Here is a 144,179-nt window from a genome sequence, read left to right as displayed (position 1 = left end):
TCACGCACAGGCCGTGGTGACACAAAAGCTCAAGCAGTCGCTGACCATTCTCATTGATCTTTCCTCTCCCAAAGTTTCCAAGGCAGGTGGGCCAGGCCATGTGGTCGGCTCCTACTCTTGCGTTGAAGTCTCCAAGGAGATAGAGAGCGTTACTTCTGGGAATCTTGGATAACGCTTCGTCCAGTGCATGGTAGAACTGTTCTTTCTCTTGTTCTTTCACTTACTTGTAAGTGAAGTTTTAGGTGCTTGAAGACTATTTATTGACACTTTTACAGATTTTAAATTTTAGAGAGCAATTTGGCAATAGAGCACAAAGTGAAGACATGTATACACCAAAACTCATTTGCATATATTTTAAAGAAATTCTCAAACATGTGCCCAAGGAGAAATACACAAGAATGTTCAAAACAGCATGGTTTATAAAATAAAAAATAAGAACATCAACAGAAGAACAGGTAGAGACTGTAAGTCATTTATTTCAATGTAATATGAAGGAATAGTTCTCAAATTAGAGTCCAGGGAACCCTGGAGATCCTCAAGACTAAGGGAGTTCTCAGGCCAAAACTAATTTATGGTCCTACCAAGTCCTTTCTTTTTTCACTCTCATTCTGTACACTGGAGTTTTCCAGAGACCACATATTAGGGTAGCAATAGACCAAGTGCAGAAAGAGATAATGAGAAGCCAGCTGTCTTCTGTGACACCAAACATTAAAAAGATTTGAAACAATATAAACCAGTGCCACTTTTCTCATTATTTCTTTCACTTTGAAAAATATTGTTTATCAGAAAAATAAAGTATTACATACAATGGGTTTTTATTATTTTTAATTAATAAATAACTTTTTTAATTTTCTCAGTGTTTTTCATGATACAGCAAATGTTGATAGATTTAACCCATATAGACCAAAGGCTCTTTGACATCCTCAACAGTTTTTAAGAAAAGAAAGGAATATTAAAACAAAAAAATTTTAAGAACCATTGCTATAGAGCAATGAATGAATAAATTGAGACTACATGTATGAACAACAATGAATCTCACAAACATGATAAACGCATTTGTGGAACAATATAAGCCATTTTTATATTGTTTATGGAGTTTTAAAGCCAGTAAATATACATATATATATTTCATGTATAAAAGTGGTGGGAATAATAAACTCCAAAGTCTGAATAGTAATTCTGTTGGTGGGTACTGGGTATCTGAATGGGAATGAAATCAGTGGGAGGACATTGGCAACCTCAAATATATGGGTTAGGTGTTCTTCATTAGGTTGGACTATTGGTATAAATGTATCCATTAAGTTATTTTTTATATTTTTTGTATATCTGAAATTTTTGTAATACAGTTTAAAGACTAGTATCTATATACAACTCAACAACCAAAAAAAAATTTTAATTCTCAAAGGACTTAAATAGACATTTCTCCAAAGATGATATAAAGATGGTCAAGAAATATATGAAAAGATGTTCAACATCTAGTAACTATTAGAAAAATGCAAATTAATATCACATGAAATATTACCTCATTAGGATGGCTACTATCAAAAAACAAAATAAGTTTTGTTGAAGATATGAAGAAATTAGAACCCTTGTATACCATTGCAAGGAATGTAAAATGGTATAGCCACTGTGGCAAACAATATGGAAATTCCTTAAAAGAAAATTAAAAATAGAATTATGGTGTGATCCAACAGTCCCACTAGTGGGTATACATCCAAAAGAATTGAAAACAGTATCTCACAACAGTATGGTGACTACCAGAGGGAAGGGAGGGGCAGGTGGAAGAAGGTAAATGGGGGATAAATGGTGATGGAAGGAGACTGGACTTTGGATGGTGAGTCCACAAGGCAATGTGCAGATGATGTATTGTAGAACTGTACACTTGAAAATTATAGAATTTTATTGGCCAATATAACCCTAATAAATTCAATAAAAAAGGAAATGGTGTCTCAAAGAGGTATCTTCCTACCTATGTTCATAGCAGCATTATTCCCAATGGCCAATAGGTGAAAACAACCCAAATATCCATTGATGGATGAGTGGATAAACAAAATGTGGAATAAACATACAATGGAATATTACTTAGCTTTAAAAAATAAATTCTGACATATGTCTTGAGGACACTATGCTAAGTGAAATAAGCCAGTCACACACAAAAAAAGACAAATAAATACTGGTTGATCTCAGTTATATGAGGTATCAAAATAATTAAATGCATAGAAAGAGAATAGAATAGTGGTTACCAGGGCTACAGGGAGGCAAAAAATGGGAAATTGTTTGATGGGTATAGAGTTTCAGTCTTGCATAATGAAAAGTTCTGAAAATCTGCATGATAATGTGAATATACTTTACAGAACTCTACACTTAAAAATGGTTAAGAGGGTAAATTTTATTTATTTATTTATTTATTACCATAAGTAAATAAAAACTAGTAGCTATGACAAGATTTTTTTCTGACCTAGACATTTTCAAATTCCTTGCTACCACTCCAGTTATAAAAATAATAGGTTAACTATATCTGAATTATCTATTTGAATTTCTTGCTCAGGCACCCTGCTTTAGTCCAGTCTTTGACATTGGCTATACTGGGCATTCTGCCCTTCCAGAATTCCCTCTATTTCCTCTCACCTACCAAAGTCCTACCTGAGAGAATTCTGATGACTACCACTGGAGGATGCTCAACCAAGCTGTGCTTTCTCCCTAATATGCCCCAAACCATCCTAAGCCACATGGATCCCTCCTGCCTTGAGGATCCTGTACACTTATTTTGTATATAACCTATTGTCCATTATTCATTAGTCCTAGTCCTGTGTATTGCTTCTTAATTTTTCAGAGGTATTTGATCACCCCAACTAGAATTTAGGCCTTTGGAAGATAGGATCAGTACCAGATGGTTGCTTATGTGTGCCTACCAGTAAGCTTTGCATATAGCTGGCACACAATAAATGTGAGTGAATGAATGAATAAAAGAATAGAAAAATACATGGATTAGTATGCTTTTTAAGATGTAGATGAACTGAATGTGGTAAGAATGTCTCCTCAGAGCTACTATACCTCCGGTTTCTCTATGCTTTACTTAGATTCCTTGCTCCAAGCCCCATATTTCCTCTCAACAGCCCCATTTTGCTTTATCGAAAGAGGTAAGTCCACCTCATGCCCAATCGAGGGAGGATGAGGCAGTTCTTACTCCCCTACCTTGCTCACACTGCTACCCCATTTTTACTGTCCTTTTGTTAATGGGTTTACTATTGATACATAAAAATAGCAGGTAACAAAAATAATAAACATCAGGACTTTATAACAGCATAAAAGTAATGCTTGGTATTTGGTGTTAAACATCTCTGAGCTCAATTCTTCACTCCACTCACTAGCTGTGAGTCCTTGGATAATTTACTTTAACCCTTTTTTACATTGTGGTAAAATATACATAGCATAAAGTTTACCATCTTAACTATTTTTAACTGTACAGTTCAGTGGCATCATATACATTCACATCATTTTGCTACCATCACCACCATCCAACTCCAGAACTTTTTCATCTTCCCAAAAAGAAACTCTGTGCCCACTAAACAATAACTATCCTTCCCCCCGACAATCCTCGGTAACAACTGTGTATTCTACATTCTCTCTCCATTAATTTGAATATCCTAGGACTCTCATATAAGTGGAATCATAGAGCATTTGTCCTTTTGTGACTGGCTTATTTCACTCAGCATAAGGTCCTTCAGGTGCATCCATGTTACAGCATGTGTCAGAATTTTGCTCCTCATGGGGGGCTGAATACCACTCTACTTGAACCTTTTAGACCTCAGTTGCCTCCTCTGTAGGCTGCTGTGAGAACTCAAGGCCATGAAAAATGATGCAATGATAGGTACAAATTCAATTCCCTTCTCTTCCCCATCTAAACCCTAAATTTCATGAAGACCACATGCAAGAAATATACCTTTCTCATTTTCCTAGTTCCTGATTTGCATATTAGTGAGTTTGCCATAATTATTATGGTTAGCTAAACTGAAAAATGTTCTTATTTAGTAAATTAGAGATTTGCTCCCAGAGTCCCAGCATTATAAAAGCAATGATCTGTTTCACAATTCCCCATACTCCCTCCCCCCATAGATTAATTTAAACTTAAGGGAAATAGTGGCAGAGCCCTGTCACTCAAGAAAACAAAGTTGATATAATCCATTAAGCAATTGAATCTCTAATAGCTTAGGTAAGAGAGGAGACTCAACAGTTACCTGATAAAATCACATACTGAGGACAGACTGAATCAAACCACAAGCAAAGTCCCAGTTTTCATTTATCTTAATTTGTAATCATCCTTTGGCCTAAATTAATTAGAAGTAATCACTGTGGAATTAATTATAGTCCTGTTCCTTGCTGTTAGCAATATATTCTATGGTCACTGCATTATTAAAATGGGCAAATCAGTACTTCAGTTGACAGTGTGGCTTGGTCCTTAAAGAGGCAAATCTGATGAAGAACCTTGAGTGATGGTGATTTCAGTAGAAACATAAAGCTACTTATGAACTTTTCAGAATAGATGCAAAGTAGCAGGAATTAAACTCAAAAATGACTCTGTGGCAAACTGGTAGAACCTCTATCAAATTGTTTTCCCCATTGCTAAAATTTCTGTAAAAAAATTTACTTCACACTCTTTTTGATTCTTAAAACATTGTTTTCCCCAAGAGTCTCTCTCTATAGCTCCCCCCAAAGTGGTAATTTAATATATAAATTGTTTACCTTGAGAATTTCTTTTTTCTTTAATATGAAAGAGTGTAGTAGGAGTATGCTCAGGAAGAAAAGTCAAGTTACCTTTGAAATCCTACTTTCTATGAAATGAATCTTGCCTATTTAAATTGAGAAAGGAATGAGCTTAAGTTTATTATGTAGAAAATAATGTCAAGTCTATTTATTTTATTATCTCCTAGGAAAAATTAGACTGGTGAAATGTTGTGAATATTTATTAGGCACCGAAAATAATATAGCTTTCCCAATCTGCTGAAAGTAAATGTGTCACTTTCCATAGAAAAATAGGCCTCTGAATGTTTTAGAAATATATACAACATATCTCAGGGAGGCCAACCCATAACTGATTAGAAAATAAAGGAATACTTTATTTATGATATACTAAACCCAGAAAGCAAAATAATTTGCAGGTCTTACAGAGGCTGGGATTTGTCTAAAAATAAAGAAAAGGCAAAACATAATATACAAACAAATGTCATATCCTTCCTTTTCTTACCAGGATCTCATCTCAGAATATTGTGACTTCTTTGTATTTCAGGCAAATTAAAAGAAACGTTAGTGAAATTCTAGAATAGTTACACTGTTTAATTGTGTTTGATTAATTTTTTTTGTATGTAAAGTAATTTAAATAGTTAAAAATAGGTTGTCTAGGAATACCCACTTTTAGAAATAGAAACTGGCTGTCATTATAGTGGAAAGGGTCTCAGATGCTGAATCCTTTCCTTTTTAGCTATAAATCCTTATATAAGATGTTTAACCTTTTTGCCTTGTTTCTTCATCTGTAAAGTGGGGGTGACAATTTCTACCTTGCAGAACTACTGTGGGCATTCTTTTAAAGATGGGTATAAAGCAATGTAGTGCTCAATCAATAGTGCTAATCATATTTCTGACTCGTATTTACATTATAAATATCTGCAACTTACGCATTTAAACACATCCCCTTAAGACTTGAAACAGTCTTTATATAGACCTTAGCAAAACCTTCACCAAAATATGTTTCCCAAAGGTAAATTTCAAACTATCACTTCCTTGTGAAATTTAACACATGCTCCAAATTAATCAGAGACAAGAGGTAGACTGAATTAATGAGGTTTCCAATTTACTGCAGTTAAGATCAATGATATATCAATTTTACTGACCTGAGGGGAAAATGTCAGACACCTTTTAAGCTACATACAAACTATCTGAAAAATGTGTAAGCCTCTGAGTACTAAGGAGGCTAGAGATGACTTCTTCCCTTCCCATAACGCTCTGTGGTTTCCAGTCCTGACAACTGCCTACACAAAGCGTAAGTCAAACAAGATCACTGTTAGGGGTGAGTTTATTTCATCATCGATGACAGTGTTTAAGTGTCTGGAGGTGTGTGTGTTTGCTTTTCTGATGTAACCACAAAATAGCGGTTAGTTTCTCTCTAATAGATAAGGGTGATAGAAGTTGCTGTTGGCTTTAAGATGATGTATGAACTCTTATTCTGAGAATGAACTTGGTAAGTTTAGTCATGACAAACCCAGTGCTTACTTCTTCCTCTCTCACCTTTTCCCATCAGCATCCTTCTTTTCATTTTTCTTGTCCACTTGGAGATAGAAGAAACCAGAGCAGGCTCGGCAGAAAGTGTCAGGAAGCATGTGCCACACTGACAGTACTTCAGATGCGTGGGCTCCACCCATGTGACTTTTTCTTCTTTTCTTTTTAAAAGTAAACACAGCAGGATGTGCGCACAAGTACTGAGTACACAAAAATAGGGGAACCGCTGGGCTGCAGAACAACTTCAAAGGACAGTGGCAGGAGCTGGCTGCCTCCCTGCCAGGCATTTAAAGGACTGAGCTCTCCCCTGAGGGAAGGAGTGCACTTCCTAGCATCTGACTTTTCTTTGAGCCCCCACAGAAAGAACTCTAGGTAGGGAAAGGGCATGTTGGCAGTGGGGTTTCACTCTAGCTTTGACACTTTCTGAACACAAGGAGGAAAAGAAAGCTTTATTTTAGTTTATTCAGCAGAAACAATGAAAAGAATATGAACTTGACTTTGAAATACCTTACAACTTATAAATTATATTCCCAGGGAATATGAATATATACATGATGTAGGTAGCCTTTATTTCCTCCATTCTTTTTAGATAAGGAATTTGAGGCACAAAACAGGCAAGTGGCCTTTACCATCAAATTCAATGTTAAGCTGATCTTCTGACTTCCTACTACATGCCCCATCTCCATGGCTTTGATCAGCGCTGTTGTAGTCATGTTTGACTGCTTCCAATAGAAAGCATTTGTTTGAGGGTAAAATACTGACATTACATGCTCAATGAGTATTCGTTGTGTGAATATTATTATTGGACAGACCATTGATGTGTTATTCCCATAATATCAGAATGAAAGGATATTTCTCCAAGATGGCAGCTTTCTGTCTGTAAATGCATTATTGTCAGCATAGTGTTGACCGTAACTAGCAAGCCTGGAAGCCATCATGCACCATAGGGTGTCAGAACTAAAACAGACCACATAGAATCACCATGTAATCCAGCAATTCCACTTCTAGGTATATACCCAAAAGAATTGAAAGCAGAGACTCAGATACTTGTACAGCAATGGTCATACAGCATTCTTCAGAATAGCGACAAGATGGAAGCAACCTGAGCACTCATCAACTGATGAATGGTAAACAAAATGTGGTCTGTACATACAATGGAATGTTATTCAGCCATAAAAAAGGAATGTAATTCTGATACATGCTACAGTATGGATGAACTTTGACAACATTGTGTAAAAGAAGCCACACACAAAAGAACAAATGTGTGACTCCTAGACTGGTAAAGCTCTTAGCGACAGAACATTGAATGGTGGCTACCAAGGGCTAGGAAGAGAGAGGGAGACATTGCTTAATGGATACAGAGTTTGGGAACATCAAAAATTCTGGAGATGGATGGTGGTGATATTTGCACAACATTATAAACATATTTAAGATGGTAAATTTTATATATATTTTATCTTAACAAAAATGTTATTAACTGTGGATTAATTATCCTGGCAATAAGAACAACAAAAGCATAGGTGGTAGGAATGTAACATGAGCAGTTGCTATAGAAAATAGTAGGATGGCTCCTCAAAAACTTAAACATAGAATTACTACGTAATCCAGCAATTCCACTCCTAGGTATATACCCAAAAGACTTGAAAGTAGAGACTTGGATACTTCTTTTAAAATCCTCACCCAAGGATATATTTATTGATTATAGAAAGAATGGAAGGGGGAGAGAGAAAGAAACATTGATGTGAGAGAGAAACACCTGTTGGTTGTCTCTCATACATGCCTCCTCTGGGGATCAAACCCACAACTTATTGATACTCCAACCAGCTAAGCCACCTGGCCAGGGCAGAGACTCAAATACTTTGACAGACTTTGATATATCCCTGAAAAGGTGATCAAGACCAGGTATCTAGAAACTCTGACAAAGAAAAGATAACTAAAGAAACAGAGGGTATTCACTACCAGAAAGAAAAGGCAGAGAAGCATGTCAGTTGTCCTTGAAAAGGATTTCCTGTGGCAGAGGCTGTATACTTATTCAACTTATTGAGAGTAACCTTGGGGAAAGAACCAGGATCAATGGGGGAACTGATATCCAGGGAGATATATTTCAGTACAGGAAAGAGTCTCTAAACAATTAGAACTATATTTAGCATTTCCCATTGGAACAACTTCTATAACATGTTTCTTCTCTTTCTGCTAAGAGGTCACTCCAGTTCGAATTCCTTCTACCTCGAATCAGAAACCAGCACTGCTTCCTTAGCTTACCACAGGTCCAGCAAAAGAAATAAGCTGGAATTGGTTCCAGTCAATCAGGCCAGACTTGCACACCCATTTCCTGCTGCCCTCAAAGACACCCACCCCCAAGCCCCAATCCTGGCAGTCCCAGCAGTTGGATACCTTCAATGTAGAGCAGCTATTCCTTCTTCAGAGCCTCAGATGAGGGGTGTCTGAACCAAATCCTGGGGGGAAGCTGGCAGAAGCCTCAGTCGCATGCTCCCCGCTGCTGGGGACCATGCTCACCACTGCTGGAGACAATGCCCACATTCCTCCTGGAGAGCTATGGAACAGGGAGGCAAAATGCTGACCTTCCTCTCTTCCTTCCTACTTGCCTGGAGGCCAGATGTTCTGTTTCTGTCACTAGCTAGACTTTTTATTCCCATTCCACCACCAGGGAGGAAGTGCTGAGTGCATCGGATCCAGAGGAGGAAGGTCGGCACCCACTGTGGAGGAGGAAGCAGAAAAAGGCAGTATTGATCCTGCCCTTCCCGACCCAGCTTTTCCCAGACAAGAAGTGTGGCTTCATTATTGGGAACAGCTGAGGTGAAAGTGTCCTTCGAGAGCCCTAGAGAAACATTAGATGAATAATACCTTTTAATCGTCATCTTGGCAGTCAAGACCAGCTGCAGAGAACTCAGTGGGAACCCAAAGGCTTCTTGACAAAGATGTCCACATAACTCATTCAGTCAGATATAATTAAAACCATCACTAACAGAACAGAACTTATCTAATAAGAGATCAAAGACCTGTGCTTTCTGAACATACTCTGAGAAAGGAAGAGAACATTTACAGCCAGGAACTCCCAGGTTAGCATCTGTGGCACTTGAGTTCCAGTTCCCACTCCACTGTAATTAGCTGTATGACCTTGGACAAACGTCATCTCTTTGAACCTGTTTATCTGTAAAATATGGTAAGAATATCAACTTGAAAATGCCACAAGACTGTGGCATTAAAATGAAGGAAATACATGTGAAAGCACTTTGAATAAATGCCAGGCTTTATTCCTCATTCCCATTTATCTCCCTAAGAGGTAAACTGAGGTATAATTAACAAACTAGATTATTGCTTTCAATTCGTTTTAGAACAAGACGAAATGTTTGTTTTAAAAAATACACAAAAGTAAGAAAGAAAAAGAATGTCCACCTTCCCCGAAGCCATTCACAAATGTCCACAGTGAAGAGCCAAGGACACTCTGTCCTGTCTCTTCCACATCCATCGATCTCTGCGCCCCAGTCCCACAGCCGGTGCCGCCAGCCCCGCCCCCATGCACTTCATTGCCTGCCTCTCTCTGTCCCTTGAGCATAAGTTTATTCCAGCGGCAACCTAACCACTGCTCACTTATCTCTGAGCCACTAGGTTGGGAGACATTGAGGAGCAGGGGCAGGTGTTTCTAAGGTACTGCGGGTTTTTGTTTTGTTTCAAGGAGGAAGAGGTTGTGCCCCCAGGGTTCAGCTTCTTTGTTCTTGCAGCCCAAGTGCAGGTCAGAGGTGCTAGGTACACTATGCATTTCCTTCTGCTTTCTCTCCCAGAGTTCTTACTCTGGGCAAACAAATTTGAATTTCAGATTCTAAACCTCAGGAAAATATCTGTGTCCAGAGGATGGTTCGAGTTTGTTCTGTGCTGTCAATTTTTGGAAGGGAACTGGACATTGAGGCTCGATTCCCATTCGGTTACCATTGTCATAGCCTCTTTTTCCCCCTGTGAGCAGGCCAAAGAGAATTGGCTAGTCAGTCTGTAGGAGGGGACAAGGGAGAGAGAAAGAAGAGGGAGGGAAAAAAAGAACTTTTTAAAATAAAATAGTAAAATTCTATTTTGTTATTAAGATAATTCCCTATCATTCAGAAAACTCACAAAATAATCTTAATAGCCCACTAAAAACTCACCCAGCAAAATCAAAGCTTGGCATTTGCAAGAGATAGATCCCATAACCAAGCACTTTATTTTTTTTTTTACCATGTTTTTCTTTGAAGAAGCAAAGTTTTAAATCTCTTCATATTTTATAAGTATATGAAGAATACAGGAAAGCCCCTTTGGTATATGAATAATGAGAAGTTGGTCATGTTCTCTCACTAACTAAATGTCTGGCTACTACATTTGTGGCTGATACACTCCTCAAAATTAACAAAAATAGTATACATCACAAATATTAAGTCTGAGTGGGACAAGGGTCTGACATCTGGTGGTTTAAAGAGTCTTCCAGTGTAAGCAGTGCTAATATTCTGTGCATTTGTTCAAATCATATTCCTCACTGAGTGAAAGCCACAATGGGAAAATTTAGGCACAGCGGAAAAATGAATGAATAAGGAGCTAGAAAACCTAGGTCCCAATAATATTCTGCCACTGATTGAATAGATAACTTTGACCACCTGCCTTACCTTTTCTGAGCCTCCATTTGCTTATGTGCTATATGAGAGTACAGACCACTTATTCACTGAGTCCTTTCTGCTTTCAAAAACAAACAAAAGAACAGATCAGCTAACTGATTGGTTCACTGATTTATTCATTCATAATTGATTTATCCATTTACTTGTTTAAAAAACACTTATTGTGAACTAAAATAGAGAGCAAGCAACCTGAATAACCAACTGAAGCCTAGCTGAAGAGAAATCATATAACCAAATATTTACAGAAGAAGGCACATCAGGACTGGTAGGACGGGTGAAGACACAAAAAGGGCTGGCCCTGCTTCCATGGACCGCAGCTCAGAATCCGAAGGGATATCTCAGCTGCAAAGAACTCCCTGAGGAGCATGAGCTCTCAAACCCAAGCCAGGCTCCTCCTCCCGGAGTACCAGAGTGGGAAAGAGGCACCCATATAACATCTAGCTATGAAAATCAGCGGGGGTTCTGTCTGCTAGAAAGAGACAGCTGTAAGCTAGAGACACAGGCACACTCTTAAAGGGCCAATGTACAAAATCTCATTTGCAGCCACTCACCCTAGGATCTGGTGGAGGGAGGGCAGAGCAGACTAGAGTCATGTGAAAAGAGACTGGGGTTTGTGGCTCTGGGGAGAGGGCTAAAGGGACATTTGCCAGGATCCCTGTGCTGAGTCACTCTCCTACAATGCATATGCCATCTTTTGGGAGTATAGCACTCCCCTCCATATAGCATCAGCATGGGAGAAAGCAATAGCCTCACCCTCTGGACTCTCTCTTGCCCCACCCTGCGAAGCTTGTGCCCTGCCGAGGAGTCAGCTGCCTGGGCCAGGGAGTAGAGGTCTGGACAGACTCATGAGGTATCAGTAACTGAGTCGTGTGGCCTTGGGGCAAGAGCCATTCCCATGAAATTGGCACCTCCACCTTACAGGAGATCCCCTAGCCCCACTCTCTGAGCTCCTGGCAACCCCACCCTCCCAAGTCTCAGTCGTTCTGCCATGCTGAGGTCTGGGCAGAATCTGGGACTGACTGAGTTGTGTGGCTCTGGGGTGGAGAGACTCTATCCACCTTCTCTCCAACCTGACCTGCACCTCCATATCACACAAGATCCACTAGCTCCATCCTCCCAACTTCAAGTGACCCTGCCCTGATAAGATTGGGTTCCTAGCAGAATCTGGAAGAGACTGAGTTGTGTGGCTACAGGACAGAGGTCATTTTCCCGTCGCACTGCAGACCAGTGCACAGCCCTCCCTTCACAAAGTCAATTTTTATCTGTTTGGGCCTAATAAACACTGCTCACCATACCCTGACGATTTCCTGAGACCTACCCTACCACAAAGTGTACAAGCACCCAGCAGGTGGCAGTTAGAGTTGGGACATTTGCTGAGTGGCCTCAGACCCAGCACTGGCACTGAATTTGAACCTGTATCAATCTGGTGAACACCATTAACGTCTGCCTGGTGACTCACTGAGAACCTGCCTCATGCAACTTGAGTACTGCCAGGGGCTCTTTCAGAAGCTGAGCCTAACAGTCAGCTGGCACATTAAGGCAGGCAGAGGTAGATCCCAGGGGCCTTGGGTGCTGATAAAAGCCAGCCTTGTTACACAGCTTGCTCATTTCCATATACACCCAAGCCCAGAATATGCAACCACAAACTGTGGATGGCTTTGTAGCTCCAAATAAGTTGTCCATGACAAGACACAGGCAGTCTCCAACATTGTGCTGCACCAGAATCCCTTCAAAGATACCTCAGGACCAACATACCCAGTGGTCAGCTTCATATATCACTACAGCAGGATCCTATAAGCTTCCATGCAGCATATCCAAAGGAATATCTCAGCAGGCACCAGACCCTGCTGAGCCAAATTTAACTTCCTGTGGTAAGCACCTGAACAGCAGTTCGTACACTGTGGTAAGGCATTGGTCCTCACAGTCAGCCAGCCTGAGGGTCAACCCCACACATGAATAAGCCAATAGCAATCAAGATTCAATTACAACAGGAAGGCCCACATAACCCACATGAGGGACATTCCTGGAGCACCTAGCTCAGTGGCTCAATGAGGCTGGAGGACTGGAACCCACAGGACACCTATTATGTAAGGCCACACTACCAAGACTAGGAAGTCAAGCAGATCAACCTAGTATATAGAAACAAACACAAAAGGAAGCCAGAATGGAGAGGAGACAAAAAATATATACCCAAATGAAAGAACAGAAGAAATCTCCAGAAAAAAAGCTAAATAAAATGGAGGCCAGCAATTTATCAGACACAGAGTTTAAAAAAATGGTTATAAGGATGCTTAAGGGATGTAGTAAGAATTACAACAACATGAAAAAGAACATAGAAACCATAAAAAGGAACCAGTCAGAAATGAAGAATACAGTGTCTGAAATGCAAAATACCCTAGAATGAATAAACAGTCAGTTGGATTAAGCAGAGGACTGAATCAAAAATTTGGAAGACAAAGTAGCAGAAAACACCCAAATAGAGCGTGAAAAAGAAAAAAATTTTTTTAAATGAGGATAGTTTAAAAGACCTTTGAGACAACATGAAGCATAACAACATCTACATCATTGGAGTACCAGAAGATGAACAGAGAGAGCAAGGAATCTAGAACCTATCTGAAGAAATAATGACTGAAAACTTCCCTAACCTGCTAAAGGAAAAAGACACACAAGTCCAGGAAGCACATAGAGTCTAAAACAAGATGAACCCAAAGAGGCCTACACCAAGACTCATCATAATTAAAATAGCAAAGGTTAAAGACAAAGAATGAATGTTAAAAGCAGCAAGAGAAAGCTGATTGGTTTCTTACTGGGGCTCCCATAAGACTGTCAGCTGATTTCTCAACAGAACCATTTCTTGCCAGAAGGAACTGGCATGAAAATGTCAATATTCAAACTGATGAAAAGCAAGGACCTACAATCAAGACTACTTTACCCAATTAGGCTATCATTTAAAATTGAAGGAGAAATGATGAGCTTCCCAGATCAGAAAAAGCTAAAGAAGTTTGTTACCACGAAACCAGTATTACAAGAAATGTTAATGGGTCATCTTTAAGAAGAAGAAGAAAAAGCAGAGGAACATAGTTAAAAGAATAAAATGGCAATAAATATGTACCAAACATAATCACTTTAAATGTGAAGAGCTTAAATGCTCCAATCAAAACACATAGTGTAGATGAAAAGATAAGAAAACGAGATCCATTTACATGCTAAGTACAAGACCTATCTCAGAACAAAAGATAAACACAAACTAAAGGTAAAGGGATAAAAAATATATATTTCATGCAAATGGAATTATTTTTAAGGTGGGGGAGCAATAGTTATATAAGACAAAATAGACTCAAAATTAAGGCTATAGTAACAGACAAGGAAGAACATTATGTAATGATAAAGGGAACAATCCAAAAAAGAGAATATAACCCTTGTAAAGATTTATTCACCTAACATAGGAGCACCTAAATATATAAAGCAAATCTGATGGACATAAAAGGAGAGATTGATGCTAAGACAGTCATAGTAGGGGATTTTAACCCCCTCCCCCACAATTTACATCAATGGATAGATCTTCTAGACAGAAAATGAACAAGGAAACAGCAACCTTAAATGACACACTAGCTAAGATATATTTAATTGATATCTTCAGAGCATTTCACCACACACAGTAGAATATACATTCTTTCAAATGCGCAGGAACATTTTCTAGGAAAAACCACAAATTAGGACACAAAACAAATTTCAATAAATCTATGAAGATTAAAATCATATCAGCATTTTCTCTGACCATAGTGGTATAAAACAGGACTCAATCACAAGAAAAAAACTGAAAATCACACAGGGTCATGGAGGCTAAATAACATGTTACTAAATAATGAATGGGTTAACAATGAGACCAAGGAAGAAATTTAAAACTGCCTTGAAATAGATGAAAATGAGGACACAACAACCCAAAATTATGGGACAGAGTAAAAGCAGACCTACAAGGCAAATTCATAGCATTATAGGCCTACTTTAAGAAACAAGAAAAGTCTCAAATAAACAATTAATTTTGCACACACAAAAAAAAAGAACTAGAAAAGGAAAACAAAGTCCAAGGGGAGTAGGAGAAAGGAAATAATAAAGTTCAGAGCAGAAATAAATGAAAGAGTCTTTAAAAAACTGCAAAAGATCAATGAAACCAAGAGCTGGTTCTTTGAAAAGATCAACAAGATTGACAAACTTTTAACCAGACACATCAAGAATAAAAAAGAGAGGACCCAAATAAATAAAATCAGAAATGAAAAAGGAGAGGTAACAACTGACATCAAAGAAATACATAGGGTTGTAAGAAAATAGTACAAACAACTATATGCCAACAAATTGGACAACAAGGATGAAATGAATAAATTCCTGTAAACATTCAATCTTCCAAAACTGAATCAGGAAGACTCAGAAAATCTGAATAGACACATTGCAACTAATGAAATTGAAGCATTAATCAAAACACTCTCAACAAACAAAAGTCCTAGACCGAATGGCTTCACAGTTGCATTTTACCAAACACTCAAAGAAGAAGAAAAATCTATCTTTCTCAAACTGTTTTTAAAAATCCAGGTAGAAGGAAGACTCCCAAGCTCATTTTACAAAGCCAGCATTATCCTAATTCCAAAACCAGATAAAGACACTAAAAAAAAAGAAAATTATAGGTCAATATCCCTGATGAACATAGATGCTAAAATCCTCAACAAAATGTTAGCAAACCAGATCCAGCAACACATTGAAAAGATCAGTCTTAGACAGTGTGACTCACTTGGTTGGGCATTGTCCTGCAAACCAAAAGGTCATGAATTTGATTCCAGGTCAGGGCATCTGCCTAGGTTGCAGGTTCAGTCCCTAGTCAGGGCACATACGAAAGACAACCAGTTGATGTTTCCCTCTCACATGAATGTTTCTCTCCCTTTCTTTTTGCTCTCTTCCCCTCTCTAAAATCAATAAGCTTTTCCTTGGGTGAGGATTTTAAAAAGATCATACACCATGATCAAGTGAGATTTACTTCAGGGATGCAAGGTTGGTACAATATCCATAAATCACATAAACAAAATGAAAGATAAAAAATCACATGATCGTATCAATGAGAACAAAGAAAGCATTTGCTAAAATATAGCACCCATTTATGATAAAAACTCTCAGCAAAATGGGAATAGAGAGAACATACCTTAATGTAATAAAGGTCATATGTGACAAACTCACAGCCAACATCTTACTCAATGGGCAAGAACTAAAAGTGTTTTCCGTAAGATCAAGGACAAGACAGGAATGTTCAATTTCACCACTCTTATTTAACATAGTACTGAAAGTCCTAGCCATAGCAATCAGACAAGAAGAAATAAAAGGCATCCAAAATGGAAAGGAAGAAGTAAAAATGTCATTATTTTCAGATGTCATGATACTGTATATAGAGAACCCAAGAGTCCACCAAAAAAACTACTAGAACTGATAAATGAATTGAGTGAAGTAGCAGGATAGAAAATAAATATCAAAAAATATCTGTTGCATTTATATACACCAATAATTAACTATCAGAAAGAGAAACTATAAAAATAAACCCATTTACAATTGCCTCAAAAAATTAAATAAAATATCTAGGAATAAATTTAAACACAGATATTAAAGACCTGTAATGGGAAAATTGGGAGACTCTGAAGAAAGAAATTGAAAAGACATAAATAAGTGGAAGCATATACCGTGTTCATGGATAGGAAGAATTAACATCATTAACATCATTAAAATGTCCATATTACCCAAAGCAATCTATTAATTTAACACAATTCCTATCAAGATACCAATGGTGTATTTCACAGAACTAATACAAATATTCCAAAACTGTATATGGAACCACAAAAGACCCTGAACAGCCATAGAAATCTTTTTTTGCCCCCTGGTTTTTATTTATTTTTTTAAGGTATATTTTATTGATTATGTTGTTACAATATTTCCAATTTTTTCCCCTTTGCTCCCCTCCACCCAGTACCCTCCTTCTCCCAGCAATCCCACCTGCCTTAGTTCATATCCATGGGTCGAGCCACAGCAATCTTGAGGAAAAAAACAAAGTTGGAGGAATCTCAGTACCTGATATCAAATATACTTCAAGGCCACAGTAATCAAAACACATGATACTGGCATAAAAACAGATATATAGATAATAGAACAGAATAGAGGGCCCAGAAATAAACCCATGCCTTTATGGTTAATTAATATTTGACAAAGGAGGCAAGAGCATACAGGGGTAAACATAGTCTATTCAAAGAATGGTGTTGGGAAAATTCAACAAATGCATGCCAAAAAAGAAAAATTACAATAGACCACCTTCTTCCATCATACACAAGAGTAAACTCAAAATAGATCAAAGACTTATATGTTAGACATGAAACCATAAAATTCTGGAAGAAAACATAGGCGGTAAAATCTTGAACATTTCTTGTGGCAATATTTTTTCTGATATATCTTCTTGGGCAAGGGAAACAAAAGAAAAACAAATGAGGCTACATCAAACTAAAAACTTTTGCACAGCAAAGGAAACCATCAACAAGATGAAAAGACAACCCCCTGAATGGGAGAACATATTTGCCAATGATATATCTGATGAGGGTTTAATATCCAAAATTTATAAAGAACTTATAAAACTCAACACCAAAAAAACAAAGAATCCAATTAAACTTATCAGAGGACCTGGACCTGAATGAACAGTTCTCCAAAGAAGACATACAGATGGCCGATAGATGAAAAGATGCTCAATATCACAAATTATCAGAGAAATGCAAATTAAAACCACAATGAGATAATACCTCACACCTGTCTGAATGGCTATTATCAATAAATCAAAAAACAGATGCTGTCAAGGATGTGGAGAAAAGGGAACCCTCACACACTGTTGGTGGGAATGCAGACTGGTGCAGCCACTGTGGAAAACAGTATGGAGTTACCTCAAAAAATTTAAGATTCAACGGCCTTATGACCCAGTGACTCTAGTTCTGTGAATATATCCAAAGTAGTCCTAAACACTAATTCAAAAGAATATATGCACCCTTATGTTCATTGCAGCATTATTTTTACTAGCCAAGATTTGGAAGCAGCCCAGTTGCCCATCAGTAGATGAGTAGATAAAAAAGCTGTGGTACATTTACACAGTGGGATACTACTTGGCCATAAAAAAGGATGAAATTTTACCTTTTGCAACAGCACGGATGGACCTGGAGAGTGTTACACTGAGTGAAATAAGCCAGTCTGAGAAAGACAAGTACTATATGATTTCATGTACATGTGGAATCTAATGAACAACATAGACTAACAAACAAAAAAGAAACAGACTCATAGATACAGAGAACAGACTGACAGCTGTCAGAGGGGAGGGGAGTTGTGGGACTGAGTGGAAAAAGTGAAGGGATTAAGCAAAAACACCTCTCTGAAGGATGTTACTACTATCTCTTGATTGTACAACTGAGAAAACTTAAGACACAAGCAAGGTACACAATTTGCTCAATATCACACAGCTAGTAAATAAAAGCTGGATTTGAACCCAGGTTATCCACTTTCACAGACTGTGCTCATAACCAGGAGTCTATTCCCAAAAATGAGTGTGTGTCATTCACAAAGAAGGATTCCAGCCTAAAAATGTCTCTCTGGTCTTTCCATTTAGAAACAAAATACAAAAATTATTCAGGAAAATTAGTTTTTGTAAGAACACATAAAAAATAATTCCAAACAGGTCATAAATGTTTTTGATAATATAAAATTAAATTAAATTTCAATTTACATGTTAATTTGTGTTTGTGGCTTAACTGTTTTCTTACATATTCAAGTTTCAATTGAAATATAAAAAAGTAAAACTAAGTAAGAGTTAAAAAGTATACATATGATTATTAAACTGGCTTAAATAAACAGTGTTACAGAAATTTTCATATTATACTTCTACCACCTAAAAAATTATATACATTGCAAAAATAAAACCTCACAGGCACAGGCAAGGGGTAGTAGTGGGAGGCAGAAGAAGGTAGAGGGGGTAAATGATGGCAGAAGGACTGAGGCATAGGAAGGTGATATAACTGAGCCAAGGTCACACTGATTGGTGGCCGAAGTGGTGCATCTGGGACTGGAACTGGGGTCTTTTTAAATCCAAAGTAAATTTAGAAATTAGAGAAAATAGTGGCTCAATCCCATGCCCTAAAACACTTAAAATTTCAATATTTCTACCTGTACAATTAGATATTATAGCATAAGATTTTGTTGTTATTATGACATAAGATTTTTTTATGTTATTGGTTTCATAATTATATTTAAGAGTGTATAATGTTCTAGTAAGTGATTGTTCCACAAATTACTTAACTATTCCCTGTTCTTGACATTTTGGGTTGCTTTTCCTTTTTTTCTTTGCTTGTGTTTTGCTATTCTAAATAATATCTCAGCAACTATCTTGTTCATATAATTTTTCATGTTTTTGGATTATATCTGTAGAATAGATTCTCAGACATAGGATTACTGGGTAAAAGAAGCATGAATATTTTTTAAGTATATTTTATTGATTATGTTGTTACAGTAGTTCCAATTTTTCCCCTTTGCTCCCCTCTGCCCAGTACCTCCCTTCCCTTCAGCAATCCCACCCCCCTTAGTTCATGTCCATGGGTTGTGCATATAAGTTCTTTGACTTCACCCTTTCCTATATTATTCTTAACGTCCCCCTGTCTATTTTATACCAACTGATTACGCTTCTTAATTCCTGCACCATATCCCCATTTCTCCCCCTTACCCCACCCAGCTGATTACCCTCCAAATGATCCCCATACCTATGATTCTGTTCCTATTTTGGTTTGCTTAGTTGGATTTTGTTACTTTTTAGATTCAGTTGTTGATAGTTGTGAGTTTGTTGTCATTTTAGTGTTCATAGTTTTGATCTTCTTTTTCTTAAATAAATCCCTTTAACATTTCACATAATAATGGTTTGGTGATGATGAACTCCTTCAGCTTCACCTTGTCTGGGAAGCACTTCATCTGCCCTTCCATTCCAAATGATAGCTTTGCTGGATAGAGTAATCCTGGTTGCAGGTTGCCTTTCATCACATTGAATACTGCTTGCCAGTCCCTTCCTGCCTGCAAACTGTCCTCTGAGAAATTAGCTGATAGTGCTATAGGCACCTGCCAGTAGGCAACCCTCTGACTCTCTCTTGTTGTCCCCAGGACTCTGTCTTTATCTTTCACCTTTGGCATCTCAATCATGATGCGTTCTGGTGTGGTCCCCTCTGGGTTCAGCTCGCCTGGGACCCTCTGTGCTTCCTGGACCTGTATGTCCAACTCCTTCGCAAAATTTTAGAAGTTTTCCTCATTTTTTTCAATTCTTGCTTCCTCATTCTGCACCGGTTGACTGTTTTTTTCTTCCTTATGTTCCAAATCATTAATTTGAACCCCAGTTTCCTTCCCTTCACCATTGGTTTTGTGTGGATTTTCCTTCATTTCATTTAGCATAGCCTTCATGCCTTCCTTTATGCATTTGCCATACTCAAGCATATCTGTCAAGCCTGTGAGCATCTTTATCACCAATGTTTTGAATTCTGTGTGTTAGGTTGTCTATCTCCTCATCCGTTAGGTTGGCTATCTCCTCGTCACTTAGTTCTTCCACTGGAACCTTGATCCGTTCCCCCTTTTGGGCCATACTTCTCTGTCTCCTCATTCTGACAGGCTCCTGTGTTTGTTTGCCTCATGTCCTAGGTAGGGCTGTTGCTCCTGTTACGTTGTAAGGGACGGAACCTTAGGGATTCATCAGTACAGAGCGACCTGTTTCACCACGTTGTGATGCTGTATGTGGGGGAGGGGTCTGAGAGGGAACAATGCTGCCTGCCCAGCACTCACCCCTTTTCCAGACACCTCTCCCACTCCCGCACTGGACTGGCACCTCTCTAGCTGCTGCCCTGGCCGTTGTTCCCAGAATGGGTGGGTCTGGGAATGTTCTAGGACCGTGGGGGCCATTTAAACAAGTGGACTCTGCTGAAATACCAGCAGTTTCTGCCTCTGCCCCAACCTCCACCATTCTTCATAGTCGGAAGCAATGAGGCTTGATTTTCCCCGGTGCTGGGACAGTGAGCTTCGAGGTCCAGTGAGGAGCTGGGAACGCTCCCCGGGTGTGCCTCCCAACTTTTTAAAACATATGACTGCACTTTCTGCCAGCCTGCTGCTGCTGCCACCACCGCACCGCATCCTCTCTGCCCCGGCTCCTCCCCTCCTACCTGTCTGGATGAGTATTTCTTCTTTATATCTTTGTTTGTTGGGCTTCCATGTAGTTCAATTTTCTGGAACTTCTGGTTGTTTCTAGTTTTGAGGTAGTTGTATTCCTTCTTACCTGTGGAGGGAGATGCAGCGTGTCTGTCTACACCTCCATCTTGGCCGGAAGTCCGAGGCATGTATATTTTAATGGTGGTTGGTATATGTTGATAAATTGCTTTCTATCAATATTGTGTGTGAGAATATCAGCTTAATTTTGTCCATTCCACCAAGACAGTTATCATTTTTTTAAAAAGAATAGGCCAGAGATGCTTTTTTGTAATTTTGAATTTTTTTTAATATAGTCAGACTGAACATTTATTTCACACATTTGTTTATAAGTTGTAGTTTCTATTTTTGCTCATTTATCTGTTAGGAACTTAATATCTTAATATCTTTTCTAAATTTTGCTAATTTATATTTGCTGTCATATTTTCATCATTTTCCTACACTATTACATACCTTTTTAAATGAGTTTTTTAGAAACATGCAGCCATTTAACATTTTTATATACCCAAATCTGTGCATTTCCTTCTAATTCTTCTAAATCCTCTTTTAAGGAATTTTTCCTTCCAGTTTTTACCCTGATGGATATTGTGAAACTGGATTTAAACTTTTAAAATAATGCTTAACAGGTTTTCTAATATTGTTTATGAACAATCTTTGTTCTATAATATTTTATAATTTTTCCCTTTTTATACCTTCAGCTTTTCTAGGTTAAATGATATTTCTGGATTGTCTGTTATATTTGTAGGAGCTAACTATTTCTATGCCATTATCACATTGTATCAATTTTTTTACATTGTATCAATTTTTATTGCTTTTTAACGTGTAAAGAAAATGAGTTATACAGTATAGACTAATAATAAGTCAAAATAAAGTTTTGGTTAAGAGCATGGGCTCTGGAGGCGAAAAAAAATGGTGATGGATGGAAACTTGACTTGGGGTGGTGAACATACCATGAGAGTACAATATACAGATGGAATATAGAATTGTACACCTGAAACCCATATAATTTTATTAACCAATGTCACCCCAATAAATTCAATAATTAATAAGTAGATAAAAGATACTTGTGAGCATATCATATGTCACTTACTCTGCCACTCATGGATCCAAATGAGAAGGGAGTATGGAAAAGAGAGAGACATGTTCCCACAAATCATCCTATTCCCGTCTCATTGTGGGGCTAGAGTTCTCTAACTGTGGGCAAGTGAAGACAGACAGAGAGGAATGGATAAGAAAATTCTTTTGGTGTCACTATATTTAATATATTTATTCAAAACAAGGTTTCTCAGCCTCCGCACTATTGACACATCTGTTGCAGGGAGCTGTCCTGTGCCTTGTAGGTTGTTTGGCAGTAACAACCTACTACATGCCAGGGGTACCTTCTCTTTCCATCTGCAACAACCACAAATGCTTCCAGACTTTGCCAAATGTCCCCTGGAGGCAAGATCATCATGATTGAGAAGCAAGTACCAGGCACTGTGCTAGATGCCAAGCAAATAAAGATGAAGAAAACATAGGCCTGGCCTTGTGCAGTTGATTCTAGTACTGTGTTCCTCAAACTTCAGGGTGTAGCACGTCTTGGGGAGGGTCTGTTAAAACTCAGGTTGCTGACTACAGTATCGGAAATATAGTCAATAATATAGTAATAACTATGAATGGTGTCAGATGCGTACTAGACTTGTCGGGGTGATCACTTCATAAGGTATATAAATGTCTAGTAACTATGTTGTACACCTAAAAATAATATTATATGTAATTGAAAAATAAAAATAAATAAATAACTCAGAGTACTGAGCCACACCTCTTGGTTTCTAACTCTGTGGGTCTGGGTGGGGCTGGAGGACTTGCCTTTCTAAAGAGTTCTTGGCTGTTGCTGGTACTACTGATCCTCTAGGAGCTGAGCTAGTAGGTTCCCATCTTGCATGGTGGGGGTGGTCTCCACTGCAGCTGTGGCTGAGAATACAGATATTCTCTTCTCATGTAGTAAAACTAGTGTTGCCTGTGAATCACAATCATTTGTGGTTTTTAAATTGAGAAATTAGACTTAAAATGGGCTACTAATCCCACAATAAATCTGAACTGTCTCAGGAAGAAAAATAGAGGCTCTCATAAGCTAGGACAGCAATTTTCAACCTTTTTCATCTCATGGTACACATAAACTCATTACTAAAATTCTGCGGCATACCAAAAAAAATTTTTTTTTGCCAATCTGACAAAAAAATAGGTATCCTTTTGATTCATTCACACCAAGCAGCTATTGTTGTGTTGGTTGTTGTCATTTTTCTATTTGACAATCTAAGGGAAAAGAAGTCAGTGCCCCTGACTAAATAGTCAGGTATTGAATGTTTAAAAATTCTTGCAACACACAGGTTGAAAATCGCTGAGCTAGAACAATAAAAGTTGGTCAGTTTTATAAATTCATTCTGAATTAACAGATTAATAGTGGGCTAATCTAAGAACCTAAATAGTATCTAATCTCACAGTTCCCATGGATTCTAAGCTCTAATTACAAACATACTTTTACAACCCACTCATTTTAAGTTGGGGATATTTCTGTGTGCAATAAGATGTGGGCCACTCACCTCCACCTACATTACACATCTACCCTAGATTGTTGGACCCTCATTCTGCCTCTTCTGTTTTCTTCTCCTGGTCCTCATCCCTGGTTACCCTGTCCCCTCATCTGCAGCACTCTTCATGTGATGGGAAGTACCCAGACCAGCACTGACTGTTGTGGCAAAAACAGGGAGGATTCTGTGTATATTGTTTTGTACAAAACTATTAGTTCGTTTATGGACTGAACATTGCTACTTCCGCTTGCTGTGGTGATACTACTAAATACTATATTTTCTTTGAAAAGTGTCACACACCCTCAGGAGGAAGTGGGGTGTGGTGTTAGAGTGGCGCTGGGAGGACAGGGGTGTTTTGTTACTGGTGTACCCAGGAGTAACAGCCCATTTTGCCATTTCTTGTTTTCTCTGATTCTAATACAAAGTCCACCTGTGTTAACTGGCCATGTCACTTTATTCACAGGATAAGAGGACAAGAAATTGGGGTCCAGCCTTCCAAACCCTCCTTCTCTGATCACTTCTACACAAGATTTATCTACCCCATTCTGAGGCCCCCACACTTATACGCAACAGGAACCATGTCACATTTTTGTATCTAGCACAGTGCTCTGTACATAGTAGGTAGGTTTAGAAATGCTTATGGAGCAATGGCAAAATACAGGTGTGTGTGTTGCTTCATATACCTAGCCAATACTTCACGTGTACTCTAGGCCACGTCATAGAATCCACTAAGTTACCACCATCAGTAACTAATTTTCATCAGGGAGAATTTCTAAGGGTACTTTCATAAAGTCTTATGTGCTAATAATAGCTAACTTTTCACCAAACACTGTTGTAAGCATTTCCCATGAATTAATTTGTTTAATCCTCATAATTCTATGAAACAGGTCTGTTATATTCCCCAGGTTGCAGATACAGACACATAGTCACAGGAAGATTAGGTCACTTGTCTAAGACTATGCAGTTGGTAGAAGCTGGCTTTCATACCATAGCAGTCTCATTTACTTACCTGTGAGCTTGTCCACGTGTCCTCTAACTCCTGTGTCTCCATGCTGCTTGCACACTGCCATGTAAAAACCAGGGGATAATGGACTATGTGCCCAGGGATGTCAGCTTCATCTGCTCAGTCAAGGTGACTGTGGCCAGGGAGTTCTGAGCCCTGGCTCTGATTTCATGTCCCTGGTTCAGTTGGTGTGCTTCTCTCTAAGCACCTAACTGACAGGAGAACTCTTCTTCTGGTGTATTAGGAAGATTACAATGCATACTCTGTCTGATTAGACCTACTGGGTTGGTAAAATGGTAGAGTCACAGAGAAAACTGTCTCCTTCTTCCCCAACTTTATTGAGATATAATTGCCAATTAAAAACTGAGTATATTTAAGCTATACAACTTGATGATTTAAAATCCATCTACATTGTGAAATAATGACAACCATGCTAATTAACATATCCTTCACCTCATATAGTTACTTTTCCTTTTTTTTTTTTTTTCTTGTATCTGTATAGTAAAGATTGTCTTTTAAGAGTAAATTTTGCCCTGACTGGTGTGGCTCAGTGGGTTGGGCATCATCCCACAAACTGAGGAGTCACAGGTTCTATTCTTGGTCAGGGCACATGTCTGGGTTGTGGGCCAGGTCCCCAGTTGGGGGCACGCAAGAGGCAACAGATCAATGCTTCTCTCACTCATTGATGTTTCTCTCCTTCTCTTTCTTTCTCACTTCCCCTCTCTCTAAAAATAAATAAATGAAATCTTTTATTAAAAAAGTTAATTTTGACACAATGAACAGAGCCAGAAATTATATTTGCTTCCCACAAAGGCAGCATCTTTGAATTCAGTAATTACTGTAACTATGGTTAGAAGAGGGTTCCAAAGAGACTGCTTTCCTCCAAACTTGAATGAAGCAGTTAGTTTTATTCTACACTGTGGCCACAGAAATCCTCACATATACCAATCAGTCACCAGTAACGGCATGAATGGGGATAGCATGGAGGTGACAGAGCACACACTAATGCATCCTAGGAAAATTACCAAGGCCAGCAGTATTGACCACACTTTCAAAAGGAAGCTTAAGTTATTCCAAGAAACTTCAACTCTATTTATAGTACCCACTTTTGAACTCTTCAGGTTACAGCCATGGAGTAGAAAGACAGATCATTAAACCACATATACTGACAAAGAGAAACATCAAGTTAGTACCTTAGGTAATTAAGCAAGTACACAGTCAGCACAGAGGGTGCTGAGAAGGCCTGCGCCAAGAGTTATGACAGGCCCTTTCTAGTTAGGAACTGGTAGAGCAGATGGAAAGAATTTATGGAAAATCTCCACACTTTCACATCCCCTCTGTCCTAAACTTAGAAGGCATATTCTAACTAGAAATAATTAACTAGCTTGAGTGGGACACTTAACAACTAAGACTGGAATCCAGGTTCTGCCAGTCCTGGCATTGTACGACCTTCAGCAAGCTGCTTACCTACTCAAGCCTCAGGCTTCTTATCTGTGGGATGGAGCCTATTGTACCTACATAGTGGGCTTGGTGAGAAGATTGATTACTATAAGCTTTCTAAAGCTCTTTGCAAAGTTTTGTGAATTGTAGGGGACCCAACAAATAACCCTTCTGGGCTATGCTTGTGCTTACAACCAATGGAGAGACAGATCAGGAGTCAGGGAGATGGAGAAGAAAATGTTAACTTCATGAATAATAAAGGTGAGATTGATGGGTATGACCAAGTGTTTAAGCAAATAGGTTGGTCATTGTTCACAGAGTCCTAGGCCATGCTGGACAATGGCCAGGACTGAAGCATATGGGTCCCACCATGCTTATGGCATGGCAGAGAGAAGTGGAAAAACATGCTCTCTGAAGTCAGCAGACTCCCCCCTACCCCTAACCCCCCGCACCAAGTGAGAGGAGGGGGCGGGGCGGGGCTGGGCAGGCACAGTTTATTATTCTAAAACTCATCCATCAGATACATCACTCCTCTTACCATGGGAGCAGGAAAGAATTTCTGAATGAAGAAGTACATAAGTAAGGTCCTTGAAGGATGAGAAAGACTGCAGGATGGGAGCTGTGCATAAGTGGAGATGGACAGAGCATTCCCAACAGGAGGAATGGTGTGAAAACAGAGCCGTCAAGCTGGAGAGTCGGGTATATTCAGCAAACAGAGAAGTTGAGATAGGTTAAGTCATGATTTAATTCATAGAGGACTGGGGTAGTTTTCTTCAGTATCTGTATACTTTGATCAGAGCTATGCTGTAGTGGGACTATTATCATGTCACATTATTAATAAGGTGCTTTATTTCTATATTTCAATATTTGTCTTATTTCCACACTTTTTTTGGTGGGGGAGGGGGTGTATTATATTAGTCACCTCTGGCTGCCATAACAGAATACCACAGACTAATATTAAACCACAGGCTTATACAACAGAAACTTATTTTCTCACTGTTCTGGAGGCTGGGAAGTCCAACATCAAGGTATAATCACAGCTGGTTTTTGATGAGAGCTCTCTTCCTGGCTGGTTTTTGAAGTTTTTGCACTGTGTCCTCACATGGCAATGGTGGGGGGAGGGGTTGTCTGGTCTGTTCCTATTCTTATAAGCACACCAGTCCTACTTGATTAGGACCCCACCCTAACAACCTCATTTAACTTAATCACCTCCCTGAAGACCCCTCTTCAAATATGTTCACACAGAGTCTTAGGGTCTCAATGTATGAATTTGCAGGGACATGATTCAGTCCATAATGGTGGGAAGGTGGGTCTTGTTAACATTTGCAGGGAGGAGGGCAATACTAGTTCTGTTGATGAATCTCCCTTTCTTACTAGTTCTAAAAGCAGGTCAAAGGTTAGGCTTGTTTTCTTTTGTCATTACAGCACATACTATAGAAATTATTTTAAACTATTACCTTCAGTTTATACTTATTCTAATTCACTTTTGAGACCATATTTGTGAGCAAGAGGCTACCATTTAATCTAACTGTTTTTATTGCACTGTTTGGTGGAAGTCGCTCCCCCTGGCTGGTTTGGCTCAGTGGATTGAGCGTCGGCCTGCGAGCTAAGTGTCGCTGGTTCGATCTTCCAGTCAGGGCACATCAGAGAAGGAAAACTCTGACTCCAAAAAACCTCCGCTGCCTTGCGGCATACCTCTTCAGGGGAAAGGCTAAGGGAGTAAACCCCGACAGAAAATCCGGAGCCGGAGTCCCTAAGGCGGTTTGACGTTGTAGTCAACACCGGCAACTCCTGCGGCGCACCTGAAGCCAAGCTGTATTGACTCCGTCTTTCCCTTGGACCCTTCAGCTGCAAAGAGAGGGGGGGTCTGCTGCATGGGCAACAGCTGGCCCTCCATATCACCCTGCCCAGGCTCTGTAGCTTCAGCTTCACTGGAGAGGACACTCCAGCGTCATCGCAAGATGTCGACTCAACACGGGAGGAGACAGTTACCGGTTATAAGCTCATCCGACTGGCGAAGGAAACGAGCGCCAGGGGTCTCCTCTGATGGTGGGAGAGGTCATCGCACCTCACTGGACAGCTACCGCCCGCCTCAAGCTGGGCAGCCCCCAGCCAATTAGGTGCCGGCTCGCCTGCCCCACTGGGTGCGTGGGGATCAGAGAGGCATCTCTTGAAAAGTGGGCCACAAAACACTCGCACCAGGCAATTCCAAGCAAACAACAAGAAAGAAGCCTCCAGCTCTTCGCCTCGCTAGCTGGAACATCAGGACCATGTGTCCCGGACTTGCTGCAGACCTTCCGTGGATCAATGGTGCCAGGAAAACCGCCGTCATCGACAGGGAACTGGCACGACTAAACATCGACATTGCGGCTCTACAGGAGACCCAGTTGGCCAACAACGGAACTATCAGAGAAACCAACTACACCTTCTACTGGCAAGGGAAGTCTCCGGACCAACCAAGACAGCATGGTGTTGGTTTCGCTGTGAAGAACATGCTTGTTAACTCCATAGAGCCACCCACAGGAGGCACAGAGAGATTACTTACCCTCCGATTGTCAACAACTTTTGGCCCAGTCAGCATTCTTAGCGCGTATGCCCCAACCCTCTGCGCCACCACTGAAGAGAAAAAACAGTTCTACCATGCACTGGACGAAGTGTTATCCAAGATCCCCAGAAGTAATGCTCTTTATCTCCTTGGAGACTTCAACGTAAGAGTAGGAGCCGACCACATGGCCTGGCCCACCTGCCTCGGAAACTTTGGGAGAGGAAAGATCAATGAGAATGGTCAGCGACTGCTTGAGCTTTTGTGTCACCACGACCTGTGCGTGACAAACACATTCTTCAAGTGCAAAGAGATGCACCAGGTGTCATGGAGGCACCCCCGCTCCCGTCATTGGCACCAGCTTGACCTGGTCATCACCAGAAGAACGGATATTGGCAGCACCCTCCTCACCCGCAGCTACCACAGTGCAGACTGCGACACGGACCATGCCCTCGTGGTAAGCAAGGTGCGCATAATGCCGAAGAGGTTGCACTACTCCAAGATGAAGGGTCGCCCACGCATCAACACCAGTTGTGCCAGCAACCCAGTTAAGACCCAGCAATTCATCAACAGGATGGAAGATGCACTCGGCGAGGGAATGGTGGCAGATGACATTATCGAATCCAATTGGCCACGTCTCCGCGACGCCATATACAACTCCGCCATTATTGCTTACGGGAAGAAAGAGCGGAAGAACGCTGACTGGTACGAGGTTCACTGGGAAGAAATGGAACCCGTGATCGAGGCTAAGAGGAAGGCCCTACTGGCTTACAAGGCCACGCCCACTCCCAGTACACTTCAAGCTCTACGGGCTGCCAGGAACAAAGTCCAGAAGACCGCCCGCCACTGTGCCAACACCTATTGGCTAAACCTGTGCAGAACCATCCAGGAAGCTGCCGATATAGGCAACGCACGAGGAATGTATGAGGGTATCAAGAAGGCAACAGGCCCAATCCCCTCCAAGATCGCCCCCCTTAAGTCCAAGACAGGTGAGGTCATCACTGACCAGGAACAGCAAATGCGGCGGTGGACCGAGCACTACCTCGAGCTGTACGCAACGAGGAACACCGTAACAGACACTGCTCTTAACGCCATCCCAGACCTACCAGTCATGGAGGAGCTAGACACCCCACCTACTGCGGCAGAGCTCGGCAAAGCCATCGACCGCCTCGCTTGCGGGAAAGCACCAGGAAGCGACGGAATCCCTCCAGAAATCCTAAAGAGCGGGAAACCAGTCCTGCTACAGCCGCTCCACCATCTACTCTGTCTCTGCTGGAAGGAGGGTTACATCCCCCAGGATATGAGAGACGCCAACATTATCACCATGTATAAGAACAAAGGAGACCGCAGCGACTGCAACAACTACCGGGGCATCTCTCTCCTCAGCGTCGTCGGCAAAGTATTCGCCCGGGTCGCTCTTGCCCGCCTGCAGACCCTTGCTTCCCGCGTCTACCCAGAGTCCCAGTGTGGCTTCAGAGCTGGCCGATCAACAGTGGACATGATCTTCTCCCTACGCCAGCTGCAGGAGAAGTGTCACGAGCAGCATAAACCACTCTACCTCGCCTTTATCGACCTCACGAAGGCGTTTGATCTGGTCAGTCGAAGCGGACTCTTCAGCTTGCTAAGGAAGATTGGCTGTCCACCACATCTGCTTGCTGTGGTCATGTCCTTTCACGACAACATGCACAGCACGGTGTCCTACAACGGCGCAACCTCTGAGGCCTTCCCAGTCAGCAGCGGAGTAAAGCAGGGCTGCGTCCTTGCGCCTACGCTGTTCGGAATCTTCTTCTCCATGCTCCTCCAATACGCCTTTAAGGACTGCAGCGAGGGTGTCTTCATTCACACCAGATCCGATGGCAAGCTCTACAACCTGGCCCGTCTACGAGCCAAGGCCAAAGTCAAAGAGGTGCTCATCCGTGAGATGCTCTTCGCCGACGACGCAGCCTTGACATCACACTCCGAAGAGGGACTCCAGCAGCTAGTCACTTGCCTTTCCCACGCATGCAAGGAGTTCGGACTAGCCATCAGCCTGACGAAGACGAACGTTATGGCTCAAGGCACAGGGACTCCCCCATGCATCACCATCGACGGATACACCCTGGAGGTTGTCAACGACTTCACCTACCTCGGGTCCACCATCTCGAGCTCTCTGTCAGTTGACTTGGAGGTCAACCGGAGAATCGCCAGGGCAGCCACAGTTATGGCCAAACTGAACCGGCGAGTGTGGAACAATTCCAGCCTCACTGAGAAAACCAGACTGCGCATCTACCAAGCCTGCGTACTCAGCACTCTCCTCTATGGCAGCGAGACGTGGACCACCTACGCAAGGCACGAAAGGAAACTCAACAGCTTCCACATGAGGTGCCTGCGACACGTCCTGCATGTCGCCTGGCAGGATAAGGTTCCCAACACCGAGGTGCTGAAGCGAGCCAACATGAGCAGTTTGCATGCAGTTCTTAGTGAGAGACGCCTCAGGTGGCTCGGCCATGTCAAAAGAATGGATGCAGGCCGTATTCCCAAAGACCTCCTCTACGGCGAGCTAGCAGAAGGCCAGAGGATGACAGGGCGCCCAAAACTGCGGTTCAAAGACATCTGCAAAAAGGACATGGCACAATGCTCCATCAATCTCAACACATGGGAAGTTCAAGCAGACGACCGCCTAGCCTGGAGGCTCGCGGTCAGACAAGGTACGTCACGCGCAGAGGCTGCGCGCAATGAGGAGGCGGTCCAGAAAAGATCGAGGCGGAAGCAGCGTCAACAGCAGCAACAACAGCCATCTGCCTTCACCTGTAACAAGTGCGGCAGGGATTGTCACTCCCGAGTCGGACTGCACAGCCATTCTCGGCGGTGCAGATAGACTCTCAGGAAGCTACGCCATCGTCTCTCGAGACGGACGGCTGCCGATGATGATGATGACGATGGTGGAAGTCGCAGCAACAGCATTCCCGATTACATGACTGTTCTCTAGTTACTGCCTTTCTCCTGTGTACATTGCAAGGCAAGCTAATTGGTTTATTATAGGTTATTTTCTACAACAGTAGGTCATTTTATTCAGCAGTCACCTTTACGTAAGAAACTTTTACATCCCATAAAGAAATGCAGAGACTTCCGGCCAAGATGGAGGCATAGACAGACACGCTGCATCTCCCTCCACAACTAAGAAGGAATACAACTACCACAAAACTAGAAACAACCAGAAGTTCCAGAAAATCAAACTGCATGGAAGCCCAACAAACAAAGATATAGAGAAGAAATACTCATCCAGACAAGTAGGAGAAACGGAGCTGGGATGGAGAGGACGTGATGCTGTGGTGGTGGCAGCAGCGGTGGCAGCGGCAGGCAGGCGGAACACACAGTTACACATTTTAAAAAGTCAGGAGGGACACCTGAGAAGCATTCCCAGCTCCTCAACAGACCCCACAGCTCACAGTCCCAGCACCAGGAAAATCAAGCCTCATTGCTTCTGACTATGCAAACCAGTAGGGGTTGGGGCGGAGGCAGAAACTGTCGGTCTCTCAGCAGAGTCCGCTTGTTTAAAGGGCCCCCACAGTCCTAGAACATCCACAGACCCATCCACTCTGGGAACAACAGCCAGGGCAACAGCTAGAGAGGCGCCAGTCCCATACAGAAGTGGGAGAAGTGCCTGGAAAAGGGGCAAGTGCTGGGCAAGCAGCCATTGTTCCTTCTCAGACCCCTCTCCCACATACAGCACCACAACATGGTGAAAAAGGTCACCCTGTACTAACCAATCCTTAAGGCCCCGCCCCATACAACCTAAGAGGGGTGACAGCTTTACCTAAGACACAGAGGCAAACACACACAGGAGACTTCTGGCCAAGATGGAGGCTAAGACTGACATGCTCCATCTCCCTCCACAACTAAGAAGAAATACAACTACCACAAAACCAGAAATAACCAGAAGTTCCAGAAAATAAATGGAAGTCCAATGTATGAAGTTACAAAGACGTGGTGCTCATCCAGATGAGTAGGAGGGGCAAAGCCAGGGTGGAGAGGTCAAGCTGTGCTGGCAGTGGCACCAGTGGCAATGGTGGCGGGACGGCAATAAACACAACACCCGTATTTAAGGAGAGGCAAGAAGCGCATGGGGAGCACCCCCAGCTGCAAACCAGACCCTTCAGCTTGCAATTCAATGCCGGGAAAGACAGACCCCCATTGCCTTGGACTGTGAGGCCTGGAGAGGGTGGGAACGGAGGACGAGGCTCCCGGTCTCTCAGCAGAGAGTGAATGGCAGGGAACCATCTTGGACCCCCACCCCCACAGAAAATAACACAGCGTGATGAGAAGGGTTGTCTGGTAGTCACAAGTGCACAGGGCTCCACCCCCTATAGCGTAGGAGGTGTGACAGCCCCTCCCAGGAAGCAAAGGTGAATACAAAACTGTCAGGATGGCACAGATCATGATAGAGATCCCAGTGATGCAGATGACCAGCCAGCAAATATATAATCTAACGGTTCAGCAGACAGGAAATCTTTCTGAGGCACAGTTCAGAGCTTTGGTTGTAAAATGCTTACAGACATAACAGCAGATCTTAAACAAGATGGGGAAGGAATGAAGGCTAGTCCTGCTGAAATGAACAAAAGACACACGAAACTAGTGGCAAGGGAAAGAAAACCAGGGGTCAAATCAACAAATCGGAACATAGGGAAGGAACAAATAGTCAACCAGTGCAGAAAGAGGAAACAAAAAGTGAGGAAAATGAGGAGAGGCTCAGAAACCTATCAGACAGCTCTAAGTGTGCCAACATCCGAATCATAGGGTTGCCAGAAGGTGAAGAAGAAGAACTAGAAATGGAAAAATTATGTGAAAAAATAATGAAGCAGAACCTCCCTAACTTGGGTAAGGAAATAGACTTACAGGTCCAGGAAGCACAGAGAGACTCAAAAAAAAAAAAAACTGGACCCAGGGAGAACCACACCAAGACACATTATAATCAAAATGTCAAAAATTAAGGATAAAAAGAGAATCTTAAAAGCAGCAAGAGAGAAGAGAATTATGTACAAAAGAAACTCTGCAGGCAAGAAGGGACTGACAAGAAATATTCAAAGTAATGAAAATCAAAAACCTACAGCCATGATTACTCTATCCAGCGAAGCTGTCATTCAGAATAGAAGGGCAGAGAAAGTGCTTCCAGGACAAAGTAAAACTGAAGGAGTTCACCAGATCCAACCCACTGTTATATGAGATGTTAAAGGGACTTGTTTAGGAGAAAGAGGATCAAAACTATGAACATTAAAATGAAAACTGTATCACAACAACCAACAACACAAGCTAGGAAACTGTAACAAAGGCAAACTAAGTAGGCAATGAGAGTGGGAAAAGAATTGTAGGTATGGGGAACATTATGGAGGGAGGTCATCAGGGAGGGGGAAGGGGGGAAAGGGAGGGAGATGGTACAGGAATTAAGCATAGTAGGAGGGAATGGAGTAGATAGGAAGATGTTCAGAAGAACTATATGCACGAATAGATGGGCATGGACTAAGAGGGGGGCAATTGGAGGGAGGAGGGTCACTGGGTGGAAGGGAACAAAGGGAAAAGAAATTGAGACAACTCTAACAGCATAATCAATAAAGCATATTAAAATTTTTTTAAAGCATAATTGGTAGGTACAAAATAGAGAGGGGAATGTTAAGAATAGTATAGGAAAGGGAGAAGCCAAAGCATACAGGCACACCTCCCCCCCTTGGACATGAACTAAGGGGGGGGTGGGTCTGCTGAAGGGAAGGTGGGTACTGGGTAGAAGAGAGCAAGGGGGAAAAATTGTGACAACTGTTACAGCATAATCAATAAAATATAATTTTAAAATAAATTTAAAAAAGAAAAAAAAAAGAAATGCAAAACTATAGGTAAAATTTAATTTGCAGAATTCATGTGATGTTTAATTTACCAAATTATAGCTGAACCAATGCATTTGAAAACCACTGGGTGCTTTTCTTTTTTTCTCAGTTCCAAGTTTATTATTGATTTGCTTGTGTCCTCTCTACTTCATGTTAGAGGTTTTGGTACTTCTGTGGGCTCTCCCTCTGTCACCAAGATGTCTCCATATAAGTTACAGCAATATAAGAACTGTCCAGATTTTTTTTTAAATAAAGAAGTATGCTTATTCTTATTTCATTTGCTGCAGAAAAAGAGATGGATGGATCTTTTTTAGCTGATGGGAGTAGATAGCAGCTCTATTGCTTTCTATTTCTATGGAATTTTCCCCCATCATTTTTTGTTGTATGATGGTGATCCTTAACCTCACTGTGAAAGCAGCTGGCAGATTTGAATTGTGGCAGGTGAGTCAGTCTAGGTAAACAGGTGAGTCAGCACCCAGGGAATCAAGAGACCAGAGTTCTCAGTTCAGTACTTAATCTTGCATGACCTTAAACAAGCCACTGAGCAATTACACCTGAATCATAGCTACCTGCTCAAGATGGATGAGATCACGCTTAAAGGTGAACACATTGAGTAAAGATTCTCTACAAATTTAAAGTACATATTGTAATGATATTTCACAGCTAGGACAGCAAACACACAGAAGACTGCATGGACATACTGCTCACCATGGTAAGTGCCAGCACCGAGATGAGAGGGTAGTAGGTCCTCTAGGAGAGATGCATGTAGGGTTTACGGCAGCTCAGTGACAGAGCTCAGAGGATGGTCACATCATTCAGGCCAGATACAACTAGTAAAGTCAATAGTCCATTAGAAAATATGTCAGAGATGTCATAATAATAATAACTAATGTTTTTTAGAGTTTATGATTTGCCAGTCTCATTCTAAGCACCCATGTATTTGCGCATTTCATCCTCGTAGCCCTTTGAGATGAGTAATAGTATTATCACCATTTCCCAAATAAGAAAACAGGCTTAGAGTGGTTAAAAAACTCCTGCTGCTGAGCTGGGAATGGCATTGATTCTCTGCCTGTAACAATGCATGGGACTCTTCCCTTGTATTGACTTCCTCTGTAACTATCTGCCGCCTAACCAGACCATAGTGTACCCCTGCAAGTAAAAGAAATGCATAAAGATGAAGAGATTATGTAAAGTGTCACTTTGGAAAATTAAGTTCCTTAACAAAAATGCATTGAGCATAGGTTACATATCAGACAGAGGGATCAGTCCTGGAGTGTTCGTACATGATTAAGACACGGTCCCTGCTCTTAGAGCTCACAGTCTTATGCGGGGCGCCAGGGCAGGGGGTGGGGGGGACCAACATAACCCAATAAATACAGTAAAGTGTTATAGGGAAATACGGCCGTGTGAACACCCCACCCCATGAAGCTGATGGCAGTGTCCAAAGAAATTTGAGAACAGAGAAAACCCTTTATCACAGCTAGAGTCTAGGGAAATAAGGCACCCACATGCACTCTGTGGGGAGGCAGTTTGCTAGATGGAATGCAGATAAAACTAGAGGGACTTCTGTAGTTTGAGTCACAGCTGTCTTCTAAGTACATGTGATACCCAATGATTAAATAGGAGAAATCCTGACGAAGCACTGTTATGTCCCCCAGATTTGGGGACTGAGGGGAGACAACGACAGAAAACGGGAATGATCGGATTTATCATACTCAGACCTTTGAAGTGGCAGAGGTGAGGTAAATAAATTTGACAAGTGCTGTCTTGCAACGTCCCCAGGGACCCATGGGAGCCTAGAAGGCTGAGTAAATTCCACCAAGATGTGTGGGAGGGATGACGATGGAAGCAGAAGGAAGAAAGGCTTCAAAGAGGAGGTGGAAATGGAGCAGGAACTTGAAAGATGAGGAAGTGGGAGTGGGGCTGTTGGAGGATGGAGTGAAATAGGAGGGCACTCCACAGAGACGGAGCAGTATTACTAAAAGCCTAGAGCTGTGAAACAGCATGGCAATTGGAGAAATGGCAGTAGTTCTGCCCAGTCCTGAGGAGGGTCCTTCAGGCTGCACCATGGAGGTCTGACTGGGAACAAGACATGCCCAGGATTGCATAGAGGGACCAAGGGTACGCTGCTGTGATGAGTCAAACCAGAGAGGACACAGGATTGAGCTAAGGTGACAGTGAAGCAGGGAGAGGAGGTGGGGAAGCAGAAGAGCAATTTGCTTGTTGTGTGTGAAGGAAAGGGTGCAGTCTGAACTCAGCGCTAAGCTGAAGGTCTTGGCACCAGTCACTGAGCTGGCAAAATAAAGGGCAGATTTGAAAGGAGGGACAATGAGTTCCGTTGGGTGTGTCCTCAGGAGCTGTCCAGGAGAGAACTGAATGTTTGGTTTTACTGCTCAGAGGAAAGGTCTGTAGAGGGACCCGGCCTCTGGGTTTAGGTACAGCCTGGCCAGTCAGCCTTATACACACAGTTTGTTGTAAAGGGTGAAACCACCCTGAATGGGAAGTAAAGAGGTGGTTTATGAAATTTACACTCACAGAAAAGCTGGGGGAGGAGAGCCTGATAGATCCTATTCCCCTGCATATATTTTTGTACACAAACAATTCTCCTTTCTATTTTAGCACCCAGGGAAATCCCCTTCCTCTCTTACCATCAGTTCTGAGCACAAGAAGCCAATTCACAAAAGCTTTCATGTTAGTTTCTTCCTCTGGGCTTACTGCACATCTTCTCAGCTCTTGAGCTATACACATGCACACACACATACACACATATGTGGATGGGGAAATTTACACTCCAAACCTCATTGTATGAAAGTGTATGATTCATGTTGTTCTTGCCAGTGTTAGGTAAGAACATTTTCAAAATACTTGCCAATTATACAAGAAGAAATATTATTGTTTTTTCCCTGGCCAGGCGGCTCAGTTGGTTGGAGGGTTGTCCCATGCACCAAAGGGTTGTGGGCTCAATCCCTGGTCAGCACACATATCTAGGTTGTGAGTTTGATCCTAGGTTGGGGCACATACAAGAGGCAATGGATCAATGTTTCTCTCTCACATCAAGGTCTCTCTCTCTCGCTCTCTCTCAAACCAATAAACGTACCCTCAGGTGAGAATTTTTAAATTTATTATTGTTTTTATATTTTAAATATTTTAATTATTTTCATTATTATAGTTTAAATTAAGCATTGAATATTAATAGATCTTTAAAGAAATACATTATCAAATTCTAATGTTATTTTATTCTCAGCTATTTGCACCAAAATGCAAATTTTCAAAAGAGCTTAAATACTGTAGAGTAAAAGTTGTTTTGTTCATTTTTAAGGCTCTATTTCCCTTTAGTAAACTGAGGAGGCTATTCTTGATTACTTTAGGATTTGAAATTAATAGTTTATTATGTGAATTCATAGTTTCCTAATGTACATTCTTTGTATTTTATCTATATAATCTCTGAATTTATAATCCATGCCTTGAAATTACAAAAGCATATTTTTTATTTGGTTTTTAAATTGTCATATGGCAAAACTCACTCTTGTTTTTGGGGTATGATTCTGTGACTTTAAGTTTAGACTTCTATGAGCACTACCACAATCAGGCTATAGAGCAGTTCAATCTTCTTTAGAGCCATAGCCGGTCTGCCACCCAAACGACTGGTATTTTTTCTCCATATCATTTTGTCTTTATAAGAATACCGTATAAATGCAATTATATAGTATCTTGTTTTATTTTTCATTTCTTTTTTAAATTATTTACTTATTTGTAAATTTATTTTTAGAGAGAGGGGAATGGAAGGAGAAAAAGAGGGAGAGAAACATCAATATGTGGTTGCTTCTCATGCACCCCCAACAGGAGACCTGGCCCGCAATCCAGGCATGTGCCCTAACTGGGAATTGAACCAGTGACCCTTTGGTTTGCAGGCCGGCGCTCAATCCCTCAGCCACACCACCAGGGCTATTTTTCATTTCTTAAATTGCTCACAAGGCTAAACGCTTTTCCATATGATTAATTGCAACTATGTTTTCTGTATTTTGTACAGTCTGTGTTATTACCACTTACTCACTTGGGTCATAGGTAGCATCTATACAAATTTGCATATGCTTATTATGTTAGAATGATGCTAACTCATTGTCTGTTGTACTTATGATAAATATTGCCCATTAGGTCTTTGGCTTTATGTTTCATCATTTTCTTTAAATGTATAAGACCTTACAAATAGTACTATCATTTGATCTAGTAATATTGCAATACTCTAGTGATCTAGTCTGATGCAATATTCCTAATTTTTTTAATAAACTTGTAAAAAAAATCCTTATTACTGCATATTTCTAGTATGGAAAAATTGGAAATAATCTAAATGTGCTGTCCCTCAGTAAAACATCATGCAAGAATTAGATGCTGACAAAAATAATGTAGCAACATAGACAATTTTTATGGTAAAATGTTAGATTAAAAGTCAAATATAATTACATACATACAAGCACAGCATGCAAAACAAAAAAACACAAACCTGTTAAATAAAAAAGACTATAAAAAATACGTCAAAAATTACAACAATTTGCTTTTATTGATGGAACTGTGAGGAGATGTTCCAATTTTGTGTGTTTTCTTCATTTTTCATAAGGATCACTTTATTGTTACAAGAGGGGAAAGATTTCTAAGTAGCTCAGACATAAAATGCTATCTTTGGCCTTAAAAAACACATCCCTGAGCTTGAGGCTTTATTAAATGAGCTGTGAGGTTAAGCACACAAATATCAATTTTGCCTTCTAGGTGTCAAAATGTCAAATCATGTCACTGGGAAAAGACCTTTAGAAAGAGGCAGGGGCTTGGTTCTCAAACAAATGCATGCATTAGGTAAGTGAACAGGGCAAGCAAATCACAAGAAGTGGCAAATGAATATGGACTGCTTATGAAACAGGGGGTCAGCTGATGTCTCCTCTGTGGAAGGAGAGAGGCTTTCACTATACCTCTCTTCCTAGAGGTTACCCTAGAGGTCTCTGTCTGTTCCCAGACAGATTTTCCCAGGTGCATATTGAGCTGCTGTCACCTAATTCTGAACCCAGCCCAGAAATAGCAGAATGACACATCCCTCACTAAAGGTCAGAGCGCTTGCAACTCAGGCTTCATGAGCCAATGAACCCTCCAGACTCAAATAAGAATTACTTACATCTCTTTATTTGTATTGAGGAAATCTTCAAAGAGTTCACATACACGGTAAATATTCTCTAATGAGGACAGTTTCTAGTCATATTTCCTGCTTCCTGGAGAAATATAGATTTGTCCAAAAGATCTATGTTGCCCAGGAAAGGGGGTCTCTAAGAACTTTTCTCCAGAGAACTCTCAGTTATTAGCCCTGCTCCTGCTCAAGAATTTTTAACTCAGAAAGTGAAGGGGACCCCTAAAGATAAATCTGATACTATGTAGCAGAAAGAAAGAAGGAACTCCTGCCATTTGCAACAACATGGATGGAACTAGAGAGAATTATGCTTAGTGAAATAAGCCAGGCAAAGAAAGAAAAATACCATATGATATCACCTAATACAGGAAACTAAAGAACAACACAAACAAAGGAACTAAATAGAACAAAGAGCAGAATAGCAGTCAATAGGGGGGAGGGGAGAGGGAGAGAAGGGGGATAAGTAAGGGAAGGGTTTAGTCAAAGAACCTGCATAAAAGACTCATGGACATGGACAACGGGGAGGGATATGATTGTGGGAGAGGGGGTGGGATGGGTGGGGGAGAGAAATTAGGGGAAAAGGGGACAACTGTAACTGAAAAACCAAAATAAAAAATAAAAATAAAAAAATAAAAAATAAAAAAAAAGATAAATCTGGAAGTCATCCTCCTAGCCAGGTAGCTCAGTTGGATGGAGCATCGTCCCACGCACCAAAAGGTTCCAGGTTCAGTTCCAGGTTAGGACACATACCTAGGTTGTGGGTTCCGTCCCTGGTCCAGGTGTATTATACAGGAGGCAACTGATTGATGTTTCTCTCTCACAGTAATGTTTCTCACATCAATGTTTCTCTCTCTCTCTCTCCCCCTTCCTCTCTCTCTAAAATCAATGAAGTTATCTTCAAGTGAGTATTAAAAAAAAAAAAAAATCCATGAATTTAACAGCAGTTATCAAGAGCCCTTTATTTGTCTCTCTCTAGGTTCAGAAAACCCAAAAATTCCTAAGACGGCTGGCTTTCCAAAGGCTGAGGAATTTTTATGATTCTGCAGATTCAGGATTCTGGACCCAATATTTCCAGCAACATCATTGATTCTCACATCTGGATTCCTATTACTCTGGGTAGTTTTCTCCCTTTATAAAAGGCAGAAAGACAGCTTAGGCTTTGTTCTTGTTAACTTTGACTTACTTTAAGAAAGTTTGGAAAAATTCAGGAAGAGAAAACCATTCATGAAGCCATAAGAAGCAAAGAAGTAACTTTTTCACTAAATACCAGATGATAGTTTCAAAGTAATGGAAACTCACGGAAAAGTAGGTTAACAAAAACCATGTTTAGTTGAGATAAATGCGGCCAGAGAAAGCACAGAAAGGAGCACAGCCCATGAAGATTCAGACTAAAATCCTAAAATGTGTAGCCAAGACTATGATTTTCTCCTGTAGCTTCAGGCAAGCATAATTATTAGTTCATTGGCTTTTGTGAAGTACTTTGTCTATCCTTACACAGTAAAGCACTATGTTATGGTGGTCAGTGATTTGGGGTTTTTTAAGTAGTTCACAATGTTCAAAGGCTTATTTTATATGTATGTATATATACATGTTCACACATATATTTGTGAAGAAAGCAACCTTTTTGAAATGTCTAAAGTAAATAGGGATCAGCTGCTAAATGCCCAGAGCCAATTCTACTACACACATAAATAGCCCGTGTAAGAATTTTATGGTGTCATATTTAACTAGTGTGACTAAAATAGACTCACTCTTTATAAACTCGTTTTCTTATTATTGTTAGTTGTTTCCTGGGCACCTATTTGAATAATAGAAGAAATAAAACACTGGGAAACATTTACCTGTCTCTGCAACTATTAAATGTAACTACATTCAATTAAGAGTGGAATTACAATTCTAACTGACGAGGTTGAATAACGCCGACTTCCAGAAAGCCTCCTTCCTTGGCAAGTCAGTCTGTGGTTTGGGGTGAGCCCAATAATGTACTTTGCAGAAGGGGAAGTGAAAGCATTTGTTCGAATGGATAGTTCAACCATTTGAAGCTGTGGCTGTCAGCGATAAAGCATTGGTTAAGTGGAGATGGGACATCAAAAATAATATATTTTATAGCCCCTCAAACAGCATTTGTCTTTTGCCACTTTGCAGGGAGCCACTATGTCACCATTTCTTCGAATTGGTTTGTCCAACTTTGACTGTGGATCCTGCCAGCCATGTCAAGGAGAGGCCGTTAACCCTTACTGCGCTGTGCTTGTGAAAGAGTATGTTGAATCAGGTAAGCGTGAATGGGTCCTCCAGGAGGGGGCGGTGGAGGAAGATCCTGCTATGAACTACAAAACAGGGCCTTTCTGGGGTCTTCAAGGTCATCTGGTTCAATCTACTTTTACATTCCAGGAAACTGATGTCCAGGAAAGTCAAGTACTTCCTCAAGTGCATATGGGCTGTGAATTCGTAGTTTCCTAATGTATATTCTTTGTATTTTATGTATATAATCAATGCATTTATAATCCATGCCTTGAAATCCCAAAAGCATATTTTTTATTTGGTTTTTAAATTGTCATATGGCAAAACTGAACTAGACCCAGGTCTCCTACCTTGTGTTCTATTTCACTGGACCATTGTTCCACCTAAACAAAGGGAGCAAAGGAAAGGAGAAATGGGCTTGAGGACATTACGTGAGGCGTTAACAAGGAAAACAAATCTAGAGCTAAAGTAGAACATGGGACCTGTATTATTAAGCCTGGTTCCTCTCAATGATTACAGATTAAGTCTGCATAGTCTTAGAATTAGCTCTAAAGACGGCTCACTGTACCTTTGGCTAAGCTTTGATGAATGTTACAAAGAATATATAATTAGCCATCAGAATCCAAATTTCAGAAAACTTACTTTTATGTTTACTAAGACGCTGGATCAGTAAAAAATAAAAAGGTCAATGCTTTGTCAAAGTTAAATGTATATGGGAAGTTTATGGTGAAGAAGTGTGACAGTCTTCCGGTATTCCTTTTGGAGATTTAGGTCATTCAATTAAAGTAATCCTATTCTGTCTGCAATCTTTCCATGGTCATTTCAATTGGCTTACATTCTCCTTATACCTGCCTCAAAGTTTTCCCAGCCGCACTACCTTCCATATTTCCCTCCATACACTTCTTGTTGCAGCAGACACTTCATAGAGCAGCAGTGTGATTACCTTGTGTAGATTTGCAGTGACAACAGGAGAATTTACATTAGAAGTATTTATGGGGCTCCTACTGTGCACTGGGACTGAAAACGTGCCTTCTCTTAGCAGGAAGACAGGCAGTAAACAAAAATATAATATGGTAAGTAATGTGAAGTGAAGAAAAACAAAGCAAAGGAAAGGGGAGAGAATGACTGGGGACAGGGAGATACATTATTTTTTACAGGGAAGTCCTATAAAGGCCTCTAAGGGGGTGACATTTACAGTTGCAAGGGGAACCTGATTGCACAGGTGAGAACCTCTAGCTAGATATTGCCAGCTCAGGATCCTGGGGTTCCCAGTACTCCTGTCTTAGCTCTTCCCTCCATTAAAAGACTTGGAGTCTTGATTGACTTTGTCCTTCCTGCCACTATGAGTGTATCAAAGATGACACAGTCTGAATCATCCTGATTTCCCTTCTGACCAGATTTCTCTCCTGTTAAGTTAAAAGTGAAAATGGCATTTGTTCCCGATCTAAAATCTTTCAAATGTCACAGAAATCTTTGAAGTATAAAATGTCTGAGTTTTTCAAAGCTATTTTGGACTAAATGGGTCTCCTGAATTCCCAGTTCTCTTTATAAGCTCAGGTCTCCCTGACATTTGCCTCCAGAGAGCTTTGTGTTTTTTTGTGTGTGTGTGTTTTTTAATGTCCTCTCCTTTTGTCCTTGCCTTTGAACTTGGTCTAATTAGCCATGTGGATCAAGACCTTGTCACTAAAGACAACTTTGTTTTCCAAAAGGTTAGCCTGTGGACTTTGGAAGCTTTTGTTTTTTATTTTGTTTTGGTTTTGCTCTGAAAATAAATCTTTCTGAACATTATCATTCAAGTATTACTTCCATAGAATTTGAACACACCTCAACCTTAGGAATGTGAGGCTGCCTTTTTCATGATGAGTCAACAGAACAGAACAGGGACAACAGTGCTATGGGCCTGGAAGCCTTTGAAAAAATGGTAAAACTCACTGTAAATAGACAGAATCCTGAGTTCTGGTCCTCTTTCTAAGTGATGACAAACCTAGTGAACAAAGGTGTGAAAAATGCCTTGCTATGGGAACTTCTTCCCTTTGTCAGATGTGGAGAAAGGTTATGGTTGAAAGTAATTAAGAAAAGGAGGGGCTTCACGTCCCTGGAAGTAAAATGTTACTGTGATCATTAATATCACCATTGTTCGTTTTTAAGTCCAATCTCCAGTTCAATTTCTTTTAAACAAGCAATAAAAATCCTCCCCTTCCTATTCTACCCTTACCATTATCCGTTTATATCTCCAATAGCCAGGTTTATTTAAAATTTGAAGTTTCAGTTTATTTCAATCCTGCATTCCTTCCTGTTCCGTTTTAGCATTGTACATTGGAGGGAAAGGGTCATCAGGAGTCAGAATCGCTTTGTTTCCCAGTTTTAAACGGATTTTACCTTTTGTTTAATCAACATCTCTGAATTGCTAAACCTGCCACTTAATGTGCTTATTATCACAAGAAACAAACACTCAAATACAGCTGCAGTTTTCTGCTTCTGAAATTATTAAAGAACAACTACTACAGAAATTCAATCTGGATGAAAGATATAACAACACTACTTAATCTCCCACTAGTAAACGCTCCCAATCGCCTGGTGGCTCTGGGGAGGTTTCCCTTAAGCTTCATCATCCTGACCATGGTCCTTGTTAGAACCACTTCTAGGACTCCTGCTTGCCTGCCCTTCTTCACTGCAGGTCTATAGGCTGCTCCACCAACTCACTCCATGGAGGAAAACCACCACAAGTTACTTGTCAGTTTTTGCTTAGGGTTCATGATGCATGATGCAGGTAAAATGTATCCTCATTTGAGAATTAGAGAAGGAAATAATGGCTCATTATGTTTTAAAGGATTTTCTTCTTACCATAAAAAATGAGGTTTAAGTCACTGTGCCCTACCAAATATACTGGGCTTAGTCCCTAAGTTCTTTTTATTTGCATAGGTATTCACAATCAAAGCAAAGCAACTAACTGTTGAATAGGAAAAGAACATTGGCAGTCCAAGGCATTATCAGATTTTTGTTGCCTGAATTTTCCAGATTGACTTTTACATTCCAATACATTACCTTGCATGCAAAACTTGAAACTGCCTCATTCTGTCCTATATTGTCTCTAATTGTTTTATATGTTATTTTTTGTCTTCCCAACAGAATTATATATACTAGAGAGCAGATGGAATGAGTGTCACTGCTGAGTTGAATTGAGTGTTTCCCAGAGATGACTAAAGGAGTAATGAGACCATATCTTTCTGTTCCTAGAGAATGGACAGATGTATATCCAGAAAAAGCCAACCATGTACCCACCCTGGGACAGCACTTTTGATGCCCATATCAACAAGGGAAGAGTAATGCAGATCATTGTGAAGGGCAAAAATGTGGACCTAATATCTGAAACTACTGTTGAGCTCTACTCCCTGGCTGAGAGATGCAGGAAGAACAATGGGAAGACAGAAATATGGGTAAATATCTGAGCTGTGAGCTCTATTTTCTTTTTCAAGCTTGAAATTGTAATTTAATCCATAATTCTTGAACTTACACATTTAAACCACTCAAATTCTGTGGCATGAGCATCCCAGTTTCCCAGATAGAAAAGTTGAGGCTCAGTGACATCACATCACCTGATCACGGCCTTGCACTGGGTGTGACAAAGCCAGGACTCACCTTGTTCTGTCCAGCTTGTAAACCAGGTGGCTCTAGACAGAGACTTCTAAGAGCAGTCCAAGACAACCATTTTCCTTCATCTTTTGTGAGCTCTCTTTAAAGTGTATGTACCTTTAAGTGACAAGTACCATATTAGCAAAAGACTAGCTCAAAATTTCAGTGTCATCCTAAAATAATGATACACCAGCCTTAGGTAAACAGACTCCCTACCACTTACTCACTGGTGACTTGATAATGACAATGATAATTCATTGTGAACTATAGAACATATTGACATATTCAGATCTCTTTGATTCCTGTGTAAGGTGAAGAAGGTCTCAGGCTATGAACAACTGTTACTGATTTATAACTAAAAGTAAGCTCAGAAATATCACAAGTGCCCGCTAACTTGGGAACATAACTGTTGCCTGTTTATCAAGATAACACATAGATATCTTGATATATTATAAGATAGATGAGATGATAGATAGAAGTGAGAGGATCGAGCAAAGATCTATTTAATATTTGGTCGACTCCATACTTTGCCAATCCCTATAATTTTTTTTAGCTAAATGTTTTCACTTAGCTTACTTTGTACTAAAAAGTACATCATACACAATCCATGTTACTACATCAAGTTTTTGAAAACTTAGGTTATAACTGTTTTGGTAGCAAATGTTTAGAAATGTTAAAGGGAAGAATGAAATATGAAAGCATAAACATTTTAATGAAAATTTCTGGGGCCCACAAAATTTATATACCAGTAAAAACTGATTTTAAATCATCTGAAACCCAGACGATGTTTTCAAATATTCATATCATTTACACAAAAGAAGAGAATCTTACCTCTCTGCTTCTTATTTCCTATAACTCAGATTTTTAATAACTCCACCCAAAAGATTTTCAAGTAACAGTTTTCAAAATGGGAATGATAAAGCCTAAAAACTAGATTTGGTGTCAGTTTTGTATTTTAGACCTCAAAATAATTCAGTACTTTTAAGGGAAGGGTATATTTATAAATGGCTTTGATGGTGTCACTAAAGTACTCTTCAAAGATAAGCATATAAGAAGATTTTTAATAATAATTTTTTTTAAAGTGCCCATGCTTAAATGTGTTTGGATAATTTAGTTCAGCAGTATCTACTGAGCACTTCCAAGCTCAGCCTGGGGGAAGAATCATGGAAACCAAAGTCCTCCTGGGTAGCTAGTTAGGCAAGCAGGAAGAAGTGAACTAACTCGATAATAATGCCAGAGATGTGTAATGTCGTGGTAAAGGATTCACACAGACCAGGTAAGTGAGGGAGTGAGGGCAGCATTAGGCAGAAATCAACTAGAAAAAGTCTTCCCCAGTTTTCACCCCTTTCCATTTACTTTCTGCTTTCTGCCCCATTGAAAAAATTAAGTCACCAATCCCTATCTTTTAAAAGCAGTGTGTTACTTGATTTCCTTTCCAAATAATGAAAGGATGACTAATTTTTAAAATTCTTTTATTAAGTTTCATTGATAAATTGGTTGCTTTTCTATTTATACCTCAAAATTGCATTTAATTTCTTGCCTAGATTTTTTTCTGATTTTTTTCTTATCAGACTTCTCACACTTTTTTTTTTCAACCTATAATTTTTTATACATAACCCTTCATGGCCTTCAGATCCTTATTTAACTAGCAACCTTTTTAGATTTTCCAGCTTTTTGTAAAGGTTATTTCTTAGTTGACTTCTATTTATAGTGTTTAAGGGCCAACAGATTGCTTTGGATTTATATTTTCCCATGTTCTATTGAAATATGCTTTCTCAAAATGTATTTCTCTATTTTAAAAAAATTTTATTTTCTCAAAGCTGCTTCTCCCCTCCACAGACACCATCACCAATTTCTAAACACCCCATGAAAGCTTGTTTCCTGCTCCCCAGGGTTTTTAGCATTGTGTGGTTACATCCTATTCACTCTCACAAACGTGATGGACTGTGACTTTCTATGGATACTGTTGTGCCAGTGGCTATCAGGTTTAATTTCCTCCATCACCACTGTGTCCTGACTATTCGTAACTCTGTGGTCACCTGGGACCGGTCTTCTCCACCTGGTTTGGGAATAAACCCTGTGTCCGGCTCTTCCAGTTGCATCTTTATGTCCATTTTTACTAAGCATTCCACAAACCAGAGGACAACAGTGGGCATAATTGATGTCAAAAGCACTTATCTTCTCATTAATCTATTTAAGCTTGCCTGAGAATTTATAGTTGACCAAGCAGTACAGGCTTATTTTATCATAAAATTCTAATAATAGTAATGCTGTGACATTAAGTATCACACTATATCAGTTTTGCAGAGATCTTTGAAGGTTTAGTGACTTGCACAGGGTCCCACAGCAAGTAAATTATTTAGCCACGATTCAAATTCAATCCTGCGTTCAACCAGACACTTCTTATTATTATTTCTCAGTTATTCTGGTTAACTCATGGACATAATTATCAATAATAGTCTTTAATTCACCTTCATATAATTTTTGGCATATTAACAATATAGTGTTATGTTTTGGTATCTTGGCAATAGAGGTCAGGTTATCTTGGAGTTGATATTTTTTCTGTTATGTCACATCACAAAATATCCTGCATCATCCCTTAAAAATGTCACTTTGTTCTAGTCCCTTCTACATAATGATACTGAAATATATTATTTTAACCCCTGCTCAGATGACTTGAATTAAAATTTCCCTTAGATCATCTAGTACTTTCCAAGGTCATTCTCATTCCTTACCCTGATTAGCCTAGTCACATGTGTCACCTTTGGAAAAGGATTTATCTTTCCTTCCAGAAATATACTTGTTGCCCATGTGAGCTAGTCCCAGTGTCTGTGATTCTTTTGTCATGTATGAGATCTGACTCTGCCCGCTTACAACTCTTCAGATAAGCAGCAATGCAGCAAGGCAGGGCAAGAAAGGCTAAGAGAATGTGTTTGGGGATTTTGTTTCTTCCTTATGCAAGTTTTGATCTCCAAGTAAAGTTAATGAGTTGCTGAGATGTCTTAATAAAAGAAAGGCTATACATGCAGATGCTGTGCTATTAGATGATATGTATGAGTAAAATGAAAGGGAGCAGTACTTGGATTTAACTTTGGAAATCTGCCGTCACCAAACTCACCAGTTACGATGTCATTAACCTCAGCACTTGTTTCAAATTCTGACTGATATTCTTTTCCTTCTCTCAACCAGTTAGAGCTGAAACCTCAAGGCCGAATGCTAATGAATGCAAGATACTTCCTGGAAATGAGTGGCAAGTGACATTTCTTCTTCCTATTGGGGGGTGAGGAGGACGTGTCCCTTCTCCTCTAATGCAACTTATTGGACTTTTGCAAAGCATAGAAAAGAATCAGGAGAAAATGGAAGCCCAAGGAATGTTCTTAAAATTTTCAGTGGTGCTCAAACAGTAGTTGAAAATACACTATCCGGGTTAGAGAATCATAAAAATATAAACCATTTATAGCACTAGTTTTTTTTAATTGTGTGGACTCATATGCCCAGTGCTTTTATAGTCTGTCTTTATTTTAGTTTGGAAATTTAATGTAAATTCAAAAGGCTCTATTTATGTGTTGCAATGTGTATAAACACTGTCTGTGTATAAATGATGTGATATAACAAACTATCACATTATCAGTAGAATACAAAATAAATGTAAGAAACCAATAAATATTTTCCATAACCCTACATGGCAAAATATTAATGGCTTCAAGTTAGTCCTCAGATCTTTTTAGGAACAAGGAAAGAAAATGCATTGCTAAAGAGTTTCAGTTCCATGTAACACAGACAGTGGCCATGAAGTTACAGTCACGACTATGGCCTGGTGCCTGTGACAGCCTGTCAGCCCCTCCTATTGCATTTATATGCTGTGGTCAAAGTGCTGTTTAAACCAATGATATGCTACTACACATAAAATCCTAAACATTAGAATGGATATGTGAACTGACTGATAATGAACTGTCTTAATTATTTTCTAAATTAGTTCTACTACCAAGAAACAAGTTTTAGTTTACAGATTTATGGTGCTTTAGGGGCTTTGCTTTACACATATAATTCCTCTAGGCCCAGATTCAAACAACACCTTGGAAGAAAACATATGAGATAATCATGTAAAATTGAACACTCACCACATATTTAATGATACTGAGACATTGTTCGTTTTTCAGTTGTGATGATCATTGTAGTTATATTTTTAAAGGGTTAGTATTTATCTTTAAGATACATACTAAAATGTTTATAGATTGAATAATACTAGGAATTTGTTTGAAATAACCCATAACCCACTGGTACAGAGGCAGAGGGTGGATGGAGTGTGTGAGAAGAGCAGCCATGGATTGGGACTTGAAGCTGGATGATAGCTACTGGGAAATTGGTTTGCTCAACTTTGCACATATTTGGAATTTTCCATAGTAAATCTTTTTTAAAAACCCCAAAGAGATCTGAACTTTTCTCCTTTAATGTCTGGAGGTTCCAAATACATAGTACATGTCACTGTACTATTTTTGAGTCAGCCAAAGGATAATGATGGTAAGGCAGCTAAAGAACTGGGTTTGTATAAAAAGTGAAAGTACTGGACTAAACGATAATAAAAATACTGTTTAATTCCTTGAGTAAAACAAAGAATACTTCTCCCATTAGTTCAAAACATGGCCCAATGTAAATTGAATAAAGTTCTCCACTAGAATACAAGTATTTTTGGTAAATGGTTTAAAGATCAATGTGCTTTGAAAACAACTTCGTGGATATTTATCCTATCACTGTGGAACTTCAATTTTGTCTTAGAATGAGAAAGCAAATTCAGGTAGATCAAAATCAATAATATTTTACAAACAATGATTACACAAGCCCATGAAACATTTTTTAAGAATAAAACTTTGTAGTATTTAAATTTTTTTATACTAGTACTAGGTCTAAACTGAGACTCCATCTCTAAATTTTTATATATCAAACCCCTAATTTTTAATAAGCAATATTATAGAATAACTCAAGTGTAAAATTTCTTATTGATGATGAGAAGTATAGGATCTCATTCAATTTTAAGAATGTTTAAGCTTTCTGAAGTATTCAGAAAACCCAAACATGAGTTCTTACTCAGGGATCTTAAACCAAACTGCACAGGTGGTACAGATTAAACAGAGAATTAAATCCTAAGCCATATAAATTTTGACTAACCAATGGGTTACCTTCATTCCAGAAAATTATATATGGCAGTCACTGAAGGACAGGCAGAGTTGAGATTTGTAACAAAGAGGGATAACCTCTAGGAGGGAAAAGAAATGTAGGCTTGAGCAAAAATATGAATGGACAAAGGACTATGAAAAGATCAGAGTAGGAAGATCAGTGGGACCCTGTTAAAATCAGGATGAAGAATCAGAGACAGATCTTGGAGGCTTGGAAACTAGGCAAGAGGAGTGTGTACACTTCAAGAAGTCACCAACAAAGAGTCACAGTCTCACTCTTGAGCAGGGGATAATACAATGAAAGCAGTGTTTGGGGGAAATTGCTTGTGACAGAATGTGGCATGGGTTTGGGTAAGGAAATAGACTGGATATAGAGACAGCCTATAAAATGTCACTGTTGCAATGTAGAGGTGGTGAGAATCTGGTCTAGGTGTGTGGTTATAGGAATAAAATAAAGAGGCCAAAAGAAAATAATGTAAGAAAATAAAGTAAGACTTCTTGGCAGTGTAGATGTAAGGATATGCCCGTTATAAGTACTTAGTTAAGGTGCTTTTATAAGTCTTTAAAAATGAAAGTTGAATGAAGGAAAAATGTTGATGATATATCTTAAAACAGACTATTAAAATGATCATAGGAGTGGTAGAAATGGGAGATATGGGAAGAGAAGGCAAATGAAGGGGGGTAAAGAATTTAATCTTGGATCACAATTAAGATGATATCTTAATTGTTAATAACCATCTTTAATGGAAGACTCAATTCTTTTCTACTCTATAGGAAATTAAATGGTTCATTGCTTTCCACACAGAACTTAGTCCATTCTTTAGCTTTTAAAATTCCTATTCCATGAAAAAGTGCTGGAGTCACTTTTTCTCTTCTTCCTCTGCTCTCCTACCATCACTCTTGGTAGCTTCGATGTTTGCCGTCACCATCTGATACACCCACTCATATTTTTACATGTTCCTACATTTTTCTTTGTCCACTCAATAACCTATAATCACCCTACAGGTCTTCATATGGAATTCTCCACCCCAGTAAGGACTGAGTCTTAGAGCACATCCTCCTCTCCTGTCAATTCTGTCTTCTTTTGTACCCAATAACTATTAGACTTTACCCTAATCTCATTTCTTTTTCACACTCATTTGTTAGCCACTTGTAGCATTAACTCAGCCTAGCTTGGAGTCCATGATAAGGCCTTGCCAGTAAGCTTTCTGTTCTTATGAGCACCCTCTTCTTCCAAAGACGTCCTAATCTCCAAACCGCATTACCCCTCTCCTGCCATGCTCCTTTGCACTACTTTTACCAGTAACCTATTCATTTTGTCTTCATTATCTTGGTTAATTATTGCTTTATTCACTCTAAAGGCCCTGGCTGGTTTAGCTCAGTGGATTGAGCGTCGGCCTGCGAGCTAAGTGTCGCTGGTTCGATCTTCCAGTCAGGGTACATCAGAGAAGGAAAACTCTGACTCCAAAAAACCTCCGCTGCCTTGCGGCATACCTCTTCAGGGGAAAGGCTAGGGGAGTAAACCCCGACAGAAAATCCGGAGCCGGAGTCCCTAAGGCGGTTTGACGTTGTAGTCAACACCGGCAACTCCTGCGGCGCACCTGAAGCCAAGCTGTATTGACTCCGTCTTTCCCTTGGACCCTTCAGCTGCGAAGAGAGGGGGGGTCTGCTGCATGGGCAACAGCAGACCCTCCATATCACCCTGCCCAGGCTCTGTAGCTTCAGCGTCATCACAAGATGTCGATTCAACACGGGAGGAGACAGATACCGTGTCACTCCCGAGTCGGACTGCACAGCCATTCTCGGCGGTGCAGATAGACTCTTAAGAAGCTACACCATCGTCTCTCGAGACGGACGGCTGCCGACGATGACGACGACGATTCACTCTAAAACCTGGAAGTAATTTTTATAGACTCTTTGTCCTTCAACCTCCCACATTAATCCATCAACAGTCTCTGCCCAGGTTGTCTGTTTAGTATCTTTCAATTATATCCCCTGTTTACGTCATTGTTACCTCTGGCCAAACCCCACTCATTCCATGTGGCTGCCACAATAAACAATGTAAAACTCCATTCTGAAGATGCCATATATCTGTTCCTCTCTTTGCCTCATCCCTGCCTACTGCCTTTCTGTGTTTGTAAAGTATCTACAGGAAAAAATGTTCAAACTGATGTGACACTTACACGTCTTCTGGATGTGACCACTGATGTTTTCTGCTGCACACTGCACACTGGCACTACACACATCCCAAGATACCTTATCTCTGTACCCTTGCTCATGCTGTTCCACCTAGAGAGAACACTTTTTGTTTTTCCTCACCATACCTCTCCCATATGTTAATAGGGTCATTTATCCCTCAGAGCTCAGCTCAGAAATCATCTCTGCTAGTACCTTCCTTGTCCCAACTTTCCTCTTTCTCATCCCCACCTACCTACACCTGCCTTAGCTGGTGTAGTTTCCTCACCTCCGTGGTCCCATAGCATCCTGTATTTCTGTTCTGACATTTACTACTTTCCTTCTCGACTCTAAATTCCTGCAGGAAAGCAATGTTTGAACTAATATTACTTGTTTCTTTAACTCCAGCACCAAGTTACATGCTAGGTACCTAGGAAGCACTTAATGAATGTTTGTTGAACTGTTCAGTTGGACTTACTCTGGCATTTAAAAATTCCTTCTATTTTCTTTGATTCCCCATACAATGGCTCTTCCAAACATTCCCATACTCCTTGGTTTCTGAGGGTATGTTATTCTTCTCACTCTTGGAAGTTGGTCTATCTCCCGCACCCCCGCCCCACTGTATAATTGGAAGAGACATCTTCTGTCTCTGTACGTAGAATACAGTTGCTTCTTCCTGCATTTTCTTCCTGCTTTTCTGTCTCAGAAAAAGACCCTCCCATTCTTGGTCACCTGCATGTAATTATTAGCAGCTCTGTACCATTAATCATACTTCCTCTCTAGCATCTTCAACTTTTCCTTCTCTCTTTGATTTCTAACTCATTGCAAAGACATACTGAATTAAACCATTTTCTCCTATCTTCAAAAAGATCTATCTCTTTTTTTTACATTTTTACCTCCATGAGTTTTTCTTTCCTCTCCTTCCATGACACATTTCTTGAAAAAGTAGTTTATATTTATTAGTCCCTGTTTTTTCACTACTCCATCAATTCTTAAACCCTAAGAGTCTGGCTTATATTTCCACCAATCTGCTAAATGACTTTCTCCAAGAGTATGAATCCTCAAAACAAATTCCTGTTTCTTGGCTTTAAATTCCCCTGACATCTCTATATCACTCAATGCTGAAAAACCCATTCTTTCCTGGCTAGCCCAATGTAATATTATTCCAGTTTTCCTTTTAACTTTTCAGCTGTCTCTTAGCGGTCTTTTTTGTAATTCCTTTTCCTATCACCTAAAAAATATGGATGTACATATTTCCAAGTCTGTTTCACACTATGATATATACTGTTCTTTGTGTGAGTGTCATGTCTCCTGGACTTGACTGTTAGCCACTCAAAGGTTATGGATAATATTTTATATTCCTTTAGAACATTTGACACAGCAATTTTTCCCAGAGCTACCCAGGAAACATTGGTTGGGTTGACTACAAACAAGTGATAGATTAAACCAAATAATATAAAGGAAATAACCAAACATATAAAAAACCAATGAGCTTCTTCCAGCCAATAAATAATCAGAAGAGCCAATTCCTTCAGAAATAAATACAGTAAATACCAGAAGAATTCAAGAAATTCTGAGTTTTCATAAATTTACTCTCTTGTAATGACTGAAACGATTAGAGAATAAATGATATCACAGGAAGAAGCAAGGAAATAAATTCAGTTTTAGCACTTTCTGACTTCTAAAAAATTTACAGGATTATCATCTCATGCACAGCATTTATCTATATACATATAATTTTTCTAGTAGTACAGTTAGGGTTTCCAAAATAATTCATCTCATGGATTTAAAAGTAATTTAATACTTCATTTTATGTCATATCAATTCATCTGGATCAAAATAGAAATGAGTCAGATCGTAATGACAGATGTCCTGCTACACCAGTCATAAGTTGTAAACAGATCTCCACACATACACCAGAACTTGTGGAAGAAGGCATTTGCCTCAGTGACCCTGAAGTTAACCCCTCACTCACCAAGCCTAATTTACTTCCAACCCAGTTCCAAATGAAAAGACCTAAATTGCCTAATCTTAAAGTATTAGGCAGTATTATGCTCCCATCTGTGGAACTCTTTATTTATTTATTTTTTTTTTTTTGGAACTCTTTATATGGGTATTAGGGATGCTCTTTATCTGGGAGTCTGGAGTTGCTATAAAACAAACCTGTGGACAACATTAACAGGAGCAACAGCTCTACCTAAGACACAGAGGCAAACATACACAGGAGACTTCCAGCCAAGATGGAGGCCTAGACTGACACATTCTGTCTCCCTCCACAACTAAGAAGGAATACAACTACTGCAAAACCATAAATAACCAGAAGTTCCAGAAAATAAATGGAAGTCCAGTGTATGAAGTTATAAAGAAGTGGTACTTGTCCAGATGAGTAGGAGAGGCGAAGCCGGGGCGGAGAGGTTAGGCTGTGCTGGCAGTGGTAGCAGCGGTGATGACAGCAGGACAGCAGTAAGCACAGACACCCGTATTTGGGGGGAGGTGAGAAGCACCTGGGGAGCACCCCTGGCTGCAGACCAGACCCATCAGCTTATGATTCCAATGCCAGAGAAGGCAGATCCCCATTGTCTTGGACTGTGAGGGGGTGGGGATGGAGGAGGAGGCTCCCGGTCTCTCAGCAGAGAGTGAACAGCAGGAATCCATCTTGGACCCCCACCGCCACTGAAAACGCCACAGCGTGGTGAGAAGGGTCGCCCAGTTGTGATGAGTGCACGGGGCTCCGCCCCCTATAGTGTAGAAGGTGTGACAACCCCGCCCAGGAAGCAAAGGTAAACACAAAACTGTCAGGATGGCACAGATCATGATAGAGATCCAGGTGACGCAGCTGACCAGACAGCAAATATCTAATCTAATGGCTTAGCAGATAGGAAATCTTTCTGAGGCACAGTTCAGAGCTTTGGTTATAAAATTGCTTACAGACATAACAGCAGATCTTAAACAAGACAGGGAAAGAATGAAGGCTAGTCCTGCTGAAATGAACAAAAACACATACGAAACTAGTGCCTTGCTATTCTGTCTTCTCTGGGCCTGGCTTTAGCCAGGGAATTACTGGTATTCTCCAACTTCTACCAGCCTTTTTGGGAAGATGTCACCAGGGCACAGGATGCTGTGGACAGTGACTACCTAAAGTACCCTCACCAATAACCAGATTTCAGGATAAACTGAACAAATATTAATGTGATGATTTGATATAGATGACTAGGCAACATCCAGGATTACCTAGACATAAAAAAACTGCAATGATCTATTAATTTCTGACTCTTTTCACATTGACCACTGTAGTCTGTAGCTAGTGCGTCTGAGGACATCAGGAACCAGAACATAAATAATTCCCCAAGTTCTTTTGCCCTCACACACAAGTCTGGACAGCCCCCTCCAGTCTACTGTACTCTATAACCAGATGTGAAGCACCTTGGGACCTAAAAAAGAAAATGCCATTTATAAGTTACTGTCAATAACCAAGTTATTCTCTAGAATTATAGGCAGAAAAGTACTTACCACTTCCTGCCTTCTCTGGCTGACTCATCATTGACAGTGAATAGGAAAGGTTGATAAATACCTTGAAAGTTCTGACCTCTGGTTTTAAAAAATAAAAGACAATAACTCAGCACAGTCAAAGAATAGTGAAGGATTGGGCCAAAAATCCACCCTCGCTGTTTCAATCCCGTAATAATAACATACTGTATGATAAATTTGTATTATGGAATTAAAGAAAGAAAGATTAGTACTGCAGCAACCTTAATAAGTACTTGGGGGTTTACTGGTCTCAACACTTGTCTAATTCCTTGTTCATCTCTGTCCCTTCCCCATCCAGCTGTGACAACCATATCACAGAACTTCACTTTGTCCCCTATCCTCTTCTGCAGACACAAAGGACATGAGTGAGTTGGAGACTGAAGGCTTCTTTGCTCTGCATCACCGTCGAGGAGCCATCAAACAGGCCAAAGTCCATCATGTCAAGTGCCATGAGTTCACCGCCACCTTTTTTCCACAACCCACGTTTTGCTCTGTCTGCCATGAGTTTGTCTGGTACAGTAATTTGGCATTTCATTCCAAGCTTTAGGTTATGCATTTTGTTGCATCCTCTTAACCCACCAGGCCTAGCACACCCCACCTTAGGGGAGCGTGCAGAGTAAATACTACATGAGAGCATTCAGTGTTCCCACCTGGATTAAGAGGACTTAAAGGGTATGATTCTATGAAAGATTTCAAAACATGGCTCCTGTAGAGCAAGGAAGCCAGCTCCATCAGGAAGGTTCCAAGGACTTTAGTTTCTGATCAAATACAAACTATTCAATCAGAAGCTAAAGAGAGGAGGGACAGAGAAGGTAGATATCCTTATCATAAGCAGGTTTATAGCTAAAACTCCCACCTCCTCAACAGCTTAACTGTGCTGGCACTAATGTCTGCAATAAGCAACAACCTTCCCATTGAAGCTAATGGGTTTAGATGTTTACAGTGCTCTTGGGTGTTTTAACAGCTCTCACACAGAGATTGGTTCAATCCTCAGTAGCCACACAGCAAAGGCTATGATAGAGTGGAGACTTGAAACAACTCCTGTCTCTAGTCTCAGGCTTCTTTCTTCCTAATGGGGAGTTCTCCCTTTGGATGATGGCAGAATGAATCCATTAGTGCACAGCCCCAGCTTAACCAGGGTATCCAAGGTCAAATAGACTTTTGGTGGATTTCTATCAATCTGTTTTCATCTGATGATCTGAACCTCCTCCTCCCTTTCTCATAGTGAGTGTTACTCAAGAATGATACTCAGAAAGAGGAAATGAAATGTTCAGATGTCTTCGCTGATCTATATCGAGCTTAGTAAGACAGCGAATTTTTAAGCATAGGACATGGAAATTTGCTACTAGGAGCCAGTGATGCATTTTCAATCAGACGTTTTAACCTCTACATGTTTGTTTGGAAAATACACAAGTGAGAGGGCAATTAATGGTATCTCATTTATTTTATCTTCAGACTTTTAACAAAGCAGTTTTAAAAAAATACATGCTAACATTCTTGGCAAATGATAGACCAAGGCTGCTGATGAGGAAATATTCTGTGATAGTAGGAAACCATGAGATCTCATCACCTTTCAGATGTTTTTGGTGCTGCTGTTGATTCAAATATCCATGTAAAGCAAACCTGTGCTTTATTGCAGGGGTCTGAACAAACAGGGCTACCAGTGTCGACGTAAGTAAGAAAGATTTCTGTTGTATTATTATCATTCCTTTTTAGTGGTTCTTTAACTTCTGAATATCTTAAGCTGCAATCATTTATTTTCAGAATGTAATGCAGCAATTCACAAGAAGTGTATCGATAAAGTCATAGCCAAGTGCACAGGATCAGCTGTCAATAGCCGAGAAACCATGGTATGTATTTAGATCCTGCTCTGTGTCTGAAATATGATGATTTTATCCTGACATTAGATTTTATAGCCCACTAATTCTTTTTAATAATGCCTGAACTTGAATCCTGAAGCTTACCAGTGATCTTCCTAAAACCCTTTCCTCTTCAATAATTATTACTGAGATCCATGACTAGGGTGTGAATTTTTAAAAAGCACAATAAGAATTTTAATGACTCTGCCTTTTCCAGAAAAACATAATAGAAAATGGCCAGAAAGCATAGTTTTGATCAATTATATGAGAACAATTCCTGTGGTATCTACAGCTAGAAGTGACAGTTAAAGAGTAGAGGTAAATGATAATAAAATACAGATATAAGCATTTACAAGGTTAGAAAGAGATAATGATAGATGTATAATTCTTATATCAAGGGCAAGTATTTCTTTCAGAATGAGCTTTGAGGCATACAGTTTGAGGACAAGTTAGATTTTACACCATAGGGAAGGGAAGCTGAGCTAGAAAGTCAGGCAGTCTTCCTTCTCCCATCCTTCCCTCCTTCGTTCGACAAGTATTATTTATTAGGCGTGTAACACACGGAGGTACTCCCCTATGTACAGTGTACATAGCAGAGCACAAAACAGATGTGGTCCTGCCTTTATGGACGTTACTATAAAGCTGGAGAAACAGACATTAACAAATGACTATGTATAGTTTCCATTTATATCAATTAGGTCCTATAAAAACAGCCAACAAGGTGCAATGATGGAGAATAACAGAGTGGCTGACTTAGACTGAAGGTCAGGGATTCTCCTGGGGGAGGGGACACTTAAGCTGAGAGCTGAAGGGTGAAAGGAGCCTCCAAACAGACTGAGAGGTTACATGGGAGCAAAGAATCAGCATGTTCTAGAAACTGAAATGAGACCATGGGACTGAAACAGCAAGGGCAAGAATAATAATACAAAGCTGGGCAACTTGGCAGGACCTAGATCAAAGGGGGTCTTTAGGCCCTGGAAAAGAGGTTGTATTTTATTTGACTTGCAATAGAAAGTCCACTTTGTAACTGCTGGAAGGGAAATGGTGGGTTGAGATGTGAAAGTAAAAATCAGAGGAAGGACCCCCGCCCCCGCCCCCCACCAGGGCACAAGTGTGGTGACAGTGGAGATGAGCAAAGTAAGCAGATTTTTTAGGTGATTCAATGTCCAAATGACTGTATTTGCCAATGGACAGCATGCGGAGGATGAGAGGGATGATGGTGGAGTTTCTGTCTTGAACAGTCTGGTAGATAGCAGAACCATAAGAATGTGAATAAGACTGGAAGGAGAGATCTGGAGAGAGAAATTAATATTTCCATTTTGGACAATGTTAATCTGAGATGCCTAAGGACATCCACTTAGAGGTATCAAATAGGCAATTTTATATGAACTTGGAATGTATGAGCCAATGGACCAAATCTATATATTTGAGAGTGACTATCACCGGGGTAGAATTTAAAGCTGCCAAAGAGATTACCTAGCGAGTATAGAGAGAAAGGAATATAAAGTCAAATACTGACCCCAAAGGAATCTAAAATTATGTTAGAAGAGAAGGAGCTTGTGAAAGAGACTGAGAACAATGGGTCAGAGAGGGCTCGTCATATACAAAGAGTGTATGAAAGGGTGGGGTTATGTTCAGTGAAGCTGAGATGTTGAAAAAAATGAGGGCTACATGGAGATCTTTGGGGGTTTTGGTCAGAGAAATTTCAGAGGATTTATAAAAGTAGCCAGCACTGGAGATGATAACATGGAAACAAGCTATATATTAAGATTATCATGAAGATTAACCATGAAGATCATTGAAGGAGAACATTAGCTGGAGGAAGTGAGACACAAGGGGTGGAAATACTCCCATAGCTAGGGAGCAATGACAGATGGGTGAGGTTAGAGAGAGGGATGACCAGAGAGAGCAATCAGTCTTGGCAAGAGGGGAAAAGGTCCAAAGCAGATGTGGAGATGGATCTCTAATGGATGGATGAACATCTCATCAATTGTATCAGGAAGGGAGGAGAAGATGGCTACATATTGAGGTAGGTTTGCAGATTTGGGGTCAGGCAGATAAGAGAGCTTCTCTTAGACAATTTACAATCCTCAATGGAGTCTGAGGATTGAGAGAATAAAGAAGAGAAGACAATGACTGGCTTTGAGGAGGAGGATCTTGAATTGATTATCTTAGAAACAGGAAAGCAAGGGATTAAGAAAAAGCAGGAGGATTGCCGAGCACAGTTGAAAGTCCCTTTGAATTTGAGGGTATCAACCTGCCCGGGTATGTGATTTTCTGCACCAAAGGGACAGGTACAGAGAAAACAAACTGATTTGAGTTTTCCAGAGTAGAATTTCTTTTAAAATTTAGAGCCAGAAGAGGATAATCTCATATTAAAGTGACTCTGCTAAGGCTCAAAGAGGTTAAAGTAGTTTGTCTATGGTCAACCGCTTGTAAGTGGCAAAGCCGACTCTAAAATTCAGATCTCAGTCTCCCAGAGCAATGTTTTTGTTTGCTTGAATCAAATTGCACCTCCCAACCCAGCCTCCTGTTCCGTTTACTTGATGCCTCAGGTTTCCTGGAGAATCACACATGGTAAGCATGACTGTTAACCTCAAAGTCCAAATGAAATAGAATGAGGGCCACAGTATAATTTTAAATTTCCAAGTAACCACATTAAATAAAGTAAAAAGCAACAGGCAAAATTACTCTTAACATTATATATTTTATTTAACCCAATTGGCCCATTATCATTTTAATATATAATCAGTATAAAAATTACATCAGTATTTTACATTTTTTCATACAAAGTCTTCAAAATCCAGTGTGTATTTTACACTTACAGTACACTTTTCAGCGCCTTGCAAATATTCATTTGACCCGCGCGGCTACATGACTATCATATTGGAAAGTACAGATCTATAGTCTTTCCCAGATGTATCTTGAACCATTTGGGCAGTTCATGACTTAAAGTAAAAGCCTTCTAGCCTGGACCTGGACATTGACTGTTCATATTTACACAAAAGTGCTTATACAAAATGAGCTTTGAAAGTTATTTTTTCTTGGTTGAAAATGGCTAGAGTAAGTGCTGGGCAACTTGATGCAAGTCTAAACAGCCACTGGAAAGACCCAATGCTGACCAGCAGCCAAAGCAGGAACATTAGCTACATCGCTTTAATGAATAAGGCTTCACTACTGTGTACATTCCCAAATGAATTGTTTAATTAATAACTTAGGCAGAGATTATAAGTCTTAAGTATATAAAACTTTTTATACTACACAAGGATACTGGTACTCATGCCAGGATTCAAACTGTCTGATTTTTTTGTTGCTCAAGAGATAAGTTTGATTAAAAGAGAGAAAATAAACTCTAGAAAATTGTAAAAACAAAAACAAACTTCTGCCATACGTATATCCACCACAAGCATCACTCTCTCATCTTCTCTCTCCCCGTCCCCTAAATAATACTTTTACTTTGAGAGAGAGAAGAGTAATAGTGAAAGAGGACAGGCTCTGATTCTGACAGCCAGGCTACAGATATCCCAGCTCACCTGGCTGTGTGACCTAGACAAGTATCTTGCCCTCTCTGTGCTTAATCACCTCATCTGTCAAATGAAAATACTAATAGAAGCTACTTCAAATGGGATATTTTGAAGATTACATGAGATATTACACATGTAAAAGAGAATACACATGCCATATGTGTCCACAGTACCTGACAGAACTGTCCTCTACCTCTGGCCTCCTCAGTTTTTGTACAATACGGTGTGAAGTGCTTCACACTTAGGCTCTAATACTAGTTAACCCATGGCATTGTTTCCTCTAAGGGAGTCATTATATAACATCTTCCAAAAGTTAAAACACTAGTTCTGGGTTGAAAGAGTAAAGGAAATATTTATATTAAAATAGGAAGGGAAGTGCAAGGTTTATTTAGCTCACATTTAAATAAATAACCCTCATCCCCTCTCCCTGAAATATTAGCCCCACTGTGGGAATGCCTCAGACTTCAGCTGTCTACGGTTACTTGATACATGTATATCACACTCCCGCCCCTTACCCCGAAGACTTAATGGCTGTCTGAGTTCTTTGGACATGACTATAAAGCTTGACAAGTAAAAACTGTGGTTTAAAATACACGTCATTTTAACATTGTTATTCTACTCGTTATGCTAAAGTATCTATTCAGACACATAAAGCTGGACACCCAGGGACACCTACCCTCATGCAGTCTCTTCTTTCAGTTCCACAAGGAGAGGTTCAAAATTGACATGCCGCATAGATTTAAAGTCTACAACTACAAAAGCCCCACCTTCTGCGAGCACTGCGGGACCCTGCTGTGGGGCCTGGCCAGGCAAGGCCTGAAGTGTGACGGTGAGTAGTGAGAAATGAATGTGGGCCCCGACTGAACACCTCCAGGAGGTGGATTCACAGCTTTAAAGGAGAGCATGAGGATGGGCGGGAGCATGCAGAGGGCTGACTTCTCCAAGCAGCCTGGAGGTGCCCCTGGGTCCGGAGTTAGAAATGCCCGAAACAATAAGCCACTGCTGTTCTTTCTCTTACACACACACCGCCCCCCTCCCCACTACACACACCCTAATCCTTGAACCCAGGTAAGTACAAAGTCACTCAGGTTAAATGGCAAGGCTCCTGGCCCCATTGCCTTCTGTTGTGCCTGGTCCTAGAGAGAAACGAAGGCAGCATTTCTCCTCTGACTGACCGCTTCCCTCTACCTGACCTGCTGTCTCACTAGGCCTGGCCCCTGACCCTGGCAGCGTCTGCTGTGCCCCTGTACCCTCCTTTGTGCAAGCTAGTGAGATTCTTTCTGTGGTCCCATCAAGGAGCAAGCCTGGCACATCTGCTTGGCTGATGGAAGGTCCTGCACAGAAGAATCCTATGACTTAAGCTGGATGGAGAATCTCTCACCAAAGCGTGCTGCAAACTCAAACGGTGCAGGGAGAGGCCAAGTCCAGCTCTGACTCTGATGCTTCTCAACAGCCACCAGAGCCAGAGCCTGCAGCCTTCACTGGTCAAGTTTTTCAGTCCAGCCCTGAGAAAAAGCCAAAGGGCTTTTTTGCTCTAAAACTCCAAGTCGCCAAGGCAATAATAACCTATAGAAACGGAGATGCTATTGCACCAAGACAATAGGGTAGGAAGGAAAACATTCCAATAATAATGACAAAGCATTTCTGCCCTTTTGGGGGTGGGGTGGCATTGAGGAGGGGGCTCAGATATATTCAAAAAGGAGGGTTCCTACTGCAGCAGAGACCTTTCTCTTTTGAATTATTAAATATAGAAGCCACTGTTCTTAGCAGTCCTATTTTATTTTATGTCACTGGCTAACGCATGTCTTATCTTTTAAGTGACAGAGGTGCTGACTTTAGGTCAAATATCACCTTCAGCAGCATCCCCCCTGCTCATCCCAATTGCATTCACATGTCTGGGGAGCCTGGAATGACATCTTAATGGAGGCAGGAGGGTGTAGGTTTTTAAATCATTACCGAAGGCAAGACCTGCACATAGTCAAAATTCACCTGAACAGTCCCTCCATAGCCCACAAGTCCTGCTGCTCCCTTTCTTCTCCATGCCTGTTCGAGACGCATGGCAGGGCCTGGCGTTGTACAGTTATCTTTACAAGTTCACAGGCAAGAAGTAACTTCAGATATGCTAATTGTTCACACAAGGCATGAATATTCAAAGCCCCATCTGATGGCCTCCTGTTCTTATGAGGTCTCACAGTTCACATTACCCATCCTGGTAGGCCAGACGCCTGACCTAGCCAGGCCAAGCCGGTCCCAGCAGTGTGATTACTTTGAGCTTAGAACTTCCACGAGGATTCTTGGCATTATTCCATGGCTCACACACCTGCTTTGTTCTATCCTTTTCTAATGTTCTTTCACCTCCATTCCATTTTTGACCCCACTCTCTCACCTCCTGTACTTCAAGTAGCCCCCCTCCCTCTTTTCTCTCATCCCTTCATCCCTTCTCCTCTCCCTTCCTCTCTCCTCCCTTCCCTCTCCCCCCACCCCGCGTGTGTCATTCTCTGTTCTTGCTGCCAACACCCCAAGGTCCCTGCTGTCACTCTTTCTCATGCCCTCATCTTCGTCACCACCTACTCCCTTCCCTACTTCTCTCTCCACTATACTTCCCATGAAAATAGTCACCAAAAGAAACTATTTGCACTCACAGAGATCGAATCATCACCTAAGAGGTTAGTAACAAAGCCTCATGACATTGTCATAGTGGGGATGGGGCCTTTCTTCACAGCCCTGTGTCAGAGATAAGCTTAGATCTCGCTACAATTTTAAGGAGCAAAGTAAAACTCCCCAACCCCCTGTGCTAAGGATGCAGAACTCAGAAGGGCAGCAGCCTTTGCAAACAGCATTTTTATTAAACATTGCACTATAAGTGGATTTTTATGACTATACCAATGCATTTATACTAGGACAAGTAATAGCTTTATACTTATTTACATAGAAAATCTTTTTTATTGTGTTTTGTTATAAACTACCTGAGGAAGAGTGGGCTACTTAAAACTAAAGGTGAAGGCTGCTAAAATTTCATCTAAATATTTCAATACATATTTCATTGTAGTATATAACGAAGATGAAAGTTATATTTAGTGAACACCTATTTGATCCCAATCACTGTGCTAAGTTGTTTGCATACAACTGGGCTAATAATAAGCAGATAAGAGTAAAACTGCATGATTTGATAGCTTCACCTGCCTAATTCCATTTCAACAATCCCTGTTGATATACCTTTACAGAATCAAGTAGGACCTGAGATCAGAGCTCTTTTAGCTAGGATTTGGAGATCTTTGCGAACTCTTTTTTTTCATTGTAATAGTGATGTTTCACAAGCAGAATTTTAATTTTCTAAAACCAACAACCATGATATAATAGTTGTCTTCACACAGACACAAAGGCATGCACACCCCCAAACCAAGGAGGCTCCCACGGTCACAGTAAGTGGAGGGCAGACCTTTATCGTGCTGTTTTCAGGACTAATGAATCAGAAAACTCCTGCAAGATCATGGCTTCCAGAGCTAGAAGCCTAAGTAGATGGTTTAGCTCAGCTAGCCCAACTCTCCTATACGCTGGGAATGTGGGGTCTAGGGTGGGCATGAACAACCTTCAACTCCAGCACTGCACATTACCACCAGTGAGAGCCAACATCAGTCTTCTTCTCTCAGCAATGGCACAGTCTAAATGCATACCAACAGCAGACTTCCTCCCCTATCAGCACAGCTCTGGCTGCATCTTTAGTGGGGATCACTTCCTGGCATCACATGAGGAGCTTCTGGTCTGTGCGTGTCTGTTTCAGGAAGGGGATGTGGATGCCCAGTGGCATCATGGAAGCACTACCCTGATTTATTTGTATTCAGTGTCTCCTTCTGCTAGGAAGATGGCACAGGGTTGCCAATTGTTCCTTCAATATATGTGCACCCAAAGAAGACCATGTGCAAAGTCCATGGCAGTAGGTTCTGTTGTTCAGGCTCATAGTGTCACTGTCCTTCTTTCAGCATGTGGTATGAACGTACATCACCGATGCCAGACAAAGGTGGCCAACCTATGTGGCATAAACCAGAAGCTAATGGCTGAGGCACTGGCAATGATTGAGAGCACTCAACAGGTAGGTGACAAGTTCCTGCAATTTCAATTCAGCAAGGACCACTCCAGTCCCTTTGCTCTTTGATCTGCAGCCACTGTGTGGAACAACACGGAGTCTATTTCTGAGCACTTGCCTTTCCCCTTTCATCTTCACACCCATGTCCCCCTTTCAAGATATTTATTTAATGCATTTGTATTGTATGGATCTTTGTAAGACCTTACATTCATAGAATGAGCAGGGAAAGAAACAAATTCACTAAAATTATTGAAGATTCACTGCCAGCTTTATACCCATGTACTAGGGTTATTGAATAGCCTGGGGGGAACCCTTATATGTTAGAATCATTTCTAGAATGCCCTCATAACACTGAGTCCAGGGCAGCTTGTGCCTTGCCATTGACTGGCATGCTGGATTTGCATCTCCAAGAACAAGCGCTCTTTAGGACTTGGCAGTGCTGTTTTTCTCTCCATGGACCTGCCACTCTTCTTTGTGACAGAATGATATGCATAGCATGAGAGAACCCAGTTAGCCCAGAAAAGTATGAAGAAAAGTATGAAGAAAGTGAATAGGTTCTGCTGGTGCATAAAATCCAATGGACGGACTCTCACAGGACATGGAATCCAAAGAGTGTTGGTTATCTTACGCATTTAGGAATCTTAAATGGTTTTCATCCCTAAGGACAACAGACTGAGCTGTCACATCAGTGGTAGGTGGTCTGACTCTTTGTTTGTAATCTAGGCTCGCTGCTTAAGAGATACAGAACAGATCTTCAGAGAAGGTCCAGTTGAAATTGGTCCCCCATGCTCCATAAAAGGTGAAGCAAGGCTGCCATATGTACTGGCATCGGGGAAACGAGGTAGCTATCCTGATCCCCATAGAATCAATGTCAGCAATTTACCTTGATTAACCTTAACCTGAGTCCTCTGTATATAAATTCTGCATTTACCTGGTCTAATTGATTATTCTTTTCCATTTAAAGATTACAGACCTAAAATAAACTGACAAACAAAATAAATATAGAGGTATGGATATATGGAACAGACTGACAGCTGTCAGGGGTTGGGGGCTGGATGAAAGAAGGTGAAGGGATTAAGCAAAATATATATAATATATATATATAACATACATATGTATATATGTGTGTATGTAACATATAGACACAGACAACAGTGTGGTGAAAGTCAGATGGAAAGTGGGGTGGGGGCAGGTGGAGATGGGCAAAGGGGGGGGATGGGAAGATGGAAAGAGACATTGTTCGGAGTGATAGGTGCAATGTAGTGTGCAGATGATGTTGAGCTGTACACTTGTGAACCAATGTCACCCCAATAAATTTAATTAAAAAAAGATTACAGACCTAACCACCAACTAAGAGGCTCCTACTTCTTAGAAGTGAAACATGCCCCGTTAGGAAATCTTTCTAAGAGGGTGAGAGGTATGCAGGTGGGGGGAGAAAATGAGATTGGCCTGGAGAAAGCAACTGTAAAGTTTTCCTTAGAATTTTAGAATGTTTCTTCCTGTCACTGTTAACTGGTTTTACAGAAATAAATCAATCATAAAGTTCTATGGTGAGAATACCACAGAAGACCATCGTATTCTGCACCTTTGAGACTGTTCTGGGAAGTGTAAGAGTAGAAAGGGCAAGAATAGCAGTGCCAAAGTCCTTATCACTTAGAACATGATGGAAGTTTATCCAGCCTTCTGTTTGAAGGTCAGTCAGACAGGATATGACCACTTGACTCTGGAACCTGAATAGTTCCAGCATACACTATAAAATACCTATTTTCCTTGGATTTAGGGAAAATATGAAAGATAAACCTAGAGATAGAAAAATGAATGTCATTATTCCAACCACAGAAAAAGAAAGAAAGAATAAGTATGTGATGTGATAGTGGTACTATCGCTACAATGGCAATTATATCACAGTATGTATCGAGTCAACACACTGTACATCTTAAATTAGCACAATGTGATATGTCGAATATTTGCAATAAAACAATAAAAGAAAAATGATATACAGAGGAGGTGAACAAATTCCAAAAATGTTTTTCTATACCTTCTCTGGCATGGGGTGAGAAATAAATCACCTTAAAAATTTTTTCAAGAAAGGTTTGGATTAGATTCGGGAAGGGTGTCCAGGCAGAGAAGTAGAGCATGTCTCAGAGATGGTCAAAGTAGGCAGCATGTGGACATGAAGACTGTGACAAATGATGCAATTTGGGTCTTAAACAGTCTGCTATCCATTTTCTCTTCCCTCCCCTGGTAAGTTGTAGAAATTGAGGCCACCACGCCCATGAGCCACACAAACAATGGAGAACCATTTTTCCTCAAATTCAGTTAAAATCCCTATTTGTCCATGATTTGACATTTACTAAAAGCACTCGTCTGTGTTGCATATACAGGCTTTTGCTGATTGGAATGTTTCTCAACTTAAAAATTTTCCCAATCTGTTGGATAGATAAAGAGGCCCGGTTTGTGTCCCAATGCCAGGCTCATGGGCAGGACAGCAGGAACCCCACTCTGCATTACTGCCGATGGATCTAGAATGGGAAAGTGGAAAAGAAAGTGTGTTCTCCAAGTAGCTAGAATGACCCTCCATTGTTCCTTGTTTTCTATTAACCATTGGTTGCCATTTTCAGAGCCTCAGGGAATCTCTTGGGAGTCTCCCTTGCATGAGATGGAGAAAATGAGTCATCGTCCAGAACCTGAACTGAACGTAGAAAAACCATCTCTACATATGAAATTAAAAATTGAAGATTTTATCTTGCACAAAATGTTGGGGAAAGGAAGTTTTGGCAAGGTATGATACCATACTATATAATCTTACAGACCAAATCCCAAAAATTGAAGAGCAAAGCTCCTGGTCAGTAAAACTAAATTCTTGGGATCAGAACCGTGGGTGGGTGTGCAGAGGGCACACTCCTGAGCATTTTGTGACGGGGGACAGATGTCTGAATAGATAGGGACCGGGAGGTGGGGGGCTATAAGAAACAGCAGCTTCTGCTTCCCAGGAATCATTATTCCCAAGACATTTTGCTTTGAAACTGTCCATCCCCCTAGCTTTTGAGTTCAATATCTTTGGACATCTCAGAAATAAGAAGGTGGCTCAGCCAGTTTCTGTTTCACACCGGTTTTTGGTTTGGTTATTGTTTTGTTGTTGTTTTGCTCCTTTCTCAAACCTGAAGTGTGGTTTTACTCTTACGTGATTCTTTTCCTTTTGCAAATGTCCCCAGCCTTATGTTAGCTGGCGAGGACTACTGTAACAAAACACTACAGACTAGGCTGCTTCAACAGTTTCTCACAGTCCTGGAGGCTGAAGTCCCAGATCAAGGCGTCAGCAGCGCGGTTTCTCCGAAGACCTCACTCCTTGGCCTGTAGATGCCTCTTCATGTGTCCTCTCATGGTCATTCCTGTGTGCGTTTCTAATCTCCTCTTCTTATAAGGACACCAGTCACATTGGCTTAGGGCCCACCTCAGTGACCTCTCTTAACTTAATCACCTCTGTAATGACCCTGTCTCCAAAGACAAGGGCATTCTGAGGTCATGCAGGTCAGGACTTCAACGTATGAGTTTTTTGGAAGGGACACAATTTAGCCCATAACACAGATGTAGCTTGAGAGTCTTGGGAAAAGGTTCAAGGAGAAAGTCCCTCCTCTAAATTCTTACTGCCACACAGGAAGAATGGGCTATCTCTTCCAGTCACAGAGGACAAGGAGAGTTAGAAGACATAACTGAAGAAATTACAATCCATTATTAGTGATGGAAGAATATTTACAAACCAGTGATTGTAAAGATGGCATGAACTATAAGATTTTAGGTTATTTCCAACATTAAGGATATCTAATGTATTAATGGTACTCTCAATTTTTTTATATTCTTGGATGTGACACCTATGAAAATTTTAACCAGAGATTACTCTTCCATGGATTTGTGTATCCAAAGCCAGCATTATGCTCAGCACCTGCTCACCAGACTTTGGCTGAAAAATTTACCCAGTGTATTTAATAATAAGGAAACTAAAATGCAACTACTGATTGTCACAGCTGAGTGACACTGCGCTACAACTGGGGTTTGAATTTAAGCAGCAGTGCTTCATCTTTCACAAAATCTGCTCTGCCCTGCAAACTGTAGCTGATATCCATTAATTCATTTAGTTCATTTCCACGATAATATGAACCACAGCAGGCCCATTTGGCATTAATCTGAGTGTAACAGGCAATTTTACAGCCAGTCTTCATCATAATTTAGCATCAATTAATGTGCAATCATAACCTGTTACTGAAAACTGAAAGCACATTATAGAGATGGAAATTACCTTTTCTCCTTACTTTATGGCTGGTTTTGGGATGTTTTCTTGAAAGAAGCAGTTACCAAAAGAGTACTTTTAATTGTTAATGAAATATTTACCTTTCTTTATTTCTGTATGTATTGCTTCACGTGAACATGGTTAATAAGAATGACATTAAGTTAAACCTACAAGCCTCAGTGAATATCCCAAGGGACAAGTGAGAGCTTCAGGTATCCTCTGCTCTGTGCCCAGCCACCAGCACCCTGGGTCCCTGCACGCTGAGAGGACTGCACTGTGGGGCCCATGGAGAGGAGGATGAAGCACCAAACCACCTGGGACAGCCCGTTTCCTTTGCTCACAACACTGAGAACACTAGCCAACTGTTGTTCTTGCTTTCTGTTCTTCATGGAGAGTGTGGCTCCTCACCCAAACGGTGATCTGTATCTACTTTTAGGCCCAGGAGAACAAATGGCATTGTTTTCTGGGACTATACACATTCTCCGTTCACCTGAATTCTCATCTAAGCTCTTTCCCCTCTATCAAGCCAGCTACCCCATAGCTATGTATCTGCGCTCTGTTATTTTACACATAGACACATGCATTTTCACTACTGGTTTAGCATCATTGACTTCCAAACTCCCTAAAAGCCAATAAAAGAACCAAATGACAAATATTCTTAGTAACTGTCACTTAAAGTGCATTTTGTAGGTCACAAATCACTTTCACATGTGGTGTCCCATCATATTTTCACAGTGGTCCTGTAAGGAGAGAATATGGTGACAGTTCCCTCTTTTACACGTTAGGAAACTGAAGCCCAGAGAGGTTAACTGGTTTGCCCACATTCCCATAGCTAGTATATGTCTGTGAAATGAGACCTGAGCTGCAGTTTTCTGTCTCCAAATGTCATGTCCTCACAACTGTTAGTCGCCTGTTGCTGCATCGTCTGCAAAGATTAAAGCTGTAGAAACTCCGTTAAGTACCATCTGCTGTCCTTTCATGTGAGATTCATGAACTCAAGAGGAAAAAGTAAACTTTGGAATTAGATTCTCCACTGAGTAGCTCCATGAATTTGAGAAACTTAAGGTATTCTTTCAACCTACTTTTTTCATTATTCCTATCTGTCTTGCAGAGTTTTCTCAGCTAAGAATTAAAAGATAAAAAAATGAAATAGCACATTGAAAGTACAAAGCAGAATTCCTGACACACAGTAGGTCCTGAAAATGTGATTAGAGTCTAGGCCATCAGATAAGAGGGTGTGCATTCTTTTTTTCTTCTTTTTAGTCCTCACCTGAGGATATGTTTATTGATTTTAGAGAGAGAGAAAAACATTGATGAGAAAGAAACATCCATTGGTTGCCTACCCAATGTACCCTGACTGGGGATTGAACCCACAACCTCGGTATGTGCCCTGACTGCAAATTTTTGTGTATGGGATGATGCTTCAACCTACTGAGCCACCCGGCCAGGGCAATGGTGTGCATTCTTTGAATGAGGAAAGAGAACTCTATTCCTCAGCATTCTTTTTTTTTTTTTTTTGCCTTGAAAAACTGGGTAAAACAAAGAGAAGGTTTAATGCTTATTTGCAGTGATGTTCAAGTATAATCAGGTCCGCCTCTCTGCTACTTGCTGCTGCTTCTGCCAACACACATTTTTGTCTGGATTTTCAATAACTTATTCAGGTCCCTGGGCAGATAGGGCATACTTTTTTAAATAGAATTGTTCTGGAACTGAGACTAACCCATCCAATTGCACCATAGTTTTATGACCTTTGAAAGGTACAAAGAGAGTATGAAACTGCTAGGCAGCATCCTGAACCAGAGAAATACTCCATTTTGTCTGTGTAAAGGAGACAAAGGGATTTGAGAAGGAAGCCTCCTTGCTCACCCAGCACGTTGCTCTCAGACATGGCCCTTCCTTAATGAGTGAAATCCAAATTCTAAAATAAAGTTCCTTCTTCCCCTTCTAGGTCTTCCTAGCAGAATTCAAGAAAACCAATCAATTTTTTGCCATAAAAGCCCTCAAGAAAGACGTGGTTTTGATGGACGACGATGTTGAGTGCACAATGGTAGAGAAGAGAGTTCTCTCCTTGGCCTGGGAGCACCCGTTCCTAACGCACATGTTCTGTACATTCCAGACCAAGGTAAGGCTTCTGTGCAGACAACTCTTCGTCCACCTGCCCCTAGTGCACGTGCCTGTCCCAGCACAGTGCCCTGGTGGCACCCTCACTGTGAGATGTGGGGTACAGTCTTCCCATTTTTCTTCTTGACCTTTCAGTCCACCTTCCATCCATCCAATCAAGTTTCTTCTCCTCTAAATACGATTGAAATATTACTTAGAATGTTTTTAATGTCATCAGTTGGGAAAGGGCTTTCCTTCTGGATTTGTTTGCTTGGGTTTTTTTAGAATTTGGTTTAACTTATACCACAACCAGGATCTGTAGCAGTTTGTGACTTATTTGACAAAGCAGTGCTTTATGAGGGGAAAAAATGTGATGCCTGTGTGTTTACCTACATATACCTATTTGAAGAGACAGAGATTGGGAAATAGAGCAGAAGGCATGTGTGCTGTTACTTTCCTTTATGAAGTCAGCAGTGGAGCAGTGTATACAGTGGGCTTATCGAGGAGCCAAGACCCAAGCATTGAGGGAAAAGGTGAATTTTGTCAGGAGTCTCTCCGGCTCTGGGAAGATTCTTGTCCTGATCTCCTTTTGCCTTTAATTACTTTTTTCCTCACTCAAAAGTTATCCTGGGTCATTTTTAGAAAATTTGGAAAATAGTTATACACTCAAAGAAAATCATTTATAATCTCATCCCTTTGGTATACTCACCAGTAATACTTTGAAGCTTATCATTCTAGATTTTCCCCCAGTGAATTTTTAAATATAAAAATAGAAACTTATTATAAATATCAACTGTTCTATAACCTGCGTTTTTTAACACTCTGTATATCTCCCCACATCTGTGGATAGTCTTCTTTAGCCCAATTTACCTAGTTAGCATATTTCTAACTTTTTTTCTGGTTTAAATAACACTGAAATGAACATCCTTGTCCTTATAGATCCCATGCACAAGCATTACAATTTTTCCTTTTCCTCCTTCTACTCTCCTTCACCTTGTCACCATCATACAAAGCCTAGTAATAATAGGCAGACCCATGTGGGACCATGTGATTAAGGTCCAAAGAACATGAAGTTTTTCTCTTTCTATTTCAAGCCTTGATGATAATGCACTACTTTAGTGCAACTATGAGAATAGAGGGCCTCTAAGCTGCCTCCAGCCACAGAAAGTATTAGCTGGGAAACTGGGAACCAATCAGAAAATGTAGACAGCAACTAGGGCTTTCATCCCCACTTCTCCAGCCCTCAGTAGGTACTCAACCAATGTTTAATGAAAGAACAAATGGATAAATACCCTTAGCCAAAATAACGGGAAACCAGACCATGAAAGAGCACTTACTAAAATATACTGTATTCAAAGCACTGTGAAGGATATGGAAACGTATAATACAGTTTCTGGCCTTGAGAAATTAGAGTATTTCACTCTAATAAAAGAGGCGAGCGTGCTACTGCTAACAGTGTGACTAAAGTTACACTGCAGAATGGAGACTCTAAGCACCAGAGCTGAAATCCTAGAAACTGGAACTTGAATAGGCAGAAAGAGCTGGGGACAGCAGGCATGTGGGGGTTACAGGAGAGAAAGAATGAGGGAGGGAAGGGACCGCGAGAAGCTGCTTAAGGGAAAGTAGGCTTATTTTCTGAAGCAGGAAGGAATTTGGAATTTCTGAGAATGAGTGAGAGAGATTTTCCACTAGAAATTTCCTCCTGGAGGTCATATGCATTGGTATGGGCGGGTGCAGACATGTTTCCAAAGGGCCAGTGAGGAACTCTACCACACGCTCCCAGTCTGTTCTGGTTTTGCTGGGCACCCTGGCGCTGTTTACAAACTCACTTTTCCTCTTCTGGGGCTTGTATAAATGCTAAATACACTTCAGACCAGGCTTCTAGGGCCATTATGTAACCAAGTGGAGCTTGGAAACTTTTCCCCAGTGGATTTTTTTCTTTCTTTAATATTTGTATGTATGATTGTCTTCCTATCGTATGGGGAAGGCTGTTATCAATCTCACTTTGTTAGAATGTAGATATATCCCTTCTCTGCTTATCTCTCGGCCCAGGCAGCGCTCACTTCCTTCCCCACCACAGGAAGTGCCTATGGGTTCCACACACACAACCATAGTGCTTTCTTCAAACAGGGAGTCAGTGCAGGAGAAAATGCAGCAGAAAATGTGCACAAATGTCAAACATGACTGGCTCATGACTTAGATTTCAAGGCATTGAGTCATTTTAGAAATAAGGAATGGTGGGGGGGAGAGCTTGCATTACACTTTCTGAAGGACCTTGAGTTGCTCTTAAGATGTCCTGACTTACTATTCAGATCTTGCATGTCAAACAAAATAACCAATTAAGTACCACAGGTGAGTGTATAAAGCAACAACTGATATGAATGATGATTTGCTCTGGGAACATTTTGAAAATGTCCTTTTTGAGAGGACAGTCACCTTTGCGTACTTGTGAAGACATTAAATAAGATAAATGGCTAATTAATTTTCTAGGGAATTGTTGTGTTTTTGGAAAAAGTTATTTATTTGTTTTCTGCCTCCAAAGAGGCCCCCTGTTGAATGCCAGATTATTCATGAGATTCTGAGGACAAGATTCCCTTGTAATTTGTAAGGATCTGTAGATTAAATCATTAAAGGCTTTTTAAAATTCATTTATGAGGGACAAATGACCTGTTGAAGTGTGAAAATATGGTGAAATCATTTAGGAAGTTACGAAGAGTGAAAATAGCTGTGCACTGGGCTTCTGAAGAACTTCCACCTCAGCTCAGCCATCTGTCGTCAGGACTCCGGGGCTCTTCCTCCCCGGCCCTGGATAGAGAGCAGGAATCACCACACAGAAGGGCTGAAGGGTAGAAGCTAGGCACCATGTGTGAAAGCACAGTGCTTGGGACATAGGTATGTAAGACAGTATCAGTGGAACCTGAACCTGAATCTGAATAAGGCTCAAAAGGAAAGAACCTTTGAAATTAATTTTCTCGGTGCCAGATCAAAATAACTTTGTGCTTCATTCAGGCTGTGACAAAAATCACTGGCATCAGAGTCTAGTACAAATCACCATGATATGAGGTTGCTGTCTTAGCAGGAGGAGAAAAGGCCTTTTTATTCTTTTATTTTATACGAACATTTACTATTTTTAATATTTTATTTTCTGTGTCTCACAATGAAGTCTGTATGTCTTAAATTGCACAGTCCCTCTTAGTATCAAACTCAGTATGTACACCAGCTAACCCTCACATACATACTGGATTTTAAACTCATATGTTCAGAACCTATTTTCCATTATTTACATTTTTTTAAAAGTAGAAATACGGAAAGTCCACAAAAAGTTTTACCTATAATAATAATTGTCATAAATTTTCAACTGTACTAACAAGTAAAATAAAAATTATTAGAAACAAATTCATCATAAAACCTTGAAAATAATTTCATAATTTATTTTAGAAGGTCATGTTAAATTAATTTAACAAATTCTTCTTGGGTACCTACTGTTTATAAGTTCTGTATGTTTCCCAAAAGGGGCAAGACAATAAAACTGTATGAGGATTAAATTACAAAACTATTTCCTTTTCCTAATTCTAATTAGTAAATAAATTTTTAAAGTCCTACCTCAGGAAAATAATATTCTGCTTTATTTATTTTTAAGATACCACTAATAATTAGATGCACTACTGTTTTTCTTCATAAAATTCTTTTTAAAACTGTATTAGAAGTTATCTCCCAATTTCAGAATTGTCCAACTGTGAAATAACGCATGCCAATTAGAAATTGCATCAGCTGCTAGAAATGAGGACAGAAAATAACAATGACTTAAATGAGATGGAATTGTTTATCTCTTCATATAAAAGGAGTGAGACATGTGTTTCAGAGCAGGTATGACAGTTCATGATGTCACTCATCAGAGATCCAGGCACCATCTGCTCCTGGTTCCATCATCCACAGCACTAGGCTTCCATCCTCAAGGACACTCCTCAGTCCACTATGGCTGCTGGGGCCCAGCCCTCATAACCACATTCTAGTCAGGAGGAAGGAGAAAACAGAACAAGACCATGCCAGCTCTCTTTCCTTTATTAAATCACTTTCCCATAAGGCCCACAAAAAACTTCTGCTCACATATCTCTGACTCTTCTATTGTTGCAGGAGAAGCTAGAAAACTTTCTTTCTATTTTATTCTGGGCACTTTGCATCCAGAATAAAAATTTTTACTAAGAAGGAAAGGTAGGCAACCAGCTATCTTTGCTCCATCATATATATTAAAATACAGAAAAAAAATATTATTTTAAAAGCCTACTTTTACTGAGAGCCTGTTTTGTTCCAGATAGTTTCCTAGGAACTTTAAATATATTATCTCATTTAATTCTGTTAGCCCCAATGAAGTCAATGTGATTATTCTTATTTTACTCATGAGAAAACTAAGGCTAAGAATAATGAACTTTGCCTAAGACTATTCACCTGGTAACTGGGAACAATGTTCCAATTTAACAATATGTCTCTGTGTCCAGGTATCGGCCTCCTATATAGTCAGGTCATGTAAGTATCTTAGGGACACATCATTGCTGCAGTAACTAAATGCTGACCTACAGGGAAGACAAAACACTGAGAAAAATAATTTGCCTCTCTTTTTAATTATGCTAGAGTAAAAGAAAGACCAATAATTAAACTATCCTGCCCTGACCAGTGTGTCTCAGTTAGCTGGGTGTTGTCCCACAAAGCAAAAGATCACCAGTTCCATCCCTGGTCAGGGCACATGCCTCGGTTGTGGGTTCAGTGCCCCCCTAACCTGGTCAGGGCACATATGGGTGGCAACCGATCAATGTTTCTCTCTCACATTGATGCTTCTCTCCTTCTCTGTCTCCCTCCCTTCTTCTTTCTCTAAATAAAAAAATAATTTTAAATAATTAATTCAGTATTTAAAGTTTCTCTGATTTATCTCTGAAAACACTATGGAAAAATAAGATGGTTTAGTTCCAAAATTAGTTTGGAAAGGAAATATGCCTCTAACTGTGAGAACACTGTTTCATGTTGTTTTGTTTTGTTTTGAAATAATTTCCTTAGAAATTAAAATGAACTACAGCCTGCCTTCATGTCTCCTTTGAATTCTGAAAGGTCTATCTGTACTACAGTCTGTCTACAAGTAATTATTTAAGAAATGTTACAACTTCACACCTAAAAGAAGTTTTAGATGGTGTGAGAACACCTCCGGGTTCCTCCTCAGGCTGCGTGAAAGGCGCTACGGTTTTGTAGGTCTCCGTAAGCAGGTTCCCAGCACCATGTCAGGGGTCAGAAATTGAATGTTAATTCACATTTACACCACTGCCCTCGACCTCCACACTCCCAGTGTGAACCAGTTCAACCTTCTTAGTATTACTTTGAAATGTCTCTAGTATGAAAAAGAAAATCGGGTTTCACTTTCCACTTATAGAACACACAAAGCTTGACTTCTGGGCCAGCCTAACCATGGTGATCCCTCTGTTAATGGTTTCAGGTTATAAATTTACGCCTGAAACTTTGTATGACTTTCAACAATTGACCTAACATTTCTTTGTAACCTTGTCCTCTTGTGGCCTCCAAAATGATAACATTTAAAAAAATAGCACGTGCAGAGGACTTTGAATCCTTCGTGAAGGAAGTGCCATACTAACTGCAAGGTTTTTATTATTATTTGAAATAAAAGAAAAACTCCTCAGCAGAGCAGTCGTTTAAAACGTATGTCATTCTGATAGTTCCATGGTTTGAAAGCAAAAAGCCATCTAAGATTGCCAGATGGTTTTTACTTTCAAGCATTTTGTTCAGAAACTGCCTCATCTGAAGCTCTCAACAATACTTTTTAATCCACCAACACTCCAGCTGAGTTAGGAGGCTGGCAATTATCACAATTTTAGCACACACACAAAAAAAAAAGAGAGAGAGAGAGAGAGAGAAAGCCACAGGAACCACATCCTCCAAAACACTTATCCATGAACTGAGACAAGAATCAATGTTTTGTGCCATCCCCATTTGCAGTGACTGACAAGCCTGTTTTCTGTAAAGCACTGTGGCAGTTTCCTGTAGTGAGGAAGCTTGGAAATGGTTAACTCATCTCTGCCATGTGCTTCAGAAGCCCTCTCTGTGCAATTAAACTGTGATTTGGCAGATGTTAGATTTACAGTGAACTTACAAAAATTAGTATATTTATAGATTTATGGTAAATTCATGTTGCATCCCCTCCCCCAAGATACTGGAGATAATCGGCAATTGATGAGCAAATATTCAGGCATCCTTTGACTCTAAGCTCTCCCTGGTGAGTCTGAAATGTCACGCCCTTTCTGCACACCTGCTCTGTAAGCTCACAGACATCGCCTCACCTCTATGTGACTTTTATAATGTCTCTTCAGGGCTCATGTGACCACACTGTCAGTTCATTTCTCTGTCAGCTGTTCTCTCAAAGCCCCAAAGGTACTGCCACTAGCGTCCCTCATGACATGAGCATTTGCATCTACTTCAAGAGTGTCGTTACAGGGAAGTGTCTGCTATCCTCTGTGAATCTGCCCGACTCCTTTGAAAGCTTGCTCAGAGACTACCTCCTCCGTAACATGTTCCGATGCGCTAAATCCTATTTAATGACCATTATCCGTCGCCCCCTCAGGCTTCTCAGCTTACAAATCCCAGAAAGGTGATTTGTTCCTGTACTGCTTGGCTTTTTCTCTGTTTTCAGAGGCACCTACTTGGTTTCTCCATGTAAATAATACATTCCTTGATACCAAGAAGCATGTTTTGTTCTTTTCCTTTTTTTCATTTCCTCGCAGAATGCTAGATAATGTTCGGGGGGAGGGTGGAAAAAAAGAAAAAGAAATCATCCTATAATAAATCATACCGGCCAGCTATAACACAGCTGCCAGAACCCTCAGGTGCCAGAAAGGCTGGTCCTGGGCAACCTCAGAGGAGAGGATGCCCCCTCAGCATACCGGTGCCCTTCAGTGCCACTGGTGCCCCTTCACCCCCAGCTCCCAGGCCCCTGTGCCTCGACTGCAGCTCCTGAACGGTCTCGATCCCCACCTCATTCTCATCTCTTCATCTCTCCACATGAAAACTTCTGTCACTTCAATGTCCTTTGCTTGACCAGCAGTCTTAGAGAAAACAAAGATAAGCAGCATATGGCTGCTTAATATGAGTTGTTCCCAGCAGTAACTTCTCCTAAAATAGGGCCCTTGGAGAAGCAGTATGACTGCACAGCATCTGAGGGGCCATGGCACACCCTGAGGAAGGGACAAAGGTGGGACCCTGGGAACAGAGGAGAGTTGGGATAAAGAGGCTCAAGCACTGAAACCCAAAAGAAGCCTCCTCTTCAGAAGTAGGAGGACGAAGAGGGGGAAAAGCAACAGAAAGATCCCCCGGATCAATAAGGAGAGGACCATCAGAATAGGCTCAGTGGAGAGAAAAGAATTTTAAAAAAGAGGGAACAGAGCGTTCAGAGTGGTCAGGTAGCCAACTGCTGACGTATAAAAGGAACAGAAAGAAGTATCTTAGTAGGAGGTAGAGGCAGATGTCAGGTGACACAGGCATAAGGACTCAGTGTCACACAGACGTTGTTCAGAAAGTGTGTTTCAGAAGATGGAAGCATGCTCGGATTACAGGGTTTAAGGGTTAAGAGTGATGGAGAATGCTTGAGACAGAGGAAGAAACCAGACAACAGGGAGGAATTCAGGGAGGAAGATTCTGGAAGAGGAAGGGGATAGGATAAAGGCTACACTAAACTGGTAAGTACGGTTGTCACTTCTGACACAGAAGTGAAAGGAGGAGACTGACTTAGACAGGGAGGACCTTTGAGGCTGCTCAGTGATTGCAATCACCCCAATAAAGTAGGACGCCACCTCGGGCTGGGAATGAGAGGGCCTGGAACAGGACTGAGAACCTGGAGACACAAAAGAAGCTTGAAATGTCAGCAACAGGGGCTCCAATAAAGATTCAGTAAGAGACAGAAGCAAAAATTTCAAGGTACCGCCTGAGGGCCAAAGTTTGAAGAGAAAGTGTGTGATGGGAATTTCCCAGGGATGGAAACTGGCAAGGTGAAACCAGCCTCGAAGACAAAGAAATAAAATTTACTGTGTGACTTCTAAACCATTCCATTACTTGTATTTATCCAGAATGGGAGTGAGCTCGTAACTCCTTTTAAAAAATAAGCAATAATTCTCCAGGAAACTCCATTTTAAAAAATAAAATTTAAATAAAAAAAAACTGTTTCTAGAAGACAGTTACAAATATTTTAAGTGGACACTGTCAACCAAGATAAATAAAAACATGTTTCCAGAAGTCATCATTTCAAGAAAGGTTTTAAGCTGAACCTGCAATGCTACCTTCTTTGTGTAAATTTCTACCTTTATAGGGCAAATAAACATAAGAATTTAGTAGAACTTTATAAGTTTATTGTATAAATTCCATATGAGGAAGAATCTAAAGATGTTTTTTCCAGTCACGTATATTAGCATTACTTTGAATGTATTAGCTGGCCTATTGCTACTAGATTTTGTTTTGTTTTGTTTTTTTATTAATAGACTTAATTTTTTAGAGTAGATTTAGATTACAGAAAAAGTGAGTGGGGAAAGTACAGAGTTCCCACATATCCTTCCTACCCCAGCCCCCCTAGTTTCCCCTTTTTTTTAACATCTTGCTTTCGTGTGGTACATTTATTATAACAGATGAGTCGATATTGATACATTTTATTCACTAAAGTCCATGGTTTATATAACTGTTCACTTTTTATATTGAACATTCTATAGGTTTTGACAAATGTATTACACATATCCACCATTATTGTATCACACTCAACAGTATCCCACTGCCCTAAAAATCCTCTGTGCTCTACGTCTTCATCCTTCCCTCCCCCAAACCCCTGGCAACCACTGATCCTTGTACTGTCTCCATAATTTTGCCTTTTCCAGAATGTCATATAGTTGGACTCACAATCTGTAGCCTTTGCAGATTGGCTTCTGTCACCCAGAAGTAAGCATGTAAGTTTCCCCCTTTTCTTATCATGGCTTCAGAGCTCTTTTCTTTGTATTGCCAAATAATAGTCCGTTGTCCGGATGCGCCACAGTTCATTTATCCCTTCATCTATTGGGGGACATCTTGGTTGCTCCTAGCTTCTAATTTGATTTGTAATAATCATTTGTTTTTTTAATGACAGACTCAACAGATGTAGAATTTTTTTTAACATAAGGAGTCTGATCCCCTCAATTTAAGGAAATTGAGACCCGAAGATCAGCCTAGCTGACTACAGTATGGTGTTCTTTTCTAGATTATACTATCAACCCAAAACTGTTAGTAAAGTTGTGATTTCAATGTATCTAAACACCGAATCTAACTCACAACTTAAGAGGAAAATTATCTATTATATGTCTTAAATCTTAGATCTAAGCAAAAGGGGTTCTACCCAGCCCCCTACTTTAGAAGCCTCCCTTCAGCCTTCCTCCAGCCACATGGAGCAAGGAGTCATGCCCCTCACAGCCCCTATACCCATTCCCAAGCCATGCTCTGGGACTCCAAAATTCCAAACCCAAATAGCTCAAAGCATGTGTAGACATCTTCCTAGATCCTGTTGGGGGGAGGGGGCAGGACCTTCCCAGAGTAGCCACTTAGCTAGTGCAAGACTTGAAGCAATTCTAAATTTATCACTAGCCTTGATTATTATTAAGGTATATGCTCAATATATATACACAAACATATATACATATAGATAGAGAAAAATATAGGCATATAGTACATATTTAATTGTATAGTTGATGGGCTTGATTTATAACACAAAGTTTTAGATATATGGTATGAGGCATCCATTTGTATTCTTGGTTTAGACCTTGTACATGTTGGGATGATTCTTGAGGTCTGACTATAATACAACTAAATGCTTTCCTTCCTGTGGACAGAGTAACAACATACATAACAAAAGTCAACATGAACTAACGAGTTCTTACTATATGTAGGTACTGGGATAAATACTGTACATGGGTTATTTCATTTAATTTTGGAATTTTAGATATGGACCAGCTCCCCCTTGTTCTTCAGGGTGTACTTTCCATTTGGGTATAATAGAATATTATAAGTAGAGGTGAATTCTACTCTATAATTTCCATATTATTATACTATAATCTTGGATGCTATGGCATTTATTTCACATGCTTAATATATGATACTCTTAAAGGGCTGCTGGTATATCTAGATATTTTGTAACAAATATGTAATAAATATTTTATTCTAATTTTACTTCTTCAGGCATTGCAAATTTACTAGGCTTTGAGGAAAAAAATAGTAGCAAAAAAAATGACTACAATTATTATTTTTCTCCTTTTCCACATTACTTTTTCTAGAGAGGGAGTATATATTTCTGACCTCGTTTGCATAAAATTTGCTAAACTCTCTGTGTATTTTCAAAATTAATTGTTAGTGGCCTAGCAGAATTAGAACCTAAAAGAAGATTAATTGTTACTGTTTTGATAAAATCTTTAGCTAATTTCTCTAAGGCTATGAGGTTTTCATTTATCCAATCAACCACACACATTTGGCAATTGTTAGCTATACTGAAAAGTCATTGTTGCTAAATAACTTCCCAAGCTCTTTCTTTTCATTCTCTTATTAAAAAGAAACATAATTATTCTAAAGGGAAAGCAGTGTAGGAGTTAGATCATATAAGTTCTAAAAAATAATAATAATTTCTGATTCCATCTTTACATTTCCCCCTTTACTAATTCTAGAATATTCATTCACAAAGTGTATTTTTAAAAAACTATCTTATGTTTTAAATATTGATATATTTTGACAGCCTTAAGACTTTTAACTTCTCTAAATGATATTTGTGTATGCAGACACAGCGCTGTGAGAACTATACAACCAATTCTGTTAAAGATACCACTTTAATCTTGCATTTAATCACCTTTCTTCCATATTGTGAAAATAGATTTTTATTTTAATGATGCTTCCTTTTTTAGATCTTCCTGTTCTTTTGATTCTTTTTGAGATAATTATTCTATTTGCATTACTTTGATTAAAAGTGATTTTTAAAGTTTATAACCAGATGATTCTTCTACCCTGTGCCTGGTTATACTTTCTTCATGATTAAGCCTGCCAGTTTCAACTTACGTGAGCTGAAAAAGACAGCACCTGACTTGACATCAGATACTTCATGCAAATCTCCATGCCAGCACTCCAAATAGCAATGTTCATTTGAATCTATCCGTGAATCAGACTTATTCTAGACCTCTCTGAAATTGATATACTGACGGAGTGCAAGGGCCTAGCTCTTCCTTGTACTTTGGGGAATTTGCTCTTCAGTAGCCTAAATCTGAACAAGAATAATCTACTCCTTTGGTAAATATTGAGCATATATACCATATAAACATAAAGTGGTAGATAAATCAGTCACTTAAAAATTTCAAGTAAATTTTCTTATTTTCCTTCATTATAAAATTATATCAAAACATCCTTTAAAAATTGGAAAATACACAACAGTACTATTAAAAAAGAGAAAGTTTTTCCTAGTTATAGCATTCAAAGATACCAGAGGTAGGATTTTGGAATATTTCCTTTCTTCCCTTTTTTTTTTTTTTTTGCATCTTTTTTTCTCTGTAGCAGTGATAATTTAGTAACTTTAAAATCTTCAGTAGAGTAGGTCATTTTCACCTTCAAGGCATATTATTTAAAACTACATTTTATGTTAAAACTTAATCTGTCCCCTGAAACCCCTCTGTGCTCGTGTATATTTCTCAACATGTGTAGCATGTATATCATATGTAATAACTATAGTTATAATAACAACAGTTGACATTAATAGAGTATTTACTATGTGCCGATCCATGTTCTAGGCACATTACACATTTTAGGGCATTTAATCTTCACAGCAACCTTATGAAGAAGACACTATTTTATCCCAGTTCTATAGATAAGGAAAATGAGGTGGTCCCTTTAAGGGAGTAAGCAACACATGAAGGTCAAACAACTATTAAGTAGGGGAGCCAGGATTTAAATTCAGGCAACTGATGGCAAAGTCCATAGGCCTAACTGCTATATTGCCTCTCACTAGAGACCTAATCATATCAGGGAAAACAGTTTTAAAATTCACAAAATGGAGTCCTGTTTGTACCTCTGTTATGAAGGGAAATAATCTGTTTATTAATACAAGAAGACCCTGTGGGACAATTAAGCCAATAAATAGCAACTGAGCCTGAGTCCCTGTTGCAAGGTGCAAACCCCTAGAAACCCAGGCACGTTATTTCTGGCATGTACTAATGAATTGATTGAAGGCAGTGAATTTTACTAATTAGAATTTACAGTAGAAATATAAACATGCCCTAATGAATAAGTTTGCTGGTCTATGGAGAGCTCTCTCTTTCTCTTTCTCTCTCTCTCTCTCTCTCTCTCTCTCTCTCTCACACACACACACACACACACACACACTAGGTTTAGATATAAAAAGTAACTTCTGTTAACTTAATTGATGGCATATTTCTTATGAAAAAGGCAACAAATCTGTTTTCTAGGATACTTTAATTTATAGCTCAGTATAGAGGAAAGAAAGAGAGTACTCCAGATTCAGAATTGCCCCAACCTTCTCAATTACAAATATACTTAAGAAACTGAGTGCTGGTGTCACCAAACTGACGTAGGTGTTTAAGTGCAACACTGAGACTTTTGGGCGAGCCCAGCGTCCAGTCTGTCCACCAGGTGTGCTAGCCAGATGCCACCTCCACCCCCACCTGGTGCCCCTCCAAGCACACGGCTTGCGCAACACTGACCCCAGCTCTGTGGTCTGTTTCAAGGCAGTAAGTCCCTCCATGTCCTCATGATCATATTGCTGAGGATGCCAGAAAGGCAGCTCTTACAGGTTGTAATTCTCCACTAAAACCTTGAAGTAAGGATGTAAACCTTGATGAAGGGGACCCCACCTCTACTTCTGACAGTAGTTCAGACTTAGTGCATCAAGTGTGTTAGTAAATAGACTGAGAGTCACGAAGGTAGAGAATCCAAGATAATGCCTTGCTAAATTCAGACCAGAAGTATTTAAAAGATCTGGCTTTAAAAAACCACTGAAATTAGTATATATGTTATCTGAAAAATTATTTTTTCAGTTTTTAGATTAGTAAACTCTTTAATATTCTATTCTTGTATACAGTGATTACCTTCATTTCTTCATTTTACCAGCATAAATCACCTTTACAGTAAGATTTCATGTAAATATTTCACAAAGAAAATGAATAGAAAGGGAGTCTCCCTAAAGTGATCTCGTATTTTTATAAGAACGTAGGAAAGCCAGTTATGCAGTTTTTTCAACCAAGCAATGAAAGATATTTGTGGAAACTGGAAAATTCAATACTTTGTACACAGAATTCTTTGCAAGAACACTAGACTATTTGGAATTCTTGAAAGTTCTCTCTCTCTCCATATATATGTATATATATTATATATATAAATAATATACACACACACATATCTGTACATGTGTATATATAAATGATTTTGCAAGACTATAATACATACCATTTTTAAAAGCTCCCAAAAATATTGTCACAGAGCTTTAGATACCCATTTATCTACAGAATATCAGTATTGATTATTGCCTTCAGTTGTCAGAAAATCACAGCAAAGCTGTTGCTCTTGTTCTTATAGTCTGGCAAACAAAACAGCATGCATGCCACATGTGTGTTTGTAACCTGGAGAGCTGATAGATAAATAAATGTTATTGAATGATATACCAAATGCTTTCTTGTTAGCCAGGGGTTGTTCAGCATTATTGAATGAATCACTTCTTCCAGTGGCCCTAATACAACTGTACTGTCAAACCCCTACTAAAACTCACTTCACCAACAGGATGGAAATATGCTCCATATTTGATGGTTCCATTAATAAGATCAATGGATGAAGAAAGAACACTCACAGAACTCACTCTGAAGACTATGAAGCTTTATAGGAATGCTCACTTTACAGATCAGTCTGTTGCAGTTGACAGCAGAGGTTTCCAGAACCCTAATGTGTTTCCTCCTGCAGGAAACCGGCTCAGTAAGGCACCTCCTATTTTAAAATTCACTTTTCCAAGGAGCTACTAAGTAGGCAAAGTGAAAAAACTCACCAAATGCTTGGACTGAGGCCAGGATCCTAAAGGTTGAGCTCTACTCCTGTGTTTCAATTATTTTTCCAAATCAGAGATAATACTCTTCTTCCAGCGGGTCTGCTGACAGTCCTTTCTAAGAGAGTAAGATGCAAGATTCAGAAACAAACTACAAAGACCAACCAAAAAGCCATTCTCCTGCCATTCTTTGTCTACTCAAAAGAGCGCTGAGCCACAGTTCGTTCTAACCCATTCTGCTTTTCAGCCCTTGGCCCATGGTGGATCAATTCAAATATTAAAGCAGTCAGAACCCTTGGGACACAGAGGAATTTGCCCCCAACCAATTGCCAAGTTCTATCAGCATAACCAGGGGACTACTTAAATGGCAGGAGGTCCTCTGACCTCCATTTTATGACCTCCTTTGGGGTGTTATGGTGGGCCGTGAACCAAACCATAATGCGTACCTCTTTTGAGGAAGGTTCAAAAGGAAGATACATCACTATTTCTTTAGTTTTACTTCAAATATGCATTGTTTCTAGACAACAATTTCTCTTAAGAATTTTGGAAGCATAGCACCTACTAATGTTTATTTTATCATTTGGAAAGCACTGTATACATCTTATAACATGCTCAATAGTCATAGTTTATTAATTTCATCTCTTCCCCCAAGAAAAGGGGGAAAAATAAATGTGAAAAATAAATGGTGAAAATCAGGGAGTCTTTAGGTTAGTAAAGGGGAATGTAGCCGAGGATCTTGCTGATATTTTTCATTTTGCCGAGGCCCGGGGAAGGTGTGATTTACCTGACAACCCACCAGTGAGTGACAGAACAGAAATGAGAATCTCCACCCCGCAAATGCTGTGCCAGCAGAGTTGACAAATTCTAAGTCTAGGGCAGATTTGGAGCATTCCTTCCAACATCACAATGCCAATTCTCACTCCCCCAAAAGAATCATTTGCATCAGTTAAAGTCTCACTAGGCCTAAAGAAGAGCCATCTACACCAGTGAGACAGATGTAGGTCACAAGCTCAGGAGACCACGCTCCCCCTCACCAGCCTGCTTGTATTTTCTCTCAGCTCAGGATCAGAACAGAAAGAACATACTAGAGGAGATCCAAGTCCCTGGACCGTGCAGTTCCTTTCTCTGGGGAGGAGCTGCTGTATGTTTTTATTTTTATTTCTGACTGGCTTTGAAATTGTTCCCTATCATTACAACAGCTACCAGATATCATGTGCATGCTGAGTGCCAACACTGAGCCAGGATTCCACACATATCATCTCATATAATACTCAGCGACAAGCCAGGAGGTGGGAATATTATTGTCTTCATTTCATAAATGAAGAATCTGAGGCTCAGGAGAGGCTGTCACTTCTCCAAGGCCATGCATAGAGGAGCTCTGAATTGGGGTCTGAATAGGGGCAAAGAGCATGGTCTTCTCAATTACCCTGAGTGGAGTTCTGGGCTGGGTCCTACCCCACCCAATCTGGAGTTTCCCCAGGGGAAGACTTTTCTTTTTGATAGTGGTCCTGCAGGGTTCCAAGTTGGTGGCAAGTCACCTTCAGCTCTGAGTACTCCCTTCCCAGCCATTTATGAAAGTTCGAGGCTATTCTGATCATATCTACTTTTTATGACTGGGATTTGGGACTCAACTTTGAAAAGATTTACCTACCCTTCAAAATGCAATACTCGAAACCCAACCCCCAGGACTGCGTGGTTTGTATGTACATTTGTTTATGCCAATTTCATCACAGAGTCATCTCCTTGAGCCCACAGTGGACTCAGCAGTTCCTTGAGGAGTGGCTCCCTGAGCCTTCCAAATAGCTATCAGAACCCCTAGAAGGCAAAGATCCTCAAAACAGCACCCTATAGAAGAATAAGTCTTCCTGTCCTGCTCACCCAAGCTGGACTTCCAGGCATGGACTGCCTTTATACCCCCCTTTAAAAAGTTCGTATCTTAGCTGGTATTCACCCAAACCAAAGGCTTAAACTGAAGCAAAATGCCATCATAAATAACCAAAGACAACCAATAGATTTTTTCCAGTGCCCCCAGCCTAACATAAAGATGAGAACTAGAACACATCGTTTTGAAAGATTTCTCGTAGAGCCATAATGTCCTTTAGTAGAATTAAGTGTGACATACAACATGCTCTAAATTTCCATTACTATTTAATAAATAATCACTACATCAGTGTGGCCTTGCATGCCCGTAGTGGTAAACATTGACCAAGCAATGTGATTTCTTAGACTCTCTTTCATTGACAAATTGGGTCCCCCAACCCCCACCACACGTGAGAACCTGGTTTAGACAAGGGAACTGAGCGATGCACACAGTGAGGGCTGACCTTTTGTCTGGAGATGCCTTCCCCACTTTCTCCAGGTCCAAACTGGCAATTTGTAAATTCTGAAATTTCAGACTTTATAGGAATTTGTAAACATTCTAACACTTCAAGGGAATTTTTCATCTGCACACTGTTTCAAATGGTCTCACTCTAAGCACTTATACTTTTCATTCTCCTGAATACTTAGGAGATGCCAGCACTGTGTACATACAGGCCATCACAATTTGGGGTAAAAAGATAAAGGTTAGAAGTTGTTCATATGCTACTTATGACAAGAGCTTGAAGGAAGATGTACTAATGAGAAGAAAGCAGGTGTGTGCAGATGAAACAAATGATCAATCTCAAAGTATGTTTGAAATCTCAATGTTTGGACTTACGTCAGCAGAGAATTTTGGCCTGTCCACAAGAGAAAGAGTGGGCTCCAGTGACCCTCCCCCCATCTAAGATCAACCTTGGGAAAAGCAGGATGATGCTTGCCTTTGCCTAAATTACTGAGAGTTTCACAATACTGGGTTTCCTTAGTTTTGTGGAATGTCTAGCAGGCAATGTATGTCCCTGTCAGACCAGAATACCATTTCTACTAGCACCTGGTATGCCCCAGGGCCACAGTTAGTTTCACATCAAAACTTAAAGGTTAATTCTGTTAAAAAATCACCCAGGTGAGGTTTTCAGGTGCAAATTTATGCACAGACATGCCACATGTCTCCACACTTCATGGATTACCGATTCTGTGGTTCACAGGGACTCGAAAAAATCGAGGCACTCAAAGTGCCATGAATAGTCTTAGTGAGGACACGGGGTGACACAAAGTAGGAAGAGTTCAGGCTTACAGGAATCGAAGCCACCTTTGAAACTCTGACCACGCCCTGCAGAGCTCAGCCTTGCCTTGCTGGCTGCCACTCAAGGGCTCCGGCTCTAATAACACGCATGGAGCCCTCTGCAAGGGGCGGCATGCTTTTAGGCTGTGGCTGGCCACAAGGCAAGCCTGCACTGGGGAGCAATAGGGTTGTACTGGAACGCAAGCTCCCTGAACGCAGGACTGTGTTTCATCATCTTGGATGAATGAGGCAGCAGTGAGGATCTCCACGCTCCCTCCTCCCACACGGCCATGCCTGTAAACTGTGTTCAGAACTATTTACTGAGTGTTGAATGAATGGATATTCCCCCCAGCCCCTGAGCTCAGAGCCCCTTTGTGTTTATTCTACCATCCTACACACTGTCAATTTCAGAGGTATACAACCAGCCCCTCACCAAGTGCCCAACAACATCCCAGGTGGGTGGGCAAATTCTGTTGAATCCTCCCTCGTATTGTGCCCCGTCTGCGGAATCCTGGCACACAGGCATCCTAGCGAGCGTTCTACGTGCTCCCAGGCTTCTGGGGGTTCAGAAATACTACAGATCAGCTAACTTACTTTAACAACATTTTTATAAGTGATCTCAAGACAGAATTGGTTCCTGTGCAATCATCTAAATCCATTTTAAAAGTAATGTTTGTGTTTGTTTTGTCTTAAGGAAGCTAAAGGTTGGGACTGTTTTTGTTTTTCCTAGGAAAACCTCTTTTTTGTGATGGAATATCTCAACGGGGGAGACTTAATGTACCACATCCAAAGCTGCCACAAATTTGACCTTTCCAGAGCAACGTAAGAGCCCTCGGTTGAACTCTTTGGGGGTTTCCATTGTTCTCAGCAGTCACTATGTCCCCACAGTCCCCACAGAATACTCTTTTCCTGTTGCGCTTTTGTTTCCGCACTGAGCATGCCTAACTCCCAGGGCAAGGGCACCCTGAGAAGTATCACATGAGGCAACCATGTTCCCAGTGTCTGAATCTTACATTCTTGTTAGTTTTAACTCTCTGGGTTTTGAAAGCAACTGTTTAGTTTCTTAAAGAGATGCCTCTATTCCTCATACTTCTAAATTATCTGAGCATGGAAGAAAATGTTTGCCCTTTCAAAAGAAAGCCATTAAATGGAGCATAGATCTTGAAGGTAGTCACAGGATGAAGCTTCAGCTGTGGCCTTTAGTGGGAAGGTCAATGTGATGCCATAAAACGTGGCTCTGACAGGGAAGGACACTTCATCTGAGAATAAATCCTCACCTTCTTGGGCAATTCTAAACATAAGTGAAGTCAAACAGGCTGCATTTACCCAGTGGGACTGCAGTGGAGGACCCCCAGCCACTCTCCCCATCGCCCTCACCCCAACCCCTTGTCGTCCGTCTTTTCAGAGTGGTAAAACCACTGTGACATTTAACAACCACCAAAAAAACAGCACCATCAGGCCCATTTAAAAATGCTGGGTACACACTGGCTTTATTTCTTCAATAATCTTTCACCTGCCCCCAGTGAATGCTTTGAATGGTTGAGTTTGAACTGGGCTGAAAGATGGACTTGTTCCCCAGCTCCTGCAGAAACCCGTCTGAAATGGCCATTTTATGAGGTCCAGCGGGTCACACACCACTGGTCTCGTTGCCTCCAGGAGACATCAGCAAACTGCCCAGAGATAACCGTATGGAATAGACACAGCCAAGAAAGCATCGGGCATTTTTCTGCTGGAAAGGTTTCACTCAGTCCAGTCCTTTCCAGCTCTCCAAGGCATGCACGCAGGCCATCAGACACAGGCCATCCAGCATTGCCCCAGTGCCTCCCAGGAGACCCAGCAAGCCCCAATTCCAGACGTTCTCCCTTAACCCCAGGGACTCTACTCCCACCAGCACTAGTGCAAGTTCATTTCCTTCCAGTCTGTCCTTGAAGATGGAGAGCCCCATGTTACTTCCCATCTTCTTACCCCCTCCCCCGCCTCCTTTCAGGCTGCGTTTCTTGCACATGAAGAAGTCAATTCTATTTGGAATGACCCTGCACATGGGTCTAAGGGCTCCAAGCAAAGTTTAAAATAAGAGGGAAAACCATTTTCCTATTATACTATACTATGACAGTTAATGTTTGTGTGTGTTTTATTAGGAAAAAGGTGATCGTTTGAGCATTGTAGTTTAAATTATAAGAATGAGCACTGACTGCAAGTAGGCCTAACTAACTTAGGATACCAGCTCCTATGCTTCATTCTCATCTTCCTTTCATTAGGATGAAAGAAAATTATGTGTGTACACAGATAAATTGTGTACGTACAAAGCTGGGTATTTACATTTAGCATTGGGCTGCACAGAGCACTCACCAGATAAAATGGGGGGCTTATTTTATTCTGTTAATGCATTCATAGTGAACCCTGATTTTCCTTCCCTCAGGTTTTATGCTGCTGAAATCATTCTTGGTCTACAGTTCCTTCATTCCAAAGGCATTGTCTACAGGTACAGTTTACCCGTTGGTGACAAATACTGAGATATCTGTATTTCCTGGTCCAGTTAACATAATTATTGTACTTCAGTGTCATGAAAAGGCCAGAGTGTTTTTGTTTCTCACCCAGGCTTCCTGCCCATAGTGATAACACAGATGATGATTTAACCACAACCAAGTAAGAAATTCCAGTCTCAAAGGCAGTAAGGCTCTGATCTTATTTTGTTCTTTATTCCGATCCTTGCTCCTATTCTTCCTCTCACCTCCATTTTTGTCATCCCCTTCCAATACTCGGCTTTCTCTTTGATACTTTGCTGCTTTCTCGATTATGGCTCCCACATCTCATGTCTTTGCCTGTATTTCCTTTGGGCCACCTAGAAATGTTGATTGAACGGTCTCCTTTGGGGCAGGGTAGGAGGGGAGCTCTCCCTCGAACACTCAAACACACCGATGGAAACCCGTGGGCCTGCACCTTGGAGACAGGCACAGGTCACCACATGTAGCCTCTTTTGAGAACGGGTGTCTGTCCAGAATCTCTCCATTGTACCATCGTTTCACATTCTTCTTAGATGAAAACTTGTACTTCAATTTTTTACTTCTTTTCTCAAAACATAGTTGACATTTATTTAACACACAAATCTTCAAAAGTTTAGTTGTCTGATTTCTGACTCACTTCAGAATAAGGGGGGGAAGTAAACATAAAAAAAGAAAGGAGCTAGACAGGAGGCTGGCCGACCCACGGGAGGCCAGCACAGAGATGCAGCAGAAAGTGAGAGTGGAGTGTGACATTAAGGGAAGACGCAGACAACGGAGGGGACGCAGGACAGTGGGGCTACGTGCTCCTCTGGGGCAGATGTGCACAGTCCTGGCCTGGAGTCATCAACATCATTAAGTGAGGTCCCATGCTGACTGTGAGGACAGCAGCTCTGTGCCATCCAGCCCAGAAACTTCTCGTCGGGGACGGTGAGCACTGGGCTGTGGGCTTGCAGAGTGGGCTGACAGATCACTCTGGGGCAGCTCTCCATTTCCGCAGGGTGCTGCCGGGTGAGGGCCACCCTATTGAGAGTGATGAGACCACCCCTCATAGGGCAATTCTATTTTCACAAAACAGGAATTATTAAAGTGAGGTTCTGGTTTGCTTTTGTTTTTCAGGGACCTGAAGCTAGATAATATCCTGTTAGACAAAGAGGGGCATATCAAGATAGCAGACTTTGGAATGTGCAAGGAGAACATCTTAGGAGATGTCAAGACAAACACTTTCTGCGGGACCCCTGACTACATCGCTCCTGAGGTAGGGACGCACCACGCCCCTTCCCAGCCCAGAATACCCTGGGTCAAGCACCACGGCTCCTTCTCCCTGAAAATCTGAAGATTTTAAGTATCTTGGTTCAGGATTTGAACTTGCTTTGCTGAGTACATCATAAGTGGGGCCGCACATAGGGGCTGCTGATACTGCTTTATGGAGGATGTTCTCACACTAATTAATTGCTCTCTCCAAGTCATGAGTGTCCTTTCCATCACGACTTCTCCCCACCCCCGGCCTTAAAATACCTTCACTCTGCTCGGACCCACCAGGAATAACAATGGGGAAGAACCAGGAGGACACTGATCAGGGCCATTAGTAACCTCCTGCGCAAGTCCAGCAGGGTCCTTTTGGGGCCAGGAAAACCTATACTGTGGTTTCTAAGCTGCCACGATGTGAGCATGGAGACTGCTGAGGGCACTCATGTAGCCCCTCTTCTGTGAAATGAGGACAATGCTCATGTCACATGTTACTGCAAACATAGAATGGGAGAAACTAGGAAAGTATTTTTTAAAGGGGGGGGCAGTATTGCTCTCACATTCTGAGCCCCCAGGAGAATGGCATTTGCTCATCAGGCCTCCATCCATCCCCTTGTTATGGAGTCACCCCAGCCACCACCCAAGGGAGATCAGACACCCCCTGACCATGCAGCCCTTCCTGTGGCATAACAATTGTCATCATTGCTTTTCTATCTTTGAGTCTCCCTGCACTACTGGATGACTGCTCTAAACTCAAGGGATCTTTCTTATTCCCTTTTAAATGACTTTTTATTTAGAAATAATTACAGATTCACAAGCAGCTACAGAAGTAGTACAGAAACATCACCCATATATACCCTTAACCTCGTTTGTTCCAATGGTTACATCTGTGGTACAACGGAAACCAGGAAATTGATATTGGTACAAGATGTATTAGTTCTCTACCATTTTGTCACGTGTAGGTTAGTGTGATCTTATTCACTTTTCTATCCAAGGACTGAGCTCAGGGCTTGACACATTAAAGAGATAATAAATAACCTTTTGTAAGAAAGAATGAGTCACTATATTAATAAATGTATAGTAATGGTTGTTTGATAAGCAGTAATGGATCACTGATTTCCTGGGTAAAACAAATTTAGCAGCAAATCCCTGTCATTGCCAAAGTAACTGTGGTATCCAAACTCAAATAAATATGTGGCTTTTTCCTGTGTTGATGTGGCATTTAATTTTAATTCAACCTCATTTAAATGAAGTATCATCCTCTGGTCAACAAGAAATTACAGCTTTAAGCTTTCCTGTCTAAACATGCCTTATGCTACATCCTTTCCCTGGCAATCCTTTTCTGGTTCCATTTCCTCTACCTCTTCCAGAATTTGGCTTCACTGACTTCTCTTGTAGTTTCAGTCCTTTCTCTTATCTTCAAGCACGCTGGGCTTCACCTGGTTCCATGCCTGGTCCTCTTCTCTTCTTACTGTGTACATTCTCCATGAGCAACTGTATTTATGATCATGGTTTTAACCCCTAAAGTCAGTATGGCCAGCCCAAACTACTGCTTCTTGCTCTGGACCCACACATCCATGTTCTTGTTTGAGCTCTCCAACTAACTGTCACAGGCCATTCAAACAAAACAGGTCCCAAACTCCTTTCTCCAATGAACTTGCTCCACCCCCACCCACCCTGTTCCTTTATCCCTTTGTTGGTGAACTGCAATACACATCCATCCATCCAGTCACCTAGCCAGAACGCTAGGACTTATTCAAGTTTTCTCCTTCTTTCTTACTTCTCCCAAATCCAGACACAAAGACCTTCTAAATTTAGACCTCAGGGACCTCTCAGTCTATTCTGGCCACCTCCCCGAAAAATCTTGTGACTAAATTAAGAACCTCCCTTGATTCCTTCTCAGTCCTCAAAATGAATCCCTTTGCTCCCCTCCCCCATACTTCTTTAATTGCTTCCCATGCTTATTGCTGGTACCTTGCTCCAGGCCCTCAGCATCTCTTGTCTGGACCCCAGTTATACCCTTTTACCTGGCTTTCCTCTCCATCACCATCCAACTGCCAGTGCACCTTTATATCTTTTCAAACATTTTGTGAGTGTGTGTGAGTCTGATCTAATTGCAGTCTCGATGTGGTGGTGTGATTCCTTTTGTAGGCCCTCTGTTATAAGGCTTCTCTCCAGCTAGTCTTCAGTTGGTTATTCAGGATGATTTTTCTATAGTTTAGTTGTAATTGAGTTTGGTCCTGGGAGGAACTTAGTGTAGCTTCCACCTACTCTGCCACCATCTTGAATCACCTTATATTTTCAATTTTTTTGACCTGCTCCCTTATCTGTTAAAAAAGCATCTCCAGAATATGTATACTTATTTTACATGGACCTCATATATTTTTGTCAAGATAGTATGTGTGTTATAAAACATTCATAAAGAGGACTATAATCAGGTTGAACTGAAGATAAAATAGTTTTAAATAACTAAATTTTATTGTATTTATTAATAGTAAATATTTATGATTCATTAAAATAATGACATTAAATAACCAAAGACCAGGCTTCAGAACATAATTTTCAACACGTTAACTACAAGACCTTAAATAAGACATGTAACCTCCCTAAGTCCAACCACTTGCCTTTTTGGGGATAACAGGACCTACCTCAGAGGTTCTTATAAATAAAATACATAGTGTATGGAAAACCCTTTCAGCAAGCATTTGCAGACGTTGTTTTAACATTATAGAACTGAGTATAAATCTACATTTTTTCTTCCTCCTAGCGTAAGACTAAAATTCTTTATTAACATCATCTAGCCTTAGATGACTTAATTTCCACCACAGCTGTCCCTGTCCTCCAAATTCCTTTTAATTTTGCTGCCCCTGAAGTTTACAAAAACGTGATGCTCAAGCAGTTTCTGGTTGCTTTCGGCTCCCCCTTGTGGCATATCCTGGAAATTGCGTGTGAACCGAGCCCCACTTAAGGCAAATTTCTGAACTGAGTATGTGTGCATGTCTTTATTTTCTTTTTTCATTCTCCCTGGGTCTACTTTTACATTATACCTTAAGGCGAAGTTTATATTTTCTCTAAACTTTAAAGTGAACTTTGGCATTTAAATATTGAGTTATGCTAATAGATAGCGTCTTTATCCTGGAAGTCAGCAGCAGGCTGAAAAGTTGTTTGCAACTTGATGTTTACTTTCACAAACGGGTACCAGTTAATCAAGACAGACATTTATCATATAACATACAGTCATTTAAATATGACAAAGCACTTCATCTGTCCTACTTTTCACTGGATCCTCACAACCCAGTTGATGAACTACATGAAAAGGGACTAAGGCTGAAGTAGAACCTGTAGTTCTAGAACAATGGTGTCATTTTTCTTGCCTAAGGTCATTCATTCTACCATTCATTCCAAAGGCCCATTTATAAAGGGGAGATTACATTTCAAATGAGGAATGCTGCAGTAAAATGACTTCTATGTGTCTGTGTGTTCACACAGGTGAGCTAAGCCTTAAATCTCAGCGGGAAGAAGATCCCAAGAGGGTCAAGTCTTGCTTTTTAAATTTAGTACTTCAATACTATCATCCCATCTCCATTTTGTTCTGGGTAATAAATCAGCTTGTCCTCAAACCATCCTGGCAGCAGCAGTCACAAAAGACAAGGACCTTCTCTTCTCCTTTTAAGAAATTGTGTTCCTACTATGTACTCATTTTAATTGTGGTAAGATATACATACCGAGGATTTTTCGGACTTGTTCAAATGACCTCTCTGTATGCTTGATTACCTATAGAAACTTTATGCAAAGACTCAGAACAGTAGAAGTAAACACATGGGTTTGGTTTAGTCACCTCAGAGGCACTGGGGAGCTGGGACAGATACCAGCTTTCTCAGGTCTGAACCCAAGCCCTCACATCACAGATGGGAAATGAAAGCTAATGGCACACACAGCTCAGTTGTTTGTTTCGCTTAAGGCCAGAGGAAAAGTAGAAATTGAAACTCAAAGATGTCTGCTCAATTTTAGCATTGCCCAATCACTTGTATCCAGTCATTAGCTTCTCAAAAGATAGTTTTCAGTGCCATCTTTGTTAAAACCATACACTACTGTCATCATCATCAATTATTTACTGAGTGGCCTTAAAAAGCCCATGCAAGGTTTGCACTCATCAACCTCATTTTTATTAATTACATCTCTGCCTTTTGTTCATGCAGATCTTGCTGGGTCAGAAATATAACCATTCTGTTGACTGGTGGTCCTTTGGCGTCCTCCTCTATGAAATGCTCATTGGTCAGTCACCTTTCCATGGGCAAGATGAAGAAGAGCTCTTCCACTCCATCCGTATGGACAACCCCTTTTATCCGCGATGGCTTGAGAAGGAGGCTAAGGACCTTTTAGTGAAGGTAAGAAATGAAGTCAAGGAGACTTCATGACATAGCATTAGGTTTTCTGATCAGTATTGCCATTCACTTCTAAGCTCAGATTTATATATGGCAGAGTAAACAGTAATTGTATTGAACCGAATTTAAACAAAATGCTCACCATCTCTGTCTTAACTGAGGCACCAATGTGATGGACATTAATAGCAATAAATCCTCATGTGCATAATTTACAAAAGAACCAGTTCGATTACTCTTGGATGCCCCACTTTGAGATGTAATTAGTCCATTGAACAAGCACAATTTGTAGCTTAAAACTCAACTTTTTGTGTCCCCATAGTCCCTATTAAATCTATTCAGTACAGTTTATCTTCCCCTGCTCCTGGTTGAAAATTTAAACAGGATGCATGACTTTTCTGCTCATTCTTAGGTAAAAGACTAACTACTTATCACTCTTAAGTCATAAAACACCACCTCAGTTTATAAATTAAAACTGTTTAGTCCAAGATATGTCATCATATCACTATTAGCTCTAAAGCAAAGACTTCTGCTCCCTCTCTTTTGTCCAAGTTCATGGCTGGCAATGCTTAGCTTTGGAGAAGGGAATATGGTCATACTGTGTATGTCTTTGTTCTCTTACTCTCCAGCTCTGGAGTTTCTATTTCAGACCATACCAGGTTAAAAGGAGGGAGAAGATGGAGAGATAATAAGGAGAAAGAACTGTTCTTATATGGCTGTGTGGCTTCATGCTCTTTCAATTTAGTAGGTTGTTACAGCTGAGACTTTAGTGTGGCATTTTAGTAGGGTTTTTGAAAATCCCTATCACTGGGGACATTTCTGGCTGAAGCCCTTGAGATGCAGGCTAATCAATGCATTCCCCAGCCCAGCTCTTATAACAAACCCTAATTCAGCAGCGCTGAGTCTCACTGGAACTCTCACTGCTCACTGCCTGCTAGGCAGTCTCTTAGGCAGACCAGCACTCCTAACACATCCCCTACCTGTGTCCACTGGAAATATCGATGCATTTTTCACCCTAAAACACCAAGAGTGCAGTCCGTCACCATCTTAGCAGCAATCTCCAGAATTTGCCATCAACACAGGGGTCAGACCCCTGCCTGTGACAGCCCAGGATCAGTTACGAATCGGTGTTCAGTGCTACAGATGTAAACTTGGCTCTGAGAATCACTGGCCATGACTCAGGAGCTCCCAGGGCAAACCAATGCAAAGACAGAGGAAGCACTGAAAGCCATCATTCAAGAAATGGACTTTAGGTAGAGTCTCGGTTTACCTTTTCGATAACACAAGTACCATCTACAGTGTATGACTGTAACATGTTGTAAAAACTGAAAATAAATAATGGTAATATGCCATGCTAATTACCTGTAATAGTAACAACCTCCTACATTGGCTGAGCCATCCCAGCAACTGTCTGTATCAGAGACAGTGTGAAGCTAGTGTGAAGCTAACAAATCTAAAAGAAGTGGACCAAGAATACAGGTGTTTTGAACAAAACAGTGTTTTTATTTCTGGTATCTCAGATCTCAGCTAGCTTTAAAAAAATAATTTAAGGAAATAATTTTTTGCTTTGGTCTTCCTATATTGACAAGGGAAATAAGATAAGCTCTTTCAATATTAGAAGATATCAGTGAATTTTAAATGTAAATTTATAAAAAATTAAAAGACCCATCTTTTTACACTAATCTACTTTTTTCCTATGAGGAACTACCAGGAATTAAATATAAAGGGCAAACACTTCTACCTCTCTCATGCTACTGACAGTTTGTCTAGGTTATTTGAAATGTTGGGGCCACCCAGGACTCTCCCAGAGGAGTCAAGATGTGGAATCTGAAGTACTGACAAAGCCTCCAAAATATAACCCCTTCCAAGGTGCTGGTGTTTGAAAGTCTGAGCCAAGGGAAACCGGTCAAGATGGTGACATAGGCTGACATGGCTTGCCTATGCAGAACCACATCAAAATTATCAAAATTACACCTAAAATATAGAACCATCACTCAGAACCATCAGAAATCAAGTTGAATGGAATTCTGACAACTGTGGAATTAAAGAAACCACATCCAGCAAGACAGGTAGGAGGAGCACAGACATGAACAGGCTGGTCCCTCACCCATGTGTGGTAGATAAAAACTCAGGAGGGACATCTCAGGAGCGAGGAGTCCCAGCCCCACACAAGGACCCCAGCCGAGGGTTCCAGTGCCAGGAAAATAAGTCCCCACAACTTCCGGCTGCAAAAACCAACAGGAATTGAGTCAGCGGGAAAAACTTCTGGGGCCCCAAGCAGTTCCTCTTAAAGAACCCACACATGGACTCACCTCCTCAGATTCACTCCCTCTGAGCTCCAGCACTAGGATAGCAACGTGAAAAGAACCAGTGGTATACAGGGAGGAACTGAAGTATCTGACATTGGGATGAGCAGAGGCCATTGCCTTTTTTCTAAACCCTCACCCAACAGAGCCAGCAAGCTGGTACCATATCTGAGACTCCCATCAACCTAGCTAACACTGTTTGACCTGCCTTGGAGATCCCCAAACCCCGCCCCACCCAACTTAGAGGCCCACCCTAGCTGCTTTTCCATATGAATGGCTGACCTTGGCTCATGCTCCCCAACTTTCTAAATCCTAGCAAACAAGCAAGAGCTGACCTCAATGAGCTCCAGGCCTGGCACTAGCAGCAGCCAGCTTAGATTCACAGCTGTGGCTTTGCCTGGAACTCTCCAATCCCAGCACAAGTTGCAGCCATCTCAGATTGCTTTATAGCTTAGGCAGCTGGCCTAGGAAAAACACAGGTGGGGGCTGATGTTGGCCTGCACCACCCAGGAAAGCTCAGGGTCAATGCACTCAGTAGACAGCTAGAGACCACGTCGGAGCACCATCACCCTGCCCCTGCACAGCAGATCCTCCACAGAGGGCGGAGGTTGGTGGCAGGTAGTCAGTGATCATAACCAATCCTTGCAGTTTACTGGCCTGGGTAAATCCCTCCCATTGATCTGCCAAGAGCAACCAAGGCTCAACTACAAGAGGGGGGTATACTCAGCCCACACAAAGGGTGCACCTCAAGTACCCAACTTGGGTGATACGGGAGGCTGTGCCACTGGACCCTACAGGACACCTACTACATTAGGCCATAATACCAAGACATGGAGTCAAAGCAGCTCTACCCAATACACAGAAATAAACACAGGGGGGCTGCCAAATTGAGGTGGCAAAGAAATATGGCCCCAAAGAAAGAACAGAACAGAACCCTAGAAAAAGAACTAAATGAAATGGAGATAGCCAACCTATCAGGTGCAGAGTTCAAAACACTGGTGTACAGGATGCTCAAGAGAAATGATTGAATACAGCCACAAAATAAAAGAAGAAATGAAGGTTATACAAAGTGAAATAAAGAAAAATATACTGGGAAACAACAGTGATGGGAAGGAAGCAAGCTGGGATTCAGATCAACAATTTGGATTAAAAGGAAGAAATAAACATTCACTCAGAACAGAAGGAAGAAACAAGAATTGACAAAAACGAGGAGAGAATTGGTACCTCTGGGACAACTTTAAACATACCAACATCCGAATCATAGGGATGCCAGAAGGAGAAGAGGAAGAGCAAGAAATTGAAAACTTATTTGAAAAAATAATGAAAGAAAACTTCCCTAATTTGGGAAAGGAAATAGACATACAAGTCCAGGAAGCACAGAGAGTCCCAAACAAGTTGGACCCAAAGAGGACCACACCAAGACACATCATAATTAAAATGCCAAAGATTAAAGATAGAGAATCTTAAAAGCAACAAGAGAAAAGCAGAGAGTTACCTACAAATGAGTTCCCATAAGACTATAAACTGATTTCTCAAAAGAAATTTTGCAGGCAAGAAGGGACTGGCAAGAAGTACTCAAAGTGATGAAAAGCAAGGACCTACAACCAAGATTACTCTATGCAGCAAAGCTGTCATTTAGAATGAAAGGGCAGATAAAGTGCTTTCAGACAAGGCGAAGCTAAGGGAGTACATCATCATCATCATGCCATTATTATACGAAATGTTAAAGGGACTTACTTAAGAAAAATAGGATCAAAACTATGAATATTAAAAGGACGACAAACTCACAACTATAAAGTGAATCTAAAAAATAAAAACAAAAACAAACTAAGCAAACAACTAAAACAGAGACAGAATCATAGGTATGGGGATCATTTGGAGGGTTATCAGCTGGGAAGGGGAAGAAAGGGGGAAATGGTGCAAGAATCAGAAGCATAATTGGTAAGAACAAAATAGACAGGAGGGTGTTAAGAATAGTATAATAAAGGGTGAAGCCAAAGAACTTATATGCACTACCCATGACATGAACTAAGGAAGAGGGAATTGCTGGAGGGAAGGGCGGGATCAGGAGGAGGGGGCAAAAGAGGAAAATTGGAACAACTCTAACAGTAATAAAATATACTTTAAAAAAGGAAAATAAAAAATCTGAGCCAGTTCAAGTCAGCTTTTACTTTTTTCTGATTGTGATCCAAACAGCAATAAGCTTAGAAAGCTCCCTAGTTGATCAATTAAATTCACTTTTAATGAACAAACAAAACACATATAAAATGAAAGCTAATTTCAAAATTAACCAATTTTTAAAAAAATAACAGTAAAAATAAAAGCAGGATGACAATATAAACAATTTTCTTCACATAAAGGCAAGTTCAAACATTATTACAGTTGCTACATTTACTTTACACTCGGCTTTTTGAAGTACTTAATGTTAAGATAGTCATGCAGGCTGTGATAGAACTCACAAAGAGAAGAAAGCATAGGGAATAAAATTTTTATTCACTGTACAAGAATGGAGAGGGACATGGTGTAGAGAGATACACCAACATTGAGGGGTGGTGGCTTTGAGCTTTTATTGGATTATAACTGAACTTTAAGAGGTGGGGGGAGGGGTTGCTGTTGTGAGGCCCCTGGGCTGTTGGGTATTGTAACATGAGGCTGCAGTGCGTTCTAATGTTATCTTCTGCCTGTGGCTGTAGGGAACGGTCAGCTGTGTTCTTGCTTTCCAGTAATTTCCAGTCCTGGGGACAAGCTCAGAAGAGTAAAATGGCAGTCATGTTTAACAAGGTCATAGGCCTGCTCGGCAAGTGGTGCCACAATAGCCAATGGGGCTCACTCTGTCCCTTTCCTTAATGTGAGGTACGTTAGTTGGCTTCGCTTGGCTTGGCTGATGTAACAAAATACTATAGACCGGGTGACTTAAAACAATAAAACATTACATATTTACTCACAGTTCTGAGGGCTGCAAGGCCAAAGTCAAGGTCCAGAAGGGTTGCTTTCAAGTGAAGGCTTTCTTCCTGGCTTTCAGTCTGCCTTCTCACTATGTCCTGAAATAGCAGAGTGCTCTCTGCTGTCCCCTCTTACAAGAATACTAATCTTATTGGAGTAGGCCCCACCCTTATGACCTCATTTAGCTCCAATTACTTCCTTATTCCAAGTACTCACACTGGTGGTTAGGACTTCAACATACAAATTTTGAGCAGACACAATTTAATCCACAGAATGAGGGCTGCACTGAGAAGGCCTGAGAATGAGAGAGAAAGAGAAAGAGAGAGAGAGAAGGAAAGAAGGGAGGGAGGGAGGGAAAGAGAGAGAAAGAGAAAGAAAGAGAGAAAGAGAGAAAAGAGAAAAAAAGAAAGAAGGAAAAAAGAAAGGAGGGAGGGAATGAGAGAGAAAGAAAGAGAAAAGAGAGAAAAAGAAAGAGAGAGAGAGAAAAGAAAGAGAAAGAAAGAGAATGAAAGAAAGAAAGAAAGAAAGAAAGAAAGAAAGAAAGAGAAAGAAAGAAAGAAAGAGAAAGAAAGAAAGAAAGAAAGAAAGAAAGAAAGAAAGAAAGAGAAAGAAAGGAAGGAAGGAAGGAAGGAAGGAAGGAAAGAAAGAAAGAAAGAAAGAAAGAAAGAAAGAAAGAAAGAAAGAAAGAAAGAAAGAAAGAAAGAAAGAAAGAAAGAAAGAAAGAAAGAAAGAAAGAGAAAGAAAGAAAGAAAAGAAAGAAAGAAAGAGAGAGAGAGAGAGAGAGAAAGAAAGAAAGAAACAAACAAACAAAGAAACAAAGAAAGAAAAAGAAAGAGAAAGAAAGAAGGAAAGGGAACTAAGGAAAAAAGCTTTTGGGTTGTCTTGAGACCCTGGAGCTACAGTTGCAATCCACCTTCACCTGTTTATGCTGCATAAAGCTGAACAGCTGTGCTTCCCAGACCCAGCTCCACCTTGGGATCTGGGAGAGCTCTCGGCAAGGAGCAAGGGTGAAGGAGTAACTGGGGCCAGTTGGAGTTAAGCAGAAGTTAAGTCCTTGGAAAGATGCTGAGAGCAATGGTTTCAAAAGAGAGAAAGACTAGGTAGGAAGAAAGGATTACTTCCAGGTGGAGGAGAAGCAATGAAAAGTCATGTGTATGAAATATTACTTGGCAATAAAAAGGAACAAACTATTACTGCTATACAGAATAACTTGGATGGATCTCAAGGGCATTGTGCTGACTGTATGAATCCATGCATGAAACATTCTTGAAAAGATGGCATTCTAGAGATGGAAATCAGCTTCATGCTACCAGTGGTTAGGGATCATGGAGGCAGGGGACTGACTATTAAGGGCTATCCCAAGGGAGACCTTTGACAGGATGGTTCTGTATTTTGTTTGTTGTGGTGGTTACCCAGTTCAACACATGTGATAAAATGACATAGAACTAGACATACTGTACCATATTGTACCAAGGCCAGTTTCCTGGTCCTGATATTGTACTATAATTATGTAAGATGTCAGCATTAGGGGAAACTAAATGAAGGATATGTAGACATCTCTGTGGTATATTTTAACATCCTGTGAACCTATATCTACAGACTGAATGTGTCCCACAGAATTTACAGGTTAAAGCCCTAAACCTTCAATATATGGTTATCAGAGGTAAGAAGGCCTCTGGTAGGTATAAGTGTAGATGATGTAATGGGGATGGGACCTCCATGATGGCATTAGTGCCCTTATAAAAGGAGGAAAAGAGATTTCTCCCTCCAAGTGCATGCATTGAGGAAAGGCCATGTGATCACACAGCAAGAAGGTAGCCATCTACAAGCCAAGAAGAAAGTCCTTACCAGAGACTGACTATGCTAGCATCTCCTTACCAGAAACTGACTATGCTAGCACCTTGATCTTGAGCTTCCAGCCCCCAGAAGTGTGAGAAATAAATGTCTGTTTTTCAGCCCAAGCATATTAAGACACTACAATTATTTCAAAACAAAAAGTTCAAAAACAAGACAAAATCAAAGGCTATATGCCAGCAAATACCAAAAATCAAATCTTCTGCAGAGTTTCAGTGGCAGAAAAATATTTGCACTAGAGTAGAAAATAAATGTGATTAAATAAAGCAGAAACCAAGATAATTAAGGATAAAGAAGGGGAGAGAAAGGACTCATTGGCGCAAGAGATTTTAAATCTGTGTGGAAGAGTTTGGGCTTATTCTTTCCCACATGACTTAATAAGAATCCCATACCCTCGCTCTTTGGTGGGGGAAGGTAGCTCTCACCCATATTTTAGCAACTGAGCTGACAAAAATTAGTTTCATCATGGAATTGTCTGACCATAATACTAACTTCTAGTTTCATCTGTGCTCCCCATTTGCTCTATAACCTTTATCCAACAGCCCCCACATCCTTGAGCTCCTTTTTTGCAAAAATCCAAGGTAATATTTCTGAGAAACTTCCTCTAGGGAATTACACCTAATGTTGTGAAACCCAGGAGTACTGGGTTTCTGGAAAAGCTAAGCAAAGCAGCATGCAGTGGCATCTGTTACAGCAACAGTATCAGTACCAGGCTGTCTCCCCTTTAGCCCTCACAGTACATGGATCCATGTAGCACACTGAACAGTTTGCACATCGGGAGAGGCTGTACTCCATCAAGAATTACAGCTGGGATGCTGCAGTACAGTTGACTATTGCCAAAGAGGTGCCTCATTCTTCACCATTTATTCATCCAGGATGTCCTGTCTATTTGTTTGGAAAATAATGAAAAACGAATGATCTCAAACAGAAATGTCTCTCCCTTTGGTAAAAAAGATATATCTGAGCAGGGGATGAAAAGAGAATATTCCAGTGACAGGTGCTAAGCCCTAGGGGCCATCCTCAGCAGCCCAGCATTGCTTTCTTGCCGAGGCAGTTGAATAAATTTAAACAAATTCCAGCTACATCCTGGCCATTTATGTAAGCAGTGTGCTGTTTCCCATAAATGTAAACCACCCTTCTGACAGCTTTTATGAACAAAAAGCAAGTCTTCCTTCTTGAACATTTATTCCCTCAATGCAAATTCCCTGCCATAGACCCAACAACCTCCCAGGAGGTCACCAGTCACCTTCAGGATGGGGAGGGGGAGGGGTGATTTGCTGCAAGGCAGAAAAGATGGTAATTTACTCTTGTGTGCACAACTAGAAAGAATTTCGAGTCTCAAAAGTGGATATCATGTCATATTCTCATTATACATTTTATCTTTAAAAAAATTTTTTTTTAATTTCACAGGTACATATAACAGGCTCAAAAGGTTCTTTGTCATGATCCTCTTGGTACAAATGCCACATGTTACTAAAAAAAATCTAGTGGAAAATCTAGTTTGGTACACACTTGGCCTCTGGCAGTTACTTCTAACTTTATTCACTGAAGCATTTAATTATAACAACATAAGCTAGTTTGGGGGGGGTCTATTCTTGAGGCACTTAACATCTTCTCTTCAATCTTGTTTCATCAAAATGTCCTTAAGAAGTGGAGTTCAATAATTTATTATGATTGTTTCAATGCAAGAGATATGGGGCAAGTGACTTATTCCCTCTGCTTCTAAAACATCAATCTGTTTTTCCATCTGGTGGCTCATCCTTGTGTTTGAATCTACAGAAAAATTATTTTATTGTGAACTTTGTACCTTTTTCATATGCTGTTCTATATGCTGAAAACAAGAAGCTAACAGAAGATGAGAACTAAAGACATGTCATCTGCAAATATATAAATGAAAAGATAGCTTATTAGTTTACTCAATAAGCATTTATTGACCATCTACATTGTGTGTGGCACTCTGCTAGATTCTGTAAGAAACAGAAACATAAATGGTGTCTGCCCTCCAGAGCTTACACTTTAGTAGGAAAAAGTCACATATATGTATGTGTGTATGTATACATATAGCTAATTTGACATTCTATGGAGCACAGAGGAAGACTATCCAATATCAGAAGTAGGAATGGACTGTTTATAATTCAGGCTCTATCACTGGCTGGACCTGTGATCCTGAGCAAGTTTCTTAGCTATTGTGAGCTTTGGTTTTCCCAACTGACGACTGAAATGATATTTGCTTTTAGAATCTGTTTTTAAAATCAGAATGCGATGGCTAAGGCATCTAGCACAATGTCTGACTCTAATCAACCCCATGACAATGAATATGACTTGAAAAAGAGGGAGAGCTCACTATGAGTCAAGGTGATCAAAAAAAGCTTCACAAAGAAGCAGGGGTGTAAACTGAACCCTGAAAGGTGGGTCAGGATCTAAAAATGAAGAGAAGAAAATGGGAGCAGAATGTGAGGAGAGGTGTCTTCTCGCAAGATGGAAATGTCATTAGTGAAGGAAACAGGTAGGAAAGGCAGGTGGCATAGTCCATGATCAGACAAGTCTGGATAGCAGAGGGGGTGGGAATCAAAGGGCCTGTGTTGAGATTTGGCTACAGAGAACCAAGAATGCCGGCCCAGGGGTGTCCGAGGACGATAGGACTCACAGGAGTGTAGATCACCTTGCCTCACCCTGCCTTTTACAGGTAAGGAAACTGAGACTCAGAAAACTTGCCCAAGGCCATGTGGGTAGTAAGCCTCTTTGATGACAGTCTCACATTATTTCCACGGTGCAGTGGTTTACGAATGAGATGCTTTGGAAGTCCAAGTTTCCACTGAGAGGCCTCAGCAGCCATCAATATGGCAAGGGGAGAGGGAGTTAGGACATGCCAATGGCTGACCACTTGCAAACGCTGTGGTGGCTGCATGAAGCCTTTCACTCAGACTCCTAAAAAGATTCATCTAATTAAAACAAGAAAGAAAGAGATCTCCACTTTGTTACAGCATGTTGTTTATTTTATCTCTATTTTTATATTTTTTGGTAAAGTAGGGCCTTTGAAGATTTTCAAGTAGTAAGGCAACATAAGTAAAGCAGTGTTTTAAAATACACAGACTGGCTATTCTTATAAGAGGTAAAAGCAAGAGATCCCCGAAATTTAGGTGAGAATCAAATTCTGCCAGAACCACACGAAAAATACTGCATTTCACGATGGGTTCTATTTAAAATCGACAGCCTCCTTATGATACCCTCCAACTAGCAGTTCCTCTATAAATAAACATCTAGTTGATGTAAGAGGGTGGGGGATGACTATTCCAGACACTCAGGGGACCCAGGACTTTTCCAGGTTTCAAGTTTGGACTCTCCTGTTCCTTAATGCCCTTGACATGTTTTGTTTAAATTTGATGAGTTTCCAGCTTTCTTTCCTGTCCTGGCTAATGTTCGTTCTGACCTCATGAGGGAAAGTAACAAGAGAGGGGGCAGAGAGGAAAATATCTATGTAACAGGTCAGAGATGATGAAAGGTGATTTGAATATTACTCATCCAGCATATTTGCAGGATTCAAGAGTGATTCTCAATAATCAGTTGCCTTATCCAGAGCGGACTGTCAGGGACTATTTTACATTATACCTATATAGTGAGACTGTAATCCTAAGAGGACAGCCTTGTAAGAAATCAATCTCAATTAATGGGAAATCAGTCAAACAATAAATAAATCACTTATTCTATATTTGTTGGACCTTACAAACCAGGAATTAGTGCATACGTGTGTGCATGTGTGTGTGTTATTTCATTTAACCCTCAGAATGGCCCTGTGAGGAGGACACTTCCCTCACTTTACAGGTAAGGAAATTAACTCACCTGTAACTTGCCAAAGGTCATATAACCCAGGATGAAGCTGATTTCAAACCAGGTGTATACAACTAAAAACAAACAAACAAACAAACAAACACTTCTAGGAAGTAATGAAGCAAAATCTCAGACTCCAAAATATTCAGAAGGCTTGTTTGAGGGAGAGTGTTGCCACCAGTTTGACTTGAGTCAACAGCTGATAACGGTAAGTATAAAAATAGAGGTTAGAAAAGCAAGTGGCAAAAAGCCAGGCCTTTATCTTTGTGGAGTCGAATTCATGAGACTCACACACTAAGAAATGCAGCCTCCATCTGAGGCAAATCGGCTCATCCTTGGAGAAGATACTACTCCCTTTCTGCCTCTTTTCAGCTCTTTGTGAGGGAACCTGAAAAGAGGCTGGGAGTGAGGGGAGATATCCGCCAGCACCCTTTGTTTCGGGAGATCAATTGGGAAGAGCTTGAAAGGAAAGAGATCGACCCACCATTCAGGCCTAAAGTGGTAAGGAGACACCTGAGGAGGGTGGTGGGAGGGGCCTGATTCTCAGTTATGCTCATATATATATATAGATATATATATACATATCTATATATATATATACGGGTGGCTTTTGATCATCTTAGAAAGCTAAATTGTACACCATACTGAACAGAATTTATGAATAGGTGTTTGTTTTTACGTTCTCTTTTTGTCATGGGCACTGAATGGACCAGGTGGCTTAAGGAGAGCTTGTCCCAATCTGTGTTGTCTTGGAAGACAGTCCAAGATGTTTAACAATAAAATTAACGTGGGTGGAGGAACCAATGGCAGTGAAGGATGTTGATCAAAGAACAGGAATATATATAATTTGCAAAACTCTTTCCTTCTGCTCCCACCCTCTACCAACATTCCCCACCACCACCCCGCACCCCGTCCCTGTAAACTAAAAGGACAGAAGTTGAATTTTTGCTCACTCCTTTTTCAAATGCTGCCAATCCTGCTTCATAGAAACTATAAGCTAGAAATATTAGATCCTACTTGAATGTTTACAATAAAATTCCTTTGTATGAATTTAATTAACTACTGATAAGTTGATGAGTAAGGATCTTAGAGATGTGCAATAAAAACTACACATGATCAACTGTAAGTATTCAGTTTAATTTATCTGCAAACAGCAACTCTGTCATACACACATTATAGCCTCCATAACAAAGGTAAAGATAATTAATTAATTGAGTGGCTGATTTTCTTCCCCTTTTCTACCCCCTTAAACCCGGATCAAGAAATCACCATATGACTGCAGCAATTTCGACAAGGAATTCTTAAATGAGAAACCCCGGCTGTCATTCGCCGACAGAGCACTGATCAACAGTATGGACCAGAACATGTTCAGAAACTTTTCCTTCATTAACCCGGGGATGGAGAAGCTGATATCCTGAATTCCCTCACCAGACACACGAAGGAATTTGCCTTCTCTCTGTGAACTGGTTGGAGTGACACAACTTGGGTTCCTTTTCAACTTGGAAAAGAAAGAAACACTCAACAATAAAGGCTGAGGCCGTTCAGCTCCTCACTGACTTCGTATCTGTAGCAGAAACCAACTCAACTTCACTAATGACAGCGCCTTTGGTTTCTCTCATCATCTTCCACAGCCATTCTTGAAGTTAGGTCATTACTAACCATAGTTATGTACTTGAAAGATGTTTCTTCGCACTGTGAAAGATTTGAAAACTTCATTCTGCTCTAAATTATGGCTCTGCACTTGTGCACCAACTGCTGATCAAGGAAATATTTGACTCAAGGAGCAAAGTAAGGACAAACTTCTCAGGACTGAAGCAGCATGTTGCCTGGTGTAGTAATGGATTTCATTCAGCTGCGGACAAGTAACCACTAACCCATTTTATTCTGTGTACATCTGTGGAAGTGTAAATGGGGGCTTTTATGGGAATCCTTCATAATAAACATAGCTTGGAACTTAAGGTTTATAAATTCATTCGTTCTGATTAGTTATGAAATTCACCAAAAGGAGGGAAACTGAGAGTGGGAAGAGCAGAGCTCATGTCACTGATATGGAAGGTTTTAATAGAACACCTTCTTGTGGATCTTGTCAACACAGATATTAAGTTTAGAGTCCAACAAAGATAGAATCATGGTACTCCTGCCAATAAAACCTTTCCACCCATCCTTTCTCGGTTGATTTTAGTATGGTGGCAGCCACTCATTGCCATCCTCACATTTATTATAACGAGAAAAGAAATTAAGTGTATAATTCTTCTAAGAGGAAAAAAGTCAATCCCTTGTACTCTTACTGATGAATCTATAACTCCTAAGTCTCTCTTTAGGCATCATTCAAGGTAAAAGACCCATGCATGCTAATTGTAGCAGTCAATCTTGTTAATTAGAATTCTAGTTATACATTTTTAAGTATCTGTGCCATTTGTATATTTTGATAAAGTGTTGTGACTTAATGACAAAGAGGTGGATATGTAAACATGGAATAAAAGAAAGAAAGGAAGATGTCTCTTAATAATTTAATTCCCAACTTGTCCCCCCAAAACTTGGTTCTGTCATGGTTATCAAAATGTAGCTAGCAGGGTGGGGTGGGCTGGTTGTGGGGAAGCAGTGGGGGGAAAATTGGAACGACTGTAACAGAAAAACAATAAATAAATCAAAAATTAAATAAATAAGTAAATAAATAAATTTTAAAAAATAAAAATAAAATAAATGTTGATTGTTACTTACATTTGAAGCACTCCTTAGAGACTCCTTAAAAAAAATTAGCTAGCATTGAGTTGATGCTTTAAATTTTGGGAATCAATAAAAATCCTAAAGTGGGTGTGAAACTCAGATAACCCTTAAGTCATTGGTATTCTGTTTCTCTGTCCCTTCACCACAAAATTTCTTGAAGGAGTGGTCAACACATATTACCTCTACTTCTACATCCAAATTCGGCTCTGCCCTCCCCTCTCTCTCTCCTGCCACTGCTTCCTTGAAGAATTACCTTCTTGCTAGCCCCTGTGGAATGTTCTAGGCCCTCATCTACCTTGCTACAGCTTTTTATACGAGGAAAGACCCTCTCTTTGATCTCAGCCCCTTGGACACTCTGACCCAGCACCTTCCTCTTTCATCCCTGCCAACTTCTGGTTACCCCCTTGACAGGCCCCTTTTCCTCCTTCAGCCAAATGCCCCCTCCCCTCCTTGCCTTCACTTACTCTTGGTTGTCTCCTTCCACCTCCTGTCTTAAGGCTCACTCAATCCAGTTCATCTCAAATCCACATCTCCAGCTCTAACCTCTCTGCCAGGCTTCCAACAGGCTCCATGTACTCTTCTGTGTTCTTATGATCTTTATCTCTTGTGTATTTTGTGTTTCTGTTAATGACAACTTCATAGGCACCATCATCCAGGCTCAGAATTTCAGCAGCATCATTGACTAGGGGACTATCCCCGCTCTCATTTTTTTTTTTTAATGAAATCATGATCCTGCTTCTTCAGTCTCTCCAAAATACATACTCATCTCTACTTTCTTTCCTGTTAATCATGCCTGGATCAATCTTTCCATCTTAAGTCTCTCTCTCCATTTTAATTAATATATACAAGCTATATTGTAAACTTTTAGGTAAAAATAACTTTTCTATACCCTCTTATTAAGTGCCTGTGGGCCTGCAAATTAAACTGACAAAAGACAGATCAGTAAGAGAAGCGTGATTTTACTTACACATGGACTGCACATGCAGATGGGAGTGCTAAGTGAGGAGTCAGTCACTCAAAGGACTGGTTAGAATTGGGGATGAAATACCTAACTTAGCACAAAAAAGGGAAAGGATAAAAAAGGCTCCCATGGAAAGAACAAATAGGTTTCTTTAGGAAAGACAAATGAGTTTCAGGAGAACAAACAGGAGATGAAGTTTGTGATGATGTTTGAGTGACCCTTCCATCTTCTTTGGGGCCACAAAACTCCCCCAGAAACAGGATTTACAGGAAGGAGGTTTACCCTAGGTCTCACTCCTGGGAACAGACCTGCCCCAAGAAGGCATTTATGGTGGTCCTCCTTTCCCTGAGGTTTTTGTTTTTAGTCAGATAAGAAAAGCTCCAAGAAGGCCTCTTTTGCATCTGTTGAGTCTTAAATGTCTTAAGCTTAAAATAATCTTTATTATCTTAATATAAAAATACTATCTTTATAAACCAAAAGTTTTATCTCATCACACGCATGTTCAAAACTCTGTGTAATCTTTACTGGCTGAAACCCATTCAAAACTACCCTTCTGTCCCAGGCAACCTCTCTACCTTGACATACCTCTCCTTTCTCCCTTTCACTCACCTGTGTGCCAAGCAATCTGAATTTCTTAGCATTGCCTATCCACACCAATTGTTTCCTTTCTCCAGGCCTCCCTGATGCATTTTTCTGCCTCTAATGCCTCTTCACCCATGGTCAATGTCTTCCTGTATCTCCAATCCAATTCAATTGATAGGCCTGCCTTTGCTATCCCCTTCTCAATGCCATTCCCCCTGCCCGAGCTGGTTTAGGCGCCTCTCACTTCTCCAAGCTCCCATTACATTGTATTTCTCTGTGTTTCTCTCATGACACTCACCATTGTCTATCAAGCTATAAAAGGGTATGTTTTGCCTTCCTTTCTAAGCTGTAAACCCCTGAGGGCAAGATCTCTCTCCGGTTCACTTTATACTTCCCACAATTCCTTTGTATATTAGTGCTTAAGAGTTTTGGGGAACTGAGTCAATAAATGAATGCACTGTGTCGTGTTTGAAAGGTGGCTCCTCACAAGATATGTCCACCTGGTACCTGTGAATGTGACCTTATTTGGAAAAAGCATCTGTGCAGATGTTATCAAGTTAGAGCTGATCCTAAAGCTAGTCTGAATAAAAACAATTTTAATATCCAATGTAAAGGCACACTCTTGTGCTTTTTTCTGAAACACTATAATAAGAGATCAGAAAACCATTCAGTCAGGCTATTATTCATTAGACAATTTTTTGCTCTCCAATCAGAAAATCACTCAACAAATATTTGATGCATACCTACTACGTACTGGAAGTACCTGGCTTGTCTTCAGGATCTCCCAAAGAACTTGGTAAATTTTCCTCTTTCCTCCCTGGTCCATCTAAGATGTGTGCTACACAAAACACCAGCCAAAGTTTGGTAACTGCAGTTGGAAGAAACATGATTTTATTCACATATTTTTCTCCCACAAACTAAAAGCCTTCCTTAAGTGGTGACTCCATTCCTTGAGCAGGTCCCTGTAGCTAGCTTTGGGGTTAACTTGCTGTCTCCTTCTGGAGAGCACCCTTTGTTCTGAATTCTAACTAAGGAAAGATGCTGGATCCATTTGTAGCCAAAATCAGCTGTTCTTGTCCTGGTGACAACCTCCCACACTATTGCAAAAACTGTACCCATGGGGCTTGGCCTACAGGGGATAGTAAGCAAACCAATGGGCCCTGGGAAGCACAGATTGAAGACAGAGCCAGATTAGAGCCAGATTTCCAGTGCTGTAAATATTTGGGTAAAGAGTTTTATGTCATTCCATAGGCACAGCTGAGCCATTGAAATTATGCCAACAAAGCACAACAAAATCCTCAAAGCTTAAGCACCAGAGGCATAAATATTTTTTTTAAGTAAAAGAGTTTCCTGCCAACCTGGAAGTGAATTTTCTGTAGTGAATATCCCCTCAGAGTTTTCTGTATATAAGATCATTCATCTGAGGAGGACATTGGCAACGAGATATCACCTCACACCTGCTAGAGCAGCTAGTATCAAAAAATAAGTGTTGGTGAGGGTACAAAGAAAAGGGAACCCTGTGCACTTGTTGGTGGGAATATAAACTGGTACAGCTATTATGGAAAACAGTATGGAGGTTCCTCAAAAAATTAAAAGCAGAACTACCATATAATCCAACAGTCACATTTCTGGGTATTTATCCAAAGAAGTCCAAAACACTAATTTGAAATGATATATGAATCCCTATGCTCATTGAAGCATAATTCACAGTGGTTTAGATATGCATACAACCTAACTGCCCATAAATGGATAAATGGATAAAGAAAGTATGGTGTATATATATAATAGAACATTATTCTCCCTACTAAAAGGAAATTCTGCCATTTGCAACAACATGGATGAATCTGGAGGACATTATGCTGAGTGAAATAAGCCAAAGAAGGATGAATACTGCATGATCCCACTTATAAATGGAATCTAAAATAACCACACTCCTAGAAGGAGACAGCAGAATAGTAGTTACTCGGGGCTTAGAGGAAGAGGAAATGGGAAGATACTGGTCAAGGGGTACAAAGCTGCAGTTATGCAAGATAAATAAGTTCTGGGGATCTAACGGACAGCATGGAGACTACAATTAACAATACTGTATTGTAATCTTGAAATTTGCTGAGAGTAGATCTTAAGTGTTCTCAGCACAAAAGAAAAGAATAAGTATGTGAGGGAATGGATTCATTAATTAGTTTTTTTGTGGTGAAAATCTCATGTATACATAGATCAAAACATCAAGTTGTACACTTACATGTATGCAATTTTTTAATTACACCTCAAAAAGCTGGAAGATATTTTTTAATTTAAAAAATGAAAATATGAATACAATAAGGTAAACAATCACTACATATTAAACTCGCCATGTACACATTTCATAGGGCTGCTTATTTTGTGTGAGTTTCTATTTAATGAATGAAGGAGCGCATGCATCTCCCTTTGCAGCAGGAGTTCCCGGAGGGGTCAATGGCAGAAAGGTTGATTCAGCCTTTACAGATGGAAGAATCCAAGAGAAGAAAAGTAATGAGCAAGAAGGGGAAGTGACAGAGTAGCTGAGCCAGATTAAAGTTCAAGCACTGTCTTCCCCAGTCCCTTGGCCTCCCCCACCCCAAGTTTGACCTGAGGTTCTGTGATCCAGGCAAACTGTTCACAATGAGCTTCCTGCTGTTCCTTGAGGGACAACCACAGTGGCCAGACCTCTGCACGAGGAGAGTCCAGAAACCTGTCTGCTCCAGAAGAGGTCCCCACTTCCACCACTAGGAGAAATGAAAAAGAAAGTGCCCACTCCTCCCAGCGGACCAAAGATAAGTGGCTGCGCCATGTAATTCCACTGGGGCCGGCCAATCAGCCAAAAGGGAACCTCCAACTAGTTTTCAACATTTTCAGGTATTGTTACACTGATTTTTAGAATGGACTTGAAGCCAGTTTTATTTTTTTGTCAACATATTCTTGGCCTTTTCAGGAAAACTGAGGCTTCTTCTGAAGCAGGAAAGTGGTAAGACCTTTCATCTCAGGCTCATAAACTTAGTCTCCAGGTCACAAGCCCTTTCTTTTAAAGTAAGCCCCAATTGCTCCTGACACACACATCTTATGTTGCTGTAAATCATGCACACCTTCCCTTCAGACGTGTGCGGGAACTTGGAGAATAAATTTGTGTCCATACTGGTTTTGTTCATTTCACATCATAGCTTTTGTGACAAAAGCATATTTAAAACATTAGTATATACTTATACAGTCTATTTATAGCAGTGTGTGATGGTCTTATTTTTAAAATGGGATTGTTACAGAAACAGGGGAGTCCCAAAACAAACTCCAGAGTTTGCTGTTGGGAGATAGGGAAAAGGAAGCAGCTTTCAGGATGCCCTTGCATGCCTGGAGCTAGTGGCTGGAAACATTGTTGCAAAGATCCGCTTTACTTCCAAGGCTCTGGTCTGGGAGGGGTCTTGGACTGTGGGCTGGTATGGAAGAAGCAGACAGAGCCTACATAGGGTTCTGTGAATGGTCGGAACTGTTTGCAACACCCACTGCTTGAAAGGACGCAGGGAGAGAGAGGACGCAGTGAGGAAGAGAGAAGCAGCTGCGGACATTTTGGGCTAGCTCTGGCTCTAGGAGGCTCTCTCTCTCAGGCTCTCTCTCTGTCCCTCACACCCTCACTCTCTGGCTCTCGCTCTGGTGGGCTCCCTCCATGTGGCTTGGAGGGGTAGGGGTCTCCAGGCTGCTTTAAGAAGAGGCTCTTGCCAGGCTGCTTGGAGAAGGAGAGGAGATCCACGCGGTTTACAGGAAGGTATTTTACAAGGAGACTGAGACAGTTTACAAAGAGGCTGAGAATCCAGGCAGTCCTGCATTGAGAGCTGGAGGGCACCGCAGCACAGAAAGGACCTCCCCAATCAGAACTGAGTGATTGGCAGCTACTGGTAAAGCTGAACTGTGTCTAGGAAGTAGGGAAACAGTGTTTCTGACTTTCCTAAGACTGGCCAGGTCTGAGAGGGGGAGGCAGGACTATGTGTAAATAAACAATTCTTTTTCTTTTCACCAAACTTTGGTATTTAGAGTTATAATTCTGGCGGCAGGCAATCGGGCCCCTAACTAAGCAGCCTGTGGGTTCTGTTTCAATCGGAGCAGCCCAGGGGTTCTGTTACAGGATGAAAGTATTTTGTTAATTCTATGCAGATTCTTATTTCCAGAGACAGAATCCATCTAGCTTTGATCACTGGGCCTCCTTTCTTCTCTTGGTCTTCTGTCATCTTCCCAGAAAGGAGACATGAAGGCAGAGGGCCATGGTCTCCTAAAATAATAAAGGTAACGCCTCATCAAATTTCAGAATTAGAAGATACTCAGCTATATAAACCCATCAGTTTGCATTTGGAGGAAACATGTGATAAGTAACAACCCTGAAGTCACATCTGGAGAGTGTGAGAGGAGAAGTCCATTCCCGAGCTCCTTGCATGTGGTCTGTGTGACCCATTCTATGACTTCCTCAACAGTTTGGAGCGAGATAAGGATTTCAAACTTTCCATAGCAGAACTTTGGTCTAGAAAAGGAAGTTGGGAAACCACCAATACTTACTAAGCATCTCATGCACCAGAGGAAAGTAGATATACACAGTAACCCTATGAGTTAGGCATTATAATTATAATTATATTCCCATTTCATTGCTCCATTTTACATCAGAATCACAGCTAGTAATTAGCCAAGGCAGGGCTGAACCCAGGACTCTTAACTACAAAGCTTCGGCTTTTATCCCAGCAGCATGCTTTTCCCAATTCCCTCTCTTTTGACACTAAACTTTACATAGTCCTTCCACACGGGGCCATTTCTCCTCTGCCTCTGTTTTTCGCCATTAACATTCCTTTACTGAACCTACATCCTACCTTCTCAGCCCATCCCACCTTCACAGCACACAAAGAGCCATCATCACTGCCCTCACAGGACTTCAAATCCCATAAACTCTCTCTTTACAGCACCTTCTTTTATTTTTCATCACTGCACAGGGGTCGAGGCGGACGGCACGGGCGTGTCTAGCTGCCATGCTGCTCTCACTCCTCAGAGCTTCTTTCCCCATCATCTTCACGAGTCAGTCTATTTACAGAGGCTGCAGCAATGAGAAAACATCTAGACCTCCTTGCCTTCCCATCCCTCCCGGGCCGGACAAAAGGAGCACAAGCAATTCCTTCGAGAGCGGAGCAAGGTGCAAAATGCAGGTGATGTAGCATCGTATTATGAATTCTGCTCTCTGCCTGTGTCACGGAGGGAACAACAGCGTTTATACCTCTAATGCTGGTGAGTAACCTCACCTTCTTTAAAATAAGGTCCAGAATATTGCACTTCTAAGTCAGACCAGTCTTGAATATAAGACAAAAAGGGAAATAATTAAAGGTGAAATAACTTGCCAAGACAAAGTAACAAACCTTCAGACTAGAGGAAACAGGCAAGTGTGTACAGGGATAGATTATTTACCTGTAGCTTCATTTCAGAACAGTAAAGAGGACACCAGAGCACATTTGTTTATCCCTGGTTTAGTGACTGCTGCTCCCTCCTGGGCCAGAAAGGTGGAGTGAGTTTGTAACAGAACCCCTGGGCTGCTCCGATTGAAACAGAACCCACAGGCTGTTTAGTTAGGGGCCCGATTGCCTGCCGCCAGAATTATAACTCTGAATACCAGAGTCTGGTGAAAAGAAAAAGAATTGTTTATTTACACATAGTCCTGCCTCCCCCTCCCAGACCTGGCCAGTCTTAGGAAAGTCAGAAACACTGTTTCCCTCCTTCCTAGGCACAGTTCAGTTTTACCAGTAGCTGCCAATCACTCAGTTCTGATTGGGGAGGTCCTTTCTGTGCTGCGGTGCCCTCCAGCTCTCAATGCAGGACCGCCTGGATTCTCAGCCTCCTTGTAAACTGCCTTCTTCCTGGAAACCGCATGGATCTCCTCTCCTTCTCCAAGCAGCCTGGCAAGAGCCTCTTCTTAAAGCAGCCTGGAGATCCCTTCTCCAAGCCAGATGGAGGGAGCCCACAAGAGCCAGAGAGTGAGGGCGTGAGGGCCAGAGAGATCCTGAGAGAGAGAGCCTCCCAGAGCCAGAGCCAGCCCAAAATATGTCCGCAGCTGCTTCTCTCTTCTCCCCTGTCTCCTCTCTCCCACTTCGTCCTCTCAGGCAGTGGGTGTTGCAAACCATTCTGACCATTCACAGAACCCTACCTGGGCTCTGTCTGCCTGCTTCTTCCGTACCAGCCCACAGTCCAAGATCCCTCCCATCTTCCTGAATCTTAGAAGTAAAGCGGATCTTTGCAACAATGTTTCCAGCCACTAGCTCCAGGCATGCAAGGGCATCCTGAAAGCTGCTTCCTGCTCCCTATCTCCCAGCAGCAAACTCTGGGGTTTGTTTTTGGACTCCTCTGTTTCTGTAACAAGTTGGGCAGCTGTGTGCAATTTGTCTGAGCTCAGGCTAGGAAAAGAAGAAGTGGAGAAAGCCGTGTTAATTTTGCTGCCAGGTGGGGGAGGCGGTCAAAACCTGAAAAGGTGATTAGAACAAAAGAACAATCAGGTCAATTTACCACCTCAAACTTCAAATTAAACAAAGCTACAATGGCCTATATGAAGAGTAATCTAGAAATGCATGGGAACTGAGCTGTTCCAGACATGAGCAGCCTGACAAGGAAAATAAAATACTGAAGTAGGCCAAAAGGCTAAGGATTCATGCAAACTTAAGGCAATTTTAAAGGCAAGTTGACAGTCTGACAGATGTGTTGTGATTTATCATGACTAGATTGAGGCTATTGTGATTTTTTTTTTAATAGACATGCCACTGAAATGAACACTGAGAGCCTCATCAAAGGCAGTGGAAATAGGTATCTGTCTTCAGAAGCATCAATTCAGATGTTAGGGTACCTTGTCCTGAAAACAACATCAAGTCTATGGATCGCCAGTTACACAGAAGGAGATGCTTCCCCTTCATTTTCTCCAGATAAAAATGCACACAGATGTCTACTAAACGTGCCCACTTGAAAGGAGAAGAGAATGGACATGGGCCCCAAGGGAACAGCTGCATGAAGAGAAAGGCTAGGTAGAGGACCACAAATGTTCTGGTCCATTGTTCTGAAATGGCTCTGCTTCTCACTCACCATGAAACCTTGAACAAGTGATTTAACCTTTGGGGGACTCCAAATAAGGGGGTCAGGGAAGATAATATCTAAGGTCCCTTCTAGCATGAACATTTTCTGGTTCTAATCTGAGAAGCTGGAAAGGTCAATGAGCAATACTTTCCACACACACACACACTCACTGATTCCACCCCTGGCAGACCTGCACCAGCCCCCTCTTTCCCACCCATCACTCCATCCCTCGTTCTGGGTCCCTACACACCCCATTCCCAGGAGTTTCATATTCTCATGCTGCCTGGGAACCCCCACCAGGACCCCCAGCAGGAGACATTTCTCAGAGTTGGCTCTTAGAAATAATAACATCCAAATTTGTATCCCCCTTCCCACAGTACCCAAAATAATATTTATTTCATAACTAGCTTTCAATAAATATTGCCTGTGTAAATTTGTTGGTGACTAACAATATTAATCTTTGCTTTGCATATTAGAGCATACAAATGACTTAACACATATCATTCTATCCTTACAGGAGCCCTCTGAAATTGCTAATTAATATACCTACTTAATAGATGAAGAGGTTGAGGATCAGCGAGATGGTGACTTATCTAAGGTCACACTAGAAAGCTGCCCAGTGGAGACTTGAACCCAGTTCTCCTAACATGAGATCTTGCTTCATTCCAGACTGTAGTATTCCTGCTGCATCTGTCCAGCAGTGTTATATCCTGTAATTTACAGAGTTTTAAACTGACTCATCTGGTTCAGGTTCACACCTGGCCTTAAGTGCTCCATTTCTAAAGAAATCAGTACAGGGAGACAGTCTCATGGAAGCCTGGCCATCTCACCACTAGCCCCTATCCTCTCCCACATTGTACTTCCACCTAGACTCAGTCTTGCCAGTAGAAATGAGAACTTTTCCTTGGGGCCTACTCAAAGGTACAGGGAAATGAAAGACCAGTGTTTTTATGGAAGATGTAGACTGACAGTTAGACTGCTCTAATGGACCTTTCACTGCGCATGCTGACAAAGAAAGAGGAATGAGTACTTCCCATGTACAAGATGTGGGCCATTGAGAGAGGCTACCAGGGTTTTCTCAGAGCCTGTTAGCAAGACCACCCAGTCAGTCCAGCTGCTCTGCTGGGGTTTCGCCCACAAATGCTAAAGTGTAGAGGAAGAAGTCGTACACCAGTAACCAGAAAAGAGATACCTTTCAGCATGCATAAAAGTGCAAAAAGAGATCTCAGTATTCAGAACATCTGCCTGGGATGGGCCCAGCAAAGACCCCTATAGGAGAAAGCACCACCTTTAATCACCTACCAGGCCCAGAAAATGCCAAAATCCATCCATAACAGTGCGAATCAAGGAAGACTTCTCCCACCACCCTTTAATCTTTACCTCTCCTCTCCCAGCTTGGGAGAAAGGGCAGGAGAACAGAAACCGAGGTTACCAAGCCAGAAAAGACTAGAGCATGAAGTGATAAATCACAAAGAAGCTGACCACAACATGTAGCCTACTAGAACCAGAGGAAGGGAGAAGACTTACTCTAAATGGATTTTGAATTTTTTTAAAATTATTCCATTGCACCAAACATTTAAGTTGCTGAAATAAAATGTGAGGGAAAAGTAGAAGTGAGGATATTTTCAATCACCTGGAAACAATTTTTTTTAAAAGTCTTTAGACATACAAGATTCCAAGGTTGGTAGAATTAGCCCCACAGAACAGATCTGAATGGGCAGTAGCAAAATAAAAACTTTTTATTTTATTTTGTTTTACCCTAAGAATTCTGCTTCTTTACACACACAAATGTGTATTAAAGCCAAGATTATGTTCCTCTTGGTGCCAAAGTATTCGAGAGAGATTTCAGATACATACATCACCTGCCTTTTATCGCCAATCCTACCACCCTAGCAGGTGCTCAATAAATTTTGTTGAATGAATGAATTCGACTGTGGCTCAGTAAGCACCTAACTATGATCATCTATCAACATATAGGACCAGATGATGAGAGGCCTGGTAGTAAGTGCTTTGTCCAACAGTGGTTAACTGAACTTTGGTATAACATTCTTTTCTTGGGAAATTTTCAGAAGAGGCAGAAAGCAGTTGACAAAAAAAGAAGTCACCAAAGCAGAGGCTACAAAGACAAGAACTGCAGAAGCCAGGAGGTAGATAGCAATCACGGAAACAGTAGTAGTGTAGTCTGTCACCGCATTGCGGAACCACTGGAATAGTGACCAAGAGCTAACCAATTCTGAGTGCACCTAGAGTTGCAGTAACAACCTGGAGTTACTACTGAGCAGCTGGGAAGGCAGTGCTGTAGGCAAACAACAAGCCAGTCCTGTTTTGGTCCTCTAATTCACTCAGGGAGCTATCCTGACAGAGGTGGGAGCACTTCCCAGTCAGAAAGGCAGCCAAGGGACTGAAGTCATTCGGTGAATTTATTTCCTCAATGACACACGTCCACTCTCCATAACTGCCTTGTTTCTCCATGTGTCCTCAGAAGCCCTGAGACCAAAGAGCCCTGAGTGTGTCATGTGTGTGTGTGTGCGTGTGTGTGTGTGTGTGTGTAGAGAGATACAGAGAGAGAGAAATTAACTAAGCTCTTACAAAACACATCATGCAGTTATTAGCATTAGACTGGTTGACTCATTGTTCCCTACAAACCTGATGTATATTCCTATCCCAGAACTTTGACTCATTTTCTCCTACTAGCCTGAGAGCTCCTCCTGCATAACCCAAACCAACCCACTCCCCAAAGCCCAGCTGACACTCCTACCTCCTGCATGAGGCCTTTGCTGACCATGCCAGTTGCCAGTGGTCAGGAATGCTTTCCTCCTCATTTTGCCTTTTAAAACAACAGTAATTAAGAATAGGTCGAAACAACCAAAGCCTATGTGTGGATGGAGTAGGCACCAGCAAGGTTGTTTCTCTATAGCTCTCAACTCACTGTCAGGAAAGCACCTCAGAGGGGTGGAAACAACTCCCACATGGGGGACTTGCCTGGGAGGTGCAGTGATATCCAAAAGGGTAGGGGGGTGGGCAGGAAACCTATTTCCTGCCTCTCAGTTCTCTGCTTTCTATATTACTTCTATTGCTAATGAAGTTTCAGCAACAAAATGCATCATTGTATACAACATGACTTGGTAGGGAAGCACACTGTCAACCTGGGGCAGAGACACATTTAGCTACAAAATAGTCCCAATCAGTCCACACTGCTCTGTGCCTACCTCATCCCCCTGGTTCTGTTAACAGAACCCTGATTCTGTTCCAGAATCATGCAGGAAGCAGTATGTCCTTCCCCAGGGAATGAAAAGTGGACCCTTCCCCAGGGAATAAAAAGAGAGTCATCTAAGCCAGGGTGAGAAAACTTGTTCTGCAAATGGCTGGAGGGTAAATATTTTAGGCTTTGTAGACTAGGTGGTTTCAGTCACAACTTCTCAACTCTGCTGCTATAAAGGGAATGAAATGATAGACAATATGTAAATGAATGAATATAACTGTTCCAATAAAACTTTATTTAACTTTACTTATGGACACTGAAACAAAATACACCATTAGAATGCATTCAGAAACTTCCAGCCAAGATGGAGGCCTAGACAGACATGCTGCATCTCCCTCCACAACTAAGAAGGAATACAACTACCTCAAAACTAGAGACAACCATAAGTTCCAGAAAACTGAGCTGCATGGAAGTCCAACAAACAAAGATATAAAGAATACTCATCCAGACAGGTAGGAGGGGCAGAGCCAGGGTGGAGAGGACGCAGTGTGGTGGTGGCAGCAGTGGCTGCAGTGGCGGCAGGCCAGTGGAAAGCACAGCCATACATTTTTAAAAGTAGGGAGGGACACCTGGAGAGTGCTCCCAGCCCCAGACCAGACCACACAGCTCACAGTTCCAGCACCAGGGAAAATAAAGCCTCATTGCTTCTGACTGTGAAAACCAGTGGGAATTGGAGCAGAGGAAGAAACTGTGGGTCTCTCAGTAGAGTCCACTAGTTGAAAGGGCCCCCATAGCCCTAGAACATACAAGGACCTACAACCAAGATTACTCTTTCCAGCAAGGCTATCATTTAGAATGGAATGTCAGATAAAGTGCTTCCCAGACAAGGTAAAGCTAAAGGAGTTCATCATTACCAAACCATTATTACATGAAATGTTAAAGGGACTTAGTTAAGAAAATGATCAAAACTATGAACATTAAAATGGCAACAAACTCACAACTGTCAACAACTGAATATAAAAAATAAAAACAAAATCCAACTAAGCAAACCAGAATAGGAACAGAATCATAGGTATTGGGATCATTTGGAGGGTTATCAGCTGGGAGTCGGAAAGGGGATAAATGGGGAAATGGTGCAGGGATTAAAAAGCATAATTGTTTGGTACAAAATAGACAGGGGAAGGTTAAGAATAATATAGGAAAGGGTGAAGCCAAAGAACTTATATTCATGACTCATGGACATGAACTAAGGGGGGTGGGAATGCTGGAGGGAAGACTGGTACTGGGCAGAGGGAAGCAAAGGGAATAAAAATGGGACTACTGTAACAACATAATCAATAAAATATACTTTAAAAAAAAGAATGCATTCACGTCATTAGCTGAAGTGGTTACTGGGCCAGCCCCTAGATGGTAAGTGTAGACTGAAAGATTTTCTTATAGAAAAATGTTGCCAAGAACCAGGCACTGTGTGAGGTATTTTATGTGTATTATGTTACTTATTCCTCAGAACAACTCTATGAGGATAGTGTAGTGACCCCATCTTATACTAAGGAAAGGTTGGATATCTTGCCCAGAGTCTTCAAAAAAGAGCTGTTTCATTCCAACACCTGTGCTCTTTATCACTATACAGGTATGCAAAATAGCATTATGTCTCAGCAACTGGGTTCTGGACTCAGAGTGGCCAATTCACATCCCAGTTTCACCACTACATATGTATAACCCTGGACAAGTCCCTTAAACACTCTATGCCTTGGTATCCTCATTTCTAGAATGAGGACAAAAACAATGCCCACCTCATAGGAGAGTTACAAGAGGTGAATCAGATAATGCATGCAAAGCACTTAGAAGACCACCTAATGTATAACAGGTACCCACTAACATATCAGTATTGTTATTATACTAATATATCCCAACAGAATAAATTAATGTTATAGGAAAAACAATTATATCTTATCACCAAAGGAGGAGATCAAACTTAAATATGAACAAGCCATATATTCTACCTTATTGCTCTTATATAGCTATAAAACCAAAGCATATGACTTGTCAAATTAAACTATAAAAATAATAAAATTAAAATTAACAGTATTAATTTTATGTGGTGATAACGTTGGGGGACTGGAACTAAACCACTACTCTGAATAAATATTGAGTCCTACCATAGTGGAAATTCCTTTTACTTTAATCATTGTTAGATGATCATGTATGGTGTGAGGACTCGGTCCATCCATTTCTTTTCTCTGTTGAAACTATCAAAGAAGAATCAGTTATGTGTCTTGATGCATTTAACCTTCATTTGTCATAAATGCTCACATGCACCTCAGTTCCTTTCTTACAGCACATGGCAAATCAATTCCATTGAGGCTGACAGTCATGAACAATGTGCACCTTAAGCTCTGGGTTTCAACAATAGCTAACAGAACTTTCTTCAATGATGAAAATTTATCTGTTGTACAAAATGCTAACCAATAGCCACTTATGGCTATTGCACACTGGAAATATGGCCAAGATTGAGAAACTAAATTTAATTACCTTATTTTACATTTAAACAGCCACATGTGTCCTGTAGCTACCATGTTGGATAGTGCAGCTCTAAAATCTCATGATAGTATTTGATTATGAGGCAGTCATCTGTGTGATTATCATGTATATGTATATATGCACACACATATGCATGTAATTTTGGTCAATAACAAGTATACATATGTGTGTATAAACATAAAACTTTCAAATATGTAGCAAGAACCTTCATAACACTGCTATTCTCACAATTTGAAGAATGCTATATTATACTATACTGTGTTGTTTCTATTGGTAAGATTTAATTAGTTCCAGACTTGCACACTAAGGCCTCTGTTTCCCCAGGGAAGACCTGGTAGTGGGTGAAGGATAAAAGAGAGAATCTAAGAACAGCAATAATATCATATTCTAAAATTATCAGGCCATGACAAGTGGTTAAGTGCTACATTTTAAGAGGGAACTCAAAGAATTGAAGCTAATTGAGAGGAAGGTTATCAAAAAGATGGTGGGAAACCAAATTATGCCACATTAGAACAGTCAAAAGAACTGGAGTTGTTTGGCTTGGAGAAGAGAAGACATTACAGAAAAGAAAAAGAGACGCTTTGGTCCTGTGTACAAATATTGAAGGCTATGAGTATGTGACAGAGGAATTATGCTTGTTTCATTTAGCATTAAGTTAGAGAAAGCAGAACACTGGCACAAGTAAAAACAATAGCAACTGTAATTAATGTAAGACATGTGAACTATATCTCAACTAAAACAAAAGACTCTTCTAGCCATTGTGTTGTCTGAGGGAATAAAGAAGCACAGTGCATTGAACACAGAATTTCATCCACTTCATTCCCAACCACACTTAATTTTTTATAGATATTATTATCTAAAGGACAAAATGAACAAGAAAAGAGATAAGAGAAATGAGAGATGTTAACAAAATTTGGGGAGCTAGAAAACAGTTGAAGAAGACTTGGCCCAGTGAAGAGAGAAATCCTTAACCTGAGGTCTATTTATTCCACAGAATCTCAAAAATTTCAATTGTGCTAAATAGCCTAGAAGGCAATGGTGTAAAGTGGAGCTGACAATGGGGGTAAAAGCTGCAACTTTTTAGAGGCAGCAGTTAGACTTTCTGGAGTTACCTTCTCCGTTCAGCCAAGATACTGCTGAATCTAGCAGCCAGCTGAAGACTAGAGATTTGCTCCCTTGAGAAGATCTGGACCCTCAATGGAGAGTGGAGTTAAGTCATTATATCAAAAAGGAAGAGATTAAGTCAAAGCTCATATATTGAATGAGCAGACCTCCCTGCACCCCAGTCACTTTCCCTTACTTCACTTTCAGAATAAGTATTTCTCCCATAGCTGTAGATTATAGAATTTCTTGCTGAGGAAGCTGATCAGCCCGAGAAAAGTCTAATAGGAAAGTTCATGGAAATGGCTGGGTTCCTGTCTCTTTACCCTTAAGTGAGTTCCACTAATGTATATGTCCACCCAAACACTGACAATTCCCAATCATAATTTTAGTGTCTTTCTCCAAAAAGTAAACAAACATCTAAGAATCATGAAACACTTGAAGAAAAGTTCTATCTAACCTAAAAGACAGAAACCAAAATAATGGGGAAAAAACTGAGAAAACAAAGACAACAGAGAAAATATGGAGAACAGGAGAAAACTAAGTACTGTAATAACAAAAATTATTATAATTTTCAGAGATATGAAAGAAAATATTGTTTCCATATTACACTGTAGAAAAGGCCTGGATGCTATTAAAAAATCAGAAAAGAAAAAATTATTTGGGAAATTTTAAAAATCAGTAAGCATTTTTTTTTAAACACAAATAGTTCTGAAAACAATGGTAAAGATATCTCTCAGGAAATAGAAGTAAAGGAGAGGTAGAAAGTGTTAGGAAAAAAGATAAACAAATTAAAGCTTCAGTCCTGAGGTTCAATGTCCACATAATAGGAGTTTTAAAAGGACTTAATAGAAGTTTTAGCAGACTATTTTGATGCTCAGTAAAATTAATGGAAAAAAAGACTCCCATATCAAAGCACATAATAAAGTAATTGGAAATGAGAGAAAAATTGATCCAAAAAAACCTTCCATAGGAAAACAAAAAGAAAGGCCACATACAGTTGATCAGGCAACAGAATGACACACGACTATTCACAGTAACAAAGAAAGCTGTAAGGCAACAAATACAATGTCTTCAAAATGCTAAGAGAAAACAAATGAACAGAAAATTCCATCACTAAATGAAACTATTATTCAGGTGTGAGGATATTATAAAGACATTATCACCAAAGAACAGTGGGGGTAGTGGGGAACAGAGGCTGATTCCAGGGGCAGAAACTTATGCAAGAAAGATAGAGATACAGAAATTTGGAAACAGAGGACCCAACTGAAGAGTGAACGAAACAAAAGGAATCCCTAGAATAACTATGAAAAGAAGTTACAAGACAGTAGCTATGTTGTACTGTAGCCCCAGAGAGCAACCAGTTTGGACTATAGCAGTATGAGACAGAAGGGTCTCTCTAGGGAAAAACAAACAAACATACAGACAGGAATATCTGGTGTGTATAAATGTATTACAAGAGATTTCAGTTTGGGCTGAGATTTGAGGGCAAATTAGTGATCACTTTGTAAATTACATAAAAGTCTAACCACAGTGCTGTATACCTGAAACTAACACAAAATGGTATTGAATGTCAACTGCAATTTTAAAAATTTTTTAATAAATCTTTAAAAAGCAAAGGGAAGCATAAAATATATTAAATAGATCCACTGTGACTAAAAATTACATGCCAATAATTATGTAAATGTAAAAGTAATCAAATTGAGAGTTGTAACCTAATTGGGCGGATATGGGGAAAGCAGAGGGTACATGTATAGGGGTGTAGCTAAAAAAAATTCTCATATTTATTACTAGAAAACCAAAAAAAATCTCAAAATATTTAAATCAAGGAAGAGCAGTACACAAATCTACTTGAGATATATTAAGGAGAAACAGCTAATAACATTTAAAACTGTGTGCATATATTACCTTAAACACACATTTAACACATGAGAGGGAACCAAAAAAAAAAAAAAAATGGAATTATCTTCTGGAGGGTAGGCCCCTTGAAGTACATACTTCCTCCGCTAGGTGAAGTTCTAGAACCCATCTGTATCAGTGTACCAGATGGTGTTGTCGTGAGAGACTGTGTTCAGCTTCACTGAATTTTTTTGGAAGACTCAACACATTTGCCCATTTCATGATGGGTGATTTACGAGCACACCTGCCCACACCACGCTGAGTGTTCAGCAGTTTTTGACCAAAAGCAGCACAACCCCTGTGCCCTCCCCTCCATATTCACCCAATCTCACCTTGAGAGATCCTTTTTGTTTTCCCAGATGAAAAAAGTCCTCAAAGCGAAACGTTTAGCCAATGTGGAAGAGGTGAAACAAAAAAACATTAGAAGCACTAAAAGCATCAAAATAGATTAGTTCAAATACTGGTCTGAGCAGTGAAAAAATAAGTCTCGATAGGTGTATTGCAGCAAATGGAGAGTACTTTGAAGGTGACTGAAGTTTAAACATGTAAAAATAAATACACAATTTTTTATAAATAAATTCTGGGTTTTTTGGTGTCCCCTCTCTATATATACACACATGCATATACATAGATAAAGGGAGAAAGAAGAAGAAAGAGAAAGAGAAGATAGGTAGAAAGATAGATAAAGTGGATGAATAATAGACAGAATCCCTGGGAGGTTGGAAGTTCCCAGGAGCTGGAACTAATCAAGCACAGAATATATAACCACTTTGTCAGAGGCATTTAGAGCTGTGAATTTTAATGATAATAGAATCTGTCACCAACATTCCCTCTAGTCTCCATGGTTCTGTAAGTAGCCATCAGAGTTTGGATGGAGAGGGGCACTGATGGCTCCTGAATCGAGCGCCAAGAGTGAGGTGAGGGTTGGGGAGCATCCTGTAAGGAGTAGCCCGCCAGCACAGGAGAGAGAAGAAAGGGAAGCAATGGCAACAAGAAGGAACCGCCAGGCTTAGCCTTGCTTCCTGTCTCCTTGAGGGATGAGAAGCACCCTGACTGATGTCTGGTAGGAAGGAGTACATGGGGATTCACGCGGGACAGTAATCTAAGCATTCCTGTCAGTTCTCACTAGTTTATCAACACCCTCTGGCAAGGGACACATATCAAGAAATTTTATCAATCTAAAAAGTATTCATACTCAAAGTTGGATTCTGCCTCACAGATTTTAGAAGTGTGTTTTCCTTTCTTTTTAATAAACCCAAAGGTTCTTTGAATTCACATGTGGTACTTAAAAATGCAAACAGTGGCGCACCAGGGCCCTATTGAACAAAGGGGAGGCGGATCTCGGTGGGGAATCCAGACTGGCAGGTAGCACATGCAAGTGTATAGGCAGGGACACGAGCAGATGCTGTAGTTCAGGAATACAGACACGACTGGAGGCAGATCAGAGACTATGGGCATGTGCACCCTGGCCCAACAGCAGAAAAACACTGCTGGACAATCCTGGGGAGGGCTGAGGGTGCCGCAGGAGGGGACAACTAAACGCTGCTCACAGCAGAGTGGTGGTAGGCCCACCAGTAAGAGACTAGCAACCCCAGAATCAAGCTGGATCTCCCCACAGCCAGCCAGCCAAACAACCAGAAAAGACTTGAAACCCATGGAATTTTGACCAGGGGCGGATCCAGAAAAAAAAAAAAGGAGACTATACCTAAAAGTTGAAGTAAAAACTTTCTTTCTTTCTTTCTTATTTTTTTCTCCTCTTTCCCCCTCTCTTTTCCTTCCCCTTCCTTTTTTTTTCTTTTTCTTTCTTCCCTTCCCTTCTTTTTCTTTCTCTCACTCTTTCATTTTTCTCTTTCTTCCTATTTTTTAAAATATTTTTTCTTCCCCTCTCTCTTTTCCTTCCCCTTCCTTTCTTTTTTCTTCTCTTCCCCTTCTTTTCTTTCTCTCTCTCTTTCTTTTCTCTCTTTTTCTTTATATTTTTTAAAATTTTTTCCTCTCTCTTTTCCTGCCCCTTCTTTTCTTCCCTTCCCCTTCTTTTCTTTCTTTCTCTTTCTTTCCTTTCTTTCTTTCTATTTTTTTAAATTTTTTTAATTCTTTTTATTTTTTTCCCTCTATTTTCCTTACCCTTCCTTTCTTGTTTTCTTCCCTTTCCTTTCTTTGCTTTCTCTCTCTTTCTTTTCTCTTTCTTTCTATTTTAAAAAAAAAATTTTAAATACTTTCTTTAATCTGTTTCCTACCTTCTGTCCCTCATATTCTTCTGCTTCAATTTTTGCTTGTTTGTATGTTTGTTTGTCTGTTTTGTTTATTCTCCCTCTCACACTAAACATATAGCATATAACTGCTATATAAACCTAATACTATACACTTCCACTTTCTCACTTCATTCTGCATTCTTCCCTTCCTTTTTAAACATACAATGTAAATATTACTTGCTGTCTCACATAGACTTGATCCTATTTGCGAATATTATTATTCTATCACCTTCCCTCTCAAAAATCATCTTTCTTTCATTTAAAACAACTCCTATCTGTTTCTCCTATAATATAAGAGTCTTAATCTCTCTACAATTGTATTAATACTGGCTAATTTGCTTCCAATCGTGGGATTGTGGTTGGGGGATATTTTTGAGGCTGTGGGTTTCTTGCCTGGGTTGTGTGCTTATGTTTTAACAGCTCCTCCACAAAAGAACTCAAGACAAAGTGGGCAGAGTGACTCTCAATCAACTAGTCAGAGGGAAGGACCTTCCAATGAGTAACTGAAATACAACCAGACAGCATAAACAAATGGCATAAAGGGCAACACAAGAGCATTAGGCTCAGAAGATCAAAAAGACTACACTACTGAATCCCCCAAGTCTCCTATAAAGAATCTCATATCATGAAAGCGGTAAATCAAAGCAGACAAATCTAATAAACAAGAAGAATTCAACATGAGGAGACACAGAAACAACATCCCAATGAAAGGAAAAGAGGAATCCCCAGAAAGAGAGATAGATGGAATAGGCATAAGCCAACTATCAGACATGGAATTCAAAAAATTGGTTGTAAAGAAGCTCAATGTCCTTGAAAACCTCAAAGAAAACTACGACAAACTCCAGGGAAATTACCAACAACTTCAAGGAAACTTCAAAGAATTGTAGGGAAGCTACAAGGAACTTATGGAGAACTACACCAGCATAAAAAAGGACATAGAAACTATTAATAAGAAATCAGGAAGAAGTGAAGAATACAATTTCTGAATTGAACAACACAGTAGAATCAATCAAAAGCAGGCTAAACGAAGCAGAAGATCGGATCAGTGAGTTAGAGGACAATGTAGAAAAAAATTCCCAGACAATACAACAAAATGAAAAAAGATTTAAAAAGAATGAAGAGTTTAAGAGAACTGCAGGACAACATGAGACTAAACATTAGAATCATAGAGATACAAGGAGAAGAGGAGGAAAAAGGGATAGAAAACCTGATTGAAAAAGTAATGACAGAAAATTTGCCTAACCTGGTGAGAGAAAAAGTCATGCAAATCCAGGAAGCACAGAAGGTCCCAATAAAGATGAACCCAAAAAGGCCCACTCTAAGGCACATCATGATTAAAATGGCAACATTCAAAGACAAAGAAAGAATCCTAAAAGCAATAAGAGAAGAACAGAAAATAACATACAAAGGAGCTCCGATAAGGCTATCAACTGACTTCTCAACAGAAGCACTACAAGCCAGAAGGGAATGGCAAAAAATATTTCAAGCGATGAAAAAAAAAAGGCCTACAACCAAGACTACTCTACCCAGCAAGGCTGTCATTCAAAATGGAAGATGAAATAAGGAGTTTCTCAGACAACGGAAGACTAAAAGAATACATATCTACCAAACCAGTGTTGCAAGAGATGCTAAAGGGAATGCTTTAAGAAAAAGAAGAAAAAAAGAGAGGGAGCGGAACACAAGTACAAAGGGAAATGAATAAATATCTATCAATAATAACCTTAAATGTAAATGGATTAAATGCTCCAATTAAATGACATAAGGTAGCGGAATGAATACCAAACATGACCCACATATATGCTGTCTACAAGAGACACACTTCAAAACAAAAGACTTACACAGACTGAAAGTGAAGGGGTGGAAAAAAGTATATCAAGGAAATGGACATGAAAAAAAAGCTGGGGTAGCAATACTTATATCAGACAAAACAGAGTTCACAGCAAAGGTTATAAAAAGAGACAAACAAGGACATTACATAATACTTAAGGGAAAAATCCAACAACAAGATATAATAACCCTTATGAACATATATGTACCCAACATAGGAGCACCCAAATATGTAAGGACAATTTTGAAAAACTTCAGAAAGGATATACACAACAACACACTCATAGTAGGGGACTTTAACAGCCCACTGTCAACAATGGACAGATCTTTGAAGCAAAGAAACACAAAGATATTGAGGCACTGAACACTCTAGATCAAATGGACTAAGTTAATATATATAGAACTTTTCACCCCAAAGAAACAAAATATACATTCTTTTCAACTGCACATAGAACATTTTCAAAGATAGACCACATGGTAAGAAACAAAACAAACCTCAACAAATTCAAGAAAACTGAAACTATATCAAGCATCTTCTCAAATCACGATGGCTTAAAATTGGAAATCAACTTCAAGGAAAAAACTCAAAAACATTCAAACTCATGGAGAATGAATAACATACTATTAAACAATGAATGAGTTAACAATGACAAGGAAGAAATCAAAAAGTTTCTGGAAACAAATGATAATGAACACACAACAACCCAAAACCTATGGAATATAGTGAAAGCAGTCCTGAAAGGAAAGTTCATAGCAATACAGGCCTACCTAAAAAGAACAGAAGAATCTCTAATAAAAAATCTAATCCAACAGCTACAAGAACTAGAAGAAGAAAAACAAGCAAAGCCCAGAGCAAGTAGAAGGAAAGAAATCATCAAGACCAGAGCACAATTAAATGACATAGAGACCAAACAAACAATTCAAAAGATCAACAAAAGTAGGAGCTGGATCTCTGAAAAGACAAACAAAATTGACAAGCCTTTAACCAGGCTCATCAAGAAAAAAACAGAGAGGACCCAAATAAATAAAATCAGAAATGAAAGAGGAGAAATCACAACCAATACCACAGAAATACAAAGGATTGTAAGAAATTATTACAATCAACTGTATCACAAGAAATGTGACAACCTAGATGAAATGCACAAATTTCTGGAAACATATAATCTTCCAAAACTGAATCAAGAAGAATCAGAAAGCCTGAATAGACCAATAACAACCAGCGAAATTGAAGCAGTAATCAAAAACACTCCCAGCACACAAAAGCACTGGACCCGATGGCTTCACAGGTGAATTTTACAAAACATTTAGAAAAGAAATAACTCCTATCCTTCTCAGACTATTCAAAAAATCCAAGAAGAGGGAAGACTCCCAAACTCAGTCTATGAAGCCAGTATTACGCTAATTCCAAAACCAAGTCAAGACACAACAAAGAAAGAACACTACCGGCCAATATTGCTGATGAACATAGATGCTAAAATTCTCAACAAAATATTGGCAAACTGGATCCAACAACACATTAGAAAGATTATACACCACGATCAAGTGGGATTCATCCCGGGGATGCAAGGATGGTTTAATATTTGCAAATCAATAAACGTTATACACCACATAACCAAATGAAAGAAAAAAACTACATGATAATATCAATAGATGCTGAAAAAGCATTTGATAAAGTACAACACCCATTTATGATGAAAACACTCATCATATGGGAATAGAGGGAGCATACCTCAACATAATAAAGGCCATATATGAGAAACTTGAAGCCAACATCATACTCAATGGGCAAAAACTGAAAGCATTCCCCCTGAGGTCAGGAACAAGACAAGGATGTCGGCGCTCTCCACTCCTATTCAACATAGTCTTGAAGTTCTAGCCACAGCAATCAGACAAGAAAGAGAAATAAAAGGCATCCAAATTGGAAAAGAGGAAGTAAAACTGTCATTATTTGCAGACGACATGATAGTGTACACAGAAAACCCTATAGGCTCCATAAAAAAAATACTCGACCTAATAAATGAATTTGGCAAAATAGCAGGGTACTAAGACAATATTCAGAAATCGAAGGCATTTCTGTACACCAACAATAAAATATCAGAGACAGAAACTAAAAGAAATCCCATTTACCATAGGAACAAGAAAAATAAAGTACCTAGGAATAAAGTTAACCAAGGAGGTAAAAGACCTGTACTTAAAAAACTACATAACACTGAAGAAAGAAATTAAGGAAGATACAAATAAATGGAAACATATACCAAGTTCATGGGTGGGAAGAATCAACATCATTAAAATGTCCATACTACCCAAAGCAATTTATAGATTCAACAGAATCCCTATTAAAATACCAATGACATATTCCACAAACCTAGAACAAATACTTCAAAAATTTATATGGAACCAAAAAAGAGCCCAAATAGCCACAGCAATCTTGAGAAAGAAGAACAAAGTAGGAGGAATCGCGATATCTGATATCAAACTATATTACAAGGCCACTGTAATCAAAACAGTCTGGTACTGGCATAAGAACAGACATATAGATCAATGGAACAGAATAGAGAGCCCAGAAATAAACCCAGGTCTATATGCTCAACTAATATTCGACAAAGGGGGAAGGAACATAAAAATGGAATGAAAAGAGCCTCTTCAACAAATGATGTTGGGAGAACTGGACAGGGACATGCAAAAAAATGGAACTAGACCACCAACTTACACCGTATACCAGAATAAACTCAAGATGGATCAAAAACTTAAATGTAAGCCATGGCACCATAAAAGTTCTAGAGGAAAACATAGGCAGAAAAATTTCAGATATCCCGCATAGCAACATTTTCACTGATATATCTCCTAAGGCAAGAGAAATAAAGAAAAAAATAAACAAATGGGACTACATCAAACTAAAGAGTTTCTGCTCAGCAAAAAAAAACATCAGCAAGATGAAAAGGGAACCAACCATATGGGAAAATATATTTGCCAATGATACCTCAGACAAGGGATTGAGCTCCAAAACATACAAAGAACTTATATGACTCAACACCAAGAAGATAGACAACCCAATTAAAAACTGGGCAAAGGACCTGAACAAACACTTCTCCAAAGAGGACATACAGAGGGTCCATAGACATATGAAAGAATGCTCAGCATCACTAGCCATCAGAGAGATGCAAATAAAAACCACAATGAGATACCACCTCACACCACTCAGAATGGCAATCATCAACAAATCAACAAACAACTTGTGCTGGCGAGGATGTGGAGAAAAGGGATCCCTGGTGCACTGCTGGTGGGAATGCAGACTGGTGCAGCCACTATGGAAAACAGTATGGAATTTACTCAAAAAACGAAAAATGGAACTGCCTTTTGAACCAACAATTTCATTGTTAGGACTATATCCAAAGAATCCTGAAACACCAAGTCAAAAGAACCTATGGATCACTATGTTCATAGCAGCACTATTTACAATAGCCAAGTGCTGGAAACAACCTAAGTGCCCATCTGTAGATGAGTGGATCAAAAAACTGTGGTACATTTACAGAATGGAGTACTATGTAGGAGAAAGAAAGAAGGAACTTCTACCATTTACAACAACATGGAAGGAACTAGAGAGAATTATGTTTAGCGAAATAAGCCAGGCAACGAAAGAAAAATACTTTATGCTATCACCTATCACAGGAGACTAATGAACAACATAAACAAATGAGCAAAATAGAACTAGAGGTATGTAAACAAGGTGTAGACTAACAGTGACAAGGGTGGAGGGGGGAGGGAAAGAAGGAAAAGAAGGGAAAGGGTCTAGTCAAAGAACATGTATAGATGACCCATGGACATGGACAACTGAGTGGGGACTGACTGTGGGAGAAAGGGTGGGCAGGGTGCGTGGAAGCAATAGGAAAAAACAAGTGTAACAAATGTAATAGAAAAACAAAAAAAAATTTTTTTTTTAGTGGGGTGGGGGGAAGACAATATAAAGAATGGAAATGCAATTCCAGTGAATATTAGAAGGACAAAATTTTCCTTCACACTGTATATTTTTCTCCCTACCTGAGCCCTCCAGAATTTGGCATCCTGAAGAAGTAAATAATGACATAAGGTTCTTTGCATGAAACTAATAAGACCAGTTGTAAATGGAGGTTTTGTTGACCAAGACTTTGACTGGAATGTCATGCCTAAAGGAGACATGCTTGGGCTCTGGTTGTTACCAAAAAGCCCTGAGGAACTAAGGTTGACCTTAGAAGGTAATAAAAGCCCATGAGAAAAAAGGCCTAGTACCTAGGTTGGATGTGCAGTTCACGGCAATCTTTCCAGGGAAGGAATGAAGGTTGCTTTCCTGAAAGATGGCTAGATGTGACCTTAAGGCACAATGGAAAACTTGAAGGACTTGGAAAAGACAGGGGTTTACAGGCAAGGCTGAATGGCAGGTATGTGGCTCAGCTTCTGTGCCCTGAAGGGCAGACTGAAGGTCACCCTAAATGGTCCTTGTGTAAGTTCCAGCAAAGCAGACTTAAAGATCATAAGTGATCATTTGCTGCTCTTGTTGTGTTTATGCAAATGAACAGGATAAATTAAAAATGGACTTAATGCAGTCCCTTTAATGACAAGGAGGGTAACATTAAGGAGAAAAATCGTGATCAACGGAAAATCACAATGCTCAATGGTAGACTATATAAAGTCGTGCAGCTAACTGTCTTTAAAGTTTCTTTTCACTTAAAGTTTCCTTTCATTTGTAAGTTAAACTAGGTCAGTGGCATCATCAAAGACACTTAATTTACAGGCAAGAAGAATGTCAAATGCCTTGCAACTGGATGTCTTTCCAGTAAGACAGTCTTACAGATTTAGAGACTGGTTTGTGGGTTATGTTGCATAAATTAACATGTGTTTTCTGTTTTCAAAGGGCATAAGCCTATGATCTCATTACCTGAGTGATTGTCTGTATGTATAGGCCTCACTTAATCCTGTCTGCATTGCTGCCTCCTGAGACTCAACAGTTTGGCTGAACTAAGTGGCTGGGTTGGTGAAGAATGGGGTGGTCTGTGGGCTTCACCTTAAAATGGGTTTCTCTTTTCTATCCTAATGGCTTGGACAGAAAGGACCCAGAGGTCTGAGAGGGGGAAAACCTAAAATATTTCTCTCAGCCCAAGCTAAGTATAGTGGGCATAAGGGTTTTGGACACGTATGACGAGCCTGGCACACCTTCCTCCAAAGAAGCCTTTTTTTTCCCTAATGGGGGACATTGAAAAATTAATACCTGCCTTTTGTCACCTAGTTGTTATGGATTGAAGGATGTCTTTTAACCCTGTTGCCAAATCTGTTGCCCCCTGAATACAAGGATGCCAGCCTGTTAAACCAAGCACGCAGTTGTCCGGGGACAGCCAACTAACCTGGAGTCTGCACGATCCTTCCCTATGTTGGAAGGCCACCCTCCTCTCCACACCCCCACTCTTATTAGGGATTTCTGGACCCAAGAGTAGGTAGGACGACAACCATGCCCAGCTTGAAGCAGATAGAGGGGCATGAGACCATCACCCATTGTCCTTTATAAGATTACAAAGGGTCTCAAGTCTGAAAGGGGGGGATTTGTTACTTTTTTATTGTTATAAAAAAATTAATTAATTAATTAATTAATTTTAAAATAGTAATAATATAGGAAAGGGAGAAGCCGAAGAGCTTGTATGCGTGACCCATGGGCATGGACTGTGGGTGGAGGGTACTGCTGGGGGAGGGGGTGCTGGGCAGACGGAGCAAAGGGGAAAAAATTAGAACTATTGTGACAATATAATCAATAAAACATACCTAAAAAAATAAAATGCAAACAGTGGCATGTTATTAATTTAAAAACAGGATGCTATGGTTTGGGAAAAGTCAGTTTAAAATCCAAAGGAGAAGAGAATCTCTGTGCAAGTACCTGTAGTAATGATCACGTATTTATTAGGTTTTTCCTAGTGTTGCAGCCTTTAAGAAGCTTAGGGTGTCCAACCAAAGATGTAAATCTGAAAAACAACTGGAAAATCTAAGTCCAGAAAAACTTATTCGAATAGTCAGCATTTCAAAACACCAATAGATAACAGCTATTCATGAGAGAGTAGAAACTACCCACTGAACTAACTAACTGCCCCCAGTGTTATACAGATTACCTCTCCTCAACTCCTTCCCTCCTAACCCTCAGGGACCAGACACCTACTCATTGTTGCAATGAAAATTGTTCCTTTAAGCTTTACTGGAGATGTCATATGTTATATGGTAAAGTGGAGACCTCTAGTGCCCCAAAATTGTATTTCCTCAAAGAATAAATTATACTGTTGGTGTTTATGGTGGTGAATTTATCAAGAGGAAAGTTGATCCTACTAGCAGAGTTTGGTCCTGAAACGGCTGAACAAAAATAAGAATCCTGTATTTTGAGCTCATTGTATGTCCAGTCAACCATATCTACATTCCAGATTGTTTTTGCATAGTGAATGTTTGACTTCCCAAGGAGTCACATTTAGCAAAGAGCCTATAAACTCATCCAATCCGCGCGCGAGCGTGTGTGTGTGTGTGTGTGTGTGTCTGTGTGCTGGGAAGGGCAGGGCTAGAGGGGACAACAGGAAAGCTGCGGGTGTGCTCCAGGGAGGGAGAGTGCCCAGTCCTTTCAAATAAGAAAAATGTTAGACAATTGCCAACAAAGGAGCTGGACCCATACCATGACCCTGCAATCTCAGAACCACACATAGAAACACATGGTCCTGGGATCCTCACCATAAAGGGAGCTTTATGGATGGCAGTAACCAAACTATAACCTCAAGTTTTCAGTATGATTTGTTTCTTCTCCCTTGTGAGCTTGTCCTCATGCCACATTCTTGGTCTAAATTAAGGCATTCTTAACCTGGGGATCGTAAATGAGACAAAATTTCTTTAAATTTTTGAGTGTATGTGTCTATATGTATTCTCTTGGGTTTAAGATTTCTCTTTCTTGCTGGTTTTAGAAATTTGGTTATAAGATATCCTGGTACAGTTTTCTTCACGTTTCCTGTACATGGGATTCATTGAGCCTATTGAATCTGTGGGTTTGAAGTTTTCATCATATTTGGCAAATTGGGGGCTGTTACACCTTTAAATATTTTTTTCTGCCTCCTCCCTTGCTTTGGGAACTCTGATCGCATATATATTTGGCCAATTAAAGTTATCCAGTAGTTCACACTGATGTCCTGTTATTATTTTCTTTGGTCACTTTTCTCTCAGGGTTTTCTCCTGGATAGTTTCTATTGCTGCATCTTCATGTTTATTAATCTTTTTTCTACAATGTCTAATCTGCCCAATCAATGTATTGTTCATCCCAGACATTGTAGTTTCCACCTCTAGAGGTTTAATTTGTTATTTTAAAATACTTTCCATGTCTATACTTAACATGTTCAATATTTCTTCTAGCTTGTTGAACTTACAGATGCGGTTATAATAATACATTTAATGTCCTTGCCTATTAACTTCATTTAATTCATTTCTGGACCAGTTTTGATTAAGTGACTTTTTTTCTTCTCACTGTGGATTTATTTTCCTGTTTCTTTGTATGCCTGATAGGTTTTTATTGGGTGTCAGACATTGAAATTTTTCTTTGGGGGAGTACCAAATATTTTTGTACTCCTAAAAATATTTGAGCTGTGTTCTGTGCTATGATAAAGCTACTTGGAAATTGTTTGATCCTTTCAGATCTTGCTTTAAGCGCTGATAAACAAGACTAGAAAAATGTTTAGCCAAAGTCTAGTTTTTCTGCCTACTGAGACTAGTTCCCTCTTTGTACTTTATCCACTGTCCTATGGAGTATGAGGTTTTGCACTCTGGCTTTTATAAACAGGCACTATCTTAGGCTCTTTGTGAGCTCTGGACACTGTCCTCCCCAGTGCTTTCTGGTGATTTCTCTCCCCACCCCCAGGAGCAGTTTCCTTATGTGCATACGCTGAACAGTACTTAAATGAATACTTAGGTGGGATCCTCTACAGATCTCAGGAGCTCTCTCTCTGTGCTTCCCACTCCTCTCTGACACCCTGTCCTGTGAGGTCTAGCTGTCTTGGATTCTCAGGACTCTTGGTTCCATCTACTGAATTCAAGGAAACTGCCAGAGTCTGCTTAGTTGGATTCTTCCTCCATTCACCATAACCTTGAACCTTTCTCCAGGCAGTAGCTCGTACAGTTTTGAGGTTCACCTCATTTGCTTCCCATTAGTACCTGCTATGCAATGTTTTGAGAAGTGTTATTTCATTTATTTCATCGGTTTTAGGCTGTTTCAGTCAGGAGGGTAAACCTAGGTCCTGTTACTCCATCTTGGTCCAAGTGCAATGCTCAAACATTTTAAATATATTTTTATGCAGACATTTAATCCAGTGCTTCCTAACTATGTATGTGTGTATGTGTCATAATTTTTAATTTTCCCATGTCTGTATCTACCTGAGGATTAAAAATATTTAGGTTTAAGAACAGACTGTTACAGAAGGGCCCAAGGAATGCAGAATAAGGATTGTTTCCTTATTCTTGACACTGATAAGAAGTTTTAATATTTATAGTTCATTTCTTTTGTTTTTTAATGTAAGCCTAACCTTTTTAAAGTTGTGGAAACATAAAAAATTATAATCGTTTTACAGCAAAATAGGCTACATGAGCAATTGAGCTCATGAATGATTGTTGAAGACAGCAATAAACCTAGGAATTCTGACAATGCCCAGTTGTGCCTAGCTGGCCTAACTATAGAAGGGATCAATAACTCTAGCCACTTGTAACCCACTTATACTCTACCAGTGCAGAAGAACACTGGTCAGCAAGCACTGATCTAACCACTTAAAAATTTATTTAATATATGGTGTGCAGTAGGGATCTAACCTTACTGATTTTCCAAATGGGTAACCAAATGACTCAATACTGCTTACTGAATGAATAATTTGTCCTTCTCCCACTGATTTAAAATTCTGTCTTTGTCAGGTCTTAGTCATATTTTACCATACATATCTTTGAATATTTATCTATTCTTCCACCAAAAACCAATTGTTTTGATTACTATGATTTTATAAGACAATTTGGTATCGTGCAAGGCAATTGCTCTTTTTCAAAAACTTCTTGTCCATTCTTACATGTTTACTATTACAAATAAACTTTAAATTACCTTAATTTTCACTTTTAAAATTCCCATTTGATTTTTATTGAAATCGCATTGAATTTATAAACAGATTTGAGGATAATGAATTTCTTTTATGTCTTAAAACAAATTCCAAGATACGAACTCTTCTTTGCCCAATTACAGTTTCCTACATCTTCTTACCAAGCACTAAATGCCAATAATGCCCATTACTACCACCCCTGGGGTCATTTAAAAAAAAACAAAAATGCCCCTGTGCATTTCCAAACACCACTGCTACTTAAAGCCCTGTTCATGAAGCTGTTTGGGGTCAATCTTGGCAGCTGTTGACCTAGAAATAAAGCTCCACCCTCTGTCCTAGATTTCCTCCCAAGAAGGCAGCAGACATTGAAGGTTTCGAACGGTATTTTCATGTCAGCCTCACTCAGCCAGTGTGATGAAGAGTCCAAACGGCAAACCAGCTGTGATCTCTGGCACTTGAAATTTCAACTAAGGAGCTTTATTCATTTACTTAACATCAGTTAACAAGCACATGTTCTGGCAAACTCATAACACAGTAAATAATCCCATAAATACACCTCAATAAGAACAAATTGCAAATCATCTCACAATTAACCAATCAATAAATGCATTTATTGAGGAGTGAGTACCCAAAGAGTGTTAAAAGGACTAGCTTGCCCTCTGTCCCCACAACCCTTTGCTACATAATTAATGAGCTACTGCCAGACTTCTCGAGGACAGTCCAAAATTAAACCAGACCTCTTTAATTTTGGTTTATCATGGTATCAACCAGCCTTTTAACATATTTCTCCAAAGGCATAATGAACTAACCCCTCCACATTACAGGATTTATAATTTTGCCATTGGAATAATTGTATGAACAAAGAAAGTTCATCTTGGTTTTCTACCTTATTTTTCCCATTTCATGAAAATGATAGCTTTTCAGTATATCAACATTCTTGCTATCGTATCTCCTCCATGCTACCATCAGTAGGTTTATTCACTTAAACCTAAATGGAGGAAAATCTGTTACTGTTACAAAACTGTGTGTTTGAAAGTCATTTCAGGAATAGTTGAAGTGGAATTCCAATTAGAAATTCCAGAAAGCATATACGTAATGAAAAAGAAATACTTACTCCAACTTCAGGGGTAGGGTGGGAACACCTATATTAAGTCCTGTGATATGAAGTTACAAAGAGCAATAAACATCTGGACGTAATTCTTTCTTCCATATGTCCTCTTTAAATCAACTCATATTGGATGATGAGAAATGTCCTTTGTCACGTAAAACATTTACACTAAATTTCTTTTTACCTCTCTCCATCACTGTGAAAAGAAAAACCACAATGAAATACCATTTCACATCCAGCAGATAGACAAACAAGTTGAACAAGGAAGTGAAGCTACAAGCACTCTTCCCCCACTGCTGGTGGCCATGTACATTAGAACAACTGATTTGGAACAGTGAGGCATTGACTAATAAAGTTAAACATAATTATACCCTACAACTCAGACAGTCCCTTTCTGGAGAAATTCATATTCAAGTTATTAACAAGAAGGCAGTGCAAGAACATGCCAACAGCTTTTAACATATACAAAAGAAAGACAACTGCATTTTATTTGTCTCGTGAAAAAAGGAAAAATGTCTATAAAGTAGTTTTACCAAAAAAATAAATAAACAAAATCTGAATCTGAATCTGAATCTGGCAAAACCTCTATATACAAGTACTAACTTAAAGAAAATACAAAACACATAATAATATGTCAAAGTGCCCTGACCAGCATGGCTCAGTTGGTTGAGTATCATCCCACAAAGCAAAAGGTCACCAGTTCAATGCACGGTCAGAGCACACGCCTGGGTTGCAGGCACAGTCCCCAGTGGGGTGTGTGCAAGAGGTAACTGTGAAAAGCAGCAGGGTTTCAGTCTGCCAGGGAGAGATGGCTAGAGACACAGAGAGCCTCTGAAAGGGACAATGCATGAAATTTCATTTGCAGCCACTTACCCTGGGCTCTGGCAGAGGGAGGGCGGAGTGGACTAGAGATACCTGAAGAGAGTCTGGGGTTGGTGGCTCTGTGGAGAGAGCTGAAGGAACAGCCACCAAGATCCCTGTGCTGAGTCATTCCCCACACTGCAGAAGCCATCTTTCTCAGACAGAGCACTCCCCTCCAAGCAGCATCAGCCTGAGGGGAAGCAATAGCTCTGTCTGAAGAAATTA

At 40.3% G+C, this 144,179-nt stretch overlaps 1 protein-coding gene across 1 annotated transcript; it reads left to right on the top strand.

Annotated features, from left to right (window-relative positions):
* The first annotated feature begins 41,805 nt into the window (after positions 1–41,805).
* On the top strand, positions 41,806–110,649 carry PRKCQ (protein kinase C theta). The gene is made up of 17 exons (XM_090266481.1): positions 41,806–42,073; positions 45,280–45,479; positions 48,865–48,925; positions 56,903–57,065; positions 58,192–58,223; positions 58,317–58,402; positions 62,635–62,764; positions 65,916–66,025; positions 66,743–66,860; positions 68,641–68,801; positions 72,256–72,429; positions 90,360–90,451; positions 92,049–92,111; positions 93,250–93,388; positions 97,578–97,766; positions 109,064–109,192; positions 109,954–110,649. The coding sequence occupies exons 1-17, from the start codon at positions 41,956–41,958 to the stop codon at positions 110,107–110,109; spliced, it is 2,121 nt and encodes a 706-aa protein (XP_090122607.1). The 5' UTR covers positions 41,806–41,955; the 3' UTR covers positions 110,110–110,649.
* The last annotated feature ends 33,530 nt before the right edge of the window (positions 110,650–144,179 follow it).

This window comes from Furipterus horrens, unplaced genomic scaffold (assembly GCF_987537825.1).
Source record: "Furipterus horrens unplaced genomic scaffold, mFurHor1.1.pri manual_scaffold_2, whole genome shotgun sequence".
Taxonomy (NCBI): Eukaryota; Metazoa; Chordata; class Mammalia; order Chiroptera; family Furipteridae; genus Furipterus; species Furipterus horrens.
The sequence above is the reverse complement of the archived record's forward strand: the minus strand, read 5'-3'. Positions and strand labels throughout refer to the sequence as shown.

Coding starts and splice junctions, on each gene's coding strand:
- PRKCQ (XM_090266481.1), top strand. CDS start 41,956: ATGTCACCATTTCTTCGAATTGGTTTGTCCAACTTTGACTGTGGATCC. Junction 62,765..65,915: donor GCAAGGCCTGAAGTGTGACG/GTGAGTAGTGAG, acceptor TCCTTCTTTCAG/CATGTGGTATGAACGTACAT. Junction 90,452..92,048: donor TTTGACCTTTCCAGAGCAAC/GTAAGAGCCCTC, acceptor TCCTTCCCTCAG/GTTTTATGCTGCTGAAATCA.